This window comes from Haliotis rufescens, unplaced genomic scaffold (genome assembly GCF_023055435.1).
Source record: "Haliotis rufescens isolate VD_foot unplaced genomic scaffold, xgHalRufe1.0.p SCAF_10, whole genome shotgun sequence".
Lineage (NCBI taxonomy): Eukaryota > Metazoa > Mollusca > Gastropoda > Lepetellida > Haliotidae > Haliotis > Haliotis rufescens.
Window position 1 is genome coordinate 41,063,965 of NW_025963780.1, and position 121,936 is coordinate 41,185,900.

Below are 121,936 nucleotides of genomic sequence, written 5' to 3' on the forward strand. Positions count from 1 at the left end.
AATGGAATTATCAGTAGTAGTAGTAGTAGTAGTAGTAGCAGTAGTAGAAGTAGAGGTGGTAGTAATAGTAGTAGTAGCAGTAGTAGTAGTAGTATGATATTGCTGATGGCCATGCTAAATGACATTTGGCGCATTATGAATGGAATTATCAGTAGTAGTAGTAGTAGTAGTAGTAGTAGTAGTAGTAGTAGTAGTAGTATGATATTGCTGATGGCCATGCTAAATGAAATTTGGCGCATTATGAATGGAATTATCAGTAGTAGTAGTAGTATGATATTGCTGATGACCATGCTAAATGGCATTTGGCGCATTATGAATGGAATTATCAGTAGTAGTAGTAGTAGTAGTAGTAGTAGTATGATATTGCTGATGGCCATGCTAAATGACATTTGGCGCATTATGAATGGAATTATCAGTAGTAGTAGTAGTAGAAGTAGAGGTGGTAGTAGTAGTAGTATGATATTGCTGATGGCCATGCTAAATGACATTTGGCGCATTATGAATGGAATTATCAGTAGTAGTAGTAGTAGTAGTAGTAGCAGTAGTAGAAGTAGAGGTGGTAGTAATAGTAGTAGTAGCAGTAGTAGTAGTAGTATGATATTGCTGATGGCCATGCTAAATGACATTTGGCGCATTATGAATGGAATTATCAGTAGTAGTAGTAGTGGTAGTAGTAGTAGTATGATATTGCTGATGTCCATGCTAAATGACATTTGGCGCATTATGAATGGAATTATCAGTAGTAGTAGTAGTAGTAGTAGTAGTAGTAGTAGTAGTAGTAGTAGTAGTAGTATATTGCTGATGGCCATGCTAAATGAAATTTGGCGCATTATGAATGGAATTATCAGTAGTAGTAGTAGTATGATATTGCTGATGACCATGCTAAATGGCATTTGGCGCATTATGAATGGAATTATCAGTAGTAGTAGTAGTAGTAGTAGTAGTAGTATGATATTGCTGATGGCCATGCTAAATGACATTTGGCGCATTATGATTGGAATTATCAGTAGTAGTAGTAGTAGAAGTAGAGGTGGTAGTAGTAGTAGTATGATATTGCTGCTGGCCATGCTAAATGACATTTGGCGCATTATGAATGGAATTATCAGTAGTAGTAGTAGTAGTAGTAGTAGCAGTAGTAGAAGTAGAGGTGGTAGTAATAGTAGTAGTAGCAGTAGTAGTAGTAGTATGATATTGCTGATGGCCATGCTAAATGACATTTGGCGCATTATGAATGGAATTATCAGTAGTAGTAGTAGTAGTAGTAGTAGTAGTAGTAGTAGTAGTAGTATGATATTGCTGATGGCCATGCTAAATGAAATTTGGCGCATTATGAATGGAATTATCAGTAGTAGTAGTAGTATTATATTGCTGATGGCCATGCTAAATGAAATTTGGCGCATTATGAATGGAATTATCAGTAGTAGTAGTAGTATGATATTGCTGATGACCATGCTAAATGGCATTTGGCGCATTATGAATGGAATTATCAGTAGTAGTAGTAGTAGTAGTAGTAGTAGTAGTAGTATGATATTGCTGATGGCCATGCTAAATGACATTTGGCGCATTATGAATGGAATTATCAGTAGTAGTAGTAGTATGATATTGGTGATGACCATGCTAAATGGCATTTTGCGCATTATGAATGGAATTATCAGTAGTAGTAGTAGTAGTAGTAGTAGTAGTAGTATGATATTGCTGATGGCCATGCTAAATGACATTTGGCGCATTATGAATGGAATTATCAGTAGTAGTAGTAGTAGAAGTAGAGGTGGTAGTAGTAGTAGTATGATATTGCTGCTGGCCATGCTAAATGACATTTGGCGCATTATGAATGGAATTATCAGTAGTAGTAGTAGTAGTAGTAGTAGTAGTAGCAGTAGTAGAAGTAGAGGTGGTAGTAATAGTAGTAGTAGCAGTAGTAGTAGTAGTATGATATTGCTGATGGCCATGCTAAATGACATTTGGCGCATTATGAATGGAATTATCAGTAGTAGTAGTAGTAGTAGTAGTAGTAGTAGTAGTAGTAGTATGATATTGCTGATGGCCATGCTAAATGAAATTTGGCGCATTATGAATGGAATTATCAGTAGTAGTAGTAGTATGATATTGCTGATGACCATGCTAAATGGCATTTGGCGCATTATGAATGGAATTATCAGTAGTAGTCGTAGTAGTAGTAGTAGTAGTAGTAGTAGTAGTAGTAGTAGTAGTAGTATGATATTGCTGATGTCCATGCTAAATGACATTTGGCGCATTATGAATGGAATTATCAGTAGTAGTAGTAGTAGTAGTAGTAGTAGTAGTAGTAGTAGTAGTAGTATGATATTGCTGATGTCCATGCTAAATGACATTTGGCGCATTATGAATGGAATTATCAGTAGTAGTAGTAGTAGTAGTAGTAGTAGTAGTAGTAGTAGTAGTAGTAGTATTATATTGCTGATGGCCATGCTAAATGAAATTTGGCGCATTATGAATGGAATTATCAGTAGTAGTAGTAGTATGATATTGCTGATGACCATGCTAAATGGCATTTGGCGCATTATGAATGGAATTATCAGTAGTAGTAGTAGTAGTAGTAGTAGTAGTATGATATTGCTGATGGCCATGCTAAATGACATTTGGCGCATTATGAATGGAATTATCAGTAGTAGTAGTAGTAGAAGTAGAGGTGGTAGTAGTAGTAGTATGATATTGCTGCTGGCCATGCTAAATGACATTTGGCGCATTATGAATGGAATTATCAGTAGTAGTAGTAGTAGTAGTAGTAGCAGTAGTAGAAGTAGAGGTGGTAGTAATAGTAGTAGTAGCAGTAGTAGTAGTAGTATGATATTGCTGATGGCCATGCTAAATGACATTTGGCGCATTATGAATGGAATTATCAGTAGTAGTAGTAGTAGTAGTAGTAGTAGTAGTAGTAGTAGTAGTAGTAGTAGTAGTAGTAGTAGTATGATATTGCTGATGGCCATGCTAAATGAAATTTGGCGCATTATGAATGGAATTATCAGTAGTAGTAGTAGTATGATATTGCTGATGACCATGCTAAATGGCATTTGGCGCATTATGAATGGAATTATCAGTAGTAGTAGTAGTAGTAGTAGTAGTAGTATGATATTGCTGATGGCCATGCTAAATGACATTTGGCGCATTATGAATGGAATTATCAGTAGTAGTAGTAGTAGAAGTAGAGGTGGTAGTAGTAGTAGTATGATATTGCTGATGGCCATGCTAAATGACATTTGGCGCATTATGAATGGAATTATCAGTAGTAGTAGTAGTAGTAGTAGTAGCAGTAGTAGAAGTAGAGGTGGTAGTAATAGTAGTAGTAGCAGTAGTAGTAGTAGTATGATATTGCTGATGGCCATGCTAAATGACATTTGGCGCATTTTGAATGGAATTATCAGTAGTGGTAGTAGTGGTAGTAGTAGTAGTATGATATTGCTGATGTCCATGCTAAATGACATTTGGCGCATTATGAATGGAATTATCAGTAGTAGTAGTAGTAGTAGTAGTAGTAGTAGTAGTAGTAGTAGTAGTAGTATATTGCTGATGGCCATGCTAAATGAAATTTGGCGCATTATGAATGGAATTATCAGTAGTAGTAGTAGTATGATATTGCTGATGACCATGCTAAATGGCATTTGGCGCATTATGAATGGAATTATCAGTAGTAGTAGTAGTAGTAGTAGTAGTAGTATGATATTGCTGATGGCCATGCTAAATGACATTTGGCGCATTATGATTGGAATTATCAGTAGTAGTAGTAGTAGAAGTAGAGGTGGTAGTAGTAGTAGTATGATATTGCTGCTGGCCATGCTAAATGAAATTTGGCGCATTATGAATGGAATTATCAGTAGTAGTAGTAGTAGTAGTAGTAGCAGTAGTAGAAGTAGAGGTGGTAGTAATAGTAGTAGTAGCAGTAGTAGTAGTAGTATGATATTGCTGATGGCCATGCTAAATGACATTTGGCGCATTATGAATGGAATTATCAGTAGTAGTAGTAGTAGTAGTAGTAGTAGTAGTAGTAGTAGTAGTAGTATGATATTGCTGATGGCCATGCTAAATGAAATTTGGCGCATTATGAATGGAATTATCAGTAGTAGTAGTAGTATGATATTGCTGATGACCATGCTAAATGGCATTTGGCGCATTATGAATGGAATTATCAGTAGTAGTAGTAGTAGTAGTAGTAGTAGTATGATATTGCTGATGGCCATGCTAAATGACATTTGGCGCATTATGAATGGAATTATCAGTAGTAGTAGTAGTAGAAGTAGAGGTGGTAGTAGTAGTAGTATGATATTGCTGATGGCCATGCTAAATGACATTTGGCGCATTATGAATGGAATTATCAGTAGTAGTAGTAGTAGTAGTAGTAGCAGTAGTAGAAGTAGAGGTGGTAGTAATAGTAGTAGTAGCAGTAGTAGTAGTAGTATGATATTGCTGATGGCCATGCTAAATGACATTTGGCGCATTTTGAATGGAATTATCAGTAGTAGTAGTAGTGGTAGTAGTAGTAGTATGATATTGCTGATGACCATGCTAAATGGCGTTTGGCGCATTATGAATAGAATTATCAGTAGTAGTAGTAGTAGTAGTAGTAGTAGTAGTAGTAGTAGTAGTAGTATGATATTGCTGATGACCATGCTAAATGGCGTATATTGCATGGACGTTCAGCAGGCTATTATTACTGTTGTAAATTAGTAGATAATATTATTCCGCTTTCAGATTCCAGGTTTTGGACATAACCGACGGTTTAGAGAACCTTGCTGGCTTGAGATGGCCGTTGGTTGGTTGTCTGGCTGTCACAATGTGTGTGGTCTTGCTGTGCCTGATGTGGGGAATCAGAGTATCGGGAAAGGTGTTGTCATTATAAAATATTTGTTTAATGTGAAATATAAACTTATGCGGCTTTTCCATTGCACGAGAGGCTTATCACGAGAAGCGTACGAACGACACATTTTGACGTTAATACGTTTTCCACGAGACTTTTCTTGAAATAACGTAAAGACTGACGGACTACTTCCACATTCCTCAGAGAACCCCTGGGAATTCCTTTGCACACTTATGTACAGAAATGTTGTTTCTGGTCATTTAGATACTAACATGACTGACCCCATTGTGATCGAATATCCGCGCGACGAACCATCCTTGTGAACAATACGAGAAAGAGATATCCATCACACCCAAACTATCGAGATGTACCTAGACTGATTAGACTATTTGACACATCGTAATACTCATCTCGGAATGATAGAACGTGTCGTCCATTCTGACGTTCTTTACTTGAAGTAAATATACACAAAAAAGCCAAGCACACCCCTATTTCTGAACCATTGCAAAAATCATGGCATGGGATGACTGACCACAGGAGCTTGGCGATACCAATGTCATCGGATAGAACAGACATTTGACAACAAATAAAGAAGATAATGGTGAGTTGTGATTGAAATTTACTGACAAAACATCATGGTAACACAGGTACTGTTTTTGACCTTAGACAACACCTAAAAAAGGTATGGAGCTGCAGGATTAAGTAAACGAGTTAGGTTTGAGGTTTCATGTGAAAATGTTTCTTAAAGTTTCTAATTGACATGACACGTGAAACAGATCAGTAGCAGGTATAACTGCCACGTGCCCGGCTTTCCACCCTACGTCTCATGCCTCCAGTCAGACGTTGGATCTGTTGACGGGTCAACAACAACCACTCCTGATGTAATGCTGCTTCCAATTAGCGTAAATCTTGTACAGGGGGATCTCGTGCCTGTATGCGCCGCCCCAGAATATCCAAAACATGTTCAAGGGGGTTCAAATCTGGGCTCATTGCTGGCCATGGTAGAGTCGTCATTGCATTGGCCCTCATGTAATCCACGACTGCAGGCGAACGATGAGGCCTGGCGTTGTCATCCATATGTACTAAGGTCGAGTAGCTAGGGGGGGGGGGGGGGGGGGAGGTGTTGTCAAAGTTAAGAACGACGACTGGCCTCAAAACGTCCTGGATGTACTGAGCCCCTGTCACGTTGCCTCTTATGGTGACCAAATCCGACCTGCAATCATGAGAGATACTCCCCCAAACCATTACTGAGCCCCCGCCGTATGTAACAGTCGGTTTAATGTTCCTTGGGGTGTAGGCCGTGTTCCGGTGCCTCCAACTCTCGTTCTTCCATCGGTGACGTGGAGCAGAAAGCAACTTTCGTCTGACCAATAAATCCGTCTCCAATTCTCAGATTCCAGTTCTGTCGCGCAATACACCATGCTAAAAGAGCAGCTTTGTGGTGATCTCTCAAAAAGGGACGCTTTATGACTCATCTAGCCCTCAGTCCTGCTTTCAGCAGGTTCCTGACAGTTCTGGTGCTGAAACGATTATTGGGCAACCACAGCTGTTTCAGACGAGTACTTGTTAAAGGGTTCTAAGCGTATGCGATGAAGAAGGTCCCTGTCTTCGCGATGTGTCGTCACAGGAGGTCTTCCAGATCTGGGACGGTCCTGTACATCACCGGTCTAAGCATGTTTCTCGACTAAAGGGCTTACGACAGTGTGATTATTTGCCATCTTGTGGCGTTTGATAATCGCCTTCGTGCCATGGTCACACAATGTCATAGAATAACTGTTTAAAACCGAGCTTAAGAAAGCAAATTTAGAGACACTCGAGGGTAGCATGCGGCACGGGCATACCATGCATGGCACGTGAGCTTTCGTCACGCACGACTGATTACATCATCTCGAGAAAACATAATTCTTGTCGTAATTTTATCTTTCGTGACTTACAAATATTGGGACCAAACAATAATGAAATATATCAGGGTGTGCTTAACGTTTTTCTTTGTGTATACATTTCGACGCACTGTCACTGTGACGGACTTAGAGAAAGATATTTCTCATCTGATAACGATATTATTTTAACATATTTGTTGTAATCAGACTATAAAAGTTTTTACTGAAGAAAAAGATGAGCATTCATGCAGATATGTCATCTCTCGTTTTGAGGACCTATTTTGTGCCGCGGTCTTGCTGGTGGTTGTGTGGCAGTCAGTGTAGAAAGGATGTCACATGTATCCTTCGCCATTGGAATATAAAAAATATAAGAACTCACTTTCACAAGCTCCGGCGTTCATACAGTTTGACAATCTTTAACCCATGAAAGTTTTCTCCATTGTCTCACACAAAGTGAAAGTAAATTCTTTTTTTATAACTTCTTCTTCTGTGAAATGACTAATAAGAAACAACCAATCAGAAAACAGCTTTGTCGAGCTTTACGGCACCAGTTTCAAACAGGCGACTTCGATTCCTAAAAATTACGATTCAAATTTTGAAAACTGAACAAAAGAGAATTCTGGAATGTATGATAGATGAAGAAGGGAGATAGTTCTAGGGATATACAACTTCTTTTTGTACAGTGACTGCTACAGTTTGGTGTAGATACTAACACCGTTATCGCGCAAGTGTTGTGAAGTTGATAACTGTCAGTATCTACACTGAAACCTTACACTCACTGTAATAAAGAAGTTGTGTGTCAATAAAACTTTCTCCCTTGCTCATGAAACGACCTTCTGATGCCACTTAAAGAAGTCCAATGGATGGCCGAGATTGCATGTCCGCAGTTCCCACGGGCTGTGGAAAGTCTCTGTTGTTTCAAATGTTGATACCATTGAAGCGAGAGATAGACGATATTTTTGACGGAATCGTAGAGCCTGTAACTGCCGTTCGGAATACCCCATGTTATGTTAAGGTTGCATGATTGTCGGATGAAAGTGATGTCCTCGGATCTTTGTTTTGCGGTAGCGAGAAATAAGACCTGACTTTAGTAACTACGCTCTCTCTCTCTCTCTCTCTCTCTCTCTCTCTCTCTCTCTCTCTCTCTCTCTCCCTCTCTCTCTCTCTCTCTCTCTCTCTCCGAAAGCCAACATGCAAGTTGTAATTTATTTGGGCATTCCTATATTCACGACCTTCATCAGGCGTCAAGTTCCCCTAAAATGGTTTTAAAGTGGATTCCATAATTGTTAATATGATATAATGTAATTCAAGTGGTAATATAACCACAATTATGTATGTTTTACAATTAGATTGTGTACGTCACCGTGGGCGTCCCATATTTGTTGAACACAATCTTCCTGATACGATGCTGTCTACTACCAGGGTCTGCAAATGGGATATATTACTATGTGTATCCTAACTTTGAGATGTTCCTGGAACCAAAGGTGTGTATGTCAGACAATGTCAATTAAATTACAGGTTTTATTTTAATTTTCATATCGATACAACCTCAATTCATAAATGAAATGGCGTACAATGTAGGTTTAAGAAACTCTTCTGTATGAGCTGATGATCTAAGTTTTGTGTTATTTTTGGAATTGTTTTGTCCGTTTAAAAATCATTTTTAAATAACAAAAACAATCGTGCATCCCGAGGGGGACTCCAGGAAAGAATAGCATGCATGTGAATTAATTATTGCTGGCGTATGATTCATGACTATTGTCCATATGTTTTTTGTTGCGTTTATGGAGCTATAAACGTAAGAACTAGTGTGGACACGTTGAGTTATTCCGCTACACAGACAATGTTGAAGTCAATTCTTCAGTATGCTACTTTTCAGATATGGATGGAGGCCTGTGCTTACTCCTTTTACTCAATGGGAATCGGTATGGGCTGCATAATAACACTGTCGGGGCACAACAACTTCAAGAATAACTGTTTCAGGTACATCAGGTGTTTTAGAATATCAGAGTGAGTGAGTGAGTTTGATTTTACGCCCTTTTAGCAATATTCCAGCAATATCACGGCGGGGGACACCAGAAATGGGCTCCACACACTGTACCCATGTCGGGAATCGAACCCGGGTGTTCGGCGTGACGAGCGAACGCTTTAACCACAAGGCTACCCGACCGCCCCTATAATATCATAAACGTATACGTGATTAACGCATAAGTTCATACGTTTGTACGTAGTATTATAACTCTCTCGTCTTGCCCTTATCTCGTCTTAAGACCCATGAAGATCCGGGGTAGAATAGATCTTCAGCAACCCATGCTTGCCGTAAAAGGCGACTTAGCTTGTTGTAAGAGGCGACTAACGGGATCTGTTGGTCAGGCTCGCTGACTTGGTTAATTAATGTCATCGTCTTCTAATTGCGTCGATCGATGCTCATGATATCAATCACTGTATTGTCTGGTCCAGACTCGATTATTTGCAGACCGCCGTCATACAACTGGAATATTGCTGAGTGCAGCGTTAATCAACAACAACAAAAATCTCGTCTTAAATTGTATTAAGGATTTACTGCAGTAATTCCTTCGTTCCATGACAGCTTCTTTAAGTAAGATCAGAATCAGAGACACCTAGTATGTCACTCCTAATAAGAAGAATGGAATATGAGCATTGTGAGTTTATGTCATGCTGTGCCAGTTCGACGTCCGTATTTCATTCCTGTAAGCAGGCTGGAGTTGTCTTCGTCTCTGCAGATATCATTTCATACTTAAAGTATAAGAGGGGATGTTATGTGATATGAGGTTTAACGTCGCATTCAGGATAATTGTAGTTACATAGCCATGTGCATGTGCGTGCGTGCGTGCGTGCGAAGACCTATTCTACCCCGGATCTTCACGGGTCTGTGAATGTGTAATGTTATGCAGGTAGTATATACGGAATCATTAATATACTTCAAACACTGAAACCGTTGTATCATTCACAGAGACTCTATAGCCATGTGCCTCGTGGACGCGCTCACTACCATCTTCGTAGGGTTCACTGTCTTCGCTGTCATTGGTCATGTGGCACATATACGTGGACTTTCAGTGGAAGCTTTCCAGTCATCAGGTGACTATGTCATTTACGCAAATGACACTGGACGACAACATCACATTTACCAAAGTTGCAAGGTCGTAAATGTATGCATACACTATGTTGATGTATGTTTATTAAGACATATATGTATGTAAGTGTCATTTTTACATCAATGTCTTCAAATGTCATCTTTATGACATGTCAACCATTACTTAGCGTTGAGTCATAAACACCTGCTTATGATACGGTCGGAATCGTACAATGGACTCTTTTGATGGTGGAAAAGTATTTTTCGCTTTTATTTACAAGCATTTACAAGTAATAAATAGGCACATATTTCGTCCAGTGTGATTGTTACTGTAGCCAATTGTTTCCGGGGATACATGGAACTAATATTGATGCATTGTACCAATGTTTTACTGTAAACAAACACGTTATTTCAACTAATGAGGAAATACTTTTGAACAGATCAAAATATGTTCATAGTTTAAATATGTTAACTACACATGCATCTGGACAGCGGTGATGGCAAAAGAGTACAGCTCTGTAAGTCTATTATATTGACTCTCAGAGAAGTTGAAATATTAATGCGAATGGCTTTGTTTCAGGTTACAACTTAGCTTTTATCGTCTACCCTGAGGCCGTGGCTGCTCTCCCATTTCCACAGTTGTGGTCGGGACTGACCTTTCTTATGCTGATGTCATTGTTAATCGATACTCTGGTAACAGCACAAGTCTCTTCTTGGAACTGAGTATCATCATTGAAATAAGTCTAGAGTGTTCATCTCATTACCTGATCTGTTTGTATACTTTTCTTAATGTATACACAGTTATTCAATTTATTCCGCACAGGGCGCAGGCTGAACATTGCTCTAGACGTATGTTAAAGTGTGAGAATTAAGACCACCTTTGCACTAAGATCTCTTTGTGGAACAGGACCCTGGACGATGTCAAGTCAAAACATGCACCAATGCGGTTATTATTTGCAGTATCATATTCATGACTACAATTAGTGAAAGGATTAGAATGTCGCCGTCAGAAACAATCTTCCAAGTGAAGATTAGATGATAGAACATGGATAGTGAAACCCCATCTCTATAATATCATAGGAATAAATTCCAGGATTCATACTTAGCATGTTAATAATTCCTCAACATTTTCGTTTGCGATTTATCTGGATTAAGTAAATAGTTTGGAAGCTGAAACATTAATGGCATTTTCCTGCAACCTCATCACATGCTATCACTCACTCCATCATCAAAGGCCCAAGTGAGTTTTTGCCGTTGACTGTTGTCCGTCCGATCCGACTGAAGGAATAAAACTGAAGCTTAATTGTCTGCGGCTTGGAAGTCTCCGTGACGTCATTGAGAAACACGGCGCTTATTCTATCTCACCTAGTTACAATAGGTGTCTTAGCTCTGTACGATCTGCGTCAGGTTTACGAAAGTTTCAAATGTATCTTATCTTAAACCTAAAATATCTCATCTTCTCGAGGAAAGGGAGTTAGCTGATTTTACAAGTCCAGTTTCCCACCAGTGGCTATAACGAGTTATGCATCATCTGCTATGTCCCTCCAGTTGACCAATAAGATTCCACCTCTCATTTCACTTGCATTTGCTTCAAACAAACTGGCGACCCCAAGTGAAGACGATCTGATTGGTAATCGAGATGTCTTACTTCACGAAGTGCACCACACCTCGTGAGAACCTTGATTAAGAACATCAAAGGATTTGGTAAATATATGTTGACGCTCAATTGACGGTACATATGCTTTGCAAATCCTTCAATCGACCGAAATCTGAATGACAGCTTACGAACCGGGTGTCGATTTCGGGAAGGGTGGAACTGGACTTTTATAGTCAGTTGACTTGCTTGCCTCAGGAAGATGAACTTATCATTTCTTTGAACGGGAGTTGTTGATAGTAATCGTAGCTAAGATCGTTTCGAAGATCTACACCCTAGTTTACTTCCCTTACACACGACCCATACCTGCCTGAATCCGAGCAAGAAGGCTCCATGTTGGCTATATTTTACGTCAACGTTATTGGCATCAGGTGTTGATAACATCATCAGTGCCTTCCCAAACGTTGGCGTAGCGTTGAGTTTGGTGACGAATCCCGTTTCCTTCATCGAAGCAGACATGGGCGAATTCGGAATTCAGAATGGATATCAGTCGATGGTGGAAAGGGCATGATTAGGGGAGCAATATCTCAAGGGCGAAGAAGGGATGTTGTTCGTATCTCAACTAACAAGTGTGCGTTGTCGTGACGAGATCCTACTTCCTCACGTTGTCCCGTTTCTGCAAGCACGTCCCCACACATCACGGGTCTGTACTGACGTCCTGAGAACGTACCCATAATGTCGTTGCCTTAAAGATCACCGGATCTCAGTCAATTTAGCATATGTGGGATAAGTTAGACAGACGAAAAACTTCATCGTCGATGTCAACCAGGGCCACAGAATATGTAGCACTTTAGTCTTCAGTTCTTCAGGAAGAATAGACTAGCCTACCAGAAGGTGTCACCCGCAGGCTTCTTTGTTCCATGGGTAGAATGTGTCATGCAATCATTCTACAGCCTACGTGCTTGAGATAGTGACGTAACCAGCACATGCAAAAACTTCTCCTTTAACATTTCATGAACTATATTTCACTTTTTAATCTTTCCAACACACACATGTACAATTTATCGCTTTTAAATCTTTGTGACCGCTTCCGCCCGGAATGTGGCAGGCCGCGGGCCGCGTCATACCAATGATACTTGCTGCTCTACATTAAGGACTGGTTGGCCCGGAGTCAGTATACTGTGTCTGAGTGGGTATCCAAGTTCAAAACTGCAGTCTGATATGGTCGGAATTGTTCAATCGCATCAGCTTACAGCAGATACTTCTTATGATTATGGAAAGGTTTTTCTCGCTTTTATTTTTCTCATTGGGACAAGGTTTGATTTATGCAAGACATTGTCTATGTACATGTTCGCAGGTAACCATTTAAGCCTTGTTAAATGTGACTATATCATTTGTTATCCAGCTACCAAGCTTCGAAATCGTTGTGACGGCATTGATGGATCAGGTTCAAGGATTGGCAAAGCACAGATTTCTGACTGTTAGTTTGGTCATACTGGCTTCAACGTTGATTGCCCTTCTATATATGACTCGGGTAGGGTTTTATAGCAATAAACATTGATTGGTGTTACAAGATTGGTTCCATGTTAAATCAAAGAATTCACAATTATGTATTCATATCAACTACAGAACAGCGTTCTTTACATGACATACACTTACGCCTGCACGATGCCTGTCAAGATGCCAAACAAAGTAATACACAGGATAAAAGTACCCTTCTGTATGATGAATTGAAGTTTCCTCAAGATTTGTATCTAACACGAAAACGGCATTTTTTAGATGCATTCTGACTATCGTGTTTTTCTATCTATGTATTCTTGAAAAACTCGACGTATTGTCGGACACGTTCTAAGCACTCACACATTCATCAATTGTTTTTTTGGATGAAGCGTCTTTTTTCGCCCAATGACAATAAATGGAAAAACGACAGTTTCATGCTTGAAGTGTAAGGCCGAAGCGAGGCATGTGTTTAATTCAAATAATCTGTGCAACAAGTGTCGTGGCTTGTCTATAATTGTATTAGTGTTCCAAGACCTTTTAAAACACTTAAGTCGAATTTGATCGTGAGAATGTCACAATATCATTCATCCTGCTATCAAATACGTCAGAAAACAAATTTGATGTTAGGGGTTGTGTTTACAATGGCAAAAATAATCACAAGAGTCAGTGAATTAGGATAATGTGACCAAATAGTATCTTTTGTTTTATTTTCAGGGAGGAATATACGTCCTAACCTTGGTGGACTGGTACGCAACATTCCCCTCACTGGCTTTGTTCGCAACAATGGAATGCATCGCCGTGAACTTCTGTTATGGTAACTGCTTGGTTTCCTTTCGTATTTGATAACGCGGGGGTTCCTTTCGTATTCGATAACGCGGGGGTTACTTTCGTATTCGATAAAGGGGGTTCCTTTCGTATACGATAACGCGGGGGTTTCCTTTCGTATTCGATAACGCGGTACCGTAAAAGGTGACTATGCTTGTCGTAAAAGGCGACAAACGGGATCGGGTGGTCAGGCTCGCTGACTTGGTTGATGCATGTCATCGATCCCAATTGCTTGGATCGATGCTCATGATATTAATCACTGGATTGTCTGGTCCAGACCCGATTATTTACAGACCACCGTCATATAGATGGAATATTGATGAGTGCGGCGTTAAACAACAAACCAACCAACAACAACAACTTGAATAAAAGGGATTTTTTGTGTGGATTAATTAATTAGTTCTTAGCCATCAACTCGCGTATGTCATATACATAATGACATATTTATCCATGCAGGAACAAGACAACTACAAGAGGATATACAGACAATGTGGGGCAAGACCGCTCCCCGATGTATGAGGATATGTATGCGCTTCGTGTCTCCTGTGCTTCTATTGGTATGTGTCCTGCACTCTGACAATGTCACTTATGTTTATCATTACAAATACTCCTGTTAAGGTCACTAGGTCACAGAGAGTGGGATTGCTCTAAGGCTACATATATATGTAAGTTCATGTGCACCTAGTCTAAAGGAAGCTCTGAGTTCAACATAAAATAGCTATCTACATTTCCGATTTGGAAGGGGTGTCCCTACCGTCTAAGGCGCCGCAGTTCTTGAGTCCCCTATGCATACGAGCTACAATCGTGGATTGGAAGCCATGTTCTCAGTTTGTCACAATCATATCCGTGATCATATCCCTGATCATATCCGTGCTCGTGGGTTGCACCAAAATGCTAAACACTTCCATAACTTCAGGGTTTCTGCCACATCAAGCTGACGGTGATATAACTTGCACACTGTTCACAGCGGATTTAAATCAAACTCGTGAACTCAAGATCACTGAGTCCCATTTCGATTTAACCAGAATATATAAAAAAAAATTATGCGTGAAAGTGCTTTCACGACAACTGATAACACCCACGAAGATGTCTATATGTTTCACTACTCCCTGGAAGGTCGGTGTTTTAATCCCCGTCGGCGTAATACCAAACAAATTTAAAGATGGTTCTTGTTCTTTCCCACCTGCAGCTGGCGCTGGGATTTAAGGGGATCAAACAAGAATTGGTGGGGGCGGAGTCAGTATACTGTGCTTGAGTGGGGTATCCTTGTTAAACTACGCCATGATAGCAGGTGTCAACGACAATCAGTTGCACATGGAATGAGGTCCATCCGGAACAAATGTCGCCAGTGTAAATGTATCTGACAGAATGAAATTGAGTACATGCATGTGAAACAAATTTTCAGTGATTCGGAGAAAATATTTGCATATTTAAGGGAGAGGTGATTGCATTTAGGATTTGGGTTAGGGAACAATTGGACCTAAAAAACCTAGAGAATGCCGCGAAATAAAATCCCTGGTCATGAAAGATTTTCCTCGAAAAAAACTGTTACAGAGACAATAATACAATGGAACATTTTTCACTACAGGAATAGCTATTCTTTGACACATGCACGTCGTTGTAGAAGTCCAATATTGTTTCGAAAACAGGCCATTACAGAAGAGCCACAAGAAATGGGTATCATATTGTGTATTTTCCTTAGTAGTGATTTTTAGATCCAACAGAAAGATTCATACAATTGAATACCAATTTGTTTTGATTCAGGTTATTTTCACCTTCTCCCTCTACTCCTACCGACCTCCTCAGTACGCCGGCTACATCTTCCCTACCTGGGCCACTGCTGTCGGCTGGATGATATCCATGGCCTCAATACTTCCCTTCCCTGTTTTCTTTGTTTGGACAGTGTTTCACACACACGGAGCCACGCTGAAAGAGGTCAGAGCCCGACCATTTAATATTTTGGTGGTGGGGGAGGGCGATGGGACGCGCCATGGTGAATTCTTGTCTCATTCGCGAACGCCTGGAGTATTCACTGATTTTAAAACAAACTTTTTTATGCAAATTGACGAGTGGTGGGTGTTTCGAGTAGGGCAGGATATGCTTACCCTTTTCGCGAACAACTGGTATCATCCCTCATTTTCAGTGATTCTTTCATATAATTTTCACTGCAATTTTACCTTTAATGCCCTATGAAATCTGTTTCGTTGGATAATCGAGACTTGGTATGCTCTGGTGTGACGTTTTATATCTAACAAGGATCCCACATCACGCGAATATTAAATAGTTAATCGATGGTCGACTGGTTGTCTTCACATAGCTGTGTTTAACATCAGTGTGGCAACTTTTATTCATTATTAATATGTTCAGGAAATGCCAAGCACGTTTTGGTGTATATATTATGCAGCACTGGTGCATGTAAATACATACCGTCGAACCAGTGAATAACCAGTGTCGAACATCCGCCACAGATTCCATTGGGCGTACAAGGCAAATTGACGGGGAAGATTATATGAATTTGTAAATGGAAGATTAAACATAACCTTCTGAGGTTTTATCTTCATTTGAGTGTCTGAGTAAAACATATTGAGACAGAGTAAGTGATGTGACGGTGAAATATTGCTCTTTCGTCTAAACCTTGTTATTAGCTTTCACCCTTCAAATGTGGTGTGAGGGTGGCATTTTAAAATAATATCGTAATCATATACTCCTTCCTTCTCAATATCCGGTTGTTTGAACCTGCTGGTGACAGAGCTCTGGAACTGACTCTACATTTATAATAAGTTGTATCTTTTTTTCAGAAACTGAAACAGGCGATCAAACCAAACAAGAAATGGGGTTGCCAAACAAAAACAGACTGCGAGAGTGATGACATCAGCTTTCAAGCTATGATAGAGGACAGTCTGTGATGCAATACAGACCTGGCGGTAGAGAAGGCTTTCAGTATAGGAATTGATATTACATAAAGTGAATATATTACTTTTCTATCCTGGACATATTCACCACCATAGCCTCGTTTTCAGTCCAGTTCAAATGACACGGCGCTAAAAATAACCATCCAAATTTCATGAAACAAACGCACAATCACCAGTATTTGACTCGCCTTCTTGCGTGTCATCACATGTACAACATGATCTTTCTTACGAATAAGGACTTCCCTCGCCCTGGCTTAATAACCAGGAAACAGTGCTCTGATTTGATTAGATATATGGACGGCTCGTTAGTACGATCCTACAATTTTGAAAGTAGATCTGTGCCGAATTCAAAAGAGGCATTATAGTTGTTGGTTTCAACTTCGTGAATGAAAAACAATCAGTGCTTGGTTAGTGATAAGAGGGATTGAGATTGTCAAGCACCACTTCCGAGACGAATCTATGGTGAAGGATGTTAAATGTTAAAGGCAATGAGCGAAAGGTTTTGACATTTGAAACGGGGCACGTTTGGTAACCTATGATGGTGGGTTCGAATCCCGGTTCTCCCCAATTATGTTTCTAGGTCTGTCAGCACAATACATGTGCTCGTTCGTTCCACCACATCACCTCTGGCTTCCTCCACAAGAAAAAGTATAGCATACGTTATCTCATGCAGTTTACAAACATGTTGAGACAATTCTTATATAATTGCAGATCACCCATGTCATACTGTGCCAATTTCGAAATATTCTGAGAAAATTTAAAGTTTCAAATGCGAGCAATCATTGTGTTTATTAACACTGGTAATCTATATTATACATGTTTGGTTCAGTATGGCTCCTGTTATGTAATAGGGGGCACGGGTGGCCCAGTCGTCTAAGGCGCCGCGATTCGCTGTGCAGAGTTGCGTCCCTTGGGCACGCAAGGACCCTATGATTGTGGGTTCGAATCCCGGTTCGTTCCGATTATGTTTCTAGGTTTGTCATCACCATACCCGTGCTCGTGGGTTTCACCGAAGTGGTAAACGTCTGAGACCTGCATCACTTCGGGCTTTCCTCCCACATTAAGCTGACACGCCGTGATATAACTGGAATACTGTTAAAAGGGGCAATAAACTCAACTCACTCACTCGCTCACTCACTGTTATGTAATAATGATTGGAACTAGGATGCCAAAGAGAACTATCCCCAAGTTACATCATTTGTATAAACTAACACACCTGCTTAAGCAACAATTAATACAATAAACCATACCATTAGAATAAACAGATCTACTGGTAATCCAGGATACTTTGAACCAACAGCAAAACACGTTAGAGACAAGAGGGCGGTGCATGTTAAATGGTATATGCACGTGCAGGTCATTCTGATGAAGATGACTACGCTCCCGTGGAAACAAGTGTTTCTCGTGATACTATAAATAGGTCGGTGTGATAAGTCGATACCAGAAATCATACCAGACTAGATACCAGACACACGCATATCCATCGCACAACTTTTCGAGAACCACCCTCTACCACTTTCTTCACAATGGTACGTGTCAGTGGGCGGACCTCATACAGAGTCATACATGATTAATTGTTAGGTTACAACTCCACTTATCCTGACCAGATCACAGTTTTGGTTTGAATGCCATGTTGAACCATACCTAAGAATGTCTGGTTGGTTCATGCTGGGAAAGATATTTTTTTGAGTGGATGGTTCTCTTTGACTTCACTAATTTGTCACTTCAGGGCTATGTAGGTTGACGTTTGTGGCAGGTATATCACTATTTGCGTCATACTGAAGCATATTACTTGGTTGCTATAAGGAAAGACACATTTGTATACACTCTGTCAAGAGCACTTTTCTTTTCTTTTAAGTTGGTTGTACTGTATATAAGCTGTGAGTTCTAAAGTTGTTATGTGCGATTGCTACTTGGGCCAGGAGTGAACGTATTTTACTGTATGAGCTGTTTGACTTAGTATGTATTAAAGACTGTCAACTATATATACATTGTCAATGCAAGAAAATAACCAGTCTTGATTATCGGCCAAAACAGATTCGAATACGCAAAAATTTGGCGTGAAGGTTAAAAAAACTGTGAAAATTATATGAAAATTTGTGATGACACCAGGTGTTCTAAAATCAGCCGCCATTCACACAATATGCATAAAATAGTTATTATTTATTGCTTCACGCTCCACAGCAGTATTCCTACCATGCGACAGGGGCCTGTAAACAAACCAGACAGTCATGTGATCGATTAACCAGAAAATCCAGTGACACGATAGTGCATTTGCTGATTTAGTTGCAAATGATGAAAACGACATGTTAATTTTGAACTATGTACCAGGGCACAATTCAGGGCAGTCAATGAGAATTCGGACCTTGTTTGGGCGGTTTTGGTTTTGTGTGATTTTCCTTGCAAATGACGTTATTACAGTCATCAATATCTCACACAGACAAAGTCTTCATTTGGCTGTGTTTCGGCAGTCGTCGTCGCATTTAAAGCTACCACCGTCATATCATATGTAAATTTACTTTTGATATTGTTTATTCTAAGTTGGTCTACTTGGTCGAGTGTAACACGTGCGAGATGTGTGCTGAATAACCATGTGTAGTTATTCTGAGCATGCCCCAACGCTAATCTGTATGTTGGATAACTATAAGTGTACTGAATGTCGACCAACATATTACCGATTGTTGTACAGTGTGCCACAACCCAGAGGGCCACCTGTACGGTGAGGTGAAATTGGGTTTAATGTCGCGTCCAAGATTATTGCACTTATATAGCGACGTGCATGCACGTGTATGTGTGTGTGTGGCTGCTTGTACTAGTCCGGGCTGATGCCGATTTATAGTGCTAGCTCATTGAGATACCATGCCGCAGTTTAACATGAATACCCCACTCAGACACAGTATACTGACTCCGAGCCGACCAGTCCTTGTTTTAGCCCCTTAATGCCGAGCGCCAGACAGGGTAACAACAAGTACAATCTTTTAACGTCTTTTTGTATGACGCGGCCCGGGATCGAACCCTGGACCTTCCGCTCTCCGGGCGGACGCTCTACCACTAGACCACGGAGGCGGTCTCCACCTGTACGGAGTGGGAGTCAGTGACACTGATGTTATGATGCCTGACTCCAGGACGACAGATGGCCAAGTACATTAAGGGGGTACATCTGGATTTGATATCAAAAGATCTGTGTAAGGCCCACCTGAACAATGAACATGCGTCATACTATGCGTTTAATGTATTGAAGTATTGATGTGTTTATATATTAATGTTGATGCATTGATGTATTAACGTAGTAGGTTTTTCGTAGGTTGAGTATTAGTATAGTATTGATGTATTATTTGTTTGTTATTGGATCAAGTTTTAAGTGACTTTTAAAGATTCTCTGACCACTCAACTGTATCGAACTTTCTTGGTTAAATTGGTGAAGGGTGCTGAGAAACAGCTGAGAAATTAGGGATAAAACGGCGATGATAATGCTCAGTTAGTGTATTAAAGCTCTTTTTGTGCTTTGTATAATTTTGTTCTGTCTTGAGAAATCTTAACATCACTGACAGTATGGCAAAATAATTGCAGCCTATGTAACACACTTACCCCTTTGGAAGGTTGTGCTGTGGAATTGTACTGTTGTAAATGACTGAAAACGGCTCTTAAGCTATTCGTGTGTTCAGACCATTCCTCCGTCCGATCTAGAATATCGCCAATGAAGCTATCTACATGAGCTGTTCCTCTGAGCACCTTCCTCATTACAGTTTCGTCCCGAGTATGTTTCTAGGTTTGTCAGCACCATATCCGTGCTCGTGGGTTTCACCGAAGTGGTGAACGTCTGAAACCTGCATCCCTTCGGGCCTTCCTCCCACATTAAGCTGACACGCCGTGATATAACTGGAATAATGTTAAAAGCGGGGTTAAACCCCTATCACTCACTCACTGACTCACTCACTCACCTCATTTACCTTGTCAACCTTGGGGCTTTCACTCTAAATGGCATTACAGTCCATTGATACAACCCATGACCAAAGTGGTACGTGTTCCATGGGAATCTGCCAATAAGCATTGCTTATGTCAATTAGAACTTACATTTGCTTAATGAATAAGGTTTCTTTCAAAGTAACTGGTTCTGTTTTAAAAACTGTGATCCGGTTAATACGACGGAAGTCCACACAAAACTGATAGGTAGAGTCAGTTACTGACACAGTTGGGGAAGCATAGGGGAATTCAGATGGTCCAACATTGACCGTACCTCTAATGCAACCACCACTATCATATGGTGAGGTAACGGGCTAGGACGAAACCTAACTGGATCAGAACTGTTTCTTCTGAACAGTACCATTAATCCTGCCTGGTAAATCAGTAATTACTGTGATCCGGTTAAAACGACGGAAGTCCACACAAAACTGATAGGTAGAGTCAGTTGTTTTTTTCACTGACACAGTTTCAGGGACAGAACTGTTTCTTCTGAACCGCACCATTAATCCTGCCCGGTAAATCAGTAATTATATAAGTACATCTGAATACTCCTCCAACAATGCTCTTTCCTCAGTATGTTCGTACACAAGTCAAGAGGAGATATCAGCATCTAATTACTTCTCCCCAACTACTAAACTGGGTGAAGAAATCTCAGGCATATCAAACTGTTTGACCTGTACTTTAGCCTCATGCACATCGATCATACCTGTACATACATACTGAGGAAGACTAACACTTGCATCACAGATAACAGTACTACCTACTGTCCCTCTCCACATACTCCTTCAGCGGATTGGCATGATAACTTATCCCCAACTCTGACACGATAATTGCCTTCACCAAACTTCTCTATGACAAATGGACCTTTCCACTGCAATAGCAACTTCTCTGATTGGTAGGCAAGAACACTTACACATATCTACATCATAGTACCTGCCTGATGCCTACTTTAGTGATTGGTGTGCTTCCTCTATCCTTCAACCTATTCTGTACATCAAGCACATACTGATAAGTATTCTTTATCTCTTCATTTGGGATATATTTTGGTCATAATTCAATTAAAATCTGAACTGGACCTCACACCATATAATCCAAAACGTTCCTGAGGGATAGGCAAATAACAGTGCTGGTAGGTAACGATTCCAGTCTGGGCTCATCGTTGAATATTCCACATGTTTCTATTACGCTGGACATCCATCCATGCTATGCGCTGGACATATGGAATACCTTAGTTATATACTTTTTGTGAAGTTGTCTGCCGGAAAATTAATTTTTTTCCTTACACATGCAAAACTCCAAACGTAGATTCTCACTACTTAACGCACAGAGGCGGTTCACCACCCCTTGTATTTACGACTTATAAAGTAGTTCCTATTTTGCAAAACCTTAAAAATATAAACAAAAGAAACAATCTATGCTCAACAACAAAAGTTCCTGTGACATCAATATTTTAGTATATTTTTCAAACAAGTAAAGTTTGGTTTTCAATATTGTAGTACTTGTATGGAATCAAGTCACAAAAACGCAACTGCTACAGAAAAGAATGCATTCCATGCAAAAGTTGACTTTTATGCAAGCCCCATGCATTTCACTACCCAAGAATGGGTATAAAAACATGTGCGTTAAAGGGATTCCATATGCATTGTTTAGCACTGTGCTGACAACAACCACTCAGAAAAACAACAAAATTACGCAATTATTCAACATTACGAAATGCCACGCCTGTCCGAAAATGACCGTCTGCGAGGCATTGGTAACCAATAATAGACAAGACAACTGGATTCCAACAACACACCTACGAAATCGATTTCAGCTAGCAACAGTGACTGCAAGAAGCAACCCTGGCCTTCAACGAATATCTTCACAAACCGTACGTCGTCGCCTCAGATGTGCAGGGATTGTCGCCAGAAGACCCGCCAGACGTCCCATTTTGACAGGAAATCACAGTCAAGCACTCCTACAGTGGTGCAGACAGCGTCTACGCTGGACTGCCATGCAGTGGGGACAAATTCTAGTCACTGACGAGTCTCGTTTTCACCTCAGCCACAGCGATGGACGGATTCGAGTGTACCAACGTTCGGTATCGGAGGTGAACGTTACATCAATCATTGTGTCATGGAAGAAGATCGGTTCTGGGGCGACAGCGTTATGGTATGGGGTGGGATTACAGCAAGACAGAGGACCCGTTTGATAGTGGTAGAGAGAAATCTCAATGGACAGCGCTACCGCGACGAGATCATCAGCCCTGTTGTTCTACCGTTTTTGCGTCGTCATGGACCAGGCAATACCTTTCAACATGACAACGCCTGGCCTCATATTGCTCGACTTGTTCAGGATTCTCTTCAACAAAACAATGTGAATGTCATCCCCTGGCCGGCTCGCTGCCCTGATCTCTCACCAATCGAGCACATGTGGGAAGAGAATGATCGGCGCCTTCGACGTCAACCACGAACTTCGAAACATGCTCCAGCAGATATGGACAGATATCCCACAGGACTTTGTGCGACGCCTGGTTCATTCCATAAGAGGAAGATGTGTTGCTTGCATCGCAACCAGAGGTGGACACACACTCTATTGATTTGTAAATTGACATTTTGGCATGGTCATGGGTTTTTTTATGAGATCGCGCATTTTCTGAAGTCAGTATGGCAAATTTAACCATTTGAACACTTACAGGAGTCTTTCATCTGTTGCAAACCGAAATTGTTTCAGATTTGGTAAGAAACATAACTTTGCATTAAATCTTATTCAATGTCACAGGAACTTTTGTTGTTCAGTATATAATATATTTGAGGTCACTAAATGTCTTAATCATACCTTTGGATATTATTATACACAAAATCTACTTCAAAAACAAATATTCTTGAAAGCTACGAGACTGCTGTTGGAAGCGGAGGAATACAAGCTGGTCCAGTAAATGGCGTTTTGGTCCAGTAATGGTGATTAGGTCCAGTAAATGGTGATTTGGTCCAGTAATGGCGATTTGGTCCAGTAAATGGCAATTTGGTCCAGTACATGGTGATTTGCGAAATGAATGACAAGTTAAATGAGAAAATTACAGTTTATAACGAAACATTTCCAAGAGAATAATGAACGGCAAGAAGCGATATTAACTCCATAAATGACCACTTGTCATTATTTTGCCTTGTCAATGTAGAACTAAAGTAAAAAAAAGAATTCAACACTTAGTTTTTGGGCCAGACACTTACGATAAAGGGAGACAATTTGTGGGGAGGTAGCTCTTTATGACAATAGTTCCGCCGAAGTGTTATGTTCACTACAATGAAATTTTCACTTTTCTCAACTTCAGCAAAAACAGTCTTTCACACTGAAGTATATTATGAATTAACCACCTCACCAATGCTAACATTAAATAGTACTACATTCCTGACAACTAATCATTGTCCAAGAGCTTCTACCGAATCTCAGCAGCAACAATCTAATACAGTTACAATCATTGTTAAACAATAAACACGTTGCCATATAACAAAAGTAATTTCATTATACAATGTCTCTTTCCATCACCACTGCACTGTACAGTATACATTGTTCATTGATCATGCGGGCCTGACACAGGTCTTAAGATATCAAATCCAGATGTACCCACTTAATGTACTTGGCCATCTGTCGTCCTGGGGTCAGGCATCATAACATCAATGTCACTGCCCCAGACTCCGTACAGGTGGCCCTCTGGGTCGTGGCACACTGTACAATAATCGTTAATATGTTGGTCGACATTCAGTAACCTTTCACCTAACATCAAATATTATATTGAGAATATATTCAGAATGGTACACTTATAGTTATCCAACATACAGATTAGCGTTGGGGCATGCTCAGAATAACTACACATGGTCATTCAAAACACATCACGCACGTGTTACACTCAGAATAACTAAGTAAGCATGCAGTTATTCAACAGACATCGACCAAGTAGACCAACTTAGACTAGACAATATCACTCAGAATAAATAAGCTGTCCCTCTGGTACAAACGTATATACTCAATACACATGCCAGTTACCATTCACCTTACGTCGAGAAGGTAAGCGTATCCTGCCCATCGGTGGCACCCGGCACAAACACATGCAAAGGCAAGGCGACTAACGGGATCGGGTGGTCGCTGACTTGGTTGATGAATGTCATCGTATCCCAAATTCGTGGGTCGATTCTCATAACGTCAATCACTGGATTGTCTGGTCCAGACACGATCATTTACAGACCGCCGCCATATAGCTGGAATACTGCTGACTGCGGCGTAAACAACACTCAAAATGGTACACATATAGTTGTCCAACATACAGAGGTGCAAATAGTAATCACAATAACCAATTTCAATATCAAAAGTAAATTACATAATATGATGGTGGTTGTTTTAAATACGACGACTGGCAAAACACGGCCAAATCATTACTTTGTTTGTGTGAGATTTTTAAGATTGTACTATCTTCATTCGCAACGAATATACACAACACATATATTCCTACATACTTATACTGTTCTCGTATTGGGGGCACGGGTGGCCCAGTCGTCTAAGGCGCCGCGATTCGCTGTGCAGAGTTGCGTCCCTTGGGCACGGCAGAAACCTATGATTGTGGGTTCGAATCCTGGTTTGCCCCGTTTATGTTTCTAGGTTTGTCAGCACCATACCCGTGCTCGTGGGTTTCACAGAAGTGGTAAACGTTCCGAGACCGGCATCACTTCGGGCTTTCCTCCCACATTAAGCTGACACGCCATGATATAACTGGAATACTGTTAAAAGCGGCGTTAAACCAAACTCACTCGCTGTTCTCGTACTACCCAGATAACCATGTAGTTGTACAGATAATACAAACTTGGTCTAATGCTCAAGAATATAAGACCTACAAGAACATAAGCATAAACAATATTCAAACAAAATGCAACGTATGCCACAAGATTAGAAAACCATACCCAAACCATCCAACCAAGGTTAGAATTGCTCTGAATTTTAGTTGACAGTCTTCTTAAATAATCGTTCAGTCACACAGTTTAAGACGTTCACATTTGCTGCAAGCAATCTAACTTACCAATTTTAGAGCTCACAGCTTACATACAGTCAAACCACGCTCCAATACATACAGTCAAACCAACTTATAAGAAATGTATACTCATTTTTACATATTTTGACTTGGTTCAGTATGATTTTGTTTGTTGTTTAAAGGCACACTAAGCAATGTTCCAGTTATAGGGGCCGTCTGTAAATAATCGAGTCTGGACAAGACAATTCATAAATTGATATCATGAGCATCGATTTTCGCAAATGAGATACGATGACATGCATCAACCAAGTCAGCGAGCCTTACCCCCCGATCTCGTTAATCGCCTATTCGGCTTCATTGCATCCAAGTAATAGTACATTCAAGCCTTAATAAAGGGCCTGAAGTTAGCAGAGGGTTCGTTATTCGTTATTCGAATAACGAAAAACAAGCCAGCACCGGGTTCGTTATTCAAAGGCTGTATATTAAACAAACTACAGTTATGTGGTAAAATACACTGTAACTCATTTAATATATGACAGCAGATTCGCCTTACATCGTCCAAAAGCTGTTTAGTTTTTCAGTACTTTTGAATAACGAAAAACTACTCTGCAGCATTTTAGTTTTCAGTTCATGTCCAACAAATTGACAAATGTGAGGTTGTCTAATCTATGTTCAAGCAGGTTTTTAGTTACTTAGTGCTGTCCAGCAACTGGAATCTAATCAGCACCATTCATCTTTTATCAGTAACACTATTCAGTCGGATTCTTTCCGGCACTTTATGGATGAATAATAACGAACTAAAAGGGGATAGATCAAACTGTACTCAATTTATTTGCAGGAAAGGGTTACAATACTACTTACACTCTTTTAGATAATCTTCATTACAGTTAAATGTAGTGAGTTACCCAGACGGTGTTTTCTATAAAAACTCTTTCGTCAGATTGCAGTTATGTTCATTTTATAGGTAAATTTGCTGTGGCCAGAAAGTTATATACGTCACAATGCAAACCTGATTCATCTGACTGCTATAATACTAAATGGCAATATATCTATACAGACAATGTACACTTATGTTTACTGAAGTCATGAACTCTACTGAACTCTAATCTAAGTTTACTACACTATGCAAGTGGTTGTCTAGCACTGTGCAAACAAACGTGAGGTTAACTTGTCACCTATATGATGAATACAATCATGGGATCCATTCCAAGTTACAAACCCAAACAAATCTAATGTCATAGTATCAGACATTCGGAGAGTAGTAAGACATCTTACTGCAGTTGTGTGATATGTCACCACCATATGCATTAACTGACCAGTCATGTACTTCATGAAAACATAGATACATTGTAAGACTCTGTTCTGTTGTGGGTGATGATGGACACTGACCAGAAACGTTTTTATTCTGTGGGAACAGATGTAAGGGGTGTGGTTGAAGAAAGCGATACAGTGACAGGGTCTAAGTAGATGCCACACTCATTATACAATTAGATTTTCCTATATTTGTTTCTTTGTCCTAAAATACAGTCAATATTTAATGAGGGCTACTTCAGCAAAGGTTTTCCCACAATTTCAGTCTTTATTGTAAATTAGTACATAAATAAAAACAGTAGCAGATTCTTTATTCCATTTATTTATATATTTTCTTGGACATGAATTGAATAACAAACCCGGAGCTGGTTAGTTTTCCTTATTCAAAAGTACTGAATAGCTTAACAGTTGTTGGGAGATAGACTATAAACTATCTTATATGTAATAGAATTGTTGGACATAAACTGAATAACGAACCCGGTACTGGTTTGTTTTTCGTTATTCAAAAGGTCTTCACATATCGTACCTATGTGGGGAATCGAACCCGGCTGACGAACGAGCGAACGTTCTTACCACTAGGCCACCCTACCGCCCTGCAAAGAAGAAGAATTAGTACTCATCTGCGTCCTGCTGGCTGTAAATAAATAATAGAAGTCCCACTGTTTGGACTGGTAACTCATTATGAATAAGTGAGATTCCGTGATAGGTGGCACGTTTATATAATGAATTGACCGTGCGGTGATGGACGGACTGGAATGGGTAATATGTACAGTCTTTCTACCTGAACCTGTCGGTAATAATTTAATTCAAATAAAGTAATCAGCTCATATTTTCACATCGCTACCAAAATATTTTTACAAAAGTATCTCAGCTTCAATATTTTCCCCCGACATTGACACAGCTCATTTAATTGGAGGATAAGCGTTAACAATTCAAATGGATTATATGAATGAATATCTGTGTGAGTGAGCGAGTGACAATGCGAGTAGACATGTGAGTGAGACAGTCTCCTTGTACACATTTCAAAAACCCCCACGTAAATTAAGTTCCTAAACGACAAAGCATGGTGAGTTATCAAGCCTCATATATGTATACGCCCAAAACGTGCTATATGGTATTCAACAACCATTAACCTACTGCATAACAATTTTCACCACGATACATGCATACCAGATTGATGGCATTTTCAATTTGATGGACCAGGATTGAGTTGCGTGGTGCGCGAGTCTGTACCTGATCTGTTGGGTCGACTGAAGTGACATCTAAAATCTGTGTCAATGTGGGTTTTCCTCCTCTATATAACGCAATGATATTCTGAACAAGTGTTAAAGTTGCGTTCATCGCGAACTTACCCTTAAATTGAATACCACAAGATCTGGGAAAGCTATGAGAGTATTTTGCATGATACGCCAAGTTGACACAAACTAGCAGAAGTTACCTTCCACTTTCTGCATCTCGTAAACATCTCTCTCCCGAACGTAGCTCGGCGTTGGTGTGTATGACTGGCCAATATATTATTGTTTATCATAAAACAAATAAACACTTAGATCTAATATAAAACAGAGGGAGAGAGACTACATTTGCGTTTTGAATGAGTGGATCGTTGCTCAAAATATCATTCATCGGGTTTACCGGTCCAGATTTTATTATATCTAATAAACATATAAATATTGTTGTTGCACGCACACACACACACACACACACACACACACACACACACACACACACACACACACACACACACACACACACACACACACACACACACACACACACACACCCACACACACATACATATATATATATATATATATATATATATATATATATATACAGGCAGGCACACACACACACACACTCACACACATATAAATATATATATATATGCAGGCACACACACACATGCACGTCGAGATATGTGCAATAATGTTGAACGAGACGTTTAGCCCCATTTCACCTCACCTCACCTCACCTCACCTCACCTCACCTCACCTCACCTCATCTATGAATAAAAAGCTTTGAGAGAGATGTGTCCGAGAAAGTGGGAGGTAACTTCTGCAAGTTTGTGCCAAGCGTTTGAAGCGGTGTAAAATTCTCTCCAAGCTTTACCAGATGAGGAATTAATTTTGAGTTCGCGATAAACGCAACTTCGACACTTGTTCAGAATAGTATGGCGTTATATAAAGGAGGAAAACCCACAATGACACAGGTTTTGGATGTCCATCAATTCAGTAGTCCCCACAAATCAGGTACAGACTAGCCCACCACACAACTGAGTCCTTGTGCCCATATGCCAATAATTAAATTTAATCATTAATAATTCATAAACAGGACGTGTGTATGTCAAGTTAGTCTAACAGATAGACAGAAACATCTTGATAGTGTTATTCTGTGCTATAACCTACCTAGTCCAAACTTATCGGACCCGTGAAGATCCGGGTAGAATAGGTCTACGGCAACCCATCCTTGCTGTAAAAGGCGACTATGCTTGTCGTAAGAGGCGACTAACGGGATCGGGTGGTCAGGCTCGCTGACTTGGTTGGTGAATGTCATTGATCCCAATTGCGCGGATCGATGCTCATGATATCAATCACTGGAATGTCTGGTCCAGACTCGATTATTTACAGACCGCCGTCATACAGCTGGAAAATTGCTGAGTGCCACGTAAAACAACAAGCCAACCAACCAACCAACCCAGCATATCGTTATTGACAGTGTATGACCTATTGACCTACATAAGCGAGACCTTGCTCTGTAAAGTTTCAATAAATTCTATCTTAAACTTATCAAGAACTACATATTGGTTTTAGACAAGCTGTAGGGCGTATATTGTTCGCTCACGACAGATATAGTGGCAATACATAAGACCGCTGTGTTGGGCTGTTCGCATGGGATTATCTACATAAATATACATTATGGAAACCTGTGTAGTGATATCGGGTAGATCTGGAGATCAGGGCAGGACAATATCTGAAGAAAATACCATTTTAGATTTCAGGAATGTTAATGTTAACGCTGCAATAAGATATAATATGTAGTATACTAAACGCTTATGTGTTACCCAAAGCGCCCGGATATCGGTGCAATTATTTTCATTACTACATTGAGAATTATCACTGTTGCTGTATGCTCATTGATTCGCTCGTTCTAATTGTTCTATTGTTTTGTCGAACACATGGTGTCATCAGTTATTTTTATAAAAAAATTTTTTTTTTATCTATTCATATAATTGTTTACCGCTATTTTGCCTTTTAAGCCCATCGGAATCTGTTTTGGCAGATAATCGAGACTGAATATTATTATCATAATTTTCTTTTTTCATTGTTTGCAAAGAGGCCCATACATACGTGACGTCACATGAACGCATTGTTGTAAATAATTAAATAGGACGTCATCGACTGTGACAAATGTTGTTATGCGACTTGGTTAAGCAATCAGTTCATGTCTCTACTTGGGATAAGTATTTTTTTGTCTACATATTGTCTGAAGGGAAATTATGGGAAATATAAAGAATAAACACGGTTTATCTTAATTCATTCGCTCGGGACAAATAATCCATACTCCCTCAGCTTAATTATATTCTAACTATTCAACACTATTTAAAAGATAAGCTAAGGTCACACAAACTATTTTTTTGTTTCATATATTCCCATAGTGAGATATAGAGGGTGAATATGTTATCTGTCACTGCATTATAAGTAAAACGTACAAATACATGTATATCCTCTGAAGAAGAAATCACAATATTTTCTTTTCTTTTCTTTTTTTTTTTGGGGGGGGGGGGGGGGGGGGGGGGTAAACTCTGAGGGAAAGTTTTCTTTCCAGTATTTTATGAAACAAATCATTTTTTTAAACAATATCTCACCCCTCTATAATCAAATGGTCGGTCCCGCGTGTGTATTCGCAGCTAAACGAGATCCTTGCCATTGTAGATAAATATATATTAAGTAAACATTCCCAGTGAGGACCAGTTTAATGGTTTGTGTTTTGCTCTCTGACATTATGGAGAAGACGCACGGAACACGAACAGCGCCTTGTTTGGACACACACGTGTAAGATCAATATGACCATTGACCCCTTTACCCACAATACACAGCTAGCTGTCATCACATGCCAATCAAGTGTACAGTTCAAGTAAATAATCTATCGATATGATTGAAAACCTGTCAATCATTTCATAGGTTGTCAATAGCAACCGCGGCAAAGTTCACCGCCAACAATCGCCTTCAACCAAGCAATGCTTAATCTGCTTCTCGCTGTACAATACAAACGAGACGGCTGACACTCGGACGGTGGACAAAACTAATAACTGTACAAGTTGATTGGTTGTTTTGGGAGTGATTTGAGTTTAAGGCGGGTTCGAACAATATTTGTGTTGTTTAACACACTGACAGTAGATCTACATATGTTTGCATCAAGTGGTGGTTTCAACTCCATTTTAACAATATTTCATATATCTACGGCGTGTCAACTAATGGAGTGAGTTAGTTTGGTTTCATGCCGCTTTAAACAGTACCATGAATGCCGACTTGATTTGGAGGGCGATCGGGTAGCCTAGTGATTAAAGCGTTTGCTCGTCACGCCGAAGACCCGGGTTTGATTCCCGACAATGTGTGAAGCCCACTCACTCACGCACGCACGCACGCACGCACGCACGCACGCACGCACGCACGCACTCACGCACTCACGCACTCACTCACTCACTCACTCACTTGATTTGGTTGGAACCCCGAAGTGATGCAGGACTGAGACGTTTACCACGTCGTGAAGCCCGGGAATGGTGCTATCAGACATAGAAACATAATCAGAACCTGAATTGGAACCAGTGACAGCCGCTTTCTGGCTCGCCCTATCTGCAGCGCCCTAAGCGACACGGTCACCCGTTAGTTGAAATTATTGAGTGCGAATATGTTTGTATTGTTGTTGTTGTTGTTTGTTCTTTAACGCCGCACTCTGGAATATTCCAGCTATGTGACGGCGATCTGTGTAAATAATCGAGTCTGGACCAGACAATCCAGTGATTGACATCATGACCATCGATCCACGCACTTAGGATAAGATGACATGCATCAACCAAGTCAGCGAGCCTGACCACCCGATCCCGTTACTCGCCTCCTACGACAAGCATAGTCGCCTTTTACGGCAAGCATGGGTTGCTGAAGACTTATTCTAGCCCGGATCCTCACGGGTCGAATATGTATGTAACGTGAAAGGCATACCATTTCAATATTTAATCAAAACTTCGGATTCCTGTGTATCATTTTGACAGTGCCAATAATGTCACATGCTATATCCAAGATTGAGTGAGCGTTGACGTCCGTGTCCTTGTGTGTGTGTATGTGTGTTAAGGGCTTTAAGTAGTTGAGCTTGTATATAGAAAGGCATTCTCATTGCCGACCCCGAAGTACTATCATCAACTGAGCAAACAGGTTCAACAGAGAACCTCAATTTACTTTAGGTGGAATTATTGTTTGAGTCTGATAAGGACCTCGATAAGGATAGCGTATTTCATTCCGGCCTTCATTTATCATAGAAACAATGACTCACGCCGAACTACAATGGCGTATCTGTTTGTGGTACAATGCATAGCCTATAGATTGTTCAACACAAATAAGAACAATGCCACACTATAGCAGAACGTAAAATGTGTTGTCAAGGAAATAGGATCTTGCACTAAACATAGACATATCTTCGTCAATAAATACTACTGCGCTCGTGTGTTTGAATGTAAGTGATTTTGAATTTACGGGTGTGTTTTTTCATTTTTATATTTCGAAATAATTTTGTTTCTTTGTTCTGGGTGCAATTTGTTTATCTGTGTATTGGGTGCGCTCGTGTCAACGTTCATGTGATTGAATAGTACATATGCGTCCTTCACGCTTACCAAGACTCGACGATTTACGGTTCGAATCCCGAAGTGACCCGTTTTTGATCATTGGTCTGTCAGCACCATACCAACGTTCATATGAATCTTGAGTTACGAGAGAACTGCTCAACTGGACACACTATACCCATGGCGACGTCAATGACGTCATAAGCATCACTGTCTGGAGTCCATAAAGCAGATTACATAAGTTTCACATAAGCTTACACAATGTGCATAATTATGCTGTATTTTTTTTTTAAATATTTGTTTACTGGTGATAATGTAATAATCTGAAGTTATTTGAAAGTATGCTTATCAGTTTTGTTCCTGTTAAAATATTTCACTATGTCAGCACAGTATTCCAAGATACCTCGTCATTATGTAGACATCTGAAACATGACATTTTGTACTATCTGTAATCTTATTCTGAAAATAGGAGAGATGGGGTAGCCTAGTGGTTAAACCGTTCGCTCGTCCCACCTAAGACCCGGTTCGATTCATATGTTATGCGACTAACGGGATTTGGTGGTCAGGCTCGCTGACTTGGTTGATGCATATCATCGGATCCCAATTGTGTGGATCGATGCTCATGATGTCAATCACTGGATTGTCTGGTCCAGACTCGATTATTTACAGACCGCCGTCATATAGATAGATTATTGCTGAACAACAAACAAACAAACATATGTTATACCCATTTTGTCTGTATCTCCCTAGGATAAGCGGCGTAAAACGACACTCACTCACGAAAACAACTCATATCTATATCCGGGCGGTCGGGTAGCCTAGTGGTTAAAGCGTTGGCTCGTCACGCCGAAGACCCGGGTTCGATTCCCGACATGGGTACAATGTGTGAAGCCCATTTCTGGTGTCCCCCGCCGTGATATTGCTGGAATATTGCTAAAAGCGGCGTAAAACCATACTCACTCACTCACTCACTCATATCTATATCCACAATCAGTGTTTGTATTATAACAGAACGGTATCCCGTTCCGTTAACGAACATGTTTGCCATTTATCATCTTTGACAGCGTCAGAAATCTCTTTCCATTGCAAACAAAGCTCCTCCTTCTAAACAAAGCCGCCATCTTCGAACCCACTTAATCCACGATTCTTGTGGGGTGGAGTGGGTTTGAAGGGGCAATACACACGGTTATTCCTCCTTGAAAGCGGGGTCTCTATGTGCCAATCGAAAACGTCACCATATAAATCTACACGTTTCCCATTGTGCTTGAGCCGAGCACTTGTACAAGACGTTCGTTTATTCGATAATGGATATAAAAAACAAGTATTGTCTTTCATGAACATCGTACTGGTGATACGATTTGTTGTATATAAATCGACAAAATACATTCCATAATCGTAAAACATCATCCAGCGTATGATTCCGTCTATATCATATGCACGTGTTTATTAATCACTATAAAATAGTGATGATTTTAGGTGTTCGCGAACATGATAGCGTATCAGACCCTCTCGGTTATACACGTCACACACACATGCAAAGGCAAGTCAAGTGTTCACCTGAAACACGTCAACATAATATTATGGAGGTAGATAAAATAGGAATTGCATGGGACAATATTTTGGTCATCGATGCGTCAAATGTCTACCCGAGAACTGTTTGATGGCTTATTCAGGCCTTGAACGTCCTTTATTCTGATCAAACAACTTTTGAGCAAGGGACGTGACGCTCTTTGAAATCTTTGCAGAAAGAGCTTGCTCGACTGTACCTCAAACGTTGTTAAATGGAGACTTCAGCGGCAGGAGTTGCTGGAATACAGTATTGCTCTCTCTCGAACTTTTCTCTTTTATTATGGAATGATACATCTTCGAAGTTTATTTAAACACAATAGTAACATTATTACGTCATCGAAAGTTTCATATATTCACTTTATGAACATCAAGGTAATCGAAGGTTCCTAAGACCACCAAGGTCAACCATGAACACTAAGAACGTCAAGATCATCCAAAGGTTTAAACATTCACTATGTGAACATCAAGGTCGTCGGTAGGTTCAAATATTCATTCTATAAAGATCAAGGTCATCGGTAGGATCAAATATTCATTCTATAAAGATCAAGGTCATCGGTAGGTTCTAATATTCATTCTAGAGTTTCGAAAAGAAAGATCAGCTTAATGTGGCAGGAAAACCCGAAGTGATGCAGGTCTAAGACGTTTACCACTTCGGCGAAACGAGCACGGGTATGGTGCTGACAAACCTAGAAACATAATCGGGGCGAACCGGAATTCGAACCCACAATCATATGTTTCTGGCGTGCCCAAGGGACGCAACTCTGCCCAGCGAATCGCGGCGCCTTAGACGACTGGGCCACCAGTGCCCCCAAACGTTACGATAACGCGCTCATCGTAAATGAGGAAATAGCGTGTGGGAAGATTTCAATCTTAAATCCTCGATACTCTATGCATTTCTACTGAAACAATGCAATCAGCATCAATCCCATCATTAATGAAGGGTAATTCATCAACGTTAACCAACACATCATACAGATTACATAAAGGGACTGGTAATCCTGGAGGGTTTTCTTCGGGTGCGGTTGGTTACATGCTTCGGTCTTATCGTTTCCTAACAGAGCTTTCGTGACAAACGCCGTTGTCACGCCATCATAGTTCCGTGGTTCCTACTCTGGTGTTTTGACTATTGATTGCAACCATGGTTAGTAATGACTGTGTGCAAGTGGGTGGTACTGAGAGAACACTTCTTAAAACCAGTCTACTCTCTTTTAAGAGCACTCTGTTTGGATTCCTGGGAAACGCTCAAGGAAAGCACATTCAAAGCACGCAAAGCATTGTATTGCTGTTAGCCTTTCGAACAATAATTTTTTTAAATACATTATTAAATTTTCGTTGTGTTCATTGAAATTCCTGCATTCTGATGAGCTGAATTGGTCACGTGTTATTCCATTCATTTCCCAATGAATGTAAAAATATAAGCCACGCCCACCGAGGCGCACTACGTCTATTACTGCGGAATGTCAGGGAATCCCAATATTACAGTCGAGGGAATTCCCTTTCTGCTCACGTGTATCACATGAATCGTCATGCCAATTAGCGACATTCATGCATATTCATTGTCCAAACTACTTTTTGAAACCGAAGGCCGAGGATGAATGAAACAGCAAACGTGCAGGCTTGCTCGCCTCGGTTCAACATTCATGACTTCGGGTTTCATTTCTAACCAGCATTTTTCCAACTGTGTTTTCCCGTTTACAGGGAAGTTATGTTTGAATTTGGCGGTAACTGACCATGTCATTTGAAACAGCCACCTTCTTCTGGGCATATTTCTTCCGGTTCCTTACAGTCTGACTGTTGCAGTTCTTCTCGCCTCTTGCCTTAATTGACAGGTCCTATGAACATTGTTTTTCACCCTACTCTCCGTTGATTGGCTACTGACTGTGTAGGCGTGTCAAGTTATGTACATAAATTAAACAATCACCTGATTCATGTCACGTCACAGTATGTACTCATACACCTGGAATGTTTATCAGTCTCGTCATTTTTGTCTGCTTTGATATATTTAACTGTTTTTGGTTAAACTATTGTAAATTAATTAAAGGCATTGACTGTGTATTTGTTTCGGTTCATTGAGGTATGAATCGAAAAAACCGTTGTGCAAACTGTATGAATCCGCTACAGTTTGCACATCGGGTTTTTTCGATTCATACCTCAATGAACCGAAAAAAATACACAGTCAATCCTCAAATGAAATAATGTATTCTACATACTCTGTTATTGTCTAAACGTATATACTCTTGTAATGCATTGACATATATACTCTGTTATTGCATACGTGTAGTTATTCTTTAAATGCATACACATGTAAACTTTGTCATACTCTTACTCGAATATAAATTATTGTACATACAGTTAAGTCTCGTTAACCCGACATCGTTGGTTGCATATGATTATGTCGGATTAACAGTATGTCGGATAAACGAAATTAAGTAGTCGCAACGTTCGTTGTCAAAAATCGGACAACTACACGATAGATAACGATACAAACACGTAATAAAAAATGAAATGTTATACTCTTACTCGAATATACACTATTGTACATACATGTGCGTACATACTCTGTTCTTGCATAAATATAGATACACTGTCAGTACACAAGGATATATATTCTGTTATTGCATGTACGTATACTCTTTGTTATTTTCTACACTTAAATGTAAATTTAACCATCCGATAGCCATTTATAGGGAAAATGTAGGGATTCTTGAATCATGCATATGAGTCAGATACGGGGATTCAATACTGGGGTCAGATTTTGGGATAAAATACTGGGGTCAGATGCGTGGATCAGCTACTAGGGAACAGATAGTAGGGTCAGACACGTGTGTCAACTATTGAGGGCTAGATACTTGGGTTAGATACTGAGAACCGATTTTGGGGTCAGATGCTGAGATCAGATACTGGGGTCAGATGCTGGGAGGAGATACATGGGTCAGATACTTTGGACAAGTACTGGGGGATCGGATACTTGGGTCAGATGCTGGGGTCAGATACGTGTATCAAGTACGAGGGTCAGGTACTGGAGTCAGATGCTGGGGTCAGATACGTGTATCAAGTACGAGGGTCAGATACTGGAGTCAGATGCTAGGACATCAGTTAGGGGGGTCTGATATTTGGATCGGAACATGCAGAATCAGTAACATATGTATTCCTTATCTTTGTACAAGCTGTATTGGATATCAGCTTCTCGTCTAACCCCTCTGCGACCGAGTACATGTATTTAAGACAACAGTAAGTATATAATCCCCTAGAACCAGTGGTATAGCGGTAGCGTTGTGTCCTGAAACATTAGCACAAGTCATTGATTCCCTCTATTGTTGTTTTGACAATGCTCAGTTCTGATGATTGATATCACTACTAAAAAGAACAAGCTGACTTTGAAGCCCGTTTATTGTATCTGTCTGTGGATATGCTAATGACCTACTTAGCAGCTTTACTGAACGTATGGACCGATTAACAAGGCTTCCACTGGATACTTGAACTGGAACTGGGGTGGGAGGTGGGGGGTGAATGTGTGGGGAGGGGTAGAATGGGGGGAGGGTCACCATAACCATGACAATTTCAGGCAGTGAGTTTGGAGAAAGTGAGTGAGTGAGTGAGTTGGGTTCAACGCCGCTTTTAACAGTATTCCAGTTATATCACGGCGTGTCAGCTTCATTTGTGAGGAAAGCCCGAAGTGATGCAGGTCTCAGACGTTTACCACTTCAGTGAAACCCACGAGCACGGGTATGGTGCTGATAAACCGAGAAACATAATCGTGGCGAACCGGGATTCGAACCCACAATCATAGGTTTTTGGCATGCCCAAGGGACACAACTCTGCACAGCGAATCGCGGCGCCTTAGACGACTGGGCCACCCGTGTGCCCCGAGTCTTGAGAAAAGGAGGTGGTCGGATAGCCTAGAGGTGAAAGCGTTAGCTCGTCACACCGAAGACCCGGGTTAGATTCCCGACATGGGTACAATGTGTGAACCCCATTTCTGGCATCCCCCGCCTTGATATTGCTGGAATATTGCTAAAAGCAGCGTAAAATCATACTCACTTTAGGAAAGCCACAATGTTGTTAATGGTTACGTCATTAAAGATACTATTTCAAACGCGTGATTATCATTATAACTATCTGAGGGAAGGTCCGCCCCTCCCTCTTTTTGCCCGAGTGTGAATTGCAGTTAGAATTATAGGTCCCCATAACACATGCTTGTCGCAAGAGGCGACTACATAGATCGAGTGGTCGAACTCGCTGACTTGGTTGATCGCAGAAAAAACGATAAAATCACTGAATTGTCTCGTCTATGTAGAGGCCGACGTCATATTCCTGGAATAATGTTGACAGGGCGTTAAACAAGAAACACACAATCAAAATATGTGACAGACTGTTCCAGCATATCGAGATCTGAAGACAGTTCTAGATCATAATCTACCACGCGGAGTAGTGTTTCACAGAACAAAGTAAATATTTGCGTTTTGAATGAGTGGATCGTTGCTCAAAATATCATTCGTCGGGTTTACCGGTCCAGACTTTATTATATCTAATAAACATATAAATATTGTTGAGTGTGGCGTGAAACACAAACACACTTACACACACACACACTTACAGACACTAACACACTAACACTAACACACTAACACACACACACACACTAACACACTAACACACACACACACACACTTAAACACACACACACTTAAACACACACACACACACTTAAACACACACACACACTTAAACACACACACACACTTAAACACACACACACTTAAACACACACACACACACAACGATTTACCACGAGCAATCCTACACTTTACGGCTAAACTGACATTGTCATTCTACCGAAAAGATAACAAGTAGTGGGTTTGTGGCAGTTCCCATTCTGTAATTCAATTATAATAATCAAACAAAGCCGGGCATTATGTCGCAGTGCGGGCTAAAAGTCATTTCACTGTTTATGATACAATAACCATTGACACAGCTACCGTAATAGCTATATGCAGAATGTTTATGGTCTTCAAAATGTTGTATGACAAAAGACTATAGCAGTAAACTTTTCAGTAACTGTTGTCATAATTGTTGCAATTTCTCAAAAGGTAATCTCGTAAAGTGTTAACTGTATGTGTGTAACGGCCTTGTTGAGGGCAATGTGGTCCTCGCACAGTCGTGAGAGAGATTTGAGTTTCAGCGTTAGATCTTTCAAATACGTTATGGTTATTGCGCGGAACTGTTATGTTGTTTTTTGGTATTTCTGCTGTTGTTTAACCCTTGTTACTAGTGTTGTTGCGGTTGTTTGCACGTATTTGGTGTTCATGATACTAGTGTTGACTCCGTTGTGGGTGTTGATATTGCTAGCGATGACCCTGTTGTCACTGTTCATATTGCTGCTGTTTTCTCCGTTGTTGGTGTTCATAATACCAATGTTGACTCCGTTGTTGGTGTTGATATTGCTAGCGGTGACCCTGTTGTCACTGTTCATATTGCTGCTGTTTTCTTCGTTGTTTGTGTTCATAATACCAATGTTGACCCCGTTGTGGGTGTTGATATTGCTAGCGGTGACCCTGTTGTCACTGTTCATATTGCTGCTGTTTTCTCCGTTGTTGGTGTTCATAATACCAATGTTGACTCCGTTGTTGGTGTTGATATTGCTAGCGGTGACCCTGTTGTCACTGTTCATACTGCTGCTGTTTTCTCCGTTGTTGGTGTTCATGATACTAGTGTTGACTCCGTTGTGGGTGTTGATATTACCTGTGGTGACCCTGTTGTCACTGTTCATATTGCTGCTGTTTTCTCCGTTGTTGGTGTTCATGATACTAGTGTTGACTCCGTTGTGGGTGTTGATATTACCTGTGGTGACCCTGTTGTCACTGTTCATATTGCTGCTGTTTTCTCCGTTGTTGGTGTTCATGATACTAGTGTTGACTCCGTTGTGGGTGTTGATATTACCTGTGGTGACCCTGTTGTCACTGTTCATAGTGCTGCTGTTTTCTCCGTTGTTGGTGTTCATGATACTAGTGTTGACTCCGTTGTTGGTGTTGATATTGCTAGCGGTGACCCTGTTGTCACTGTTCATACTGCTGCTGTTTTCTCCGTTGTTGGTGTTCATGATACTAGTGTTGACTCCGTTGTTGGTGTTGATATTGCTAGTGGTGACCCTGTTGTCACTGTTCATAGTGCTGCTGTTTTCTCCGTTGTTGGTGTTCATAATACCAGTGTTGACTCCGTTGTGGGTGTTGATATTACCTGTGGTGACCCTGTTGTCACTGTTCATATTGCTGCTGTTTTCTCCGTTGTTGGTGTTCATAATACCAGTGTTGACTCCGTTGTTGGTGTTCATAATACCAGTGTTGACTCCGTTGTTGGTGTTCATAATACCAGTGTTGACTCCGTTGTGGGTGTTGATATTGCTAGCGGTGACCCTGTTGTCACTGTTCATATTGCTGCTGTTTTCTCCGTTGTTGGTGTTGGTGATATTGTACCTGGTTATGTTGATTATAATTATTACCGTCGTTGTAGTAGTTGTAGAATGTTGTTGATGATAACATAGATGCGACGTAAACCTGCAATGCAGATGTCCAACACGGGATCGGATCAAAAGACTATAGCAGTTTCACTAAAACGTTGTTGTTTCTTAAAAAATGTTCAGAAAACTTGAAAAATAAACTTCTTGACCTTTTGGGGTTTACAGCAAGAAACAGAATTGTTTATTGTGTATCCTGAAAGAATTGTGTTAAGGTAATCCATAACACCTGAAACATTCAAAACAGGAAAAATAGCCTTTATGAAAACAACATATAACAGTTGAAATCATGACCAAGGAATATGTCTTCACTAGGTGTAAGTTCGGCAAAACATGATATTTGTTTTTGTTTATTTTTTGTGAGGTATGTTTTATGGGGTTGGTTTATTATTTGGGGTATTAGTAATATGTCAGGTACTTCTTGATACACCATATTTAGCAACAAGCTGTGACACCATCAATCTGAATTGTCTATTATGGATGGTTCAAGTCAGCCTGTGGCATCAGTAAAAAAATGCTTAAACATAATAAAAAGAATTAAAAACGATAAGACAGCCAGCTCATAAAAAATAGACGAATAAAAAATAAATGTAATGTACTGTCAATTTAGAAACCCAGAAAATACTTCCTTGTTAATCGTAAAGTTTGGAGTAGATCTCGGAGTGCGCGCGTCAGAAGACTGTGATATTATCTGTATATCATCATATTACACAAACAGACAAAATTAACGAAGGATGCGGTAAGAGAGGGGCCAACTGGAAATGTCAAATTTAAAAGTTTGAAATATTGGTGTGAAAATGATCAGACTTGTTCCAGCGGAACGCATTTTGTCTTTGTTTCTTACACTTGCAAGTTCACATGGTCAAGTACATAAATCAGTTTGAGTCAAAGGCTTGCTCATGTTCAAATATTAGAAAAATCCTTCATGAAAACCTCTAATCAGCATATTTGACACAATTATCCTTACCTATGCGTTTAGTGTAGTCATACGTCCCGAACATACACTTGTTGAAATGAACAAAGTCGAGTTCACATTCATATGAACACATCTGATTACTTTCCGAACAATTTCTAAAGACTTTGCATTATTCTTAAATTATGCAGATCCGGTGAGCCATAAAATTCCCTAATCCCTTCTTGCCAGATCCAATTACACGTTGGAGCGTCTCACAAAAAACAATACACTTTCATTGAATAAAAAGCGACCGGTGTGGTTTTGTTTATTTCAAAATATTGCAATATTGACAATTATTTTTTTATAAAAATGTATCACATTTGCTTTTTGTAAACAAATTCCAACAAACAAATCCATCCTCGTTCATTCACATACTTATCACAGATTTATGTAAATATTTTACATCACACATTCAATAACAATGTCTCGCATCCTATCCCTCACCGGCACACATATACAAAACCATCAACAAAAACATCATCAACTGCTCAAAAGAAGTCAAGGATCATGTCATGACAGGTTAACTATAGTTATATGATATAATCGGGGTCCTTAACTTCTACTGAGTAGTATATTTTCAATTATCAGCAATAGCGGGATCATATTTAAACACTGGCAGTTTAAAAAAAACATATTCGAATGACTGATCTTTTCAACTGTTGCTGTATGCCAAATATGGAGGATGTCATGGCAACCATACACAGAACATACGAAGGTATATGTGAGTTACAATGGCTGCCACAAGTCTCGTCAAAAACACGCGATTATGATAATCCACTAAAAGCTTACATCGTTAAGCTGATTATTGCCAAGATAAGCTTCATTAAATCATGCTAAACAGGACTTATTTGATATGTGTACACCCTTAAGTAACATATCTAATTACGTCAATGCGCTGTAAGAATACAGTTCGTATACACCCGCAGCCTTAGGGGATACGGTGGAATCACACTTCAGGCAACATTCATTCCTTGATATATGGCCTTACGAAATCCAATATCCCTCTCGTGAAACACGATTTGTTTAATGTGAATTTTGATCCCGTGGGGATTACAGAATAGAGGCTGGGCATTTATTATGTAATGGGGGTGGGATAGGGGTGGTGTTGATGGAGCTTTAGGACTGTATCATATTTTTCTGTCACCCCTTCATATTCTTTCACACACCCCACCCCCCCCCCCCCCCCCCCCCCCCTCCCTATAATAAATACCAGTCCCTATATGATGTTCAATTTAAAACTTAAATTCCCATACATTTTTAATAAATCTTTTTATGAAAAAATAACGAAGGAGTATTTATGACAAAATAACCAGTCAGCGTTGCTATCACTGTTCCACATAACAGTAGTGACACTGGCTGAAACTCCTTATTGTCAAAGGACTATGTATAGCATGCTTGTGAACACTTAGACGAACGCTTAGGCTCTGAAAATGTATAATTTTGATAGAAACAACCAACTATATTTAAAATGAAAAGGGGCCCTGATGAGATTGGAGGCCCAGAATGTGTGGAATGTCTAAACGTGCTTCGTTAAGGACGAGACAAAAGGGAAAATAATATGGTTCAGGGACTGTGAAATAGAGTAGTGACCACTAAGGACGTCCGATATATCAGTTCAGCAGTCCCAGCAATAACCCAAGTTTCACCTTAACATACATTCGAGTATACGATGTTCGAGCTAAGGAGGGTTCCTTGTACCTTTCGTGACCTTCGTGTTGGTGAATTAAAAGTTAAGTTAGCAGTATTTAGCCATGGTGTGGACTTTCAAGTTTTCCATACGTCTAGGCACACGTAACGATAACGAATATTCTCCGAAAACGTAAGGACTAAACAACTTGTTGGGTTCCGATTACCCTACCGACCATAGTTTTAGGCGCCGATTCTCACTTTTGTTTTACTATTTCACTGTTCGTGATAAAACAAAGAGAACACATGAAAGACTATACCAGACACTGGTGTCTTCCACATTAATAATCCAACACCGTGCATATATGTTCAAGTCTACCTGCCCAACCTATTTTGAAATGTAGTGTAATCGGAAACCGCATCACAATCCTGTTATGAGTTTTTTTTGCAAATATAAGACACTTTGGTAAAAAAGTACATATATGAGCTAAATTATATATTACCATATATGTATTACCTAGGCATGTACTTCTCCAACCATTGGGTACATTTGGCTATCGCTTTCTCACGGATCTCTGCTGGGGGCGTTTCAGACCCCCTTCGGTCGCACGAGATAATGTCCCTGTAACGTATGTCGAAGTCACCAAATGTTATTTGAAAAGTTCTCTCCCGCCTGATGACATTATACTTCCCCACCCCCGGGATCCTCATCGCTTCTGCATTGTTCAGTGTTTCAACCGAAGAGGATTTAGGTAACATATTCGATTTGAGGCTTATCTGAGGAAAGAGACACTTGTCTCCCCCTAGTGCTCCTCTGTCTCGAGAGTCCATTAACTCAGTAGTAGTAGTACTAGATGCACAACTTCTTGCACTGTCTAAAGATCCATTCTCGACTTCACATGTAGATAGCACACCACTGGCGAGAACGCTTGGGTCAATGTCATTTATTATTGGGCCATCCTCTCCAGTTACAGATGCTGGCTTTAGACTAGAGTTCTCAGCACCCATTTCATTCAATGTCTCATTTATAGCGTATTGTGCCTCTAACGACATACGTGAAAACACTTTTAAATTTTTTCGTCTAGTAGGTCTAGGTAGCCGAGATGGCTGTCTCAGCCCCGATGGTCTGGGGAAGTCATTTGCAGATTGTATAACCGCGGGACATGATCTAGAAGTCTTGTTACTTACTCTACTTACAGATGTATTTACATTTCGTGGCGTTGGTAGTAGAGTATCCATTGACTGAGCCACGTTGGTCGCATGGCCAACATTCTTACCCTGAGAGTTCATGGCGTTCGTGGTCGTGTTATCCACAACTCCACACGTCCTCACACCAGACGCTTTTAAAATCTCGTCTGCTGTCTTTGCAACCTCTGATCTTTCCCGCCACGGTTTGACATCCGGTACATTCTCCCGCCTAGAAGCACATGGATCCTGTGTCATGGGCACCTTCAGAATGTCGTCGTCACTATCATCGTCCTCGAAGTCGTCCCCGGCGTTCACCCCGGCTCCAATGCTCCCTAAGCCAATGTCAACACTGCTTTTACAAACTGATCGTCTGATCGGTATAGAGTTACGAGTTCTGTTACTCAGCCTGGACACGCTGGCCTCTGACCTCTTGGACCGAGGTCCAGCCAACTGTCGGACAGAGCTAACACTTGTACTTTGCATAATCTTCGTATGTAACTTCTGGTATTTCACCTCTAAGGATTTCATCCACTGGGGGTATGGCGAATTGGCATGATTCCCAGACACATCGCGAGTGCTCGCCAAGCGAGGGGCTATACCCGTTTTGGATCGCATTCTGCCACTTATATGAACTGATTTCTATAAACTTATTGACCAGCATAGACAGCAAGTAGCAACGGCTTTGTCCACCTGCTAGGCCACCATTGTGGGACTTTCCACAAACGATACACTTTTGCCATTCACGGAACGACCCGTTGTTAGATATGTACACAATCGCGTTTTTCTCAATACAAACGTCCCTGAAGAGGTAACAGGTAGTTGAATACCCATGCGTCTAGCCTACAATTGGCTCAGTCACCGATTGTATCCACGGCGCGTAGGTTCCGTATTATACTCGCTGCCAGTCATTCCGTAATGAATGTGATCTCAAACCACCCATAACATTTGTCTTATCAATAACGCGTCCACGGCTGCAAGGCGTTGTGCGAATGTCGAGCCTTTGTGACTGGCAATCTTGTACTAAAGGATCCGATTGGGCTTAGCACGCGAAATAGTCTTGCGAACTTTCTCAAGATTATCGAATATCAATGGGCATGCTATGCCTCAACAGTCATTCGTCATTTGTAATCAACTTCCCAAATCTTCAAACTAATTAATCAATTACACACTCCGAGATTACAGTGATTAAAGGTGTTTTTCCCTATGGAGTAGTACGTAGCTTCCATGCACTGATGTAGTGAGTTATTTCCGGCTCAATCGTTTTCCTTCCATGACGAAGCGTCCTATCTTGTTGAAATCTGCAACACAGAAAATAAATACATCACAAATATGAAAATGAGGTGTCTATGATAAGTAACTTGGAATTTTCTGCAGACTGCACTTGATAAATGTTAAGATGAAATCAGTAAAAAATATATACATCAGAAAATGAATAAAGGGCCCAATTTAAAAGACTGCATATTTTAAAGGCAAAGACACACTGAAAGGACGTCACGTAACGTCTGTAATCTTGAAGTCTGAACCCAGGTGAGTGATATCATTTATTCTCAATGGTATTCGCAGCATAGGCAATAGCCCGGAAGCCGTCTCGCCTAAACTGACTGTGTATGAGTTCTCGTGTGCGAAGTTTTCGATATCCTGTAAATTTGAAAATCTTAATCTATCTATCCAACCGTATGCGATTTCTGCTATAGGGATGCAAACAAACGGTTTTTGCTGAATTCAAACCCGGATCTAAGAAATCATTTCGACATTATTCTGACAACAGATGTATAACTCTGTTTTTTCTTTGTTGGAAATACACCAGGAGGTGATTTGATTCTTTCCGAGTTCCTGTCTTCCCCTAGAAACAAAATATCAACGGGTTAAACATTGTTTGACTGAACTACGTGTACTCTGCCTGCATCCCCCAAGCAATGATTACATGGTTAGACATCTAAATATGTCCCCCATCATTGCATCCTGCTACTGCTGTAGTAAACCACGAAGTCATAAACAGGGACTTCAATTATTCAGATTAATTCCATTCCCTATCCGTGTATTTATCGGTTCTGTCCTAACGACATCAAGCAGAAAGTATCTTCCGTTATACATTATTCAATGTTATTTGCACCATCAATGCCGTTTTCGTCTTTGGTTTCCACCTCAACTCTCTTGGTAATACAATAGTGTCATATTTTTAACGCACTTTTTATTTTGTTCAATATCTAACAATGCTGAAAGAAAGTGACTATTTAGCTATGCAAACAGAAGGAGACTATTTAGCTATGCTGAAAAATGGCGGCTATTTACCTATGCTGAAAGAAGGAGACTATTTAGCTATGCTAAAAGAAGAAGACTATTTAGCTATGCTGAAAGAAGGAGACCATTTAGCAACAATGCTGAAAGAAGAAGATTATTTAGCTATGCTAACAGAAGGAGACTATATACCTATGCTGAAAGAAGGAGACTATTTGGCTATGTTAACAGAAGGAGTCTATATACCTATGCTGAAAGAAGGAGACTATTTAGCTATGCTAACTGAAGGAGTCTATTTAGCCTTGCTGAAAGAAGGAGACTATTTAGCAATGCTGAAAGAAGGAGACTATTTAGCTTTGCTGAAAGAAGGAGACTATTTGGCTATGCTGAAAGAAGGAGACTTTTTAGCTATGCTGAAAGTAGGAGACTATTTGGCCTTGCTGAAAGAAGGAGACTATTTAACTATGCTGAAAGAAGGAGACAATTTAGCCTTGCTGAAAGAAGGAGACTATTTAGCTTTGCTGAAAGAAGGAGACTATTTAGCTTTGCTGAAAGAAGGAGACTATTCAGCTTTGCTGAAAGAAGGAAACTATTTAGCTTTGCTGAAAGAAGGAGACTATTTACGTATGCTGACAGAAGGAGACTATTTAACAATGCTGAAAGAAGGTGACTTTTTAGCTATGCTAACAGAAGGGGATTATTTAGCCTTGCTGAAAGAAGGAGACTATTTGGCTATGCCGAAAGAAGGAGACTATTTAGCCTTGCTGAAAGAAGGAAACTATTTAGCTTTGCTGAAAGAAGAAGACTTTTTATCCATACTAAAAGAAGGAGACTATTTAGCTATGCTGAAAGAAGGAGAATATTTGGCTATGCTGAAAGAAGGAGACTATTTAGCTATGCTGAAAGAAGGAAACTATTTAGCTTTGCTGATAGAAGGAGACTATTTAGCTTTGCTGAAAGAAGGAGACTATTTAGCTATGCTGAAAGAAGGAAACTATTTAGCTTTGCTGAAAGAAGGAGACTATTTATCCATACTAAAAGAAGGAGAATATTTGGCTATGCTGAAAGAAGGGGACTATTTAGCTATGCTGAAAGAAGGAGACTATTTAGCTTTGCTGAAAGAAGGATACTATTTATCCATACTAAAAGAAGGAGAATATTTGGCTATGCTGAAAGAAGGGGACTATTTAGCTATGCTGAAAGAAGGAAACTATTTAGCTTTGCTGAAAGAAGGAGACTATTTATCCATAATAAAAGAAGGAGACTATTTAGCTATGCTGAAAGAAGGAGACTTTTGGGCTATGCTGAAAGAAGGAAACTATTTAGCTTTGCTGAACGAAAGAGACTATTTATCCATACTAAAAGAAGGAGACTATTTAGCTATGCTGAAAGAAGGAGAATATTTGGCTATGCTGAAAGAAGGAGACTATTTACCTATACTGAAAGAAGGAGAATATTTGGCTATGCTGAAAGAAGGGGACTATTTAGCTATGCTGAAAGAAGGAGACTATTTAGCTATGCTGAAAGAAGGAAACTATTTAGCTTTGCTGATAGAAGGAGACTATTTATCTATACTAAAAGAAGGAGACTTTTTGGCTATGCTGAAAGAAGGAAACTATTTAGCTTTGTGAAAGAAGGAAACTATTTATCCATAATAAAAGAGGGAGACTATTTTGACCATGCTAAAAGAAGGGGATTTTTTAGCTATGTGGAAAAGTAGGAGGAGAGTTACTTAGCCTCGTGGAAAAGAATGAAGAGAACATGGCCCTGCTGAAAGGGGAGTATTTTACCATACCAAACAAGCAAGGAGAGTCTAACTACATTGAAGGAAGAGACCATACCTACAGAAGGACGGGTGTCTAGCAATACGTAAATAAGGAAGGGCGTTTGGCCATGCTAAAAAGGGAAATGTTTAGTCATACTTAAAAATGGAAATGTTTTGCAATGCTAAAAAGGAAGTGTGTGGCCATACTTGGAGACGGAAGAGTGTTTGACCATGCTAAAAGATGGAAGAGTGTTTGGCCATGCTTGAAGGAAAGAAGAGTCGCGTGGACATGCTTAAAGAACATAGAACACAAAAAGTATCTGGACTCAGATGATTGGGCATTTAGTAATTCATCTTTAAACCAATATATTTTAAGGAAAGTGTAATTCGTAAACATTCTTACGAGCTTTAGTTTTATAATGAAATCAATCACATTCAAATACCTGAAATTTTATACCTTTTCATCTCGATTATAATTTATAGCGTAATAGCTTCATATCGGCCATAGTTGATAATAACTTTGAAACATTAGGCCCCCATAATACTGTGTATTACTTGCCTTGTCAAACGGCATGTATCGAGTCGAGTGGATAATTTCACACCAGACAACATTGATAAGCTGAAGTAATCCCATAAGATACACGTCACTGACTGACTTATTCCGACTAATACCTCTCACAAGTGGGTTGAATCCCTGGTTAAGGTGAGTGAGACTTGGTGGGGGTATACTATAGAAGCGTACAGCAGCTTCACAACATGGTGTTTGTACATTGTAGAGTAACGTGCAACCTTGTATGGGCTCATGTAGGGATTTTAAAACGCATTTGTATTCGAAATTTAATTTCATTCCGCTTGGATGATAAGGTTGCTTATAATTTCATGGGGTTAGAATTGATTTCGTTATATCCGATCGTTTTATACCACTCCGCTTAATCGAATTTACTATATAGCCCTTGCTATAGCCTTTTGTTCGCGATATATTGTGGTGGCATTGTGTCATTGTAATCCCAGGGACACGAGGGAAGCTTCGAAATAGCCAATATATATATGCTTTTTCGAAGTATAATACAAATGAGATGTTGCAGTTGTTGCAGTTCAAAACAAAATGTTGGTCACGTGATGATTAGGTATGTGTGTGTGCATATATATATATATATTTCGCTTTATACCACTTCGAAATATATTTTTTGTACAGTCGAGTGTTTCTGTGGTATTTTGAACTGCGACACCTCATTTATATTCCGAATACGAGAAGACTTGCAACACGATCGTGACCATACTGATGGACATGAAATACATGTATCCGGTTTATGACATCGAAAGGTTACTGGAAAGAATGACCCCGTGACCATCCTACTGTAAGCACGGGTGGGGTTCGAATCTGCGGTGTCACATCCCCTGGTGCTGTGCCCACTGGGCCATCCGAACACGACTCACGGGAACAGATCAGTGAGAATGGTGGATGGGTGAGGTTGGTGATCATTAACTTTCCATTAACGATTCCTCGAGATATCTGATGTATGAGAGTGATAAGACACCCCGGTCTGAAGACAATATCAATGATTTAGTTTAATCATGAATTAAGTTAGCGTGTTTCTCAAGCACATCAAGTTGTGTTAGGAACATTTAAAAAAATGATTAAAATCAGATGTATAGAAGTCAGTGCTCAGAGCAAAAGGTTTAAGCTTGGAGAACACGCCCGTGCGTGGACGGGCGCGAGTGGAGCGGGTAAATATGTGAATATCGGACTGGATGAGTTTGTGTGATGGGTCAATGGCGAGGTGGAAGGGTGAGGTCGGTGATCAATGAGTAGGGTGGACGGGTGAGGTTGTTTATCAATGAGTAGGGTGGATGGGTGAGGTTGGTGATCATTGAATAGGGTGGATGGGTGAGGTTGGTGATCATTGAATAGGGTGGATGGGTGAGGTTGGTGATCATTGAATAGGGTGGATGGGTGAGGTCGGTGATCAATGAGTAGGGTGGACGGGTGAGGTTGTTTATCAATGAGTAGGGTGGATGGGTGAGGTTGGTGATCAGTGAATAGGGTGGATGGGTGAGGTTGGTTGGTGATCAATGACTGAATTGAACTGAACTGAACAAGGTACTTGTTAAGTTACTCAGACAAGGTACTTGAGTAAGTTAATCAGACAAGGTACTTGTTAAGTTACTCAGACAAGATACTTGAGTAAGTTACTCAGACAAGATACTTGAGTAAGTTTTATCAGACAAGGTACTTGAGTAAGTTAATCAGACAAGGTACTTGAGTAAGTTAATCAGACAAGGCACTTGAGTAAGTTAATCAGACAAGGTACTTGAGTAAGTTAATCAGACAAGGTACTTGAGTAAGTTAATCAGACAAGGCACTTGAGTAAGTTAATCAGACAAGGTACTTGAGTGAGTTAATCAGACAAGGCACTTGAGTAAGTTAATCAGACAAGGTACTTGAGTAAGTTAATCAGACAAGGTACTTGAGTAAGTTAATCAGACAAGGTACTTAATTAAGTTGTTTGAGTGGAGTAAGATGGTTCAATAAGTTATTGACTGAGATAGTTGGATGCGGGTTGGGTGGGTATTGGGGTGAGTATTGAATGACAAAAATTGAATTATATGAGATGTTTTATACGTGACTTCGTAAGTAGGCACACACATGCTTCAATCTCAGAATACGACTACGAGTCAAGTGACAGAGGAATAACTTATGCATCGGTAATGTGATAAAAGTTGATGCGATGTCATTACGAAAGGATAAAAACTACCTCCCAGTGTGGAATATAATACCTCGCAATACATGAGACGCTTGACGGTATCCAAATTACAACAAATTAAACAAGGGCATTGTTTGACGCAGCAATCTACGTAAGAAGTATCCACACTCGATACAGATCCGTTACACTACAGATAAGAACGTTATTGACAACACCGCAACCATTGTATGCTCTAAATACACACCTTTTATCAAATGTATGTTTAACGAAGACACGTGCAATTAATAGTACTGAAATTCTAAAAATATAATGTGGCGACAATGTGGGGGTGCTTTGACATGTTATGCATTGTCGGATATCGGGTATCTGCAAGCAAAAGCCATATAATTAATGTACTGTGAAATAGTATACCATACCAGTCAAGGCTACATGTGATGTGACAATGTACTGTGATGTATTGGGTAATAGAGTACACCATACCAGGCAAGGCTACATGTTACAATGTACTGTGATGTATTGGGTAATACAGTACACCATACCAGGCAAGACAACATGTTACAATGTACTGTGATGTATTGGTCTAATACAGTACACCATACCAGGCAAGGCAACATGTTACAATGTACTGTGATGTATTGGTCTAATACAGTACACCATACCAGGCAAGGCAACATGTTACAATGTACTGTGATGTATTGGTCTAATACAGTACACCATACCAGGCAAGACAACATGTTACAATGTACTGTGATGTATTGGGTAATACAGTACACCATACCAAGCAAGGCTACATGTTACAATGTACTGTGATGTATTAGTCTAATACAGTACACCATACCAGGCAAGACAACATGTTACAATGTACTGTGATGTATTGGGTAATACAGTACACCATACCAAGCAAGGCTACATGTTACAATGTACTGTGATGTATTGGGTAATACAGTACACCATACCAAGCAAGGCTACATGTTACAATGTACTGTGATGTATTGGGTAATACAGTACACCATACCAGGCAAGACAACATGTTACAATGTACTGTGATGTATTGGGTAATACAGTACACCATACCAAGCAAGGCTACATGTTACAATGTACTGTGGAATATTGGTTAATATAGTACACCAACCACAGCTCAAACACCAACTTTAACTTTAAGCCGTACTTGTACATAGCCTAACAATAGCTCAACTTTAACTTCAAGCCGTACTTGTACATAGCCTAACATCAGCTCAACTTTAACTTCAAGCCGTACTTGTACATAGCCTAATAACAGCTCAAACACTAATAACAATGACCAAATAACAGATTAATAGACTCGGTCAAACTTACAAAATTTTACTCAACGAACATAACTATCCCTCCTATCTCTCACCTCTGATGCGCCACGACCAAATCATGACGCCTCGGGGAAACACCCATATTTCATGTTTTAATCGAATATCATTAATGTTCTGGTGACAGACATGCTTATCTAAACACTCAAACTGCTGAGTCGGGTCATTCATACAGAACTACTTAAGACGAGAGTCCAAAGTAAGCGTCGGTTATATGACCGTCAACACTTGCATTGTCCACCAAGCAGTCCCCCACCCGTGTAGCTCATATACAGTCCAGCACGCCCGGCATGTGTCCACCTGCCATTACGATGTATACTGCCTGTATAGGAGTGTATTATTAACCTGTTAATGAGTGTTTGCTTATCTGTAGCAGTGAATCGAACACGTTCGGCTGACCTAACCTATCACAGCAGTTTCAAAAGTCGCTAGGTGCGAGAGCATTTTCCCATGTCGTAAACAGTTAACTATGGAATCCTAGACGGGACATTGTCGCGTTATCGTTTTGTCGCTTTGTCGCTCTTACAAAAACAAGCAAGAAGAGACAAAATTAACCAAAGCCCGACTACGAGACAATGTCCCTTCTTGGATTCCATAGTTATAGTTTACTCGATGAAATATACGAGTCTCGAGAGAAATAGAAATCTATAAAACATGCTTGAAGGTGTCGTGGGTATACAGTGAAAACGTTGATAATGATTTATAGATTTTCTTTTCTTAAGATAAAAAAAATGGAACATCAATATTACAGTGCATTCGGGTTACCAGTGACTACGGGAAAATGTGAAAGTTATTCACCATGACAACGACAATGTATACATATGACATGGAGTAGTATTAGGTATATAACTACTGATATTATATATAATATGTTATCTGTTATTAGTATTTTATACATACACAACGTTTCAGGGAAATAAAGCTGTTGTTGTCCATAAGATTACTCATTCACGTTTACATCCAACTTCCAAATGCCTACAGTGACTCTCAATGTATATGTAGTTTGGGGAATACAAATTGTGTAAATTTTTAGACTTAATGTTATATCAGTAGTTGAAACGTATAAAAACTATTATTTTTCCTTTTATATTTTTGTTGTTCATTGATTTGCATGGAATTACACTTGCCGCCGCAGGTTGTTGTTTGTTTGTTTATTTTGGGGGGTGTATTTTTTTATTTATTGGTTTGTTTGTTTTTGTGTTTTTGTTGTTGTTGTTGTTGTTTGGGGGGTTGTTGCTTTGTTGTTGTTGTTTTTTGGGGGGAATGTGTGGGTATGTATAAATATCCCTCATTATAGATTTAAGCTTATGACACCAACGTTTATTTTAACTTAATATTAAGTTGTGTTGTGCATATAATGTTGTGTTGTGTTGGTGCGTTTTGTTATTTATTTAGTGTTGCGATCGTTGGGTTGTTCTGCGTTTGGCAGTGTGTTGGTCCAGTTGTATGTTTGTAATGTGTTGTGCGCTGTATTGTGTTGTGCGCTGTAGTTTTCCAAGACTCCTTGTAACAGCACATGTTACGCATTATAGGCATAGGGAACCAAGAACAACGGCCAACCTGACCACATGTATAGACAACTGGATAGGTGATCGCGCCGACTGAACGGTGACCAGACTGTCGGACCAACAGATCCGTGCTATAACGGACACTCCTATATAAACTGCCATGCCAAAAGATACACTTGACCAACACATTGACCAATTGACCAACACTTTACACACGTTATCAAAACGTTATAAGTCTGAAAACAGTCGCCGAAACAACACAAACTTAAGGTCCAAACACAACTGTGACACCATCGAATAGGTGAGGTGAGGTGAGGTGAAATGGGGTTTAACGTCGCGTCCAAGATTATTGCACTTATATAGCGACGTGCATGTACGTGTGTGTGTTTGTGTGGCTGCTTGTACTAGTCCGGACTGATGCCGATTTATAGTGCTAGCTCACTGAGATACCATGCCGCAGTTTAACATGAATACCCCACTAAGACACAGTATACTGACTCCGAGCCGACCAGTCCTTGTTTTAGCCCCTTAATGCCGAGCGCCAGACAGGGTAACAACAAGTACCATCTTTTAACGTCTTTAGGTATGACGCGGTCGGGGATCGAACCCCGGACCTTCCGCTCTCCGGGCGGGCGCTCTACCACTAGACCATGGAGGCGGTCTCCATCGAATAGCCATTGGCTAGAAATGAAACAAACAAGAAATGGTTATTCGATGGCGATGTTTTTGATATGGTGATATTACACGCAACATATCAATGAGTATCTCACAACAGATGACGTGCACACGACGTCTCAAGGAACATGGGGGTCGCAGTTTCACGGTACACCATAAGAGACTGTGGGGTAGCCTGGTGGTTAAAGCGTTAGCTCGTCACGCCGAAGACCGGGTTCGATTCCCCACATATGTGTGAAGCCCATTTCCGGTGGCCCCCGCCGTGATATTGCTGGGATATCGCTAAAATCGGCGTAAAACCACACTCACTCACTCACTCACACAGTACACAGTAATTTACATTATTTTGCCCGGATGTTTGTGTGTTATTTCATGTTGATAAAAGACATACCTTTGTGAGAGAGCCCCCTGGGGCAAGCGTGGTTGTGTTACTTCCTTGAGATGCCGGAACTGGCATATAGGCACATACATCTTCAACATGAACAACGTCAAACTCGAGTAAGAAGACAGAATCGGGACTATTTCACTGAGAGAACCAATATACTTTGATCTCTAGTCGTCTGCCTCGGATGCGGCGTACAAATACATGTGCGATGTTCTGGAAGGGACTGGATGCGTCGGTCAATTGGGATCTAGTCGTCTGCTTCCGATGTCAAACTGTATGACTAAACGTGTCTCTGCAACGTTCTTCCATTCTTCACTACGACTACTTCGTGCACCTGCTTCTAAACATGTCGTCTGCTGCTCGTCACAACAACAGTCGATCAGTCTCCGTTGATGGACGTTTATCTCCATACATCTCTTATTTCTAATCGTGAAAGAATCTCCTCCCTCACTTGAACACGTCGCACTTATACACTATTCGGGGTATCAAGGTAAATACTTTCCACTCGGGATTTCAGCAGTTCCTCTCACTCTCCAAACAAAAGTCGTCCACCACTTGTCCTGAAATGACTGGGACTCAATCTCCCTCTCAGGCCCTCCCGGCATTCCATGAGTCCTAAGTCAGTGAGCCCGACAGGGGTTAATCCCGTCGGTACGGTTATCGGGCAATCTGTGATATTTGACTACTCACGGGCTGAATGAGAACGTTAAAGTTTGACGCTGAAGACTTTTAAGCTTTTATATGTCGACCTGGGCTGTTCTGGCCAAGTTTGAGTAAGTGAACGTTCCCTAAACGGCAAATAAATCCACAACATAAACACGACCTCCCCGAGTTTGCACCTTAGTTACCGTACAATGTCGGTGTTGATCTTAACTCGCGGCGATCGATCTATCCTTCGGCTCAGTCATTCCATTAAGATGCGAGCAACGTTGAATCCTGAGGTGCGTTTGGCTGCTGTTGTCGTTGTGAGACGCCCGACTGAACAAATGTAAACAACAATAATAGAAAGGTCCGGGTATGATTGGATACTCAATTGGAAACAGGTAGCGTTGATTGGGCTTTGGTTCGGATCTGCGGTAGAATTCAAGTAGACAGACGCGTTGATTAATTGTCGTAAAACCATAAAGCACACGAGCATGTCCATGTGGTGCAGTCGAGTACCACAGCACTATGCACATTTATAACAATGGGGGGCACGGGGGGCCCAGTTTGTCTAAGGCGCCGAGATTCGCTGTGCAGAGTTGCGTCCCTTGGGCACGCCAGAAACCTATGATTGTGGGTTCGAATCCCGGTTCGTCCTGATTATGTTTCTAGGTTTGTCATCACCATACCCGTGCTCGTGGGTTTCACCGAAGTGGTAAACGTCTGAGACCTGCATCACTTCGGGCTTTCCTCCCACATTAAGCTGACACGCCGTGATATAACTAGAATACTGTTAAAAGCGCAACTCAACTCACTCACTCACTCACTCACTGTTATAGCAACGACGTAATGAAATACATGGGCACATGTTATCTGGTCAGGTAGGGGTAGCAAATATGCAACACCTACGTCAACCGGCATTGCCCTTGTGGACACACAAACCTAAGTGTTTAAATTTCTGAGTTGTTAAACGGTGTTGCAGTTTCAGTATTATTTCGGTTCAAATTTAGGAGAACTCATGCATCTGATGAAGGGGAAGAGGTAGCCCTGAATCGTCCTTACAAAAAATAAAGAAGTTGTTCTCAAAAAACGTTTCATGTCTTTAGACTCATATGGTGCTGACAGATCAAAGATCGTGTTGGCGAATCGAATACAATAAGTGGATCCTGGCATGGCGAAGGGAGGGAACTCTACACAGCAAATTGCAGCGCTTTAAAGGATTGGCTAACGCGTGCCCCTGTAGATATATGGGTTACCTACCAGTGTGACAAGTATACACTGATAATATGTTGGGAAAATATGGAAGACCGATCCTGTTACAATGATGTTATTATTTGTGAAGGTGACATGTACTTAGTCACTATATTACACACGTATGGTTTAGAAAAGTAATTCAGTGAGTGAGCTGGGTTTAACGCCAGTTTGAACAGTACTGGTTTAATGAGAAAGACCCTGGTAACCCCTTTGATGAAACCCAGAGCACGTGTATGGTAGAAACAAACCAATGACAATGGACCGGGATTCGAACACACGATCATAGGATCGTGACACAACTAAGGGGCGCAACTCAGCAGCGCTTTTGACGACTAATACTTTCGTGTTCCGGAATTTAGAAGCGGGGGCACACTTTCAAGATTTCATCTATGCTGGGGCTAAAACTTATAAAAAACAAAGGCCGTGGATATACAGGAATATGTAACACTTTATATGCAGCAAATCTTTCAGAGTGAGTGAATTGCTGTGTGGGTGAGAGGGGTTGAATAAAGTTAACGAGAGTGAGTAAGTGAGTGAGTTAACGGTTTAACGCCGCTTTAAAAGACAAGAGCACTTTTATAGTGCTGACAGATCTACAAACACAGTCAGGCCGAACCGGGATTCGAACCCACGATCATACTATTTTTCTGGCGTGCCCAAGGGACACAACTCTGCACAGCTAGTTGTGGCGAGAGTGAGTGTGAATTAGAGTGTACTATAGCAAAGCCCAAACCACGTAACCTACAGATGTTCCAACATAAGGTCACACCACACACATACACCCATCTGCGATCGATAACATAACAGAACAGAATACGTGTCAGCCAGCAATATCAACTACAAAATATGATGATACGTCAGCCCGTGTCTACCCCCGTTACACTGTGGTCGTCTCAGAATCTACCCTTGTCCTGCATTGGTCAGAGGCTGCAACAGTGCTGTAACTTTCCCCGAGACCGACATACACATCTGCACTGAGCTGCAGCCCTCCTTGGAAACCATGTCGATAGTAACGCATCACTGCGCAAAGTACGGATCAATTTGTTTAAATTATTGATGAGCGTCTCAAAAGTTATCGTCGTATCTTCTTACGTGTGCAAAACCGGTAAGCGATTGACTGAGTGGTGTGCGATTTAACGCTTCGGCTAGTAAATCAGTTATGTAAACTGCCGGGAAAAAAGAAAGTATACACTTAAATTTGGAATTGACCAAACTTACAAACGTAATCGAAATGTTACCAGGCTGAAAACAGACGCCGAAACTCAGCAATTACCCGTATCAAATACATCACCATCCAGTAAGGTGAGGGGGGAATGGGGTTTAACGTCGCCTCCAAGACTACTGTACTTATATAGTGACGTGCATGCACATGTGTGTGTGTGTGTGGCTGCTTGTCCTATGGTGCTAGCCCACCGAGATACCATGCGGAAGTTAAACATGAATACCCCACTCTGACAGAGTGTACTGAATCCGAACCGACTAGTATTTGTTTTAGCCCCATAATGCCGAGCATCGGAGGGGTAACAACAAGTACAATCTTATAACGTCCTTGGTATAACGCGGCCGGGGATCGAACCCCCGACCTTCCGCTCTCCGGGCGGACGCTCTACCAGTAGACCACAGAGGCGAATCATCATTCAGTTACAGCCACCATAAAAAATGGTTGTATACTTCCTTTACCCGGCCGTTTTTAAACTGATATAGTGAGTGAGTGACTAAGGTTTTACGCCACTTGTAGGAATTTTCCAGCAATATTACGGCGGGGGACACGGGAATGGGCTTCACGCGTTAACCCAATGAGGGGAATCGAACCTGGGACTGACAAAGACCACAACAAAGACTGGAAACACTTTTTCAGAAGTCAGTTATATCTACACCAGCACCTTGGACCAGATAAATCAATGGTTGACAGCATGAACAACAAGCGAAGTACGTTGTTATACAACCAGACATCGGACTGTCACCAACTGATGCATATGTAAGTCTGCTCTGGCGACAAGTACATGTGAACATCGGGACTTTCCTACCGAGGAACCCCCACAATAGCTAGCATTTCATTTCCACACACGTTAAGTGAGACTTCCAAAGGTACGGTTTACCTTTTTCAACGACCCGTGAAGATCCGGGGTAGAATAGGTCTTCAGCAACCCATGCTTGTCTCCCGTGAAGATTCGGGATAGAATAGGTCTTCAGCGACCCATGCTTGTCCCCCGTGAAGATCCGGGGTAGAATAGGTCTTCAGCAACCCATGCTTGTCTCCCCGTAAAGATCCGGGTTAGAACAGGTCTTCAGCAACCCATGCTTGTCTCCCCGTGAAGATCCGGGGTAGAATAGGTCTTCAGCAACCCATGCTTGCCGCAATAGGCGACTATGCTTGCCGTAAGAGGCGACAAACGGGATCGGGTGGTCAGGCTCGCTGAGTTGGTTGATGCATATCACCATATCCAAAGTGCGTAGATCGACGCTCGTGATGTCAATCACTGGATTGTATGGTCCAGACTCGATTATTTACAGACCGCCGTCATATAGCTGAAGTGCGGCGTTAAACAACAAAGGAACAAACAAACTTCTTTAAACATGTGTTATCTATGTAATCAGTACCCAGCTGTGAGTATGATTGCTGTTGTGAAGACCTGGATTTGTTTTGTGTGGTGTCTATTGCATTGGGGCGTCGATAGCATTGTGTAAATCCTTTTGTTCGTCTTGTTTATGGGGACTGATATCACTTCGAATTTATTGGCCTTGTCAATCTATCAACACAGTGATAGCGTGTACACCCCCCGTGGCGACGGTGGTCCCCAGTGCCCAATGCTTGTCCAATATCATGAAAATCAAATCTTTTACTTCGATTAAATGACTCTAGGTGACTATATCAGTCGATCTGCCAAACTCTCCTTTGAGGTCATGTCAGACGAAATGCCTAATCAGCCATTCAGCGTGGATGTTCATTCTCGATTCGAGCAACTAAACAGGGTTTCCCGAAAAAGAACGTAAGCAGGCAGTTCCGAATGAAAACAGTGGCTGTGGTATGTTGTGGATATTTACATCTTCTTGTTTCTGAGCGTCATGTCTTGCACCCAAAATGATGTACTTGTAGTGTCAAGGGAATTTTGTTTAGTTTATCGTTGAGACTGAAATTCCCGAAACTCGGACCGAAAACATTTCACGCCGAATCGTTTCAGAAAGTCGAAATCATTCTGATTGGCAATGGCATCAAAGCATCCTTCATTTTGAAGGCGGAGGGATACCGGGGTGTGGTTTGAATGAGATTGCAGGCTTAACTTTGAAAGTGACTTAAATCAGATGGCCAAGCTGACTGCTGTGTATGAAAAGTGCGCTCCTGGGGGATTATTCTGACCTGGTCACTGATGTCCCACCCTCGCCTAGACGACAATTACAACTTAGAACGTCTGAACATTTACAAAAGAATACCATGATTTTAATTGACTATGGTTGTAATACTGAATCTGCTGCAACTGTCTAAAATACCACCCACACACCCACTCAATTACTCACTCATCAACACATTGATCAACTCACTCACTCAACCATGGGATTATCAACTCACTCACTCACTCACTCACTCACTCACTCACTCACTCTTCCTTGTGAGACAGATAAAAAAAGTGGGACCGACTAAAAAAGTTTTTAAAGATATATTTGAACCCTCATTCACAATATTCACCTACACAGCACCATAGCAAGGCTTGGTCCATGTCAAATCGCCATGCTCCTCCAGTGTTCTCGGTCTACATGGCAACACAACCTCATCTGTCAGGCGAACATTCGCCACAACACACCCACCGCCGTTACTTGGATAATCTCAACAGGTTCGCGATTGGCAAGACTCCGTCGTTGTCCTCGAGTTAAGCTAGTGTATCAATAATCAAGGCACGCTTAATGAGCAGTATCAACATATCAATATTTCGTTACGACAGTCGCTACGATAAAGTTGGAAAACTAATATTCGAAACATACACCATGTAATTACTTTCACATCGATTTGTGTGCAACAAATCAATTTTGAAATTTCAGTTAGCAGAGACCGAGAAGACACATAGTTAAGACCATTTTCTTCTTGTTTTGTTGCCCTTTTGGGTGTATCTATTGCCGGGTAGTTAGACGGGTGTGGCTCCTTGTTTCGGGTGGCATTTTGTCCACGTGTTATATCTGAAGTATCTGTGACGTCGGCAGAAAAATCTATTTGTCCATTGTCATTCAGAACATTAATTGATGTTTTGTCTGTATTCTTCTTTTGAGAACATTTGAATTTGTTTCAGTTTGGTGTTGGTTGGGCTGTCTGTTGTTAATTTCCTGAACGTATTATTTATTTGTTCACTTTGTTGATGAAGGTCCTAAGGGCTGAATAAGTGACTGTGTGTCTGTAGCAGTGTGTGTCTGTGGGAGTGTGGGATTGTGTGTGTGTGTGTGTGTGTGTGTGTGTGTGTGTGTGAGAGAGAGTGTGTGTGAGTGTGTGTATGGTGTGTGTGTGAGTGTGTGGTGTGTATGTGTGTGAGTGTGTATATGGTGAGTGAGTGTGTGTATGTGTGTATGGTGTATGTATGTGTTAGTATGGGGAGAGGATGTGTATATCTGAGTTTGTGTGTATGTGTGTTAGTGAGTGTATGGTGTGTGTGTGTCTGAGTGTGTGTATGTGTGTTAGTGAGTGTATGGTGTGTGTGTGTCTGAGTGTGTGTATGTGTGTTAGTGAGTGTATGGTGTTATATGTGTGTATGTATGGTGTATATGTGTGTATGGTGTGTGTGTATCTCTGTGTGTGTGGTGTGTGTATGGTGTGTGTGTATGAGTGTGTGTATGGTGTATGTGTGTATGGTGTGTGTGTGTGGTGTATGTGTGTGTTAGTATCATGGTATCTATGTTTCTGTTTGGATGTTGTTATGGGTAGATGTTATATTTCATCAAGGTCGTCTCAGTAATTGATGTTTGCATTGATTTATGCTTTGACACATTTCTCAATGTTTACCAGAGTAACTAAAATTTACAATTAATCATCAATCAGTAGCCAAACAAACTAACAAGCGCAGTCAGCGTGGAGCTGCACGTCAATAAACAACAACACCCCGTTGGTCTGGTATTGAACGCATCAGACATTGCAGCGACCAACCCGTGTGGAACACTCGTAGCGGCGCTACACGAATATGTCGGCTTCTCCACAACGTTGATGTCCGACTGTCGCTACGACATCGACAACATTGACCTTTAGACAATATTGACCTATAACATTGAGTATAGGTGCACATGTAAGTGTTAACGCCCCTTTCGACATTTTTCTAGTTACACCACCCTATTATATGTCGTAGTGACAAGGCACAGACATTTAGACCATTGGTGAAGTCTACGAGCACGAAGATCCTAATTGAGTCGCAGACACTGGATCCTGGCATGACCAAGGGGCGCAACTCTGCACGACTTATCAGACAACTTGGATGTCCGTGCCCCAGGTTTAACCATACACTGGCAATGGAGCATTACAGCACGTGAACACTATACGGTCTATAGAAAACACTCGAACCTTTCTGTATGAGTGTGTAAATGTTGTATAGCGCCGCAATATCATAGCAATATCGTCGGTTTGTAAATAATCGAAGTTGGACCAGGCACACAAGAGACTCAGGCACGTAAACAACGATCCACGATCCACGATCCACGATCCACCCCATCAGAATACATTATGAGCCACACGCCATGACCACCCGATCCCCATTTCAGTCGCCTGGTGCTACAAGCATGGGGTACCAACCCGACCTGGAGTACCCGGGAGTAATTGTATGGGTATTTGTTGTGTAGTATCGATCGATAGATGTCGTAAACAAGTAAAGATGTTGCACTTAAAGAACTTAAGGCTCGCATTTTGTCGTATGGAGTGAGGAAACAGGTGGGGTAAGGTTAAATGGGGTTTAACAACGCGTTAAACTTACATGCACATGTGACGCTATTTGACTAGTCCGGTCTAATGCCGGTTTTATAGTGCTAACCCACTGAGATGCCATGTCGCGGTTTAACGTGAATACCCCACTCAGACACAGTATACTGACTCCTAGGTGATCAGTCCCTGTTTTTACCCCTCAATGCAAAGCGTCAGGCAGTGTAACAACAAGTACCATCTTTTTCGTATCAACGTTTTTTGGTATGACACAGCCAGGGATCCAACCACCGACCTTCCACGCTCCGGGCAGACGCTCTACCACTAGACCACGGAGGCGGTCGGTCCATGTAGGTCCAGGAACTTATCTCATGACGTCAACAGAATAATCGAGTATGGTTTCACGTCTTTTTGGCAATATTCCAGCAATAACACGGCGGGGAACACCGATAACGGGCTTCACCTATGTACCTATGTGGGGAATCGAACCGGGACCGATGACGTGACGAACCAACGTTTTATCCACAAGGCTATATACCCAAAGGTCATGTTTTCAACAGAACATATTAAAATGCACGTGTTTCTCTATAACGGCTACATATCTTCCAAGATTAAAATCGGTTTCGACTTTCCATAATCGTAATAAATATCTGCCTGGAACGTGTTTCTTTTTCAAAATCCCGTTACTTCTTTTTCAGTCCTTAAAATCACCATGGGTATTCCGCGTTATAATAGGTCCCCAGTAGCCGGCGGCGGTGGGTTAGCTCAGTGGTTAAAGCGTTTGCTCGTCACGCCGAAGACCCTGGTTCGATTCCCCACATGGATACAATGTTTGAAGCCCATTACTGGCGCCCAGCTGTGATATTGCTGGAATATTGCTAAAAGCTGCGTAAAATCATACCCACTCACTCACCCTTGCTTGTCGTAAATTGCGAGTAAGTGGATAAGGTGGTCCGGCTCGGTGACTCGGTTAAAAACACGTGACATCGTTTCCCTACAGCTTTGGGGGCGTTCATAATAACGACCATTGGTTTCTCTGATCCAGTCTCTATTACTTACTACCCGTGAAGATCCGGGGTAGAATAGGTCTGCAGCAACCCATGCTTGCAGTAAAAGGAGACTATGCTTGTCGTAAGAGGCGACTAACGGGATCGGGTGGTCAGGCTCGCTGACTTCGTTGATGCATGTCATTGAACCCAATTGCGTGGATCGATGCATATGATTGTCTTTCACTGGATTGGCTGGTCCAGACTCGATTATTTAAAGACCGCCGTCATATAGCTGGAATATTGCTGAGTGCGGCGTTAAACAACAAACAAACAAACAAACTGTATTACTTACACCCAAAACAAAATCATTGTCTGTAGCGGGGTTTTGGGAAAGCCAAGCCTACTAAGGTATTATCTGTTTCCCGTATTGTAAGTAAATGGTATTGCTAAGCCACGCCAATGATATTGCTAGCACAAGCAGATTATTTCCAGTAACCTTACATCACTAATTTTTAAACCATGCGTTGGTCTACATATATACACGGATTATCGCGATTACGCAATGTGTACAAGTTCTAGGGATTTTGCCAGTAAACGTACACCTGTTCAAGACCCGTGAAGATTCCGGGGTAGAATAGGTCTTCAGCAACCCATACTTGCCGTAAAAGGAGACCATGCTTGTCGTGAAAGGCGACTAACGGGATCGGGTGGTCAGGCTCGCTGACTTAGTTGATGCATGTCATCGAACCCAACTGCGTGGATCGATGCTCGTGATATCAATCACTGGATTGTCTGGTCCAGACTCGATTATTTACAGACCGTCGTCATAAAGCTGGAATATTGCTGACTGCGACGTTAAACTACAAACCAACCAACCAACCAATCACCTGTTCAAAGATATCTGTCACTTTTTGTCTAGCCCAGAGCCCCTGATTAAAATATTGATTATTTCATTTAATCAGAGGTTTACGTAGTTGACACTGTCATCGAGAAATACATATGTATTGAAAGGTACCAAATATATATAAATGCAGTATACCGTTATACAAATGACTAATTGAATAATGAGAGGTATTCAAGCTATTTTTATTCATATACAGTAAACTACGGTTATAACGAACTCAAAGGGACTACTAATTTTAGTTCGTTATAGCCGTAGTTCGTTATAAGCATATATACAGCATAACTACAGCAAATAGTCGGGACCAAAAAGTAAGTTCGTTATATCCGTCAGTTCGTTATAAGCGTATTCGTTATAACCGTAGTTTACTGTATTTTATTCTGAAAGACAATTTCTGTCGTGACGTAAATGTATAACTTTATTTAATGATTAAGTGCGGTTTCATTCCGTCTTTAGTACGTTTCAAGCTATACTAAAATTATCGACTTCCTACGTTGTACCCAGGTTAGAATGGGTGAGTATGGTTTTACGCCGCAACATTCCAGCAATATCACGGCGGGAGACGCCTCAAATTGTCTTCACACATTGTACCCATGTTGGGAATCGAACCCGGGCTTTCGGCGTGATGAGCAAACGCTTTAACCACTAGGCTACCCCACCGCCCAGCAATGTTTAGAAGCAAACCCGGTTTCTTCTGCTCGACGAGCCTACGATTTTATAACAAAGAAGATCTACGCGATGGAATGATTGGTTTTCATGATAATAATCAACTTTTACGTGACGCAACTATTGTCTGTTATGATCATACACAACTATTCAGATTCGTCCTCACAACAAATTATTGGTTTCTTGGGTATCATAAAATCAGAACGTCATCAAAGTGTAAAAAAAACTTCGACCAAAGTTACGTCATTGAACGAAATAATACAAAATTTGGTAAATTTCTACATCTCAGCTACAAAAAGTATATAGTTTTGGCAGAGAGTGAGCGATTTCCATCAGTTACAAATTCTCAATGTAGAGAATTTCCTAACTGGATCGTGCTTATAAGACAACCTTCGTCAACATACTCCGAGCCATTGTTCCAATAGTAATAAGTATGATTTAAGCCCAGTTAAATTAAGGTGAGGTGAGGTGAAATTGGGTTTAACGTCGCGTCCAAGATTATTGCACTTATATGCACGTGTGTGTGTGTGTGTGGCTGCTTGTACTAGTCCGGACTGATGCTGATTTATAGTGCTAGCACACTGAGATACCATGCTGCAGTTTAACATGAATACCCCACTCAGACACAGTATACTGACTCCGAGCCGACCATGTTTTAGCCCCTTAATGCCGAGCGCCAGACAGGGTAACAACAAGTACCATCTTTTAACGTCTTTTGGTATGACGCGGCCGGGGATCAACCCCGGACCTTCCGCTCTCCGGGCGGACGCTCTACCTCTAGGCCACGGAGGCGGTCAGTTGAATTAAGGTTCCAAATAGTCATTGTTCAGGTTGTGTTTTCACTGAAAATGTCAAAAAGAAATGATTCCTTTGTACTATATTTCTCCAGAGGAATTATTCCCAAAGGGGGGACAGGTGTTCCCGTCTTTCCTCCCACATCAGCGTGACATGCCGTGATATTGCTGTAATACTGTTCAGCAGCATTAAACCAATTTCACTCACTCACTCAAGTTCCACAATATTTAGGAAACAGACATTCTCTGTATAACTGAGGGTATTGAACACAACAAAATTGGAAATTTTATTATATATTGTATATTTACACACTTATCCTTTCCCCCAATATGCATTTCTTCTTTCCATTCGATCCTATGTGGAAACGTGCTTCAACAAAGTTTCAATATGACCAGGTCGTGTGAGGTTGATCTGAATAGGGAATTATACAAAAGGAACAGTTTTTACAAGGAACATTCTTTACGATAGAATTGCACTTGCAATATTTGTTCCGGGTGTAGTTAATCCCTGTTGAACTGAACATCGTTGACAAATACACGTACTGTATACGTGATGTACTGGGCCGTATGGTCATATATACGGAGATAAACAACAAAAAACCTACCTTGGAAGAGAACTCATTCCTCGCCATGTTTTAACGCCCACCCTGGGAGCCTCTGGTCCCTGTTAGAACTCATTGTAAGGCCCCGACTCTAAAACATACGGGTCGATGGTGAACGGGCGCTGTCAATAGAAATTGATTACACATGTGACCTGTGACTCGGGGGTTTTGGTGGGCTTTGTCACACAGTCAGATCATATTCGCAGGTTACTCATGCGTCAAATAGAAGAAACTTAACACACGTAATCGCATTAGACCACGCTACACCAGGGGTCACTTCAACTAAAAGGGATTTAGGGACCAGTAATCTGGGCCATGTCTTCTGTCGAGCTCATACAGCGCCGGTCACCATGCAGTACTGCTGTAGTATATGTAGTATATATAGTAGTAGGGGTAGTAGTGATAGTGGTAGCAGTAGTAGTGGTGGTTTATTTGTTTGTTTGTTGTTTAACGCCGCACTCAGCAATATTCCGGCGATCTGTAAATAAACGAGTCTGGACCAGACAATCAAGTGATTGACATCATGAGCATCGATCTATGCAATTTAGGATACGATGACATGCATCAACCAAGTCAGCGAGCCTGACCACCCGATCCCGTTTGTCGCCTCTTACGACGAGAAGTACTAGTAGTAGTAGTAGTAGTGGTATAGATGTAGTAGTAGCAGCAGCAGCTTTAGTAGTAGTACTGGTGGTAGTAGTAGTGGTAGTAGTAGTAGTAGTCCTTGTAGTAGTTGTAGTATAGTGGCAGCAGCAGTAGTAGCAGTAGCTACTGTAGCGACTACTATTAATGATAATAATTATAGCAATACTGAATACTATGCAGTATTTACGACAACAGCCACTACCACATCTAATTCTCCTACTACTGCTACTACACTGACACGGCAATTGCTATTACTGTTACTATAACTGTTACTATTACTATTACTATTACTGTTACTGTTACTACTACTATTACTGTTACTATTATTGTTACTATTACTATTAATGTTACTGTTACTGTTACTGTTACTACTACTATTACTGTTACTGTTACTATTATTGTTACTATTACTATTACTATTACTGTTACTGTTACTACTACTATTACTATTACTATTACTGTTACTGTTACTATTACTGTTACTGTTACTGTCACTGTACTATTACTGTTACTGTTACTGTCACTGTACTATTACTGTTACTGTTACTATTACTGTTACTGTTACTTTTACTATTACTGCTACTGTTACTATTACTATTACTATTACTGTTACTGTTACTATTACTGTTTCTATTACTGTTACTGTTACTATTACTGTTACTATTACTGTTACTGTTACTGTTACTGTTACTATTACTGTTACTATTACTGTTACTATTACTGTTACTATTACTGTTACTGTTACTGTTACTGTTACTATTACTGTTACTATTACTATTACTGTTACTATTACTATTACTATTACTGTTACTGTTACTGTTACTGTTACTATTACTGTTACTGTTACCGTCACTGTACTATTACTGTTACTGTTACTGTTACTACTACTGTTACTGTTACTATACTGTTACTGTTACTATTACTTTTACTGTTACTGTTACTTTTACTATTACTGCTACTGTTACTATTACTATTACTATTACTGTTACTGTTACTGTTACTATTACTGTTTCTATTACTGTTACTGTTACTATTACTGTTACTATTACTGTTACTGTTACTGTTACTGTTACTATTACTGTTACTATTACTGTTACTATTACTGTTACTATTACTGTTACTGTTACTGTTACTATTACTGTTACTGTTACTGTTACTGTTACTATTACTGTTACTATTACTATTACTATTACTGTTACTGTTACTGTTACTATTACTGTTTCTATTACTGTTACTGTTACTATTACTGTTACTATTACTGTTACTGTTACTATTACTGTTACTATTACTATACTGTTACTGTAACTACTACTATTACTGTTACTATTACTGTTACTGTTACTATTACTGTTACTGTTACTATTATTGTTACTATTACTATTACTGTTATTATTACTGTACTATTACTGTTACTGTTAGTATTATTATTACTGTTACTGTTACTATTACTGTTACTGTTACTATTACTGTTACTATTACTGTTACTATAACTGTTACTATTACTGTACTATTACTGTTACTGTTACTATTACTATTACTGTTACTGTTACTATTACTGTTACTATTACTGTTACTGTTACTGTACTATTACTGTTACTGTTACTATTACTATTACTGTTACTATTACTGTTACTATTACTGTTACTATTACTATTACTGTTACTGTTACTATTACTGTTACTATTACTGTTACTATTACTGTTACTATTACTGTTACTATTACTATTACTGTTACTGTTACTGTTACTATTACTGTTACTATTACTGTTACTATTACTATTACTGTTACTATTACTGTTACTATTACTGTTACTATTACTATTACTGTTACTGTTACTATTACTGTTACTATTACTATTACTATTACTATTACTGTTACTATTACTGTTACTATTACTATTACTATTACTGTTACTATTACTGTTACTGTTACTGTTACTGTTACTATTACTGTTACTATTACTATACTGTTACTGTAACTACTACTATTACTGTTACTATTACTGTTACTGTTACTATTACTGTTACTGTTACTATTATTGTTACTATTACTATTACTGTTATTATTACTGTACTATTACTGTTACTGTTAGTATTATTATTACTGTTACTGTTACTATTACTGTTACTATTACTGTTACTATAACTGTTACTATTACTGTACTATTACTGTTACTGTTACTATTACTATTACTGTTACTGTTACTATTACTGTTACTATTACTGTTACTATTACTGTACTATTACTATTACTGTTACTATTACTGTTACTATTACTATTACTGTTACTATTACTGTTACTATTACTGTTACTATTACTGTTACTATTACTATTACTGTTACTATTACTATTACTGTTACTATTACTGTTACTGTTACTGTTACTATTACTGTTACTATTACTGTTACTATTACTATTACTGTTACTATTACTGTTACTATTACTGTTACTATAACTGTTACTATTACTGTACTATTACTGTTACTGTTACTATTACTATTACTGTTACTGTTACTATTACTGTTACTATTACTGTTACTATTACTGTACTATTACTATTACTGTTACTATTACTGTTACTATTACTATTACTGTTACTATTACTGTTACTATTACTGTTACTATTACTGTTACTATTACTATTACTGTTACTATTACTATTACTGTTACTATTACTGTTACTGTTACTGTTACTATTACTGTTACTATTACTGTTACTATTACTATTACTGTTACTATTACTGTTACTATTACTGTTACTATTACTGTTACTATTACTATTACTGTTACTGTTACTATTACTGTTACTATTACTATTACTATTACTATTACTGTTACTATTACTGTTACTATTACTATTACTGTTACTGTTACTATTACTGTTACTATTACTGTTACTATTACTATTACTGTTACTGTTACTATTACTGTTACTATTACTGTTACTGTTACTATTACTGTTACTATTACTGTTACTATTACTATTACTGTTACTGTTACTATTACTGTTACTATTATTGTTACTGTTACTGTTACTATTACTGTCGATATAACTGTTACTATTACTGTTACTTTTACTGTTACTATTACCGTTACTGTTACTATTACTGTTACTATAACTGTTACTATAACTGTTACTATTACTGTTACTGTTACTATTACTATTACTGTTACTGTTACTATTACTGTTACTATTACTATTACTGTTACTGTTACTATTACTGTTACTGTTACTATTACTGTTACTATTACTGTTACTATTACTGTTACTGTTACTATTACTGTTACTATAACTATTACTGTTACTGTTACTATTACTATTACTATTACTGTGTGTGTATATTTTAGAATAGGAAACGCACGCAATGTGTGTACATATTTGAAATGGGTTTAACGTTGTATCAAATTTAAAAGGTAATTTTATTGATGGCATTGTGCAAGGTGGTTACAACAACAAAGCTTCGCGTGGGGCGGAGAACCATACCGTTATCGCACCTGCTGAAAGAAGCAGGCTTTGAAGTGGGAAACGCATGTAACCCGATAAAATATCTATTCACCGAAGTCACCCTTTTAACAGGGAACGCAATGTCAAGCTACTACCGCTCAAACAACAACTACGATCGAGCTGCCCTGAAATAAACATATTATATATCGATAAAAGATTTAAACCATGACATTATTAAAATTTATTCTTATCATTTCTATCGAGTGAGTTAGTGAGTGGTTGGATGGGTGAGTGAGTGAGTGAGTGAGTGAGTGAGTGAGTGAGTGAGTGAGTGAGTGAGTGAGTGAGTGAGTTGGGCTGATCATATGACTGACACCCTTACCCTGTGAATATGGCCCCTTACATTAATACTTCATAAGTATGCTACTGCGTTAGTCGTGAGGTCGCCTTCACTGACAAAACTTTCACTGAGACTGAGAATGGGAAGAAGGATAAGATAAAGAAGGAAAAGAAGGAGGAGGGGAGGAGGGGAAGAGGAGAAGAAGAAGCTTTATTCACACAAAAACAATAATACGGAGAAAGGTATACACGAGTATAACTGTTTCTAATATTGTGATATCAGACTTAATATTTCTGTCATAGGAGGTACGCTAACGCTAGCTCGAGTAGTTATCAGGCCTAGTTATTATAACAGAACAGAACAGAACAGAACAGAACTAAAACCTGAATCGACAGATGAGTGAATCGTGACACATACTTGTAATACTAACACGTGAGCTAGACAGAGATGAGAGTTGGTTTTCGGTTATACCCACCGTCATCGACAGACACCAGCTACACTGGTGTAATCACCTGATTAACCTTCCCCCCTCACATGTTTAAACCGCTGGAGTAAGATGATATACTAAGACAGCCAGTAGGCAACCCTACTACAATTCCATGATGACAAGCTCTTTTTATGTGTCTTTGTCTCCCTGACTATAACCTGACTAAGAGGCTGTGGGGGTAGTCAGCAGAATTTGGTAAAGATGGTTATCTTTGCATGAAAACAAAATCGCACCGCCCCCAATATTTGTGTGAGTGATTGTATATGTGCGTGTGAGTGAGTAAGTTCGACGCCGCTTTTAACAGTATTTCAGCTGTGTGGCGGCATGTCAACGATCTGAGAAGAAAGCCTGAAGTGATGCAGCTCGTTCGTTCACTCACGGGAACGAGTAGACCAGCCTAGAAACATCACCAGGGCGAAACTGGGATTCGAACAAACTATCATAGGATGCTGGTACGCCTAAGGGACGTAACTCTGTACATACTACTGGGCCAAGCTAACGTTTCAGAATAATTTTCTACTATATTACATCTACTTTAGTCAGTGCGATCACGACTGTGACGATACAGGGTGGAATAGGCCTTCAGCAACTACTACAACTAAGTACTACTACTACAACAGCTACTACCTCTGCTACTACTACTACTACTACTACTACTACTACTACTACTACTACTACAACTACTAAAACTACTACTACTACTACTACTACTACTACTACTACAACTACTACTAAAACTACTAATACTACTATTACCACTTACAATAAACAAACTCAAAATACCCGCCGCCGTCATATAGCCGGAATATTGCAAACAACAAACAGACAAACAAAACTCACAATACCCTAATAAACATCCAGAATATGAAGACAAAATAGAAATAAGCAACTATTTAGTATGTAAAGGTGACGTTAAACAATAGACAACACAGTACAGTCCAGCTTAATGGGGCATCTCCGCAGATCTCCGTGTCTCTGTGGCCTGATGACAGTGTGTTTGAATAATATTTGGACATTGACAAAAGAGGCAAACATACAAGCAGACCGCCTCCGTGGTCTAGTGGTGGAGCGGCAGCCCGGAGGCCCGGAAGGCCGTGGTTCCAACCCCTAGCCGCGTCATACCAGAAGACGTTTAGAGGTGGTACTTGTTGTTACCCGTCGCTCGTCATTAAGGAGACAAAACAAAGACTGGTCGGCTAGGAGTCAGTATACTGTGACAGTGTAGGGTATTCATGTTAAACTGGGACATGGTCTCTCAGTGGGCTAGCACTATAAATGAGTGAGTGAGTTGGGTTTAACGCCGCTTTTAACAGTATTCCAGTTACCCCGTATTCGACGTAATAAGCGCCCGGGGTGCTCTCAAAATAAGAAAAAGGGGGCTCTTATTAGAATATAATTTTGGTGAGAAAAAAACAACAGAGTTGAAAGGTTGTAAATTTCGTAGTTTATGCCGACAGCCTGAAAGGATAGAAAAGAAAAGTCTGTGTGTATTATACACGACAGATATATTTTCCAGAATGTAATTACCCATAATTAAGGGTGCATATAACACAGGAGTGCGTATCATACACGAACAAACAAGTCTTGTGTACATAGATCAATCGGAAGGGGCGCTAATTTGGATTGTTCACTAGCCAATATATTAGCAAATATCGCCGTGGGCGCTTGTTAGAGCGGGGCGCTTATTACGTCGAATAAGCGTGTCAGCTTAATGTGGGAGGAAAGCCCGAAGTGATGAAGGTCTCAGACGCTTACCACTTCGGTGAAACCCACGCGCATGGTGCTGACAAACCTAGAAACATAATAGGGGGAACCGGGATTCGAACCCACAATCATAGGTTTCTGGCGTGCCCAAGGGACGCAACTCTGCACAGCGAATCGCGGCGCCTTAGACGACTGGGCCCCCGCTAGCACTATAAAACCGGCATCACTCCGGATTAGTACAAACAGCCGAAATAATCTTGAACGCGAGGTCAAACCACATTTCACCTCACTCACCACCTCACCACCTCACCCACCACCACCTCACCATCGCGGGTTTATTTAACAACTGCAATGACCAAAATAGCGACGTTACTTGTCTTTAATTTTCAAAAATTCATACATCACAATATTACAATGTTGCAATTAAACTGCCTGACAAAAGAAAGTATACACTTGAAAACTGAATTTGACCCAAAACTTACAAATGTTATAAAAAACGTTACTACTCTGTAAACAGTCGCTAAAACACTGCGAACCTAATTTTAAGGTCCAAAACATAACTCTGGTACGCTTATCAAATGCATCACCATCGAATAACCATTTCTTGTTTGTTTCTCAGCCACCATCAGACATGGATGTATACTTTCTTTTGCTCCGCAGCTTATTTCATTAGGGGCGGTCGGGTAGCCCAGTGGTTAAAGCGTTCGCTCGTCACGCCGAAGACCCGGGTTCGATTCCCGACATGGTTACAATGTGTGAAGCCCATTTCTGGTGTCCCTCACCGTGATATTGCTGGAATATTGCTAAAAGCGGCGTAAAACCATACTCACTCACTCACTCACTTATTTCATTATATTGTTTTTTTTATGTACAATGTATTTTTTATGTGTAATTGTTTTCTTGATCAGAAAAAAGAATAAATCCTATCATGTTGTGGTATTTACGTCCCTGATTCCCTTGGGTATGACATAGCTCCGTTCTGTTACGATCGCGATATATAGATTGGAGTTGTAATACACCGGATAATCGAGGTTATTCTTTCAAGAAATTGTTTTAAACTCTTTCGGTTAAATAAATAACTTTTTTTCAGAAAGATGAAATGTGATGATACGAGTGACGGGCTGGTTTGGGTTAAATTTATTTTCAATCAGTTAAGCAATCCCGGCGAATCTCAGATTCGAACCTATACAATCAGCAGATCCTGTAACGTCCGAGGGACACTACTTCTACCTCTAAATATCATCATGATAACTTTTTGAATCATTGCTAGTTCACCTGCATTATGAAGCCCTTGCTTAAATTGTTTATTTCAAGTTTAAGCTCGAGATGTTCTTTACGATCTTTAGGCTTCGATTATCGTAAAGCTATAGTAAGAAAATCGGACACAACTGTTGTCATAGCGTATTTTCGAAACTATCGTGATCGTAGGGTATCTTGTCTTTGAAAGTTGTTAAAATTAATCCCAACTTATATCGTTTCGAAAATCCAGACTCAGGATTACAACATTATGTTGGAATGAATGTTGACGAATCATCAGAATACTTTTTTCCACTGTGTATTATTCAGTTTTGGGAAGTAATCCTTTTCTCGTCACCATTTGATTTTTAACATTTCTGCCAGTTCTTTCCTTATTGCCAACTGTTCACTGAGAGCCCACGTGAACTAAGGGAAGCAACTCCAGAGTAGTACCTTTCAAGCTCCTCATTAGGTTTGGCATTGCAAGCTACAGCATGGAGCTTTGAATTTCCCAATGATACTATTTCGGTGAAGAACATTTAATGCGTCATTGCATTCAATGTAAAGGAAAATACACAATATATGACCATTATGTTTAATACTGTCAAATTTAAAAAAATAAAATAACTTATGATATTTATTTATATTAGCATTCTATTACTTGGAAATAAAGAGAATTATAAAATGTAAAAATCTACATTTGTAACTAGTTACCATTATCATGTTTATGTCCATATTGACTTGGAACCTGTCTACAGATAATGAAGAAGCATTCAGCGTTACGCAATCACACCGTGAAACCAATTAAAAGTACTTTAGGCGCTCTTGTTTGACTTCGTCTGCTTGAAAATGTCACAGTCTTTTGGTGTTAGATGTTTAGATTTATCTCAAAGTCAAACCCCTGTCTTATGTGTGATGTAATGTGCCTTGAATATGACGAAGATCAAGAAGTACAAGTGTAAATCAATCGTGAATATTTGTGCATAATTTCACCTTTCAAATCTCATGAGACAGTGAAAGAAAAGCAGCCATCAAGATGGCATTTGATGTAATGTAAGTATCAAAGATCCAGATTGTTGACAGCTATTTTACTCATTGTGATTAATGGTCACATACATTTGGTCATCTCCTATATTATTTTAGTATAACATGTCTTATCTACATTTCACAGTACTACTAGGCCTGTATGAAGAACTGAATGAGAGGGACGAATGCGAGTAGCCTAGGCCTAAATATGCCAGTCCGCAAAATTACAGCTTAATCAGGCAAATGTAAATAATAAAATAAGTCAAGGTAAAACAGTGGTTGATAACATGAGCAACTATCCATACACACTTCATTTTGCTTTTACATAAAGAGTAACTAGGCCAATGGGCCAACCTGAGCGTGCAACCCAAGTGATAAGAAAACATACTCGCTCATGTACAAGTACTTGTTGTATTTTACCAGTCCCTTACTCCCTGAATAGCACGAGAGCTATTATTCAAAATTTCAATGAACTTTGACCCTGCACCTAAAACACAAGGATAACTCAGTTAAAAAATATCTAAAATAACCAGAATAAGCAACAGTAGAAACTAACAGTTTTATTCCACTAGTCCTTATAGTGATAAGATATAGCAAAACCCTTAAAAAGTGCACATTTCTACTAGTCCTTATGATACCTTAACTATTTGGCAAGGACTACAGGACTAGTGCCAATTTCTAACCCTGATAAGCTTAATGTGTCCAAATTCCACCATAAGCCAAGCATGTATCATTGTATGGTGTATTTTGGATTGAAACATGTGAACTGACTGATGCATGAAAAGTTAAAGTAGAGCCAATGACTTGACATTCTTTTATTTCATTACCAAACAGACAATAAATCTTTCATGAGTATTTGAATGTAGTTATGAAACATCAATCATGTAGGTCCTTGTCATTGCCTGATACAGGGATAATTCTAGGGTTCGGCCTTGTGCTTTTAGCCCCTATATTTAAAAAAGGCCCACATTTATAAATACAAGTTTATACAATTTGTGTTGTATGGGCGTACGTCTGGAATATTTGAAATTTTAATATAAAGGGCACATGTCATAAAATTCCTAGAGTGAACCCGGTTGATATTGGAATTGAAAAAGTTGGGGTCCCTAGGTTCAGACACCATAGGAGATACTCACAGGGATGCCAGTACCCACATTAATTTCAAACACTGTTCACTGATTATAAGTATAAGTATAGCCAATCAACAGTAAACTTCAGGAAAAATTCAATCCATTTTCATATTGAGAGAGGCTTACCTTCATATCAATATGAGGGGCGGTCGGGTAGCCTAGTGGTTAAAGCGTTCGCTCGTCACGCCAAAGACCCGGGTTTCGATTCCCGACATGGGTACATTGTGTGCAGCCCATTTCTGGTGTCCCCCACCGTGATATTGCTGGAATATTGCTAAAAGCGGTGTAAAACCATACTCGCTCACTCACTCACTCACTCACTCATATCAATATGCATGCATCTAAACTTTAACCACCTGTCTGAAGCCAGAGTGAAGCATGTCTTTCTGTCTAAGCTCAGCTTATGACGGGTTATAGCCCATTTTAGGAATGTATTTAGACCTGCTCAGAGGCAGATATTTGGTGCCAAGTCTCCAGAAAACATCAGTTTCAAATCCCAAATTGGAATTAAAAGTTTCCCAATTCATGTTATAAAGCCACACTAAAATTATGGGTTGGTCAAGGTGACTTGTATATCACTGATATCAGCAATCAGGAATAGTTTGTTTGTTTGTTGTTTAACGCCGCACTCAGCAATATTCCAGCTATTGGACAGCGGTCTGTAAATAATCGTGTCTGGACCAGACAATCCAGTGATTGACATCATGAGCATCGAGCCACGCAATTGGGATACAAATTATAGAGGAAGAGGCTGTGATTTACATTAATGCATCGAATGCAATGTTAAAATACATCTGAACTAAGAAAATAATAAATTCTCAATTTTGAACAAAAGAAATCCCAGGCACTTAGTTTGGTATCCCCGATAAATCTCAGCATTTATTGACATTGAGAATTATGGCAAAAGAGAAATTCAGGCAAGTATACGTAGACTCAAAAGTCTTTGGCACAGAGTGTGCACATGAAGTTAATATCCTTGTTAAACCATGACTGAAGCTCCAGTTAAGCTGCTTATGTCTGTAAAATGAGCAGAATGGTATCCTACTGAACATTTTGTCAGTTTTACCTGTCAGTTTTATTTCTCTGAAAAACGGTGGCACAAGAGTGTGTATATAACAGATAATATGTATTCAATGAAGATAAAGATGGTAACATGATTATGACACTTTAACATAATAACGTGTTCAAATGTACAATGAATCCGGACAGATGTTTTAAAGTGGATATATTTTAATGTGATAATGTTCTACGTAGTTTACAAATACTAGGCCAGATATAACAATCCTTTGGGATACAAAGAAGTTGTTGTTGGAGAAGGGCTTCACACCTAAAAACATAGTGAAACTTGTCTCCAACAGCAGATGAATTGCATAGTGTACAGACACGGTCTTCCCTCAGTAACCCTCTCCATTGGCCAAAACTTCTACTGCTAAAACAACAATCACTTGCCTCCTACCTGAAATCTACACTGTCTGGCGCTCAACATTAAGGGGCTAAAACCAGGACTGGTCGGCTCGGAGTCAGTATGCTGTGTCTGAGTTGGGTATTCAGGTTAAACTGTGACATGGTATCTCAGTGTGCTAACTGCTAGCACTAGAAATCGGCATCAGTCCGGACTAGTACAAGCAGCCACACACACATACAAATGCATGCACGTCGCTATATCAGTGCAATAATCTTGGATGCGACGTTAAACCCCATTTCACCTCACCTACCTGTAATCTTAAAAATGGATCGATCTACTTGTGTGTTGAGAGATGGCAAATGGAACAAAGCACCATTAGAATTTTACCCAATTAATTTTAAGTTGCTTGCATACAGATACACATGAACTTTTTCAAAAATCCAAATAAGTAAACTTTTTTATTTTTTATAACATTTTCTGCTTTCATGCCTATATACCCTCACAGATCACATTCATGAACTCTTCTGCAGTGTATAATGGACAAGCGTGCTGTGTCTTGTTTATTCTAACTTAGAAATATGACGCTGTTGTGAGCTTATGCAACAAGTGGAACATATTGGGCAATACATTAGCAGATGCAATTCAGTGTACAAAATTAAGCATGAAAGGGAATGGTCCTTGTCATAACCCTAGTGTTAAAACTTTCATATTTAGGGGGTCACAAGACAAATGAACAAGCCTCAAGGACCCCAGAACCCAAAGACTTACTTAGTTTCGGCTACTGCAAATTACTGAAAGTCACCTATCCTAGTGTCAGTTGGTTTCTAGCTATAACACACTTTTTACCTTGTCTATGCAAGCCTTTTGTTTAATAGATCAGACCGAAGATTTAGAGAGACGAGAGTTCCGATGGACTCAGCCGGACAGCAGACACATTCAACTGGTTCCTTGTTGAGACCAAGTCAAGCATCAAAGGTACCTCTGATGAGTGATAGAATGTTTTTGTACCTCATGCAAGTAAACTGTTCAAATATAATTTTCTGAAACACTAGGCTAAAAATGTTTCAGCTTGTTTCTGACTGTCGCCCCCTTGAAGATCCAGGTTAGAATCAATAGGGGGGCGGTCGGGTAGCCTAGTGGTTAAAGCGTTCGCTCGTCACGCTGAAGATCCGGGTTCGATTCCCGACATGGGTACAATGTGTGAAGCTCATTTCTGGTGTCCCCCGCCGTGATGTTGCTGGAATATTGCTAAAAGCGGCGTAAAACCATACTCACTCACTCACTCACTAAAATCAATAGGTCTTCAGCAACCCCTGCTGGTCATAACAGGATCGGTTTGTCAGGCTAGCTGACTTGGTGGATGCATGTCATCATTTCCCAGGTGTGTAGATCAATGCTCATGGTGTCAATCACTTGATTTCCTGGTTCAGACTTGACGATATTGCTGGAATACTGCTGAGTGCAGCTTTAAACAAGAAACAATCAAATCAAAATATTTCCTGTCATGAACCAGGGTGTTTTGACTGATGAACTATGTTCGATTAACCGATGAACTTAGGTAGTTAACCAAGGTATATTAGACAAGAAGAGTTTTTGATAATACGGACTGAATCTACCACTTTAGTGAATGGAAATTAGTTATTATTGAGAGATGAGTACTATGACCTACTTTGCATGATGTTAAACATTTAGATGGCAGGAGCTAAAATTATCATCGATAGTATTGTGTTAGTTATCTGGGAGTGGCGCGAAGATTCAGAGACTGAAGGTTAACCAGGGAGGTTCTCTCTGTACATATATTGGACATCCGGATCAGAAAAAGTAGACTGCCTCCGTGGTCTAGTGGTAGAGCGTCCGCCTGGAGAGCGGAAGGTCCGGGGTTTGATCCCCGGCTGCGTCATACCAAAAGACGTTAAAAGATGGTACTTGTTGTTACCCTGTCTAGCGTTCGGCATAAAGGGGCTAAAACAAGGACTGGTCGGCTTGGAGTCAGTATACTTTGTCTGAGTGGGGTATTCATTAGAGTTGTGACGATTAATCGATATGTATTCGAATCACGATCTCTAGGTATCCGATACAATATATCGATATGGTTTCTATGTATCAATACAATAACGATACATTTCATTGAATAAATTGATCTGTTCTGAAACAAAATATTTACTCGTAATACAACCAGAAATGCTGTCTCGTGGACGCTTCCATGTTTGAGGTTGCTATGTAACGTTTAATCTCGTCTAGTCTTGGTAGTTAAAATGTCGGCTCTTTGCGAGGCAAGCGATGTGTCAGAGTTTATAAAGCCTCCGGCATCGTTTAAAAGTGCTGTGTGGAAGCATTTCCTTCTGTCGAGAGACAAAACAAAGGTGTCGTGCACTATTTGCAATACCATTTCAACATATAATGGCAACACAACAAATATGGCAGCCCATTTGAAGAGACGCCACGCGAGTGAAGATGTTCGAATTCACAAGAGGGCAAAACTGGATCCTCAAACTTCCAAGTCGTCGTCGAAGAATTCTGCTGGTGAGAATATCATGAACATGTTTCGTCGTAAAGAGAAACTGCCTCCTAATAGTGAACGATCTAAGGCTAACACTAAGGCTCTTGCTCAGTTTTTTGTCAGGGATCTACAGCCATTTTCAATCGTTGAGAGTGAAGGGTTTGTGAATTTAATTGAAACTCTGGAGCCGAGGTACAAACTTCCAAACAGAAAAACTTTATTAAAGAAAATAATTCCAGAAGTGTATGAGGAGACAAAGCAAGAAGTCATAGATAAACTCAGTAAGGCAGAAGCAGTTTCGTTGACCACTGATGGTCGGACCAGCCGATCCACTGAGGGATACATTACAATCACAAGCCAACACATCAACATTGAATGGAAAATAGTTCCCTTTGTTCTACAGACAAGAATCATCAAGGAGTCACACACAGGGGTAAACATTGGTAAAGTGCTGAAAGATGCAGTGGAAGAGTGGGGTCTACAGCATAAACAGACTGGCCTTGTCACAGATAATGCTGCCAATGTTGGGATAGCGGCGGAGGTGGCAGACATGAAACACATGTCCTGCTTCGCTCATACTTTGAATTTGGCCACCCAAAAAGGACTCAAGTCACCCAGAGTAGTCATACTCTTGGGAAGGTTCAGGAGGAAAGTGGTGTTCTTTCACAGGAGCACAGTGGCCTTTGCCAAATTGAAGATCAACCGAGAACGACTTGGTCTGCCTGAAACAAAACTAAAAATGGATGTTATTACGCGATGGAATAGCACTCATGATATGATTCAAAGTTACCTGCAACTTCAGCCTGCTAATATGCCACTCTCATTGCAACTAAGGAAATCAAGATAAGGAAACAGATATCACTACGCTCAGCGAGACAGACATCCAAAACTTAGAGCTTCTTGTTGATCTTCTGCGGCCACTCAAAGGAGCAACTGAAGTCCTTTGTGAGGAGAGGTTTCCAACACTGTCCATCCTTGCCCCAGTGCTCCATTTGATAAAGACTCAGATGTGCATCAAAGATGAAGATCCACCTTTTGTGAAAGAGGTCAAGACAGCCATATTTGCAGATCTCAACAAGAGGTATACAAAACCAGAAGTGTTGCAAATTCTACATACTGCATCAGCAGTAGATCCAAGATTCAAGTCCCTGCCCTTCTTGAAGGATGATGAAAAGGCTTCTGTCTTAACAGATCTATCAACATCTGTAGCTGAGTACTGGGATAGCAATTGTGTATGTATATCTAGTTTATTCTTTCCCTTTAAACTTGAATATCACAGGCCATATTCAATATACTAACTCATTGTATTAAGAAAGTAAAAAATAATTAGAATGAAATTTATCAGTTATGAATGCCAATTTTGAAATTTGTATAATTTTCTTCTGAAATTTATATTTCATGTACATAAATTTATGAAAACAATGCAATCTATTTTCACTTTTCAGCCACTGACAGAGGTGAAGCAGGAACCTGAACCGAACACAGCACCAATGGACCCACCCCTGCCCAATTTGAATCCAGTCTCATCTGTTGACGAAGATGTCGCTGTTGTCAAGACAGAACAAGACACTGCAGACAGTGGTGCCGGGTCATCAGGGTGCCTGACCAGATTGTTTGGAGACGTGTATGTGGTCAAGGTAGAGTCTGCATCCCCCCCTCGTCCAGCCAGGTCATCCTTGTCACAAGCTCAAGATGAGATAGAAAGCTACTGTAAAGTACCATCTCTACTTGTGGATTCCAATCCACTTGATTGGTGGAGAGTGAATCATCATCTGTATCCAATGATAGCAAAGTCAGTATTATGTATTCCAGGCACATCAGTACCCTCAGAGAGAGTTTTCTCTACTGCTGGGGACATCGTAACAGCTCAAAGGGCTGGAAGCATGTTGATAGAATGATTTTCTTGAAAAAGAATGTTAAGCATTTCTAGACATTTGAAAGTTCATGTGAAAGTCTAATGTTTTAAGGTTCATTATTCATTTCAGTTGAATTATTTGAATTTGCATTTACAAGTGTTACACACTTTCAGATAGTCATTTGCTGCAATCTTTGTTTGATGATGATAACTGACTTTTATTAATTGTTATGAATTTGACAGATTATTGAGATTAAGATTTTTGTGTGCAAGACTGACTTGTAAAGCAAGTACTGTTTTGTTAGTTTTGTTGCTGACTTTTAAGAACACTTAGCAATGTCATATATTTTTTGACAGATCATATTATATGGTATTAACACTTTTGACTGAATGAATATTAGTGATTGGTCATTTTAACTCATTCAAGTCTTTTATTCTGCAAGAATTCCTTCATTAACAGGTATGGTGCTAATTATTATTGTACCTTTCTGACTGTACCAAGTGCCAATTGAGATTGATATTTGATATTATTTTTGTTAAAATTTTGACTGAGTGAACTTTTGCAATCATTACTGAATATTTCTAGAAACAGTATTGTCAGTTGTGACACTTTGAGTGTTCTAAAGTTCAAGTTGTGTAAACTGAGGGTATGAAAATTGAGTTTCAGTTCCTGCACAAGTCCATTCCAAACTGTTCAATATAAGCTTGATAGTATTTCTTGCTCAGTGACAAGCAATCTCAGCATAAATAGAAAATATGCTGATTTCAGTGTCATGAAAATTATTTGTGTTTTACCCAATCATTTTTTTATTATTTTTTTTAATTTATTTTTTTATTCCCATCATTTCAAATACAAAGTATACATGGAACATATTACATTAAGATCAGCATGGTATATATTCAAATCGCCTTGTTGTACATTCAGTAGTTTGTTTCTCTGGTACATCTGGTAGATCTATATATAAGGTTTCTATACAGAATAACAGACATATTGTAGTATTAAATCATATATCTTGGTGTTCTTGAATAATGTGTGGAATGAAGACCAAAAAGAGAAAAATTTAGCTTGTTTACAATTTGAGAAAGCAATAGATCTTGTAGCTTCATAATATTTAATTATTTCCCACTTTACTTGTTTAAAATGTGGAATTGATTTCTTTCTCATTTGTTTATAAATTACAAATTTTGCAATTAAAAATATAATATTTAATGGGTTATTGTTTTTTCCTTTAAATCCAAATAAAAGATTTTGGTTACTACAATTAATACTTCCTTCCACTGTTGTCCCTAACCAATCTTTCAAATCCTCCCAAATATGAATTGTATATTGACATTCACAAAACATATGAATAATGGTTTCTGGGCAAGTTTTACAAAGAGTACATGTGGGGGTATCTTCATAACCAATCTTAAATAAATAACTATTTGTTGCAAGAATATAGTGTAGTATCTTAAGGTGAAACCAAATTAGGCTTACACTTTGTGTACATCTGTAAACCATCAAATTATATATTTCCCACTCTTCATTACTAAAATCTTTTTGTAAAACATTTTCCCACTTAAGCATACCATGGGTTTTTACGAAATTTGGTTGTAGAAGAGTGTTATAAAAGTCTTTACTTCCGCCTTTGCAATTAATTATAAGTGATACATTGAAGGGTAATATTGGTCGTAAATATATTCCCGTATAATTATCTAAATTGTTGGTTTTACAATATTGGTGGACAGCACTTAATAAACCTTGATATGTAAGAAAATCAGTTTCAGTTTTGTATGCTTCCACAAATTCTTCATAGGTATATATTTCCCCGCTATCCTTCAATAAATCACAAATAAACATTAAACCTTTACAGAACCAATTTCCATAAAATACCGGTTTTCCCCCAATCATAATATTGTTATTATACCATAGAGATTGGCTTATAAATTCAATTTTAGTCTTTATTTTATTCATTCCCAGGTATCGCGACCATGCCTCCAAAACCTCTTTCCAAAATAAATTTACAACATTTGGGATGATGTATAGTATTAATGTACATAGCATCTGCCATCCATAGTAATCTATTTCTATTCGGTATACAATAAGAAACTAGAGTTGACCACTTGGACTGACTATACAGTAATCTCTTCACCCATACTATTTTTTGTGCTGCTATAACATCTTTTATAATGGGTACTTTAATTCCTCCATATTTTTTGGGTAATGAAATATTGCTTCTCTTGATTTTGTCTGGTTTACCCTTCCATACAAATCTAAAACATTTTTTTTGAAAATTTTCAATAGTTTCGACTGAAGGATTTGGTATTGGAGTGAATAAATGGTTTAGTTTTGACAATAGAAGGGATTTTAAGACTACATTTCTGCCTTGAGGTGTCAAACTTCTTGCTGTTTTCCAGTTTTTCCTCATAATTAATCTCCACTAATTTTTCAAGGTCCACATCAAAATTTATTCCTAACAATTTAAATTTTGTACTTGTCCAATCTAACTTCCATTCTTTACATAGTTTATACCGTGATCTCTTTTTGGATCCAATCCATATTATTTTGGTCTTATCTGTATTTACCTTTAATCCTGAAAATCTAGCAAAAAACTGTAATGTATTCATTACTGCATAGAGGCCATTTTCTGTACCATCTAAACTTAGAGTAGTGTCATCAGCAAATTGAGCTAAGATATGTTCTACATTTCCCATTTGAATTCCCTTAATCTTTTTGTTGCTCCTAATCATAATTGCCAGTATTTCAGCACACATAATAAATAAATATGGTGATAATGGATCGCCCTGACGACAACCTCTAGTTAGTTTAATGAAAGAACTTGCAAAACCATTTACTAGAACACTTGATTCCATACCATTAAAAAATGTTTTTACCCACTGTTGTATATTTGGTCCAAATTTAAAAAATTCTAAAACATCTAAAATAAATTTTCTATCCACTGAATCGAAAGCTTTTTCAAAGTCTATGAGTAATAATAGACCAGGTATTTGGTATGTATCAGTATAATCCATTAAATCATATATAAGCCTCGTCACTTCTCCAATATATCTTCCAGGAACAAAACCTTTTTGGTCTTCATGTATAATTTGGGGTAGTACTTTTTTAATTCTGTTTGCAATTATTGCTGATGCTAATTTATATGAGGTATTCAAAAGTGATATTGGTCTCCAGTTTTTTAGAAATAATTTAGATTTGTTTTCTTTAGGCAAACATGTAATCAATCCTTGTTTTTGTGTTATTGATAAAGATTCATTTCTGTATGCATAGTTAAGAGAATTTATTAGATATTTACCAATGTCATTCCAAAAGAATTTTAAAAATTCTGATGTAAAGCCATCAGGTCCAGGGCTTTTATCATTTTTCATATTTTTTAATGCTACAAGAGCTTCCTCATAAGATATTTCACCTTCTAAATCTAATGAAATATTTGTGTCTAGTCTTGGAATATTTATCTCAGTGAAAAGCTCTTCTAAATTAATTTGTGTACATTCTTCACTGGAATATATTTTTTGATAAAATAATTTTGTTTCTTCCAATATCTCATTTTGTTTTTTAATTACTATTCCATCACTTTTTATAAATTCACTAATAGATTTCTTTAAAAAAATTCTATGTTCTAAATGCAGAAAATATTTAATGGGTTTTTCCCCATACTCTATCCATTTTGCTTTTGACCTGACGAATAATCCCTGTGTCTTAAGTTTATATATATCCTCCCTTTCTGCTTTTAGTTCATCTATGGTACTCAATATTTTGGTCTTTTCCAATTCTAATTCTACATTATCTATTTTTGTTTCCAGATCATACAGTTTAGTTTCTAATTCTTTTTCTCTAACAATATTTTTTTTTTTTTTTGTGGATGAATAATATATTGACTCTCCTCTAATAGCAAGTAATATGGTTTCCCATAATAACTGATCATTAATCACATACTTTTTACCTTCCAAATATGTTTTATCCTCATATTGATTAAGGGTAAACTTTATTATTTTCTTTATTTGTTCAACATATTCCTTATCATACAACAAAGAATTATTAAATTTCCAATATCCTTTTCCTCTTTCCATATCTGATAAATTAAATGTCATCGAAATCAAAGAATGATCAGAGTTTTAACTTGGACTAATATCACATTTAATAATTGAATACTGAAAATTTTGTGAGATTAAAAAATAATCTAAGCGGGCCTGTTTAATTGGATTTGGCTGACGCCATGTAAAACGCTTTTCATTTGGATTAGATTCCCTCCATGGATCTTTCAGATCCAACAGATCCATTATTTCTAAAACAACCTTTCTGGGTTTAGGATTATTTATGTGTTCATAATTAAATGTATCCAAATCTATATCTTGTATTAAATTCCAATCTCCACATAAAATTATTCTGTCCCCTTCTAATTCAGTTATAGTTTCTTTTATTTTTTCAAAAAAATCTGGTTTATCCAAATTTGGCCCATAAATATTAATTAGTGTGTATACATATTTTTGTATTTCTATATTTAAGGCAACATAATTTCCTTCATCCTTATCTAATAATACTTTGGTAACTTTGAACTCAAAATTATTATTACCGGGTAAATAAAATTGCTGTCCCTCTTGCATTACTTTTAAAAGGGGCAATATAACATTCTTTATAACCCCATTGCTGCCTTATTTGTTGATCTTGATCTGCTGTAAAATGAACATCTTGTAGACAATAAATTTGTGCTTTTTTACTTCTTAAAAATTTAAATATTTGTTTTCTCTTAAATGTACCTCCGAGGCCTCTACAGTTTAATGACATCACAGTTAATTTATTTTTCCTCATAATTAAATTTACTCATATCTATATATTGTACTGAATATTCTTTATTAAATATTGTGAGACTATCATCACATCAAGTTCGCACATGTAGACCCTATATTGAAAAGGGTGGGATTTTTTATTCAGAAAACAAAATTCATATAACTGTATCAAAATTATACTTAAAACGACTTCCATTTGGAATCATTGTTCGCTACAACCCAGCTTTATGCAATAATGTTCATATATATGCTTCTTTGTACAATATTATTAAGAGTACCTGGCTGTATATAATTTTCATATAAAGAAAAGAAGAGAAAAAAAGTAAAATAAAAATTAGAATAAGTTTTGTATATAACCGCTTCACAACAAAACTGTCCCAATTCTGCTATAGATGACTATGGTTAATCCAGACCTCACTTCCTATTATCATGGCTATAACAACATATATGTAATTGTTTATATTATTTGTACATTTTTGTATACCCGATCATATCACATTTAATCTCATGGTAATTAAATACTATAGATCAGGTCAAAGTCTTTTTTACATCCTTGTACAATTACAATATGATTCCCTAAGTATCAGGAGTTTCCTTATCAAGAGATTCTAATCATTACTCACATCACCATGATCACACATAAGCCTATGTTCATAGCTACAGCACTCCTCTTTGCTCCATTAAAATGAAATTCAAAATAGACCTTTGTGTTCCCTACAATCTATATTGATGTAATTTGTAAATAGTCTATACAACAGTACTGTAGCCATGTATACACAGTGTAATTAAAAGCAAATAGACAACCTTCAAGTGATCAAGAGCTTGACTGAAACTTCCATTGTTTTTCTTTCAAACTTACATCACCTGAGTATTACAGACATCATAAATTATATCTTCTCAATATTTAATTAAATCATATGTTTAATCATTTTAAGGGTCATATTTCAAAACTATAAAAAAGTTCTACCATGTCTTATAGATCTAACAAATAGATCTACATATCGTCTCTTAGCACACATCTTCAGACTTTCGTTCACAGTTCTGTTAATAAAGAATAGAGGTATTAACGGAAAGATACCTCTCTCTTAAAATAAGGCTTGGCTGTTTGGGGGCTCCAGATGCCCCCAATATATGCATCAGTCGGTTTCTATTTGCACAGTTCAGCATGAGCAGATGAGGTGGGGCCTAGCGAGTAGATTTGAGATCTAGGGCCGACAAGACATTCAGTCCTGGATTTGTATATCAATCAGAAAGTTCACAGTTTTGCTCATACTGAGTGTTAAGTTAAAGCTTGAGTAGTTGGAGGCCCCAAATGCCCCCTATTATGAATCAATCAGTCATTTTTCATAGTTCATATCGCTACGATAGGCCATCTTGGTGCGGATCTATATATAGACCGGAAGTTCGTCGTGATTGGTCCATTGTCCAAAATATAAACAAAAACACGTGGTTTCTTAATCAACTGTAAACAAACGTTTTCATCAATTTTCCACTTGATCCATTGACTGTTTTTAATTAATAATTATAAAAATATTACTTTTACCCAATCATGGTTTAATGGCCAAGAAATATTTATTTTCATATGTGTGCCAAATTACACTGTGTGCCAAATTAATTTTTATTTTGTATTTTCCTAATTAAAAGTTTCAAATAAAAAGTTTTTGAGATCTTTCTCTCATCTAACTTCTTGAATTTAAGAACAAAATTACATGGATTACACAAAACAAAACTGCAGAATTTAGTTTAAGGATTTTATTTTCTTAAAAACAGGCATGTTCAGCAGTAAATTGTGTATCGTGATACATATCGAATCGAATCGAATTGAATCGAATCGTAAAGCAAATATCGCAATACGTATCGTATCGGTTTCAATGTGTATCGTCACAACTCTAGTATTCATGTTAAACTGCAGCATGGTATCTCAGTGAGCTAGCACTATACATCGGCATTAGTCCAGACTAGTACAAGCAGCCACACACACACACACACACACACACACACACACACACACACACACACACACACACACACACACACACACACACACACACACACACACACACACACGCGTGCATGCACGTCACTATATAAGGGCAATAATCTTGGACGCGACGTTAAACCCAATTTCATTTCACCGGATCAGAAAAAGTGATAGAGTTAAGAGTTGATAAGAAGTAACATCAGTCTCTTCTACGCATCCCCTTGATATGTGTTGTGTATCAAAAAGTCAGGAGCACACCTGAGGACCAGTTGAGTGTAATAGTCAAGAATTGTCTACAAGATATGGACTTGAGCAACAAATCTGACTTGTACTTTGAGTGAGCATCATCATCCCCAGAAACAAGGAGTGGTAAGAACCAGTTGACAAGGTAGAAGAGTATTGTTCATAGAAATAAGTTTATTTTGAAAGTTTCTGTTTTGACAATAGATCTCTAATCTTCCAGAAATATGTTCTGTCCCGGTCGCAGGTCTCGACAAACAGCAGGATGTCTCTTGGCAGGGTGTTCTCTCACCGAGTGTTGACTAATCACCCCCGGGAACAGAATCTCGAGTCAAAGCCATCCTGGGGTCCGATGGTGGGACAGATTCCTTCACGAGACCAGGATGAGGTGGATGAGGACTTTCTGGGGGAATCTGTACACTCAGCACAAGAGAAAAGGTACTGGTGAAGAGAATATCTGTGGTGTTGTGGGTATTTTACCCATGCATTTTAAAATCATTGGGTATCAGTAATTCTATCTGGGTATTCAAGTTTCTGTTACCCACTAGTTTTTACACATGTGGGTATTTAAGTTAAATATTTAAAAACACTATTCATCTAGTCCCTGCAAAATGGTGTCGTGTGGGTTCGAGAGCTTTATAGGACTCAAAAATACCACGATACTTCCACAAGAAAGGGTGATGGCAAATGATTATAATGTAACTGTCATCGTGGAGTTTGGCAAGGTTGGCGGAATGCCCGTTTATAATTTCAAAATAAGTTGCTGAAGTGCAAATCGAATACGCAGGGTTACTTCACAATATTTTGATGATACGCACAAGTTTTATTTTTGTAGCGTATCTGTAATGTTCGTTGCGTATTTGATACGCTTGGATTTTATTTTACTGCACATTTCTGCATTTCTGATGCGTATTTTACGCAGATACGCAGCTTATCTGGAGCTCTGTTTGGTATGAGGGAACTGTATCCAGTTAGTCTATGATACATTTTGCAGTCTGTGACTTTCACTGTTTGTCCGAGGTCAGAGTAAATTTGTTTGGGCTTGTTGACTTTACAGTTGCTGTGTCTAACCTTTGTAATTATGGGTTGTCTGTAATGCATGGGGATATAGTCATCATTTCCGGAGCATCACTTGAAAACTGTGTAAGTTTTTTCATCCAAACTTGGTACATGTTTTAACCAGAGGCTGAAGAGGTGCCTTTTGCTGTTGTGGAGACGGGATATTTGTCATCTTCGGATGACTCTTGACTGACATGTCGATACAATCTGCCAGTCGGTACAAATTGTGTGAAATTACATTTATATGGGTCACACAGGCTTCAACAGGTTTTTGTTTTATATATCCTTTTTTCATATATTTTTTTCAGTAGTATGAAGAGTCCAGTACTTCATAAAAAAAATTGAAATATTGTCCATCAATGAATTTTGCCAATGGATATTATGAGAGTTGGTGTCAATCTGTTTATTTGACATTTAACCTATCACAGAGATCTCATCCTATCTCTTTCCATGAATTTGAAGGTCCAGATTAGCGGGGAATATCAGAGCCAAATTGGGATTTTGGAAACTCAAGCTTCATGACTTCAAAGTAAGACAGGAAGGAAAAACTTGAACTCTAACTGATTCTGTTTTATAGTGAGTGAATGTTATAATGCCAGTCAACAATACTCCAGGTATATCATGGTGGCCTGTGAATTATCATTGTAGCAGGCAAACCTGTAACTGAAAGCATAAACAACATAACTCGGGTGTGGTTACAGCAATCACCGGGGGGCACGGGGGGCCCAGTCGTCTAAGGCGCCACGATTCACTGTGCAGGGTAGCATCCCTTGGGCACGCCAGAAACCTATGATTGTGGGTTCAAATCCCGGTTCGCCCCGATTATGTTTCTAGGTTTGTCAGTACCATACCCGTGCTCGTGGGTTTCACCGAAGTGGTTAACGTCTGAGACTTGCATCACTTCGGGCTTTCCTCCCACATTAAGCTGACATGCCATGATATGACTGAAATACTGTTAAAAGCGGCGTTAAACCCAACTCACTCACTCACTACAGCAATCACCACAATGGCAGTTGTTTTAATAGTTTCCCTATGTGGCAATATTTGTTATTGATAATAAACATTATAAAAAATGTGATTTCTTTGCAGTGAATCACCCCATACACTGGGAAAATTGCCAGATTCACAAATTTCCTAAATACATATTCATTATTTTGTCCACAAGTCAACCCACTATATTTTTCTTTCGTAATTGACGTTTGTGGGTGTTTTCATTCTCTGTACTGTTTTGTAGATCTGGTACAGGAGAAACAAGAACAAGAACTGGGAGCTGCCGGTGTTCACGTCGTACATTAAAACAATTGAAAGTAAGCCATACAGGTTACACACAACCAAATGTTTTCCCATAGACTTCTATAGTAACGTTATATATTTTTTTTTAAATAACTAAGCATTCAACAGCTATTACCTGTACGTGTGTGCACAGTTCGGCCTTAGAGCAGCAATAAAAAAATAAAAAATGACTAGCTTAGCCAGCTCCTTTTCTGAGTACAGGAAGCTAAACACACCACCCCCAGTTTCGCACCAAATGTCACCTACTTGAAAATAGCTGTGGTCACATTCAGCATAAGTCATCATGTTGAAAAAGACAGTACTAAATATAGAAAAACATGGTCAGTTTTAATAACTGGATGGATGTACATTTGAAAGACATAAAAATCTTACAGAATATCCTCCAATCACAGCCTGCAGATATCTCTCGATCTGCACTGAAGGCTCCCTACGAAAAACCGCACTGTCCAAACTGGTTTTGATTTGGTGTAGTAGAACCTTAAAGCAGGCATGTCACAGGGAAAGGGTTAGCTGCAGTCACTTTATCTCAGTGCTTCTTCCTTTGAACGATTTGGATATTGACTTGTTGCTACACAGAGCTACGGGCAGTTCCATAATGTTTCCTAATAGTTTATTAGTGTAAGTAAAATTACATTAAACGATGCTTTATTATATCATTCCTGGTAAAATGATAGCTTCAAATACAATTTCTTCCGATCATTGCATCAAAATACTTGAAGGTTGTATTACTGAGTATCTTTTAAGCGTATCACTGGTGGGTCTGGGAGAAAGTATGTACAGCTTATTGTCATTGCCGACTTAGTTACGAGACAAATATGCATGGTAATCTTTAGGGCTGTTACGATTCACTCGTGTATTCGGTGAATCGAACCCTATCCATTCATGAATTGAATTCGTTATTCGGGGTCACTAGAATCGAATATTTATGAATATGCAGTTATATGCATTTACATACCCTGTACCTAAAAATATCCCTAAGAACATATTATATGCAGAGATGTCTTTAAAGACAACACTCATATATATAATTTGACAGTATTGTGGTCATCGGTCATTGTGGTATTTGAGCACATACTAGTACCTGGATAAATGCAGTATATGAATGTATAATATATTAATAATTAACCAACCATGTCAAATAATTGATGTTGTTATTTTTCACTGAAAATAATAAATTGTACATCAACTGCTGACTTGTTATTGTATTCGTGAATAAATATTCGTATTCGTTACCCTATATTCGTGATATGAATCGTATTCACCTCATAGTGTATTCCTTGCAGCCAGTAATCTTATCTCTGTGTATAAAACAATGCCTAGCAGAACAGGAAATTTATACTGTTGAGATGGTAAATGATCATGTCAAGTGATGCTTTGGCACAAATTTCACATTTCCATTGACCAAGTTTTTATTCCCCTGTTTGATCACCTGAAGCTATACAATGTATTTTTTTACTGCACATATTACACAAAAAAATCCAAAATGGGATGTGTCCCGGATGCACATTAACGCAGTACTCAAGAAAATAATGTAATCATTCTCTTGTATTCTTTGTTTTGAGTTTCAATATACTTTTACTCCCGAGGGTCTAGTGACAGTCTATTTGGTTTTCTAAAACTAGTGGACATTTTTAAAGATAAAATGCTGTTTCTGGTGACTTTGTATGTGTACTGTCTGTTCATGTTCTGCCCCACAAGTCGGCCATACTAACTGAACACCCCTGGTTACGTAAAGTGTTAAATATACTGTTGGGTACTTGACATTTTTCATGAGTATTTGCACACAAGCAACTCAAGATCATAATAGTAACGGTGAATTTATTTGTTTAGTTTACTCATTTGGAGCTGTTTGTTTCTGAAATGAAATATTTCACTCAGATTTCATTTAAAACTATTTCTCCCAGGTAACTTTGGATCTGGAATTGGCACTTTCTTCGTATTCACTCGATGGGTGATATTGCTGAACATTGCTCTGGCTGTAGTGTGGCTGGGATTCGTTGTCCTGCCAACAGCTGTGGCCTTCGACTACTCGTCCATAAAAAATTCTTTCTCCTACTCCAACCTCCTCGACGGACAGGTAGGATCACAGACAGCATCCTCCTCAAAACTGTTTTTATATGTTTCAATATCATCACAGGCGAATTTTGATATATTTCAGTATCTATCCACAACTTAATACATTTAACGGGTGATCAATGTACTATTGAACAGCTAAACACATGACAAATTATGACCATATGTACACCCTTAAAGACTACCCATTGTGGAGAGGAGGGAGGGGGCGGTTGTTTTTGTTACGTTTGTCAAGTTGTTAATTTCCAGTCTAGTTCGGCAAGGGTAGAAACTTGACTTTTGCAGTCAGTTAACGCCCTTGCCTTGGGATTAGGGCTGGGACGGGTAACTCGGGTACTTGGGTCGGGTGGGTCCTGAGTAGGACCCGGGTACCCACAAGACTACCCGGACCCTTGGTTAGTCACATGATATATTGTTTAATGACAGAAAAACATTATAGCTCAGTGGTTACAATACAAGTTGCTAATGTTCGCAATTCCTTCTGACGATGCACACATTCCTTTTGACTTGTATATGTTTGAATAAAGATAAAGCTTCCATCAACTTCAGTTAACGCATGATCTGATTTTTTTATACATGTTTCCAAACAGTTTTAGCCAGGGCTGCGGTAAAACAATTACCAATCAGACATTTTGTTCCCAACTCTTGAGACTTGCAGTGGGTACCCGGGTCGGGTCGGGTAATAAGGGGTCGGGTACCCGGGTAGTAAATTTGGACTCGTCCCAGCCCTACTTTGGATGATGCAGGAATACATAGCTTAACAAAAATACATTAAAAAATATCAACCTATGTATCCTGCGAGGCCAACGGCTTTGAGGCCTTCAGCCTCGTAGGATACAAGGGTCAGTATTTATTTGTTGTTGTTGTTTTTGTAAAACTACATATTTCAGAGAATGGACATACAGGGTTAAACAGGATGATTGTCCCAAAATGCCAGTTAACACTGAATGGTCCTATGGAGATTGTTAGAGACAGATAATCTTTTGGTCACTGCTTCAAGACAAACATTTTTTCTTCTCTCAGTAAAGCTGATCACTTTATTGTTACAATCCAATACTTTTCTTAAAACGTGAGGCAATTATTTTTTTAACCCTACCCCCTCCTAAAATACCAAATGATCGGCCCCTTTGTGGTGCTGTGTGACCCTGACTACTTGTGTTGCAGGGTCCAGTGGGAGAGTCATGGGTGTTCTTCTGTGCCTACACCCCCCAGCTGGGAGTCGGACACTTGCAGACATCAACACACGTCAAATCCTACCACACCGGCCTCGCCTACCTCACCATGATCATTGTCACGTACTTCGGCAGTCTTTTGTTTATACTCAGAAGGTGAATTTGACAATAATGTTATCGCCACAGGGATTTTTCTAGACCTGATTAAAGGTGATATTCGACCCCAAGTCTGCAGAAAATGACTGTAAAAATTCCATATATATTCTGGTATATGGAATCAGAATTGGGATGGGGTAGGAACTAAAGCAGGAAATTCAGTGGTAATTGGGATGGCGTTAATGTTGCAAACCGGATCTAGGGACCCTATATTAATGCTGGTAGCAGCAAACCTCGTTGACCCCAGGTTGGTTGGTTTGTTGTTTTACGCCGCACTCAGCAATATTCCAGCTATATGACGGCGGTCTGTAAATAATCGAGTCTGGACCAGACAATCTAGTGATTAATATCATGAGCATCGATCCATGCAATTGGGACCGATGACATGCATCAACCAAGTCAGCGAGTCTGACCACCCGATCCCGTTAGTCGCCTTTTTCGACAAGCATAGTCACCTTTTACAACAAGCATGGGTAAGGGAAGACCTATTCTACCCCGGATCTTCACGGATCCGTTGACCCCAGGACACTTTAGTTTTAACTAGACACAGGTCTACATGAGTATTGTATTCAAGTGTTGACTTCAGCATGGCCAGTGGAATGCAGCCAGCCCAGTCCGAGTCTGCAAGGACCAGGTTTTGCTTTGCACTTCTCACCTTCACGTCATGGGACCACAGCATCAGCTCCCCTGAGGCCGCAGTCAACCTGTCCAAGGGCATTGCCAGCAGCCTGAAGGTATTTTCCTCACAAATCTCTTTCAGATAGGGACCAACCATTTTTAGGGGTGAATTATTTTTAAATGAATCGACCTACTGTTTAAAAAAATTCAAAATTCCAGCACGTGATTGTAAGAGTTGTCTCGCTTTGTCATCTTTTGCCCAAGTTATATCCCATTGGGTGACACCTTTGTTACCCTCCCTAGTCTTAAGAGGCGACTTACTGGATCGTTGCTCCTAATATGAATGACAGGTTTGTCTGGTCGATACTCGATTCTTTGCAGACCACCGTCATGTAGCTGGAATATTGCTGAGTCCGGCATTAGAAAACATACAGTGGGAAGTTTCCACTCCCCTAAAGAATACCTGTTACAGGGGGGAGATTGCTTTGAGAAAATGTTAAATATTCTACCTGCAGCTGGGATTAATCTTGACCTACTCAGGGGCCAAATACCAATATTTTGCCCAAAGACTGGAGCAAATGTCAGTAAAATTCCAAAATTGTAATAGAGATTTTCGCAATTTGTGTTAATGTAGTTTACAGCTGATGTTTTGACTTTGTGGAGATTAGGCCCCCAACCCCTATTGCTGGTTGAAAGAGGCAACAATACTGGACTTGTGGATTACTGATTGCAGATCACTGGTCATGTTCTCGCTCACCAGTTCCAGTAGAATTTTGGGGTAAAAATATCAAATGTCTACTGTAAAATTACCAAACCAAATCTGCAACTGAAATAACAAAATTCTACTGTAAAGTTACCAAAATTCTGCAACTAAAATTACCAAATTCCACAGTAGATTTTGCTGTAAAGACATGACCGTTTCCAACTCAAAAATAAATGCAAACTAAATTGTTTCTGTGAAAATTTTAAAGGTTTGCTTTAATGTGTGAACTTGATGTAATCAAAATACCACAAAAACTTTTAAAAGTGAGAAAAAACAAAAAAATTCCTTTATTGTTGGTTTCATATTTTGTATGTTTGAATCGCATGTTAATTGTTTGGGTATCATTCAAGTGCAAATTTCAATAGAAAAGCTTGAAAATAATGAAAATTAGGGTATCGGTTGATTATAAAGTCTGTTTTTTCTGGAATTCTGCAGTTAGTCACATTTTCTGAAAATCTGACCGCGATAGCGGAATTGCAGAATTCATCTGGAATTGAGTCACAGGTTTGTCTGGCCCATATACAATGTTTCACAGGTTGCCATGATACAGCTGAAATATTGCTGACTCTGGCATTAAACAACATAATGCTACCTCACCTTTCCTTGTAGGACAACTTGTATGGTGCAAAGGCTGCCGATTTGACTGAACAATGGACTAGGAGTGAGAAAGTCAAAGTTTACGGTCGTCGAATTACAGCCTGGTTCATTACTATGTAAATATAAGAAGGCTTTATGTTCAGTCAGTTCCTGTTATCGTTGTTTGTGTTTCAGTGAGTGAGTCAGTTGGATTTTACGCTGCTTTTAGCAATATTCCAGCAATATCATGGCAGTGGACACCAGAAATAGGCTTCACACATTGCACCCATGTTGGGAGTCGAACCCGAACCTTCAGTGTGATTAGCGAACGCTTGAACCACTAGGCTACCCCATTGCCCCTTGTGTTCAGTGCGTTCAAACTTCCATCTGTGTTTATTTCATTGTTGAATATCCAGTGCATTATGTTGTCATTCTATTGTCATAAATACTCTGACATCATCGTATATTGTGATATTGTTGTACAGATACATTTGTAATGTCAATTCTGTTTCGATACCAATTTGTTAATATTGATCATACTAATCTATATTAATAATTCACTTCCACAGAGTGAGTGAGTGAGTTGGGTTTAACGCCGCTTTTAACAGTATTACAGTTATATTGCGGCGTGTCAGCTTAATGCGGGAGGAAAGCCTGAAGTGATGCAGGTCTCAGACGTTTACCTCTTCGGTGAAACCCACAAACACGGGTATGGTGATGACAAACCTAGAAACATAATCGGGGCGAACCGGGATTCGAACCCACAATCATAGGTTCTGGCGTGCCCAGGGGATGCAACTCTGCACAGCGAATCGTGGCGCCTTAGACGACTGGGCCCCCCTCACTTCCACAAAAACATGTACATTTGTTAAGGTTACTGTAAGTAAGATGGGCAGTAAGAAGGCAGAAAATTCAATGATAAACATCAATAATCTGGCTAACCAGGCTATCGATACACATCATAGAGATCGATCATTGTTAACTAAATATCGATAAACATCTGAAATGCAACTTTGAGTAAATATGCAAATAAGGTCCTAAAGAAATCAACCTATTCCGCTCCACTGGTGGTGGAAGCACATTTTTGCAGGGATTAATTTGTGGACATTCAAGATATACCGTATTCGACGTAATAAGCGCCCAGGGCGCTCTCAAAATTAGAAATAGGGGGCTCTTATTAGAATGTTATTTTGGTGAAAAAAAACAGAGTTGAAAGATAAATATCGTGGTTTATGCTGACGGCCTGAAATGTTTATGTACGACAGATATATTTTTCCAGAATTTAATTGCCAATAATTAAGGGTGCATATAACACACGAGTGCGTATTATACGCGAAAAAATAAGTCTTGTGCACATTGATCAATCGGAAGGGGTGCCAGTTGGGATTGTTCAATAGCCAATACATTAGCAAATATCGCCGTGGGCGTTTATTAGAGCGGGGCGCTTATTACGTCGAATACGGTAACAAGAAAAAGTTACTTTCCATCTTTAGCCATTGCCATTATTGACAATAACAAGTCTGTTTTGGTAAATCTAAGTTTATTTCATCACAATAGTTTATGTAAGATATTATCAGTGACACAACTTTTATATCAATAATCGTTAATGTGTTTTTCCATCACCAATAAATTCTGATTATTAATATATTTTTCAAGCCCTAATAAACATTTAAGTTCATATTAACATTAAGTTGATTAATTGCAGGTCAAGCTAGGAAATATTTATCAGTACACAGACAGAATACAGTATTTCATTATTAGTCGATATATCAATAAACTTTCCAATCACTGAGACCCCTAATAAACACCCTGCACCCATTCATTACCAGAGATTCTATTTCAACCTAATTCTAATGGAACGCTGGATGCTGCACATCTTCAATATTAAAAAAATGGAATCTAATATGAATTGTATAAATAATAATGCAAGTAATAAGTGTATTTTGACAAATTAAGACTGTATTTTAAAAGTGTATCAATGGACACAACAAACTTGAATGTTTGAATCTAATTGTGGGATCCATTCACATGACTTCGTAATACCGTATTCGACGTAATAAGCGCCCCGCTCTAATAAACGCCCACGGCGATATTTGCTCATATATTGGCTAGTGAACAATCCCAATTAGCACCCTTCCGATTGAATAATGTACACAAGACTTATTTATTCATGTATAATACGCACTTGTTATATGCACACTTAATTATGGGCAATTAAATTTGGGAAAAATATATCTGTCGTACATAAACATTTCAGGCTGTCAGCATAAACCACGAAATTAATCATTCAACTCAACTTTTTTTCACCAAATAATATTCTAATTTTGAGAGCGCCCTGGGCGCTTATTACGTCAAATACGGTACATCAATTGACATGCGATATGAACATTTGTAAACAATGGTGGCCATTTTTCAATATGGCCACCAAAGTCGCAATTTGCAAAATTTGTGATGTCCCTTTAGCTTAAACCTATTTTAGTGCTTAGTCTCGCTGTGTGCAAAGTTTCATACTTTATCATAAAATGCACAATTCGCCCATACATTGACACTAATCTGCTCCACTAAAATTAAGGGTCCAATCAAATGAGAGATCAAAACTTTGTGCTCCGTTAGAGATAAATGAGATGAAGATGGTGATGACACAACTGTAACGAGCTGTGGCGATGAATCATAATATTTATCACAATAGAATGCAGATATAATACACTGGATAAATGAGGATGGGTTTGTTATGTTACGCTCGAAACACTTACAGCAGAAATACTGCTGATTTGCCATGATTGAATTACATTTTTATTAATAAACACTCCGCTGATATATTCTCTTGAAGGGCGCAATAACGAGGAAACACTGTAGCTGGAATATTGCTGAGTGCAGCGCTAAACAACAAACAAACAAACACAAGAAAAATCATAGTGACTACTCGCACATTCGCACAGGATTGTGTACCTGGCTGTTATATAGACTATATTACAGGGTGCTAGTGGGAGCTGGTTGTACAGGGATCGTCTATCTGGTTGTTATATTGACTATATTACAGGGTGCCAGTGGGAGCTGGTTGTACAGGGATCGTCTATCTGGTTGTTATATTGACTATATTACAGGGTGCTAGTGGGAGCTGGTTGTACAGGGATCGTCTATCTGGTTGTTATATTGACTATATTACAGGGTGCTAGTGGGAGCTGGTTGTACAGGGATCGTCTATCTGCTTGTTATATTGACTATATTACAGGGTGCTAGTGGGAGCTGGTTGTACAGGGATCGTCTATCTGGTTGTTATATAGACTATATTACAGGGTGCTAGTGGGAGCTGGTTGTACAGGGATCGTCTATCTGCTTGTTATATAGACTATATTACAGGGTGCTAGTGGGAGCTGGTTGTACAGGGATCGTCTATCTGGTTGTTATATTGACTATATTACAGGGTGCTAGTGGGAGCTGGTTGTACAGGGATCGTCTATCTGGTTGTTATATTGACTATATTACAGGGTGCTAGTGGGAGCTGGTTGTACAGGGATCGTCTCTCTGGTTGTTATATTGACTATATTACAGGGTGCTAGTGGGAGCTGGTTGTACAGGGATCGTCTATCTGCTTGTTATATTGACTATATTACAGGGTGCTAGTGGGAGCTGGTTGTACAGGGATCGTCTATCTGCTTGTTATATTGACTATATTACAGGGTGCTAGTGGGAGCTGGTTGTACAGGGATCGTCTATCTGCTTGTTATATTGACTATATTACAGGGTGCTAGTGGGAGCTGGTTGTACAGGGATCGTCTATCTGGTTGTTATATTGACTATATTACAGGGTGCTAGTGGGAGCTGGTTGTACAGGGATCGTCTATCTGCTTGTTATATTGACTATATTACAGGGTGCTAGTGGGAGCTGGTTGTACAGGGATCGTCTGTCTGGCTGTTATATTGACTATATTACAGGGTGCTAGTGGGAGCTGGTTGTACAGGGATCGTCTATCTGCTTGTTATATTGACTATATTACAGGGTGCTAGTGGGAGCTGGTTGTACAGGGATCGTCTATCTGGTTGTTATATTGACTATATTACAGGGTGCTAGTGGGAGCTGGTTGTACAGGGATCGTCTATCTGGTTGTTACATTGACTATATTACAGGGTGCTAGTGGGAGCTGGTTGTACAGGGATCGTCTATCTGGTTGTTACATTGACTATATTACAGGGTGCTAGTGGGAGCTGGTTGTACAGGGATCGTCTATCTGGTTGTTATATTGACTATATTACAGGGTGCTAGTGGGAGCTGGTTGTACAGGGATCGTCTATCTGCTTGTTATATTGACTATATTACAGGGTGCTAGTGGGAGCTGGTTGTACAGGGATCGTCTATCTGCTTGTTATATTGACTATATTACAGGGTGCTAGTGGGAGCTGGTTGTACAGGGATCGTCTATCTGCTTGTTATATTGACTATATTACAGGGTGCTAGTGGGAGCTGGTTGTACAGGGATCGTCTATCTGGTTGTTATATTGACTATATTACAGGGTGCTAGTGGGAGCTGGTTGTACAGGGATCGTCTGTCTGGCTGTTATATTGACTATATTACAGGGTGCTAGTGGGAGCTGGTTGTACAGGGATCGTCTATCTGGTTGTTATATTGACTATATTACAGGGTGCTAGTGGGAGCTGGTTGTACAGGGATCGTCTATCTGGTTATCTTTGTCAACTTCACCACAGATGTGTCCTTAACCATCAATGACGTCAGCTTGGAGCAGGTAAGATACACTGTCCTATAACATAGTAACAGTATTCTTATATGCATATTGTGATTAGATGAAGCAGACAGTTAATGACAAAATCTAATGGGAATCAGAGGGCCCTTTTGGTTGACACTATAGTATTTTAATTAGGGGACACCTTATGTTATTTTATAGGTTCAAACATGGGAGTTATAAACGAACGCCCTGATTTTGGGGCTTAATTTGAAATATTTTGACCTGAATCTAGTATTGTTAAAAGACGTGTTTTGATTATATATAAATCTCGAAATATATCTTGAGCAGGACAAGTTGGATGTTAATGTAAAAACCTAGGGAGGAGCAATGCATGAAAGGGTGATTTTGTAATGTATTCTGACATGTAGTTACTGTAAATATTTGACTTAATATCTCTTGACGTAACCTATTTTCAAACAGTTGAGATAGTATTGTTGATATTTCAAGGGATGAGTGAATCAAAACTCAAATTCTGCTTCATACCAGCCGTTGATGTCTTCAACAATAGAATTCAGCTTCTTTCCCAAAGAAAAAACAGTCCTCGTTAAAAGGGGTTACCGGTAACTCCATTGCGTTGTCTGTAAACTTCCGCTGCACTCGAGTGATGTCACCTGTTTGGGACCACCTGATTGGTTTCATACTGCTCTCAGTTCTCAACATAATTTTTACAGGTCGGCTTTAAAACTCAAAAGGTAATTGAAAGTTTGAAACCTATTCTCAAAATATGAATATCTGTCAAATTAGAGTGTTCACACTATTGTACTCTTCCTCTTCATCATGACACGGGTACCAAAATTCTGAATGACGTCAGACTGTTGTAACAGGTATGCAATACTTCACATGAACTTCACATGAACCCAATATTGACAATCCGAACACGTGCAGCCTCAGGTCGGCAGCTTTGATGGCGTCACACCTCTCGTTATAATGCAACAAATCAATATCATATATGGCTGTTCGAAAAAAGGGTACTCAACGATATATAAACATGTTCGGCTGCGGAGGCAGATCAAGGAATTTCAAGATGGGGGATGCACACAATACCAAAGTCACAAAGTTAACAAAAACACACGTTGACGTGTCAGGTGTCAGAAAAAGGGGGTGGGGTGTCACTATGTTTTTTATACTGAATATTCCATTTTTGTTTTGATAGATTGATTGATTCCTTGTGACATCATTGTACTCCTTTTTTAACCTTGTTTTAATGCAATTTATTGCAACACTGCAAAGGAAATGTTAAAAACATGTAAGATGCATATCCAATTGAATGAAAGTATGGCAGTTAACCAGGGCATCTGAATATTGTTACACCGCTAATAACTCTGTATTTTCCAGTACATGCCCGGCTTCAAGACCTACATCACACCCATATCCTTCAGCCTCATCAGCATGATTGTACCGCTCTGTATCTATCAGGTAAGGCACTGGCCTTTTATTAGCTCACCGGGTCTGAAGGACCAAGGTGAGCTTATGCCATACCGTGGCGTCCGTCGTCTGTCCATCATCCGTACGGACAATTTTTCCAAACGACTTCTTCTTCTGAACCACTTATTGGAAATTAACGAAATTTGACTGGAAGCATCCCTAGGTGATGGGGATTCCAAATTGTACAAATGGTGGGACTGACCCCCTAAGAGGCTGACGGGGGGCCCAAATAGGGGTAATTTGGCTATATTGCTTTAAATGACTTCTTCTCTGGAACTAAGTGATATATATCAACCATATTTGGTTGGAAGCATTCTCTGGTGGTGAGGACTCAAAATTGTACAAATGGTGGGACTGACCCCATAAGGGGCTACGGGGCGGGGCCAAATTGGGGTAATTTGGCGGATTGCTTTAGACGACTTCTTCTCTGGAACTAAGAGATAGATGTCAACCATATTTGGTTGTAAGCATTCTCCGGTGGTGAGGATTCAAAATTTAACAAATGGGGGAGCCAAATAGGGGTAATTTGGCATTATTGATGTAAACAAATTCTTTTCTGGAACTAAGAGATACCAAATCCATATTTGGTTGTAAGTATTCGCCAATGGTGGGGATTCAAATTGGAGAAATGAAAGGGCTGAACCCGCAACCAATTTTGTTGGAAGTATTCTCAGGTGATGGGAATTCACAATTGTACAAATGGAGGGGCTAACCGCCCCAGGGTCTGAGGGGTGGGGCCAAAAAGAGATTATAACTTGGACACAGTTAAGATCCCCACCATATAACTATATGTACAATTGCTGAGTATAAGGCTGAAGAAAAAAAATGGTTCTCAGGCAATAGCTTGTGAACACACTAGTAAGAATCCAAATCCGTATATTGCTGTGTATAAGGTGAGTGGGATCGTCTTATATATAGGGTTGAGTATTTTATGTTTTTTTCCGCAACACAAAGACATTACTGTGGACACGTAACACCAGAAATACCATGTCAACAAATATACAGAAATACTCAAATTAATCATGTAATTACACTGTCTGGTTGTAGAAAGAGTTCATAATATGTCTGGACTTATGTTGGTAATCTATTTTATTAATTTTATTCAACATTTCATTCAATATTGTTTCAATTCATTTCGGCAAAATCGTATGTGAAGTGATCGGAAGATCGCACAACTGACCGTTATTTACAGCAACCACGGTGATATTACCACTATTGACACCTTGAAACGAACTTTGGTGTATAGAGAATGGATATATATATCATAAATGCCATACATTGAATTGCTGAAAGACATATTTGTTGTAGTTTGACTATTGTATGTCAACATAAAGTTTTTGCAATCGCTGGCACTGGAGCATGGACATTGATTGGTCAAATTCTTCCATTTGAAAACATTCTGGCAATGGTGATCAGCTGAACCAAAGTGCTACTCTTATGGTTATTAATTTATTTCACATATATATGGTAAAGCTGCAACTAACATGATATTGGAATAAATTATTCCTGATAAAATAATAGTTTCAGATACAAGTCATCTGCTCATTGTATCAAAATTCTTTAAAGTTATATTATTGGGTAATTTTTGATTGATGCACCGGTAGATTCCGAGAAACGTGTGTACAGCTGATTGCTACTTCCGGGTTAGTTTACGAGACAAGACGCACGGTAATTTTAGCCTCTGCATATAAAACAATGCCAATCAAAACAGGAAATACAATTTAATTTGTGTCTAGAGAAGTGCACGTTCATGCTGTCAGATTTGCCATCCACCCCTTTTAAATTACGAAATATTTGCAGTATGATATAATGTCCTACTGCCAGTATGTATATTTTGTCATGATTGCGTAAATATCCAGGTGAGCAATACAGAGAAGTATCCCTTGTTATAGTGGGGTGGGCTGGTGAGGTTAAAGGGGAAGTGTACACGCAAAAATCACTTTCTTTCTTTTTCTAAACAAAACGCAATTTTAGAATTAATTAGTATCTGTGTTTGAAAATATACACTCATTTTTTCACAGTGAAAGTAGGAAGCTCACAATAGTGTGAAAATGATATGCCGTTATGAGGCCTTCGTTTTTCGAGCTAAACAGGCCTGAGTTATCCCCCTTAGATTGTGACGTAATTGGTGCCAATTCAACTGGGTCCCTGTCTATTCTCAACGCAAAAGATATCAAGTACCAGTTTGCGGTAAAACAACATGGCCTACGACACACTCCGGCGCAGTGGTGACTCAGCATAACACTATGCTGGCTGGCATCTGAGACGCTAGAATCACACACCTGTACCTACACCACGTGAAGCGGCTCTAACAAAGCATGATGACGTCATAATGTTTATCAATTGGCACCAATGACGTCATATTGCAAGGGGCATAAGCCATGGTGTTTTTGTTGTGGAAATAGAACACTTGGTAAATGTGAAAAATATAAACCGTTTTAATGCGAAAAATATGTTAATTAATTGTGATATTTTTATATTTTTGTCTATGACACTTCTAGGTTAACACTTTTAATGTGGAAAAAGTACAAGAAAAATAGGTTCATTTCCGTGTGAACTTGCCCTTTAAGGAAGGGGTCATGAAAAAATGACAGTTCAAAGGGCACTGGTGGCACCGCAATTTGCTGTGCAGATTTGCATCCCTTGGGCATCCGCAAAACCTATGGCATGGGTCCGAATGCCAGTTTGGCCTGATTTTGTTTCAAGGTTTGTCAGGACCATGTGCTCATGGGTTTCATGAAAGTGGTGAACGTCTGAGACCTGCTTCACTTCACACTGTCGTACTCATATAACTGGAATACTGTTTGAAACGGCGTTGAAACCAGTTTACTCATGCGTCATTTTGCCTGGATTGTGTGTTTTGATTCATATTTTGTTTTCAGCTGCCAAAGATGGAGCATTATGCAAGTGGAAAGATGGAACTGAATGTTACTCTCATCAGAATCTTCACCTTGAGAATGGCCAATCTCTTTGCTCTCATTGTCTCCTTGTATAACATCGTCAATGCACACAGCAAGAAGGACGTGAGTAAAACATTTGAGTTATGGCAAATACAGTATTCATCACATCTAAATTAAGAATTTACATGGGTGTTTTTAGATAAGAAAGTCAAATATTTTGAAAACTGATAATGTGAATGCTGACAACATGAACTACATCAGTGTATAGAAGATAGTGATCATAGCAGGTCTTTAGCTCTGTTTCGGCAACATCATCTACACCTACTTTGGCCATTGTGGACAGTGTGCGAGAAAATTATCTTGCATCTCCAAAACTGCTGGTCCAAATGTGGCGATGGACATAATTCTTCAAATTACTTTGAAAATTACATTAATGCAATACGTGCTGTTCTCCACTTCAAACAGATCATGTTACAACATAGGGTGAAAGGTAACTACACATTACTTTCAACATTTGCAATGTCCATGCAGAGCAGCAGTCATGGGTGATGTTTGAAAAGAAACAATTAGCCTCCTACAATCTGACCCCCTGCACGATAGAAACTGGCACTAGCCCTGTCCTTGCCAAAATGCCCAATAGTTAAGGTATCATAAGGACTAGTAAAACATTGCCATTTTTTAAATTTTTGTTAACAGTATGTGGACTAGTTAACTGAAAGTAGTACCGGTAGTATCTATCACTGCCCTTGTGAAGATCTGGGTTAAAATTGGTCCTTAGCAGCACATGCTTGTGGAAAGAGGCGCCGGAAGGGATCGAATGATGAGGCTCGCTGACTTGATTGATGCAGGTCATTGCAGCCAAGACACACTTCAGTTAATGTCTTAATATTGGCCATTCAAATAAATCAAACAACATTGTAGTTATAATTTATTCATTTACATTATTCATTTGGTTGCTTTTGTGTCATTGTCTTCCCATTGCGTAGATTGATGTGCATGTCAGTCACTGGATTGTCTGGGCCACCGTCATGTAGTTGAAACAACAAACACACAACATATTGACCAATATATGTAAAAAGAAAGGTGGTTTAAGTTGGATACACTTGTACCTTCCAGCCCGGTAAGGCCAGCAGCAGCAACTGTATGGGGACTGTGATTGGTCAGGAGTTGTACAAACTCGTCATTATGGACACCATCATTCATGTAAGTTTGGATGCAATTTTGTTTATGGGCGCCAAAAGACTCACACTGAAAATAAACATAAACTGTCGGGCAAGAGAAAGTCTACACTTGAAAATTATATTTGACCAAAAATATTAAAAACATTATCAAAATGTTACTAGGCTGAAAATAGTCGCCAACACACTGCAAACTTAATTTCCAAAGCATTACCATGATACCCGTATCCAATACCTCACCATCGAATAACCGTTTTTGTTTGTTTCAAGTTTCGCCACTGTCAAACATGGGTGTATACTTTCTTTTGAATTGAAAATACACTAAACATTTTGTCTACAGGATAATGATTATGAATTTGTTGATTGTTGATGATATTGGGAATGAAAATATCCTCACAGAACTGTAACATATGTTATATTTGGGATAACATTTTCAGTCCCATCTGGGATTCAAACCCACATTCCCAGAGTGAGGCATCAAATCACGAATTCACGCAAAGTCACCAACCATACCCACCCATCCTTCCTCTGAGTAGCTTTTTAGGTTACAATGTGTGTAGGGATTGAACCCATGCCTTCGGTGCGAAGGGCAAATGCTGTAACCACAAGACTACCCATGCACCTCGTTACAGTGAGTGGTGTGGTACTATTTTAACTGATTTGTAGTGGATTTTGTTGAAAGAGGAAAAAATATGTGAAAATCAATATTTTGGGTTACGAACCAACTATTTTTTAAATTCATGTGATTACTTGATCATTGCTTGTAAATTTTGTTCACAGACAGTTGCTAATGTGCTGATGAATTTCATGAGATACTACTGGACCATGAATAAAATAGAGTTTAACATCTCCTCGTCTGTTCTTGTGCTCATCTACAGACAGGCTCTTATCTGGGTAAGTCTTCAGTTAGAAATATATCCTGATCATTGGGTGCAAGTGACAACCTTTATTTTTATTATCACGCGCCCCAACAAAGTTGGCGGGGGATACTGAAATGGGTTCCGTCCATCCGTGTGTGCGTGTGTCCCGAAATAGTTTCCGGAGCATAACTCAGAAACCGTTTAATATTTCTCTATGAAACTGTGCATGTCTATCAGACTCATGCTGAACTGGTGCCATTTGCTATTTAGGAATTTTAGAAATTTATATTTTTTACGTTTCCATGGCATCAAGTTGGACTTAGGTTCTATAAGGGTGGTGTTCGTTATGGAGCGTAACTAAAAAAACGTTAAATACTCTCTTACAAAACTTTGCATGTCTACCAGGCACATACTGAACTGGTGCCTTTTGAAATTTAGCACTTTTAGAAATTTGAATAGTTAAAGTTGGATTTAAGTTTTAATATAGTGTGGGTTCACTTATGGAGTATAACAAATAAACTGTTAAACATTTCCTTGTCAAACATTGCATGTCTATATATAAAGCACATACTGAACTGGTGCCATTTGATATTAAGTAGTTTTAGAAATGTTTATTTTAGAATTTCCATTGCAGCTATTTTGACATGGGCTGAGAGAAATGTTGGGTCAGTTACCTGGTTTAGGACCATAATGTGTTAAAATGGGCGGGAGATATAGATGACTTTGTCGACTATACACTTGTGTTGAACTTATAAGACAGAACAGAGTGTTTCACTTGCATTTTTCTATTTTTTTCTCTATGTTTTGTCTGTAAATCTAAGCAGAGTCTCGGCAAATCTATGCAAACATGTTGAAGAATGGAGCCAATCATTTTGAACTATTGGCTCCAATATATCATATCATTTATAGTGGTATTTTCACTGAGATGTATATAGAAAATCTCACCCGCATGTCTTTTGATATCAAATATATCAACATGAGTCGTAAAAGTTTAATACTCCAAGTTTTGCCAAGGAGATTTATACTTTTATCGATGAGAGTTGATATATTTGATGTCAAAAGACACAAGTGAGATTCTATTTATTATCCATAACTACTTCCAACTTTTTCAGTTTGTAAATGGTATGACCAGCTTCAGGGGCAGAGAGATTAGTAATGTCATTTGATTGTGACATCACAATGATCTGCAGTACTGTACAGTGATCTTGCCCAAGCAATATCTGGTATAAAAGCCAGCTTTGGTTGATAAAAGTGATTTTAAAATGAGGGGTTCAAATTTGCTTAATAATGAATTTGAACCAAATGACTGAAATGTTTCTGCTGGAGTGCTATGTGTGATGATTGCTTTCTGCTCGCTCCAGATTGGGACTCTGGCTTGTCCCGTCCTGCCTCTGATAGGGACGCTATCAGACCTGGTGTTCTTCTTCCTCATGTACGGCATCATCAAGCACACCGGCATGCCTCCGATCAAGCGCTGGGCTCAGTCTCGCAACACAGTCTTCTTCATGACCTTTCTCCTCCTCTCTCTCATCTGCATCCTTGTCCCTGTTGCCATTGTCATTGGAAGGTAGGGTAACTGATGTGTCTCTTGTCATTGGAAGGTAGGGTAACTGATGTGCCTGTTGTCTTTGGAAGGTAGGGTAACTGATGTGCCTGTTGTCATTGGAAGGTAGGGTAACTGCTGTGCCTGTTGCCATTGGAAGGTAGGGTAACTGATGTGTCTGTTGCCATTGGAAGGTAGGGTAACTGCTCTGTCTGTTGTCATTTGAAGGTAGGGTAACTGATGTGTCTGTTGCCATTGGAAGGTAGGGTAACTGCTCTGTCTGTTGTCATTGGAAGGTAGGGTAACTGATGTGTCTGTTGCCATTGGAAGGTAGGGTAACTGATGTGCCTGTTGCCATTGGAAGGTAGGGTAACTGATGTGTCTGTTGTCATTGGAAGGTAGGGTAACCGATGAGCCTGTTGTCATTGGAAGGTAGGGTAACTGCTGTCCCTGTTGTCATTGGTAGGTAGGGTAACTGATGTGCCTGTTGTCATTGGAAGGTAGGGTAAATGATGTGTCTGTTGTCATTGGAAGGTAGGGTAACTGATGTGTCTGTTGTCATTGGAAGGTAGGGTTACTGTTGTGCCTAATAACATTGGAAGGTAGGGTAACTGATGTGCCTGTTGCCATTGGAAGGTAGGGTAACTGATATGCCTGTTGTCATTGGAAGGTAGGGTAACTGATGTGCCTGTTGTCATTGGAAGGTAGGGTAACTGCTGTGTCTGTTGTCATTGGAAGGTAGGGTAACTGATGTGCCTGTTGCCATTGGAAGGTAGGGTAACTGATGTGCCTGTTGTCATTGGAAGGTAGGGTAAATGATGTGTCTGTTGTCATTGGAAGATAGGGTAACTGATGTGTCTGTTGTCATTGGAAGGGTAACTGATGTGTCTGTTGTCATTGGAAGGTAGGTTAACTGATGTGCCTGTTGTCATTGGAAGGGTAACTGATGTGTCTGTTGTCATTGGAAGGTAGGGTAATTGATGTGCCTGTTGTCATTGGAAGGTAGGGTAACTGCTGTGTCTGTTGTCATTGGAAGGTAGGGTAACTGCTGTGTCTGTTGTCATTGGAAGGTAGGGTAACTGCTGTGTCTGTTGTCATTGGAAGGTAGGGTAACTGTTGTGCCTAATAACATTGGAACGTAGGGTAACTGCTGTGCCTGTTGCCATTGGAAGGTAGGGTAACTGATGTGCCTGTTGCCATTGGAAGGTAGGGTAACTGCTGTGTCTGTTGTCATTGGAAGGTAGGGTAACTGATGTGCCTGTTGTCATTGGAAGGTAGGGTAACTGCTGTGCCTGTTGCCATTGGAAGGTAGGGTAATTGCTGTATCTGTTGTCATTGGAAGGTAGGGTAACTGCTGTGCCTAATAACATTGGCAGGTAGGGTAACTGATGTGCCTGTTGTCATTGGAAGGTAGGGTAACTGCCGTGCCTGTTGCCATTGGAAGGTAGGGTAACTGTTGTGCCTAATAACATTGGAAGGTAGGGTAACTGCTTTGCCTGTTGTCATTGGAAGGTAGGGTAACTGATATGCCTGTTGCCATTGTCATTGGCAGGTAGGGTAACTGATCTGCCTGTTGTCATTGGAAGGTAGGGTAACTGCTGAGTCTGTTGTCATTGGAAGGTAGGGTAACTGATATGCCTGTTGCCATGGTCATTGGAAGGTAGAGTAACTGATGTGTCTGTTGTCATTGGAAGGTAGGGTAACTGATGTGCCTGTTGTCATTGACAGGTAGGGTAACTATTGTGCCTAATAACAATGGAAGGTAGGGTAACTGCTGTGCCTTATTGTCATTGGAAGGTAGGGTAACTGCTGTGTCTGTTGTCATTGGAAGGTAGGGTAACTATTGTGCCTAATAACATTGGCAGGTAGGGTAACTGATGTGTCTGTTGTCTTTGGAAGGTAGGGTAACTGCTGTGTCTGTTGTCATTGGAAGGTAGGGTAACTGATGTGTCTGTTGTCATTGGAAGGTAGGGTAACTGATGTGCCTGTTGTCGTTGGAAGGTAGGGTAACTGATGTGCCTGTTGTCATTGGAAGGTAGGGTAACTGCTGTGTCTGTTGTCATTGGAAGGTAGGGTAACTGATGTGCCTGTTGTCATTGGAAGGTAGGGTAACTGCTGTGCCTGTTGCCATTGGAAGGTAGGTTAATTGCTGTGTCTGTTGTCATTGGAAGGTAGGGTAACTGCTGTGCCTGTTGTCATTGGAAGGTAGGGTAACTGATGTGCCTGTTGTAATTGGAAGGTAGGGTAACTGCCGTGCCTGTTGCCATTGGAAGGTAGGGTAACTGTTGTGCCTGTTGCTGTTGGAAGGTAGGGTAACTGATGTGCCTGTTGCCATTGGAAGGTAGGGTAACTGTTGTACCTAATAACATTGGAAGGTAGGGTAACTGCTTTGCCTGTTGTCATTGGAAGGTAGGGTAACTGATATGCCTGTTGCCATGGTCATTGGCAGGTAGGGTAACTGATGTGCCTGTTGTCATTGGAAGGTAGGGTAACTGCTGTGTCTGTTGTCATTGGAAGGTAGGGTAACTGATATGCCTGTTGCCATGGTCATTGGAAGGTAGAGTAACTGATGTGTCTGTTGTCATTGGAAGGTAGGGTAACTGATGTGCCTGTTGTCATTGGAAGGTAGGGTAACTATTGTGCCTAATAACAATGGAAGGTAGGGTAACTGCTGTGCCTTATTGTCATTGGAAGGTAGGGTAACTGCTGTGTCTGTTGTCATTGGAAGGTAGGGTAACTATTGTGCCTAATAACATTGGCAGGTAGGGTAACTGATGTGTCTGTTGTCTTTGGAAGGTAGGGTAACTGCTGTGTCTGTTGTCATTGGAAGGTAGGGTAACTGATGTGTCTGTTGTCATTGGAAGGTAGGGTAACTGATGTGCCTGTTGTCGTTGGAAGGTAGGGTAACTGCCGTGCCTGTTGCCATTGGAAGGTAGGGTAACTGTTGTGCCTGTTGCCGTTGGAAGGTAGGGTAACTGATGTGCCTGTTGCCATTGGAAGGTAGGGTAACTGTTGTACCTTATAACATTGGAAGGTAGGGTAACTGCTTTGCCTGTTGTCATTGGAAGGTAGGGTAACTGATATGCCTGTTGCCATGGTCATTGGCAGGTAGGGTAACTGATGTGCCTGTTGTCATTGGAAGGTAGGGTAACTGCTGTGTCTGTTGTCATTGGAAGGTAGGGTAACTGATATGCCTGTTGCCATGGTCATTGGAAGGTAGAGTAACTGATGTGTCTGTTGTCATTGGAAGGTAGGGTAACTGATGTGACTGTTGTCATTGGAAGGTAGGGTAACTATTGTGCCTAATAACAATGGAAGGTAGGGTAACTGCTGTGCCTTATTGTCATTGGAAGGTAGGGTAACTGCTGTGTCTGTTGTCATTGGAAGGTAGGGTAACTATTGTGCCTAATAACATTGGCAGGTAGGGTAACTGATGTGTCTGTTGTCTTTGGAAGGTAGGGTAACTGCTGTGTCTGTTGTCATTGGAAGGTAGGGTAACTGATGTGTCTGTTGTCATTGGAAGGTAGGGTAACTGATGTGCCTGTTGTCGTTGGAAGGTAGGGTAACTGATGTGCCTGTTGTCATTGGAAGGTAGGGTAACTGATGTGTCTGTTGTCATTGGAAGGTAGGGTAACTGCTGTGCCTGTTGTCATTGGAAGGTAGGGTAACTGCTGTGCCTGTTGTCATTTGAAGGTAGGGTAACTGATGTGCCTGTTGTCATTGGAAGGTAGGGTAACTGATGTGCCTGTTGTCATTTGAAGGTAGGGTAACTGATGTGCCTGTTGTCATTAGAAGGTAGGGTAACTGATGTGTCTGTTGTCATTGGAAGGTAGGGTAACTGATATGCCTGTTGCCATGGTCATTGGAAGGTAGAGTAACTGATGTGTCTGTTGTCATTGGAAGGTAGGGTAACTGATGTGCCTGTTGTCATTGGAAGGTAGGGTAACTATTGTGCCTAATAACAATGGAAGGTAGGGTAACTGCTGTGCCTTATTGTCATTGGAAGGTAGGGTAACTGCTGTGTCTGTTGTCATTGGAAGGTAGGGTAACTATTGTGCCTAATAACATTGGCAGGTAGGGTAACTGATGTGTCTGTTGTCTTTGGAAGGTAGGGTAACTGCTGTGTCTGTTGTCATTGGAAGGTAGGGTAACTGATGTGTCTGTTGTCATTGGAAGGTAGGGTAACTGATGTGCCTGTTGTCGTTGGAAGGTAGGGTAACTGCCGTGCCTGTTGCCATTGGAAGGTAGGGTAACTGTTGTGCCTGTTGCCGTTGGAAGGTAGGGTAACTGATGTGCCTGTTGCCATTGGAAGGTAGGGTAACTGTTGTACCTTATAACATTGGAAGGTAGGGTAACTGCTTTGCCTGTTGTCATTGGAAGGTAGGGTAACTGATATGCCTGTTGCCATGGTCATTGGCAGGTAGGGTAACTGATGTGTCTGTTGTCATTGGAAGGTAGGGTAACTGATGTGTCTGTTGTCATTGGAAGGTAGGGTAACTGATGTGCCTGTTGTCGTTGGAAGGTAGGGTAACTGCTGTGCCTGTTGTCATTTGAAGGTAGGGTAACTGATGTGCCTGTTGTCATTGGAAGGTAGGGTAACTGATGTGCCTGTTGTCATTTGAAGGTAGGGTAACTGATGTGCCTGTTGTCATTAGAAGGTAGGGTAACTGATGTGTCTGTTGTCATTGGAAGGTAGGGTAACTGATGTGTCTGTTGCCATTGGAAGGTAGGGTAACTGCTGTGTCTGTTGTCATTTGAAGGTAGGGTAACTGATGTGTCTGTTGTCATTGGAAGGTAGGGCAACTGATGTGTCTGTTGTCATTGGAAGGTAGGGTAACTGCTGTGCCTATTGCCATTGGAAGGTAGGGTAACTATTGTGATTTTTGTCATTGGAAGGTAGGGTAACTGCTGTGGCTGTTGTCATTGGAAGGTAGGGTAACTGATGTGCCTGTTGTCATTGGAAGGTAGGGTAACTGCTGTGGCTGTTGCCATTGGAAGGTAGGGTAACTGATGTGCCTGTTGTCATTGGAAGGTAGGGTAACTGCTGTGTCTGTTGTCATTGGAAGGTAGGGTAACTGATATGCCTGTTGCCATGGTCATTGGCAGGTAGGGTAACTGCTGTGCCTGTTGTCATTGGAAGGTAGGGTAACTGGTGTGCCTGCTGTCTTGTAGGTGATTGGTGAAAAACAACAAAGTAACTGTAGGTGATTGGTGAAAAACAACAAAGTAATTTCAGGTGATTGGTGAAAAACAACAAAGTAATTGTAGGTGATTGGTAAAAAACAACAAAGTAATTGTAGGTGATTGGTGAAAAACAACAAAGTAATTGTAGGTGATTGGTGAAAAACAACAAAGTAATTGTAGGTGATTGGTAAAAAACAACAAAGTAATTGTATGATGGGAAAAAACATTATCAGAAACTGTGATTGTGGGATGATTACCTTTACACCCCCACCTTACAGATTTAAGTTGAAACATGTAAGCATTCTCATAGGTTCAGAAGAATGTTCAGAGTTTTACAGTGATTAAAGTGATACACACATTACCAGTTGCTAACCTTGTCATTTTAAACATGGTTATTTTGATATTTCAGTCCGATTCTAGACCTGGGCACAACACACAATGCCACAGTACGCTATGGGCCATTTAGTACTGGCAGCATGCCATCGTCAGCATACCAAGACTTTGTTAAAAGTTTAGATGTGGAGTGGCTGGAAAAAGTGTTCATGTGGGGTATCTCGGACGCGGTGGTGCTACCCCTATTCTTCATACTTCTGTAAGTATTAACATGTAAACCATAGCCTCATTCAGGGTTTCCTGCAGTAGATCAACACCACTACAAGTCTACCACCTAGATCTACAAACCAATATTCACTTCCCAACTGGGGGCATGGGTGGCCCAGTCGTCTAAGGTGCCGCGATTCGCTGTGCAGAGTTGCGTCCCTTGGGCACGCCATAAACCTATGATTGTGGGTTCGAATCCTGGTTCGCCCCGATTTTTTTTCTAGGTTTGTCAGCACCATAACTGTGCTCGTGGGTCTCACCGAAGTGGTAGACATTTGCGACCTGCATCACTTTGGGCTTTCCTCCCACATTAAGCTGACATGCCGGGATATAACTGTAAACTGTTAAACTCACTCACTCACTCACTCACTTCCCTACTAGATAGTTTGTAGGCAGCCGTTGTTAGTTTCCGTGTAACCTGAAGTGTTTGTGTTCCAGAACGCTGCTGGTGTATCAGCGCAATCGCATCAGTGGGGAGGCAAAGCATGGAGTCATCCTACAGGCGGAGCTGCAACAGGTAGGGATACTAAGGCAGAATACATTACCTGGACCTCATGCTTGTCTGTCCTGAGGGAATTCCAGGGTAGAATAGGTCCCCTGTCCCTTGTACTTGCCTGTCTTGAGGGAATTCCAGGGTAGAATAGGTCCCTTATACTTGACTGTCCTGAGGGAATTCCAGGTTAGAATAGGTCCCCTGTCCCTTATACTTGCCTGTCATGAGGGAATTCCAGGGTAGAATAGGTCCCCTTCCCTTATACTTGCCTGTCTTGAGGGAATTCCAGGGTAGAATAGGTCCTCTGTCCTTGTACTTGCCTGTCTTGAGGGAATTCCAGGGTAGAATAGGTCCCCTGTCCCTTGTACTTGCCTGTCTTGAGGGAATTCCAGGGTAGAATAGGTCCCCTGGACCTTATACTTGCCTGTCTTGAGGGAAAACCAGGATAGAATAGGTCCCCTGTCCCCTATACTTGCCTGTCTTGAGGGAATTCCAGGGTAGAATAGGTCCCCTGTCACTTGTACTTAACTGTCTTGAGGGAATTCCAGGGTAGAATAGGTCCCCTTCCCTTATACTTGCCTGTCTTGAGGGAATTCCAGGGTTGAATAGGTCCCCTGTCACTTGTACTTGCCTGTCTTGAGGGAATTCCAGGGTAGAATAGGTCCCCTGTCCCTTATACTTGACTGTCTTGAGGGAATTCCAGGGTAGAATAGGTCCCTTGTAATTGCCTGTCTTGAGGGAATTCCAGGGTAGAATAGGTCCCCTGTCCCTTGTACTTGCCTGTCTTGAGGGAATTCCAGGGTAGAATAGGTCCCCTGTCCTTGTACTTGTCTGTCCTGAGTGAATTCCAGGGTAGAATAGGTCCCCTGTCCCTTATACTTGACTGTCTTGAGGGAATTCCAGGGTAGAATAGGTCCCCTGTCCTTGTACTTGTCTGTCCTGAGGGAATTCCAGGGTAGAATAGGTCCCCTGTCCTTGTACTTGTCTGTCCTGAGGGAATTCCAGGGTAGAATAGGTCCCCTGTCCTTGTACTTGTCTGTCCTGAGGGAATTCCAGGGTAGAATAGGTCCCCTGTTCCTTGTACTTGCCTGTCTTGAGGGAATTCCAGGGTAGAATAGGTCCCCTGTCCCTTGTACTTGACTGTCTTGAGGCAAATCCAGGGTAGAATAGGTCCCCTGTCCCTTATACTTGCCTGTCTTGAGGGAATTCCAGGGTAGAATAGGTCCCCTGTTCCTTGTACTTGTCTGTCTTGAGGGAATTCCAGGGTAGAATAGGTCCCCTGTTCCTTGTACTTGCCTGTCTTGAGGGAATTCCAGGGTAGAATAGGTCCCCTGTTCCTTGTACTTGTCTGTCTTGAGGGAATTCCAGGGTAGAATAGGTCCCCTGTCCCTTATACTTGCCTGTCTTGAGGGAATTCCAGGGTAGAATAGGTCCCCTGTTCCTTGTACTTGTCTGTCTTGAGGGAATTCCAGGGTAGAATAGGTCCCCTGTTCCTTGTACTTGCCTGTCTTGAGGGAATTCCAGGGTAGAATAGGTCCCCTGTCCCTTGTACTCCAGGATAGACTAGGTCACTGTACTCTGTGCTTGTTGTATATCCCTTGGGGACTCCAGGACAGACTAGGTCACTGTACCCCATGCTTGTTGTATATCCCTTGGGGACTCCAGGACAGACTAGGTCACAGTACCCCATGCTTGTTGTTTATCCCATGGGAACTCCAGGATAGACTAGGTCACTGTACTCTGTGCTTGTTGTATATCCTTTGGGAACTCCAGGATAGACTAGGTCACTGTACTCTGTGCTTGTTGTATATCCCTTGGGGACTCCAGGACAGACTAGGTCACTGTACCCCATGCTTGTTGTATATCCCTTGGGGACTCCAGGACAGACTAGGTCACAGTACCCCATGCTTGTTGTTTATCCCTTGGGAACTCCAGATTGACTAGGTCACTGTACTCTGTGCTCGTTGTATATCCTTTGGGAACTCCAGGACAGACTAGGTCACAGTACCCCATGCTTGTTGTTTATCCCTTGGGAACTCCAGGATAGACTAGGTCACTGTACTCTGTGCTTGTTGTATATCCTTTGGGAACTCCAGGATAGACTAGGTCACTGTACTCTGTGCTTGTTGTATATCCCTTGGGGACTCCAGGACAGACTAGGTCACAGTACCCCATGCTTGTTGTTTATCCCTTGGGAACTCCAGATTGACTAGGTCACTGTACTCTGTGCTCGTTGTATATCCTTTGGGAACTCCAGGACAGACTAGGTCACAGTACCCCATGCTTGTTGTTTATCCCTTGGGAACTCCAGGATAGACTAGGTCACTGTACTCTGTGCTCGTTGTATATCCTTTGGGAACTCCAGGATAGACTAGGTCACTGTACTCTGTGCTTGTTGTATATCCCTTGGGGACTCCAGGACAGACTAGGTCACAGTACCCCATGCTTGTTGTTTATCCCTTGGGAACTCCAGATTGACTAGGTCACTGTACTCTGTGCTCGTTGTATATCCTTTGGGAACTCCAGGACAGACTAGGTCACAGTACCCCATGCTTGTTGTTTATCCCTTGGGAACTCCAGGATAGACTAGGTCACTGTACTCTGTGCTCGTTGTATATCCCTTGGGGACTCCAGGACAGACTAGGTCACTGTACCCCATGCTTGTTGTATATCCCTTGGGAACTCCCGGATAGACTAGGTCACTGTACCCCATGCTTGTTGTATATCCCTTGGGGACGCCAGGATAGACTAGGTCACTGTACTCTGTGCTTGTTGTATATCCCTTGGGAACTCCAGGATGGACTAGGTCACAGTACCCCATGCTTGTTGTATATCCCTTGGGGACTCCAGGACAGACTAGGTCACAGTACCCCATGCTTGTTGTATATCCTTTGGGAACTCCCGGATAGACTAGGTCACTGTACTCCATACTTATTTTGTATTTTGAGTGAGGTCAAGTGTTGTTCAAGTTAACATATATTTAAATCCTGTTTTCCATGTATGCATACGATAAATCATTTGGTATTTACTCTTTCTTTCTTTTTCAGGAAAGAGAAGATAACAAGAACTTGATGAAGAAAATAAGAAATATGAAAGTATATTTGTGAATAAGTTTTAAAAAAAAGACTTTTGAAGTAAATGTTAATGTTGTCTGAAATAGGTTCAACATACATGAAAGTATTGACCCATTATCTCAAACATGTCGATCAGGTGGTAATAAATTAATAAGGATATGTGAATCATCTGTGATGTTTTCGAAGTGCAAATCAGCTCATCTCCGGAGGACATTGTCAACTTCAAGAGAAAGAGGTTTTTAGAAAAAGGTTTCAAAGACAACTTGTTTCTGTCAAGATCTCACAAATTAATCATGGCATATTAATTGTGTCACATTAGTTGTTGCCTTTATCATATATATATATATATATATATATATATATATATATATATATATTAATTTTTTTATTTATTTATTTATTTTACTTTGCATTTCTTTGTAGAACCACAGCATCTGCATGTACTAAAACACTAGTGAAATTAATGTTTGGGGTGTTTCAACAGTTAAATGATACTTTCAGTAGACCCAGGTGTTCTATAACATATTCCTAACAATCCACCTTTAACAATGTATTCGTAAGTTACACTTTAAAGTTGAAACTTAATTTTCAGTGATTTGACAAAATTAATAAGTAGGCTTTAATCATGTTCAGTGGATTTTATGAGTGCTTCTCATGATCATCTATCAAAGGCTTGTAACTCTTGATGGACTGTTGTGGACAGCAGTCAAGGGGTTTCCATAGACTTCACACAGAAGTAACGTTTGAACAAAAATCATAATCGTAGACCTTATCATCCAATCATAACAACTAGCTTCTTTACTGCACACCCTACATGTAATTACTGTATCAATAGAGATTTTATAATTTGCAATTTGTAATTTGCTGTAGGGTTTTGTACGTTCCATGTTAGTGAACAATCCATTTAAAACTTCCCAGCATCATTTTTTAGATTTTATTTTCTATTTGATTAAATTCGCGCCCATAAGTAAGAGTATAATTCCCCAGCTACTTATGCTTGTGGTAAGAGGTGAGTGAATGGACCTGGTGGTAAGACTTACTGACTTGGTTGATTGCAGTCATTGTTTCTCAATTTCATGGATGGATGCTCATGGTGTCAATCACTGGATTTTCTGGTCCAGACTCGATTATTTACAGACCGCTGTTATACAGATAGAATATTGCTGAGGGCAGCATCAAACAACAAATAACTTGGAACTGGTGGTGGTTGGTGACGTCTATTCTCTGAAATGAAAATATTTCACAGAAGAAAAAACAGTTGTTAAATTATTTTAAAAAAACATAATAAGAGGAAGCCAAGAGACTTTCTTCATTTTCATAAACTGCAGTAATCTAGGCTTGCTAAATATTGTAGACTTGCATGGACTGTATTGGATATAAATACTTTCAGGGTCTGTATGACAGACTAGGTGGTTGGGTAGGTTAGTGGTTATGGTATCGGCTTGCCACAGGGAAGATCGGGTTTGATTCCCATCCTGGGTACAAAGTGTGAAGCCCATTTCTGATGACCCACGTCCTGATAGCGGGAACAGCTAAAAGCTGCATAAACACATGTCACTTTCATCTGGGGTCCAACTTCCCAAGATGTCATACAAGGCAACTCCGTCTGTTCAGTTCCATTCCTCTGATAACAAAACAGGTTTTAAAAAGACGTTTTATTTTTACCTTTAACTACACATGTCAAGTATGTGAAATACGTTTTTAACAGCACTTTCGAAACGGGCAAGCTATCTATTGTTTTAAGTACCATGCCCAAGGGCTTAAGAGAGTAGTTAACATACATGGTGTCTGAAAATGTTGTGTGTGAGTGAGTTGACATGCCTGCGTGTCATCGTGCCCCCATGATATGTTCAGTGATTGATTTGTTTGGTCAAAATCGTTTATTTACTTGCCGACGTCAAATGGCTGGAATATTACTGACTGCAGCGTTGAATAACATTTATTCACGGAATCGACCCTGGTGACGTGAAATGGGGTTTAACGTTGCGTTCAAGATTATTGCACTTAAATAGCGACGTTCATCAGTGCTACCCCGCTGAAATATCATGCATGACGCAGTTTAACATGGATACCCCGCTAAGACACTATACTGACTCCGAGCCGACCAGTCCATATTATATATACAAGTACCATATTTGGTTATAACGCGGCAGGCGTCCTATCCACTAGGTCACGGAGGCGGTCGATTCGGCCCTGAGTGGAGACGAATCAACAGGAGCACACTGAAATACATGATACGCTCGCACGCTGCCGGTGAAGCTGTTCATTGGCACGTGGACGTCATTACTAAGATCGTGAGTGAGTTGTGTTTAACGCCGCGTTGAAAGGTATTCCAGTTGTATCACGGCGTGTCACCTTAATGTGGGAGGAAAGCCCGAAGTGATGCAGGTATCAGATGTTTACCACTTTGGTGAAACCCACGAGCACGGGTATGGTGCTGACAAATCTAGAAATATAATCTGGGCGATCCGGGATTCGAACCCACAGCCATAGGTTTCTGGCGT

The 121,936-nt window shown here is 39.9% G+C and overlaps 4 protein-coding genes across 6 annotated transcripts; 2 read left to right on the forward strand and 2 right to left on the reverse strand.

Annotated features, from left to right (window-relative positions):
• Window positions 1–13,638: 13,638 nt before the first annotated feature.
• LOC125377814 (sodium- and chloride-dependent glycine transporter 1-like) lies at window positions 13,639–17,278 on the forward strand. The gene is made up of 4 exons (XM_048391849.1): window positions 13,639–13,713; window positions 14,181–14,281; window positions 15,489–15,659; window positions 16,523–17,278. The coding sequence occupies exons 1-4, from the start codon at window positions 13,683–13,685 to the stop codon at window positions 16,628–16,630; spliced, it is 411 nt and encodes a 136-aa protein (XP_048247806.1). The 5' UTR covers window positions 13,639–13,682; the 3' UTR covers window positions 16,631–17,278.
• Window positions 17,279–39,535: 22,257 nt separating this feature from the next.
• Window positions 39,536–40,741, reverse strand: LOC125374744 (putative uncharacterized protein DDB_G0286901). Its single transcript, XM_048386107.1, has one exon. It carries the CDS (start codon window positions 40,739–40,741, stop codon window positions 39,536–39,538), a length of 1,206 nt encoding a protein of 401 aa, XP_048242064.1.
• Window positions 40,742–42,981: 2,240 nt separating this feature from the next.
• LOC124146736 lies at window positions 42,982–67,002 on the reverse strand. 2 transcript variants are annotated; one of them, XM_048390688.1, is made up of 2 exons: window positions 66,946–67,002; window positions 42,982–45,892 (listed from the first exon to the last, which is right to left on the reverse strand). In XM_048390688.1, the coding sequence occupies exon 2, from the start codon at window positions 45,207–45,209 to the stop codon at window positions 43,920–43,922; it is 1,290 nt and encodes a 429-aa protein (XP_048246645.1). In that variant the 5' UTR covers window positions 45,210–45,892; window positions 66,946–67,002; the 3' UTR covers window positions 42,982–43,919. The 2 variants fall into 2 exon arrangements, with proteins under 2 accessions (XP_048246645.1, XP_046373130.2); XM_046517174.2 differs by lacking the exon at window positions 66,946–67,002 and adding an exon at window positions 55,217–56,291.
• Window positions 67,003–75,569: 8,567 nt separating this feature from the next.
• Window positions 75,570–119,473, forward strand: LOC124146715 (transmembrane channel-like protein 7). Of its 2 annotated transcripts, none has more exons than XM_048390691.1 (18): window positions 75,570–75,853; window positions 79,237–79,336; window positions 89,946–90,160; window positions 91,244–91,310; window positions 92,016–92,088; window positions 93,979–94,151; window positions 95,312–95,475; window positions 96,062–96,209; window positions 97,466–97,569; window positions 102,073–102,175; window positions 103,511–103,591; window positions 106,483–106,623; window positions 107,617–107,703; window positions 108,459–108,572; window positions 109,900–110,105; window positions 115,675–115,857; window positions 116,304–116,382; window positions 119,406–119,473. In XM_048390691.1, exons 1-18 carry the CDS (start codon window positions 75,837–75,839, stop codon window positions 119,463–119,465), a joined length of 2,115 nt encoding a protein of 704 aa, XP_048246648.1. In that variant the 5' UTR covers window positions 75,570–75,836; the 3' UTR covers window positions 119,466–119,473. The 2 variants fall into 2 exon arrangements, with proteins under 2 accessions (XP_048246648.1, XP_048246650.1); XM_048390693.1 differs by having other exon boundaries at window positions 75,571–75,853; window positions 89,970–90,160.
• The last annotated feature ends 2,463 nt before the right edge of the window (window positions 119,474–121,936 follow it).

What these genes read in the sequence shown, in the direction of transcription:
- LOC124146715 (XM_048390691.1), top strand. An exon ending in TCAAGCTTCATGACTTCAAA is followed by an intron (nt 91,311 to 92,015) that starts GTAAGACAGGAA and finishes ACTGTTTTGTAG; the next exon opens with ATCTGGTACAGGAGAAACAA. An exon ending in CCCCTATTCTTCATACTTCT is followed by an intron (nt 115,858 to 116,303) that starts GTAAGTATTAAC and finishes TTTGTGTTCCAG; the next exon opens with AACGCTGCTGGTGTATCAGC.
- LOC125377814 (XM_048391849.1), top strand. Translation starts at nt 13,683, where the DNA reads ATGGAATGCATCGCCGTGAACTTCTGTTATG. An exon ending in CGCCGTGAACTTCTGTTATG is followed by an intron (nt 13,714 to 14,180) that starts GTAACTGCTTGG and finishes TTATCCATGCAG; the next exon opens with GAACAAGACAACTACAAGAG. An exon ending in TGTCTCCTGTGCTTCTATTG is followed by an intron (nt 14,282 to 15,488) that starts GTATGTGTCCTG and finishes GTTTTGATTCAG; the next exon opens with GTTATTTTCACCTTCTCCCT.
- LOC124146736 (XM_048390688.1), bottom strand. Translation starts at nt 45,209, where the DNA reads ATGCGATCCAAAACGGGTATAGCCCCTCGCTTGGCGAGCACTCGCGAT.
- LOC125374744 (XM_048386107.1), bottom strand. Translation starts at nt 40,741, where the DNA reads ATGAACAGTGACAACAGGGTCACCGCTAGCAATATCAACACCCACAAC.